The 144179-nt window shown below is 43.1% G+C and overlaps 1 protein-coding gene across 8 annotated transcripts; it reads right to left on the minus strand.

The window, feature by feature from the left end:
• Positions 1–37494: 37494 nt before the first annotated feature.
• LOC123994997 (ephrin type-A receptor 7) lies at positions 37495–112064 on the minus strand. Of its 8 annotated transcripts, none has more exons than XM_046298188.1 (17): positions 111894–112064; positions 110158–110222; positions 106239–106908; positions 89971–90126; positions 83935–84270; positions 56170–56294; positions 50887–51055; positions 50081–50189; positions 49020–49075; positions 46929–47042; positions 46307–46492; positions 44392–44453; positions 43800–44009; positions 43329–43478; positions 41572–41765; positions 40660–40815; positions 37495–40387 (listed from the first exon to the last, which is right to left on the minus strand). In XM_046298188.1, exons 1-17 carry the CDS (start codon positions 111985–111987, stop codon positions 40273–40275), a joined length of 2967 nt encoding a protein of 988 aa, XP_046154144.1. In that variant the 5' UTR covers positions 111988–112064; the 3' UTR covers positions 37495–40272. The 8 variants fall into 8 exon arrangements, with proteins under 8 accessions (XP_046154144.1, XP_046154142.1, XP_046154139.1 ...); XM_046298186.1 differs by having other exon boundaries at positions 46929–47054; XM_046298183.1 differs by having other exon boundaries at positions 43329–43544; positions 46929–47054.
• Between the last annotated feature and the right edge of the window lie 32115 nt (positions 112065–144179).

A 144179-nucleotide genomic window follows, 5' to 3' on the forward strand; every position in this document is an offset into this window, starting at 1 on the left:
CCCGAGCTAGCTTCGCTCTGCTCATCACATTAGCCATGCAGGGGGACAGAGACAGGGGCGCCATTTCATTTGCATTTTCTTCTGTCTCTTTTTTTTATAGTTGTTTGGCACTAAAGAGCTTTGTCCACCAAATAAGAATTACGATAATTAATGACACAACATGTTTCTCATTTGAAATCTAATCTAAAAGAGGTGGACACAAATGATTTGGCCTAATTGAAAAGTTAAAAGCAATAAAGCAGCGCTTTTACAACCCTAATGTGATTCTTGAATGGTTGGGGAATGAAGTGAAGGGTCTTGGTGTGGGATCTATGGTTGCTATGAAGCTTTGTTAGGAAGCCACACACCAGCATAGATTCTGGTTCGCTCTGCGTCGTTGCATTGCATAAAAGTCCGTTCTTATACTATTTCATATGTAGGCATAATACTTGATTTTTTTTTTGCATTACAGCAAATTCTTATGAAAAGCTGTCTCCGTGAGAGAACGGAGTGAGGAACATATGCATATTACCGCAGATGCATGTGTACGGTTCCTTGATTCCTAAGGCTGGGAGATGAGATGATAAAGTTGTTCGCGAGGACGTTGATTGTGGAGCTTCTTAGTTTACCCGGGTTAAAAAATGTGTTAATTTCCCAAAAAAAGCTGTATATCTTGGACTCCTGACAGAGGCAATTAATGTGAAGGGGAAGGGAGAGGGAGGGAAAAAAAACATTATTGTAAATAGACAGAGAAAAACAAAAAAATCGAATTCATCTGGTTTCCTTTAACAATGTTGCAGAGTGTTTTAATCATCCCCAAATCTCCAGGCGAAGTGAAAAGCTCCACGGGGAAAACAAAGGGGCAACATTTCTCCATTTCCTTGAGGGGCTGGGACCCTGGCCCCCCCACTGTCCCCTACACCTTCAGGAGCCCATTGAGGCCCCAGTAAATATCCACCTCACAAAGGGCTTGTTCTCAGTGGGGATAAGAGAAATCTACAGGCTAATTATCTCAGACCTAGCCAGGCGGATTTGTAGAGGCCTGCCAGGCATGCTCTCATTGGTCATATCTGGTAGGCTAGTCTGGGATTAGTGAGGTGGAGAGAGGGAGGCATATTCGCCCCTGTGGCGAGGCAGCCCCTACCAGGCTAGCCTGACCAGCAGGCCTTTATCAGGGTGTGAATGGAGATGGCCTGCCACGATGACCGACCGCAGAAAGGGCCAGGGCCGTCACCTATTATCCCTGTCTTTTGTTGAGAGATGGTGACTATGGAGGAGCGGGAGGGGGATTTGAGGTATTCTGAGACACGGCTAGGGCCTGTGAAGGCCAGAGAGGAATGTGATCGGAATCCAGCGGTGTGTTTGATGCTTTCGTTCATGTGACCTCTTTTCTCCCTGCCTCGCCGTGCTCCGTGTCTCTGAATCAGTGGTAGGATGGATGAAAGTAGTAGGTCTGGCTCAGGCCCCTCTGGACAGAGCCCCAGCCCCTCTCCCCTGGCTCCACGGTCCACTGAGCCTCACTGGGCCTCACTAGGGTAATGAGCAGGGATCTCCGGCTAGCAGGTTAATGTGCTTTTATTGCCATGGTGGAGGTAATAGAGTTGTGATGACTACACCTGCTGCGGCCAGAAGGAGAGGGGAGAGAGAGAAGCCACCGTGACAACTCCCAGAGGTCTAGAGCTGTCTATACGGGCAAAAGTGCAGCTGACAGATAAAGCATCTGACAATGACATATTGCTGTGGGACAACAATAAAAAATGACTAGAATTTTTAAACGTAATCCGTCTCTCTTCTTCACTGTTTTGCCCTCTTGTTTCGGGCTTGCTCTTGAAATTTTACATAACAGCGAGAGGGTAAGAGAGAAAATTACACCCAGACACTTCTCTCTCTACCTCCAATTCAACCCACACGCATTCAAAAACACTACACAGCATTAATAATTCTGCTTCTAAAAAAAACAATAGAAGCTGGGCCGTCTTTGCTGGATTTACAGTGTTTTCTGCCTTGCTATTGATTACTGGAGGGTTTGCTGATGTAATGGACAAGTGTTTTGTTCACTGACCTCTCACCTGATTGCTTATTATTTCTATGGTTAAAATCATTTTCAGAAAAGAGCCACTCCATTGTACAGAGTCATCTCAGCTGGAAAGCAATGGTGTAACATCTGTAATACTGTCAATACAATCACGGTTGTTCTTAAACTTAAACGGCCACATTTTGTTCAACTCCAAATTCTTCATCATACTGATCAAGAAAATCCCATATTACAGGGGCCTCTGTGAATATGAAAGTGACTTGTCAGATTAAGTTTTACATTTCATTTCACCCGGCTAGAAAATCACTTTGTAACAAATCACTCAACAATTGTGCAAGGGGTTTAACTTGAGGAGGCCTCAAAGCAATGTGAGGTTTTAGGGGAAAAGTTTATTTTGCCAAAATGTAATCCGTTTGGAATTGATTTAATCCCGGATTCACAGGGTGAATAGTAATATGCACCCACATAATGATAGCGTCGCCTGCAGAGTCCAACAGCCTTCTACATTCCTCGTCTGTGAGTCGTAGACTGTTTGCACGGCAAGGCTTTTCATTCCCCTTCACATCACTTTGACGGCAGTGTAAAATGCATGGAATATCTTAGCACAATTGTTCATTCCTCAACGGTGTCGGCTCAGCCCCAACAATGATCCAACTTATATCCCTCCAATTCGGTTAAAACAACAGATCAGAGCTACTACATCTGATAGGAAGATTTCTGGCTAAGCTTCTTTTTTTTTTTACAATTATTATTCATATCCAACATTTCACTTTCCTACAGTTGCTGTCTGGCTTTGTGTTTGTGTACTTGCGTGTGTAGCTATATCGTTTACATTTGACTTGTCGGTACCTTTATGCTTGCGTGTGCGCTGGCACGTCTTCATTTGCCTGTGTGCAATTTTGAACCTAGGAATCAGTCTTATATTCTGGATCCCTTCCACCGTATTTCAGTTGGGTCCTGGCTACACAAAGGCCTCAGAACTGAATAGCACCATTGGACATATTTGTGGTCGCATTGAAAAACGGCCTATTTATCTGTGTTTGCCCTGAAATCCAGCACTCCTCTGTGCTCACCACTCCTCTGTGCTCACCACTCCTCTGTGCTCACCACTCCACTGTGCTCACCACTCCTCTGTGCTCACCACTCCTCTGAAAGTGGGATTATGTCTCCTAAGGGTCCATTAAATCTCTAAACCCCAATTACACTGCTACTAGTTGATTTATGGGTTTATTTTTAATGACACATTAAAATGCAATTAGCATCTGTATCCAGAACAAACTGTGTGTATCCAATGAAGGTCTTTCAGTATAAATGACATGGGTTCCCCTTTACCATATCACAGACAGACTCTTTGGCAAGAATCCATTCAATCCACGTGCATTAACTTAGGCTACAGGAAAATAAAGTTTAGGAAAGTGTGAGAATTAATAAATGACCTGATCTGGATTCTATCGTGTTAAGTAGAAAAAGGTCTGGTCTGTGGCTATATTTCACCTGCTTCTCTCTTTCTCCCTATTTCTCTCTCTCTCAATCTCTCTCTCTCTCTCTCTCTCACTCTCTCTCACACACACACACTCACACTGCAAGTTCCAGTGATTTGCAGTTATGGAATCCTGTTAGCAAATGAAAATTCATTGATTTTTCACAAAAATGTTTTTCGATCCGATCTAACATGGAAGCGGGAACTTCTCCAGGCATTGACCTCAAGAATTACCAGAATTATTCGATTTACTCTACATGCAAACATTTTCCACTCAATACTGCCACTGACCTGCAGTCAGCAAACAAAAGACTGTGTCCCTTCAGGAAGATAGTAATCTTTACACACAGTGAAACACAGAAATAGCACAGAGATCAGCAGATTGCATTCTGGGATGCCACGTTGCATACCGATCAAGCTCACCGTAATGTGTTCTCTTTAAAAATGAATTTGCTCTAGACAGGCCTAGAAGACATGTAATGCAAAACAAATGTGCTGTTATTCTTCTGGGTGTTTGACACATTTACCAGGGCTTGTATACTGCACTTTGAACCTAGAGCTAAAGCCATCTCTTTAGCTAGTTTCCTGCATTCTTTCATATAGCTGATCGCTTTTCCTCATCAGAAGATATCTGTATTGACAAGGGGATAGACTAATGCAGGGGGAGCTCACCCGTTGCAATATCCCAATCAGCATATCCCAATCATCAGAGACGGAAAACGCCTCCATTGATTTGTTATGCTCCCTTGATACTCGTGTAATCAGAGGATTCAGATTGTCCATGTGGTCATACTGTACCTTTGAAATGCTCCGTGTGGATGGGAAGGGAACATAAGATTTCATGTAGATTTATAAGTGCATCAAATGCTATAGCAGTAATCCTCCTAAGTGACGTAAAAGGTGCAGTTGAAATTCACTCAATTCCACTATGTTTGAAGGGAGACGACACAGCAGGAAGAGCCTCCTACTGAAATCACTAAAAAGTTATTGAAAGAATGTATTAATTGGGACCTGATTCTGTCTTGCTTTTAAAACTCCTTTCATCGCCTGTGTCAGGAGGAAAAGTCTTTGTCAGCGACAGGGAAAGTTGTGTTCGACAAATCAGAAGCAACAGGGGAGAAATGGGTATGAGATCAGAGGAGCAGCCACATGGCTGAGTTAGTGTGCGGTGACAGCTGGAGTGAGTGGAGTGACCTGCTACAAGACAGCCTGCGTCAGCAGAAATGACATGAATACAATTGATCTTGCCTCCACTGTTGGAGCGACCTCATATAAAAAAAAAAGTCTGACAAAGGGTTTGACAGCATCTTTCCACTGAGAGTCAATGCTACTTACCCTTCCCAGCTCCTCAAGTAAAAGGAGGAAGTGTCACTTTAAATCGGATCCAACATTTATATCTATCGCTCGATGTAATACTCATAAATAAGCTTCTTGCTGTAGCTTCCACCACTCCTTCACCGGATCATAAACCATAATAACACAGGTGGAACACGTGGGTGCTAGGGAATACAGTAATCATTACGCAAATCTGCAACGACAAAAGAATTGAGGATTTACTTTGGGTGGAACACATGTCATGGAAAGCGGTCCAAATGGTGTGATGAACTGGGGAAGATCGAGTCTGAAGTTTCTCTTTCCTGTTTCCGTATTGCTCTTCCGTTATTTCATATTTCATATTCTTGATAGCTATTACAGTATGAGACATAACAGCGCTCACTCTCCGATCATCAACTGCAAAGCCTTATGGGAGAATAATATTTGGAGGATCCTTTTGTCAACGACTCCACCTATCAATCATGCAAATTACCTCTCACCTTGGAATATGACATTGTGCTAATTGCAGCCATTTCTCAACTGTTCTGATGGTGTGACACATATATCAGATAAGACCCTACCCCCCCCCCCATGTTTAGACTGCATCAATCATATCCCTTTCTTTGGAGGTGGTATTACATGTTGATAGAAACAATATTTATGAATTGAAATGGGTTGTCTTCCCCTCTCCCATTTTTATTTTATTTTTTTGATCTGCCCATTTTGTAGCTCGTTGGTTTATTTCAGTTGAAAATGCTATAAAATAAGAGCCAGGAAAAACAAGTACTATCCAGCTCCAAACCCAACAATGCAGTAATCACTAACAATGTAAGACTAACAATAACACAAGGTAGAACAAAAACACACGAGAAAAATGAATAAGTAGTACATAACAAGCTATCTACAGGATCAGTTCCAATACCACATTTACAATTTGCAGGGATACTGGATCAATAGAGGTAGATAGCTATAGTTGAAGTCAGAAGTTTACATACATTTACATTTTCAACTGCTCCACACATTTCTTGTTAACAAACTATAGTTTTGGGAAGTCGGTTAGGACATCTACTTAATTCACTGTATCATAATTCCAGTGGGTCAAAAGTTTACATACACTAAATTGACTGTGTCATTAAACAGCTTGGAAAATTCCAGAAAATGATGTAATGGCTGTAGAAGCTTCTGATAGGCTACTTGACATAATTTGAGTCGATTGGAGGTGTACCTGTGGATGTAGTTCAAGGCCTACCTTCAAACTCAGTGCCTCTTTGCTTGACATCATGGGGAAATCAGCCAAGACCTCAGAGAAAAAAAATGTAGACCTCCACAAGTCTGGTTCATCCTTGGGAGCAATTTCCAAATGCCTGAAAGTACCACGTTCATCTGTACAAACAATAGTACGGAAGTATAAACACCATGGGACCACGCAGCCGTCACACCGCTCAGGGAAGAGACGTGTTCTGTCTCCTAGATATGAACGTACTTTGGTGCAAAAAGTGCAAATCAATCCCAGAACAACAGCAAAGGACATTGTGGAGATGCTGGAGGAAACAGGTACAAAAGAATCCACAGTAAAACGAGTCCTATGTCGGCAAGGAAGAAGCCACTGCTCCAAAAAAAAGCCAGCCTACGGTTTGCAACAGCACATGGGGACAAAGATCGTACTTTTTGGAGAAATGTCCTCTGGTCTGATGAAACAAAAATAGAACTGTTTGGCCTTAATGACCATCATTATGTTTGGAGGAAAAAGTGGGAGGCTTGCAAGCCGAAGAACACTATCCCAACCGTGAAGCACGGGGGTGACAGCATCATGTTGTGGGGGTGCTTAGCTGTAGTAGGGACTGATGCACTTCACAAAATAGATGGCATCATGTGGGAGGAAAATGATGTGGCTATATTGAAGCAACATCTCAAGACATCAGTCAGGAAGTTAAAGCTTGGTCACAAATGGGTCTTCCAAGTGGACAATGACCCCAAGCATACTTCCAAAGTTATGGCAAAATGGCTTAAGGACAACAAAGTCAAGGTTTTGGAGTGGCCATCACAAAGCCCTGACCTCAATCCCATAGAAAATGTATCGGCAGAACTGAAAAAGCGTGTGCGAGCAAGGAGGCCTACAAACCTGATTCAGTTACACCAGCTCTGTCAGGAGGAATGGGCCAAAATTCACCCAACTTATTGTGGGAAGCTTGTGGAAGGCTACCTGAACCATTTGACCCAAGCTAAACCATTTAAAGGCAATGCAATCAAATACTAATTGAGTGTATGTAATGTTCTGACCCACTGGGAATGTGATGAAAGAAATTAAAGCTGATGTGAATCATTCTCTCTACTACTATTCTGACATTTCACATTCTTAAAATAAAGTGGTGATTCTAACTGACCTAATACAGGGATTTTTTACTAGGATTAAATGACAAGAATTGTGAAAAACTGAGTTTCAATGTATTTGTCTAAGGTGTATGTAAACTTCCGACTTCAACTGTACAGGGGTAGAGTGACTAGGCATCAGGATATAATAAACAGAGTAGCAGCAGCGTATATGATGATTGTATGTGTATATATATTGTATGTGTGTGTGCGTGTGTGTAGAGTCAGTATAAATGTGTGTGTGTGTGTTCTAATGTCAGTGTGCGTGAGTGTGTAGAGTCCTGTGAGTGTGCATAGAGACAGTGCAAAATACAAAATAAAATACAAGGGTTTACTCAGATTGTCCATGTAGCCATTCTGTTTGCTATTTAGCCGTCTAATGGCTTGGGGATAGAATGCTGCTCAGGGGCCTTTTGGTGTCAGACTTGATGCACCGGTACCGCTTGCCATGCAGAAGCAGAGAGAACAGTCTATGTCTTGGATGGCTGGAGTGTTCAATGATTTTCTGGGCCTTCCTTTCACACCGCCTGACATAGAGGTCCTGGATGGCAGGGAGCTCGGCCCAAGTGATGTACTGGGCCCTCCGCACCACTCTCTGTAACACCATGCGATCGTAGGCGGTGCTATTGCCATACCAATCAGTGATGCAGCCAGTCAAGATGCTCTCAATGGTACAGCTGTAGAACCTTTTCAGGATTTGAAGGCCCATGCTAAACCTTTTCAACCTCCTGAGGGAGAAGAGGCAACTGTGAGCGTGTGAGTGGACTATTTTAAGTCCTTAGTGATTTAGACACCGAGGATCTTGAAAGCTCTCAACCTGCTCCACTGCAGCCCCGTTGATGCATTTCCTGTAGTCCAGGACATATATGAGTCCTGCATTTGTCATCACCTCAAGATCGCTTCTCTTCACTCTGAACCTTTGTTTGGGAAGTTATGGGTTTCATTGATTGGTATTTTGAAAAACATAGTTTACTAAATCAGAATAACAAATATCCTTATACTGTATATGGAAATCATGAAATAGGAAATCTGAGAATCATCACTTGAACCTTGTGTAAGTCACACTTATTTTCGGCTTTCTCAAAGCCAAGTGATCAGATGTATCGTTTCTCACTGGTTCCAAATCATTTTCCAAAGACTATATTGCTAAGAAATTGCATTCCACAAGGGTGTCTTTGTGCCACCTATCTCGCGAAAGACGTCTGGAGAGCAGGACTACATGGTGTTGTGACTGTCAAACTGGATCTAATTGAACCCTGCTGGAAGGAATCCACTAATCCTCTAATTTTCTGCCCTGTAATTGTTCCCCATGTATATCCAATGTCAGACAACTGAAATATGGGTTACTGCATGTGTAGCAGCAACAACACTAATGATGTCCTTGTACAAAACGACCAGCCTCTGAACTCCAACCTCAAAACTCTTCTGTTATCTTTAGAGATAATTGTTTTAGCACTCAAGGGGGACCTGTAGTTTGTCTTGTTCTTCAGTGATTCATGTGTGAGTTTATTCTCGAAGTCCCCCCACGCAACCATTCAGCTCTACAAGTATATGTGGGGAAATGGATGTATATGATGGTATTCAAAGGCATCTCTGTTTCGGCTGAGCTTAGCTCTCTCCCTCCCTCCACCCAATTCTCTGTCTGCAGATGTGTGCTGCTGCTGCTGCAGCTGACAGCTGAGTTCGTCACGGAAATAAAATAAGCAATTGTGAGTAAAAGTTACATTTCTTTTTAACAATTACTGTTGAATGGAGACCAGGAGGTTAAGCTTGGTAATCAGTGAATCTGCATAAACGAGAGAGGTAATGAATTATGTAAACTAGAGGCATTCTCCCCAAAAAGTAAGACATAGGTTGTTTCCCAAAACGCACATTTACACTGAACAAAAATATAAATGCAGCATGTAAAGTGTCGGTCCCATGTTTCATGAGCTGAAACAAAAGGTCACGGAAATGTTCCACATGCACAAAAAAGCTTCTTTCTCCCAAATTTTGTTCATTAATTTCTTTACATCCCTATTGATGAGAATTTCTCCTTTATCAAAATAATCCATCCACCTGACAGGTATGGCATATCAAGAAGCTGATTAACAACTTCTTAGGGATAGGGGGTAGTATTTTGATGCCTGGATGAAAAGCGTGCCCAAAGTAAACTGCCTGATACTCAGTCCCAGAAGCTAGGATATGCATATACAGTGGGGCAAAAAAGTATTTAGTCAGCCACTAATTGTGCAAGTTCTCCCACTTAAAAAGATGAGAGAGGCCTGTACTTTTCATCATAGGTACACTTCAACTATGACAGACAAAATAAGAAAAAAAAATCCAGAAATCACATTGTAGGATTTTTAATGAATGTATTTGCAAATTATGGTGGAAAATAAGACCATTCCATAAAAATGGAGCTCTATAGGAGAAAGCCCTGCCTCCAGTTGTTTGCGTAGAAATTCTAGGGACAATTAGGAGGCCTGCGTCTTGTGACCGTAGCGTACGTGTAGGTATGTACGGCAGGACCAAATCGGAAAGATAGGTAGGAGCAAGCCCATGTAATGCTTTGTAGGTTAGCAGTAAAACCTTGAAATCAGCTCTTGCCTTAACAGGAAGCCAGTGTAGGGAGGCTAGCACTGGAGTAATATGATCGAAAGGGGCAGGCATTTCACTGGATGTTGTCAAATCTATCCCGCTAAAGGGATTGGCATGCGAAGGGAACACTAACAGGTTAAAACTTCTTAGGGCTGCAATCCTGTTAACGGGAACAATATGACAACAGCCAGTGAAAGTGCAGAGAGCAAAATTCAAAACAACAGAATTCTCATAATTAAAATTCCTCAAACATACATGTATTTTATACTGTTTTAAAGGTAATCTTGTTAATCCCACCACAGTGTCCAATTTCAAATAGGCTTTACAGCGAAAGCACCACAAATGATGATGTTAGGTGACCACCAACTCACAGAAAAACCCAGCCATTTTTCCAGCCAAAGAGAGTTGTCACAAAAAGCACAAATAGAGATAAAAGTAATCACTAACCTTTGATGATCTTCATCAGATGACACTCATAGGACTTCATGTTACACAATACATGTATGTTTTGTTCGATAAAGTGCATATTTCTAAATAAAACAATCTCAGTATACATTGGTGAGTTACGTTCACTAGTTCCAAAACATCCTGTGATATTGCAGAGAGCCACATGATTTTACAGAAAATACAATTCTTAGACATGGAAATATAGATATACCTCTCCTTAATGCAACCGCTGTGTCAGATTTCAAAAAACTTTACAGAAAAAGCTAAACCCATGCAATAATCTGAGACAGCGCTCAGAATTTGTTTTTTATCATGTTGGAGTCAACAGAAATCAGAAATCACATTATAAATATACCCTTACCTTTGATGATCTTCATCATAATGCACTCCCAGGAATCACAGTTCCACAATAAATGCTTGATTTGTTAGATAATGTCCATTATTTATGTCCAAGTAGTTACTTTTGTTAGCGCGTTTAGTATGCAAATCCAAACGCTCGTGCAGGTCCAGCCGAATGTCGGACGAAAACTTCAAAAAGTTATATTACAGGTCGAAGAAACTTGTCAAACTAAATATAGAATCAATCTTTAGGATGTTGTTATCACAAATCTTCAATAACATTCCAACCGGAGAATTCCTATGTCTGTAGAGAAGCCATGGAACGCAGGTCGCTATATCATGTGAAATGCATGTGACCCGGACCTTGCTCTCTGCCAGACCACTGACTCAAAGAGCTCCCATCTGGCTCCACAACACAGTAGAAGCCTCATTCAAGTTTCTAAAGACAGTTGACATCTAGTGGGAGCCCTAGGAAGTGCAACTTGATCCATATCCCACTGTGTATTCAATAGGGGCTGGGTTGAAAATCGACCAACCTCAGATTTCCCACTTCCTGTTTGGATTTCTTCTCAGGTTTCTGCCTGATATATGAGTTCTGACACATGTTATGACATATGTTATACTCACAGACATCATTCAAACAGTTTTAGAAACTTCAGCGTGCTTTCTATCCAATACTAATAATTATATGCATATATTAGCAACTGTGACTGAGGAGCAGGCCGTTTACTCTGGGCTCCTCTGGGCACCTTTCATCCAAGCTACTCAATACTGCCCCTGCAGCCATAAGAAGCTTTAAACAGCATGATAATTGCACAGGTGCACCTTGTGCTGGGGACAATAAAAGGACAATCTAAAATGTGCAGTCTTGTCACACAACACAATGCCACATATTGTCATGACTCAGGATAAGACTCAGATGCAGACACAGGAGGCGAATAGTATGATTCTCAGAATATTTATTATAACAAAAGGGGCAGGCAAAAGGCAGGTGGAGGGCAGGCAGTGGTTCGTCAACCAGATCAGAGTCAGGCAGTTACAGGATGACAGGCAGGCTCAAGGTCAGGTCAGGCAGAAAGGTCAGAACCGGGAAGATTACCGCGATCAGAGACCATGTTGACCAGAAGTCCGTGGATCTGAAAGACGTGCTGCACCATGTGCTGGGCCGCCTGCTTGGCTGAGGGTACCTTAGGAAGGAGAATGAAATGGGCAGCTTTGGAATACCTATCCACCACTGTAAGGATAGTGGTGTTGCCATCTGACAGAGGGAGACTGGTGACGAAGTCAAAGGATATGTGGCACCAGGGGCGGTGAGGAACACGGAGTGGTTGAAGGAGGCCAGCTGGAGCTGGGTATAGTGCAGGCGGCGACAAATGTGGAGATGTCAGGAACCATGGTGAGCCACCAAAAACGTTGTCGGATGAAAGCCAGGGTCCGACGGGAGCCAGGATGGCAGGTCAGTCTAGAGGAATGTGTCCATTCCAGTACCGGGGAACGAGCAGAGTCCTGGACAAACATCCAGTTAGCTGGGCCTCCCTGCCCCACCCCTGTACTATATATACCCCAGATGACTGCAGCCGCTAGACAGGAGGTAGGGAGGATGGTCTCGAGGTCAGACAGTGTAGCAATGGGGCTATATAGGCATGAGAGCATGTCAGGCTTCACATTCTTGAACCCAGGGCGGTAGGATATAGTAAAATTTAACCGAGTGAATAATAGGGCCCATCGAGCCTGCCTTGAGTTGAGGCACTTAGCGGTGCAGAGATACTATGGTCAGTCCACACTAAGAACGTGCTCTTGAGATGAACGGGAAAAAACAAGGATGTCGTCGAGGTAGACAAACACGAACTGGTTCAACATGTCACAGAGCACATTGTTGAACAGGGCCTGGAACACTGTTGGAGCAGTCCAAATGGCACAACAAGGTACTCATGGTGCCCGCTAGCCGTGTTAAAGGCTGTCTTCCAATCGTCTCCTTCCCGTATCCGAAAGAGATGGTAGGCATTCCGAAGGTTCAACGTTGATACACTGGTGCAGGGTTTTGTACTTCTTCTCCACGAAGCTGAACGCTGCACCGGCGGGGGAGCGATGCGGAGGGACAGATGTAGCGAGGGCCTTGTTGAAAACCTCCCAGAGGTTCTGGTATTCCGTGGGAATGGTGGAGAGATCTGAGGCTTCTCCCAAGCTGGCAGAAAGACGTCCTGCGCAGTTTATGCCGACTTCGCGCATGGCAGAACGGGCTCGAACCCATGATAGAACCAGTAGCCTAGTCGTTCAGGGGATTGTGCCTCTGGAGCCATGAAAACCCCAAAACCACTGGTACATGAGGAGATTCAATGAGCAGGAACTGAATAGACTCACTGTAATTACCGGACACTTGCAGGTTAATAGGAACTGTATTGTGGGTAACTCTGCCAATAGAGCGCCCACCCAGCGCTCTGACGTCCATAGGAATGGTGAGAGGTTGTGTGGAGATTCCCAGCTCCGACACCAGGGTAGCGTCCATAATGCTCTTTCGGCCTCAGTGCTAATAAGCACATGGAGAGATTTGGACTGGTCACCCCACAACAGGAATGGACTGGTAGATATGTAATGTCCTGTTGTTCTACAATACAGCTCTTGGTGCTGAGTCTGCATAAGAGTTCAGTAGGAGACAATCCAACCCTGCTCGGGTGACATCGGATTCTCCCGATGTTGTAGATACTGGAGACTTGATGTGTATGGTCAAGGCTATGAGAGAGTCGAGGTCCATGGGAAACTCCCGGGATGCGAGCTCGTCTTTAACCACCTCCGATAAGGAACGTGTCGAATAGAGATTCCGGTTTCCAGGCAATCTCGGTGGCCAAAGTGCAAAGATCTACTGCGTAGTCTGCCACACAAAGGGAGTTTTGATGCAGTTGAAGTAGGTTCCGACCAGCCTCTCTCCCAGATAACAGAGAATCAAACACCTTTCTACCCTCCGCTATGAACTCCTCCAGACTGAGGCAAACGGTGGATTGTTGCTCCCACACCGCCATAGCCCAGGCGAGTAGCCCATCAGCGTTATCATGTACACTATCTTTGAGCGATCTGAGGGAATCAAAAAGGGCTGCAGCTCAAAGATGAGGGAGCACTGGGAGAGAAATGCCAGGCAGGTTCCTGGATCTCCAGCGTAGCATTCCGGAGGAGGTAAGCGTGGTTCTCGGGAAACCAGGGCAGGCTGGAGAGAAGTGTCACTAGTAGTGGGATTACTGAGAGTCTGGGTGGGTTACTGCTCCAGCAATGCAGTGAAAGAGTAGTCATGGTGTCCCGCCAAGGTCTGGAGTCTATCCATAAGGGTTTACAGTAACTTCTTGTGTCTTCCAATGACGGCTCTTTTGAAGGAGACCGAGTTGTGGAGCTGGTCCGAGTCTGCTGGGTCAGTCATGGCCAGTTCGTACTATCCCGACTCAAGACATGACCCAGATGCATACACAGGAGAAGGATAGTACGATTCTCTGAATATTTATTATAACAAATATGGCAGACAAAAGGCAGGTTGAGGGTAGGCAGTGGTTTGTAAACCAGGTCAGAGTCAGGCAGGTACAGGACGGAAGGAAGGCAGACTCCGGGTCTGGACAGGCAGAAAGTTCAGAACCAAGAAGATTAGAAAACATAAACTTCATAACAGGAAAAACGGGAAACACAATGGTACAACCGGACAAGACAAGATGAACGCACAAGAAAATGCAGGTATAAATACACAGGGGATAATGGGGAAAATGAGAGACACCTGGTGGAGGCAAGCACAAGACAGGTGAAACAGATCAGGGTGTGACACAGATGTATCAAGTTTTGAGGGAGTGAGCAATTGGCATGCTGACTGCAGGAATGTCCACCAGAGATGCTGCCAGGGAATTGAATGTTAATTTCTCAACCATAAGCCGCCTCCAATGTCGTTTCAGAACATTTGACAGTAAACCGCAGCCCACGTTTAACCACGCCAGCCCAGGACCTCCACATCCAACTTCTTTGCCTGCGGGATCGGTTAAGACCAGCCACAAAGACAGTGGATGAAACTGTGGGTTTGCACAAATGAAGAATTTCTGCACAAACCATCAGAAACCATCTCAGGGAAGCTAATCTGCGTGCTCGTTGTCCTCACCAAGATCTTGACCTGACTGCAGTTTGGCGTAACCGACCTCAGTGGGCAAATGCTCACCAACAATGGCCTCTGGCATGCTGGAGAAGTGTACTCTTCACCTGTGAATCCCGGTTTTAACTGAACAGGGCAGATGGCTGACAGTGTGTATGACATCGTGCGGGCAAGTGGTTTGCTGATGTCAACATTGTTAACAGAGTGCCCCATGGTGGTGTTGGGGTTATGGTATGGGCAGGCATAAGCTATGGACAACGAACAAAACTGCATTTTATTGATGGAAATTTGAGTCCACAGAGATGAGATCCTGACGCCCATTGTTGTGCCATAAATCTGCCGCCATCACCTCATGTTTCAGCATGATAATGCATGGTCCCATGACGCGAGGATCTGTACACAATTCCTGGAAGCTAAAAATGTCGCAGTTCTTCCATTGTCTACATACTCACCAGACATGTCACCCATTGAGAGTGTTTGGGAGGCTCTGGATTGAAGTGTACAACAGCGTGTTCCAGTTCCCGCCACTATCCAGCAACTTCACACAGCCACAGAAAATGAGTGGGACAACATTCCACATACCACAATCAACAGCCTGATCAACTCTACGCAAACGAGATGTGTCGTGCTGCATGAGACAAATGGTGGTCACACCAGATGCTGACTGGTTAACTGATCCATGCCCCTAACTTTTTCTAAGGTATCTGTGACCAACAAATGCATATATCTATTCCCAGTCATGTGAAATCCATAGATTAGGGCCTAATAAATATATATAAATTGACTGGTTTCCTTATATGAACTGTAACTCATATAGAAATCAACTGCCTAGAAACTGGTTGAGGAAGACGAGGAAGTAGACGAGAAACACGCCTCCACAACCGACATCTCAGATCATACAACCTTTGAGTACAGCCCAAAATCTACACGGGAACATTCTCAGTGCTAGGGAGAAAATAACCTTCCGATGAAATTCTCCATTTAGGTCAGGGTGAATTGCCATAAGTTGATTTAGATCCTTTTCCAGACAGTTCCCTAACTGAAGTATGATTTACACTCATCTAAGTCATATCAGAAATATCAGTGGCACCCCACATCTCTCCCATTAACCCTGGAGGGCTGATCAAGCTGGAATTGGGGCATGATGGATGTTGGTGGGATTTCAACTTCCCATGACCCTTTGCACCACATACCAAACTTCACTGGCAAAGGTGACTGGGAGCTAACCTATTTTACATTGAATAACAGCCCACCAAGGTTATTAGGGAACATGTACTCCATACATCATCGAGGCTACAGCTGTAAGCAGATTTTCCAACAGGAGCAATACACCAAATAGAGAGCAGCTTACTTCATGTATCATAAGTTCCTTTAACATAAATTCTCAATATTCGTACAAGTCCGACAAGAGTTCTGTTGCAAGGTGCCATTTTAAATCCTCTCTACGTTGTTGGTTTATCAACTGGGAATCGATCTGTGAGATGGAAAATACAATGTGTCTAAGGCACAGCAACTACTCGGTACACTTTCCAGGAACAAAACAGACCCATGTGGCCCCGTCTTTCTTTCCCCCCCAAGTCTTTCCCATTAACCCATGGGGAGAGTACTGGGCCTCGATCAATAGTGGCCCCATTAGAGACACCCATGGAGGGTGGGCTCATGGCATTGACTGGTCTTTAGCCATCATAATAAGAGTCTGGTAGCAGCAGTTGTGGTGTGTGTGTGTGTGTGTGTGTGTGTGTGTGTGTGTGTGTGTGTGTGTGTGTGTGTGTGTGTGTGTGTGTGTGTGTGTGTGTGTGTGTGCGTGCGTGCGTGCGTGCGTGCGTGCGTGCGTGCGTGCGTGCGTGCGTGCGTGCGTGCGTGCGTGCGTGCGTGCGTGCGTGCGTGCGTGCGTGCGTGTGTGTGTGTGAGTTAGTGCATATGTGCTAAGGTGTAGAGAATAAGAGCAGTTGGTCAGTCCAGTTAAAGTGTTTAGCAGTCTGATGGCTTTGTAGATACTATAGAAACGGTCGCTGAGCCTGTTGGTATCAGACCTCATGTCCCGATACTGTCTACCCGACGGTAAGGGAGAGAACAGCTCGTGGTCGCCCTGTGTGGGGTCCTTGATGATGCTGCGGGCCTTCCTCAGGCACCGTTCGAGTAGATGTCCTTGACTGGTGGGAGCACGTTCCCAGTGATTTACTGGGCCGTCTTCACCACCTGCTGGAAGGCCTTGAGGTCGTGGACAGAGCAATTCCCGTACCAGGCCGTGATGCAACTGGTCAGGAAGCTCTCTTATTTTGAGAGGACCCGGGGTGGCATGCCGAATTTCTTCAGCCGCCTTAGGAAGTAGAGATGCTGTTTCGGCCACTTGACACGAGTGGTGGTGTTGGTCTATGACAAGTCCTCAGTGATGTGAACGTTGAGGAACTTAAAACTGCTGATTCGCTCAGTCTTGGGGCATGTTCCCTCCTCGGCTTCCTGATGTCAACAATCAATTCCTTTGTTTTGCTGACATTGAGGGAGAGTTTGTTGTCCTGGCAACACAATGCCAGTTCGCTTACCTCCTCCCTATAGCCTGACACGTCATTGTTGGTTATCAGGCCTACAACTGTGGTGTCGTCAGCAAACTTGATGATGGAGCTGGTGTCGTGCAAAGCCACACAGTCAGTTAAGTTAAGAGTCAGTGTGGAGCAGGTGTTGTTGCCAATCAGGAAGTCCAGAAAAAAATATGAAACAATAAAACCTTTTCCTTTTTAGATAAAACTATACTAAATATGTTCACATCACCAAATACCCGATTAAAACACACTGTTTTGCTATGAAAGTCTACATTAGTCTCAACAACACACTCTAGTCTAGCACCATTGTGTAGCTGGAGGACAACTATTCCCCCTCTTCCTCTGGCTACATTGACTTCAATACAAAACCAAGGAGGCTCATATGCCTTACCCCCTTTCATAGATATACACGGCAAATATGACCACTTTTGAGAGTGAAGAATGATAGTTGAGCATTTTTAGGATATTATTAAATTCAAACTAGTTTCTTCAAACTACAGGAGACGGAGGAGGTAGATTCTTTTTTGTTTTCTTGGATTTAGGACTTTATTTTTGTGTTGAGTTAGTGCAATTACCTTTAGTAGCAAGTGCTAGCGTTAGCTAGCCACCAGAGCACAGTTTTCTCCTCCAGAATGGCTAGCAAATGCAAACAACAATGAGGTGGATTTTTTGTTGAAGAATCCCTTTCACTGGCGACATCAGATTCAAGCTTCTTGGAAAAAGCCTCATCGAACATCTAATGGACGAACGACCGCATATTCAAACGGCGCAACACAATGAGAAGGTAAGAAGATACAGGGTCACAAGCGGCTTATCGGCAAGATGGCTTTTACTAAGGGTCACGATGAGAGAGAGAGTTCATCCAAGAAATGCAACTAAACTCAGCAAAAAAAGAAACGTCCCTTTTTCAGGACCATGTCTTTCAAAGATAATTAGTAGAAATCCAAATAACTTTACTAATCTTCATTGTAAAGGGTTTAGACACTGTTTCCCGTGCTTTGTCACTAAACCATAAACAATTAATGAACATGCACCTGTGGAACGGTCGTTAAGACACTAACAGCTTACAGACGGTAGGCAATTAAGGTCAATGTTATGAAAACGATGTTTTAACAATGTTATTAAGACACTAAAGAGGCCTTTCTACCGACTCTGAAAAACAGCAAAAGAAAGAATCCCAGGGTCCCTGCTCATCTGCGTGAACGTGCCTTTGGCATGCTGCAAAGAGGCATGAGGACTGCAGATGTGGCCAGGGCAATAAATTGCCATTTCCGCACTGTGAGACGCCTAAGACAGCGCTACAGGCAGACAGGATGGACAGTTGATCATCTTCACAGTGGCAAACCACGTGTAACACCACCTGCACAGGATCGGTACATCCGAACATCACACCTGCGGGACAGGTACAGGATGGCAGCAATAACTGACCGAGTTACACCAGGAATGCACAATCCCTCCATCAGTGCTCAGGCTGAGAGAGCCTGGACTGAGGGCTTGTAGGCCTGTTGTAAAGGCAGGTCCTCACCAGACATCACCGGCAACAACGTTTCCTGTAGGCACAAACCCACCGTCGCTGGACCAGACAAGACTGGCAGAAAGTGCTCGTCACTGACGAGTCGCGGTTTTGTCTCACCAGGGGTGATGGTCGGATTCGTGTTTATCGTTGAAGGAATAAGCATTACACCGAGGCATGTACTCTGGAGTGGGATCAATTTGGAGGTGGAGGGTCTGTAGTCTGGGGCGGTGTGTCACAGCATCGCCGGACTGAGCTTGTTGTCATTGCAGGCAATCTCCACGCTGTGCATTACAGGGAAGACATCCTTCTCCCTCGTGTGGTACTCTTTCTGCAGGCTCATCCTGACATGACCCTCCAGCAATGACAATGCCACCAGCCATACTGCTCGTTCTGTGCATGATTTCCTGCAAGACAGGAATGTCAGTGTTCTGCCATGGCCAGCGAAGAGCCCGGATCACAATCCCATTGTGCACATCTGGGACCTGTTGGATGGGAGGGTGAGGGCTAGGGCCATTTCCCCCAGAAATGTCTGGGAACTTGCAGGTGCCTTGGTGGAAGAGTGGGGTAAAATCTCACAGCAAGAACTGGCAAATCTGGTGCAGTACATGAGGAGGAGACACACTGCAGTACTTAATGCAGCTGGTGGCCACACCAGATAAATATATGCCATTTAGCGGACGCTTTTATCCAAAGCGACTTACAGTCATGTGTGCATACATTCTACGTATGGGTGGTCCCGGGAATCGAACCCACTACCCTGGCGTTACAAGCGCCATGCTCTACCAACTGAGCTACAGAAGGACCACTTCTGACTGTTACTTTTGATTTGACCCCCCCTTTGTTCAGGGACACATTATTCCATTTCTGTTAGTCACATGTCTGTGGAACTTGTTCAGTTTATGTCTCAGTTGTTGATTCTTGTTATGTTCATACAAATATTTACACATGTTAAATTTGCTGAAAATAAACTCAGTTGACAGTGAGAGGACGTTTCTTTTTTTGATGAGTTTACAAAGAGCTTGCAGAGGTAATTGTACAATGCTTTACTTGCTGGACATGTGTATGTTTCTACTGTCTTATCTGGGATGTCGAAATCAATTCAGAATTATTAATCCATTCAAAGTGAGATTAAAAAGAGAGTTTGATTTAGTGCATTTTTGTTTTGCGCGAGCTTAAGTAGGCTTTTTACTCTCCTCCAGTATTTATTTAGAAAGGTGATTTAGAAAGGTGATAACACATAATCACTCTGGGCAGACACCAACAAAAACTCATTACATAAATGTTGCAGCAACCTAGACTACACCCAAACACTAGAGATCTGACATGCTGTATGGGATTAAAACGAGCTGATTTTTTTGTCTGATCACCTTTAGGCCACTAACAATAGCAGCTGCATACAGCCAATGCGCCCTGTCCATCTGGCCGGGGTAATAAAATTGGTAACGTTATGCATTTTATAGTCCATTTGTTTGTCAGGAGAAAATGTGAATGGGATCAAATTTTATATTTATTTTTTTATATTCAAACATGGGCTGGCTAGGCTGCCTAAAACCTTTAAATTCACAAGGATTAACTGGAATGAATCACTCAACATAATAGTTGCACAGGCCTGCATGATGCAAACGTGCATAAAGCAAGCTCAGCCATGTGGGTTCTATTGTCTATCAGTTGTTGTCTCTATGTCTGGGTAGAGGAAACCCACCTGTTAGCCTAGTCTAAATATAATTAATATGAGCAAGTACAAGGTTGCTGCAGTTTGACAAGGTTGTCATCCCCAGACCTTGATTATTATTATTTTTTACCATGTGATCTGATGAGAAAAATGTTTATTTTTATTTTTACAACTGATTAAATAACTCTCATACCCTATAGGGTCCAGAGTTGTCCTGGTTAGCTTACCAGATAAGGAACAACTCTGAGACCCAGGGGGGCAAAATTGCCCCACCACTTTGGGACTATGGTGCCACCAGTCTGCTCGCAGTTGTCAGGTATGTGGAAGATCAGGGCATTGTTCAGGAACATTTCTTGTCAAGTGGGCGAGATGCTGTGTTTGACTTTGTGAATTCTGAGATATCTGAGTCTAACTTCATGGAGAGACTTGTTGCGCTGCTGTAATGGAATGCATCTGCTATTTGTATTTACACCTAAGTCCCATCCTGTTCCCTGATTAGAGGTCATGACCTCTCCACTCCACTACCATTGTCAACTCTCTCCTGACATGAACTGCAGCCATGTCTCATGTGCCTGCTCATCCACTGGCACATTGAATGTTTCCTCTCCAAGTACTGTGAGTAGACCTGTCAATTTTCTCTCGTTACTGTATGTTGAGTCAATCTCATACACAAACACAATCACATTATCAAACATAAATGATGTACTCCTTGCTTGGACAAACTCATTCTTAGCTCTTTTGTCTAACTGTGTAGTGTATTGTGCTATAGTTTTTTCTCTTCCCAGTCCAATCCTGCCCTGAACACCTCAACCCCTGTCCTGCACTATGAACACCTCAACCCCTGTCCTGCACTATGAACACCTCAACCCCTGTCCTGCACTATGAACACCTCAACCCCTGTCCTGCACTATGAACACCTCAAGCCCTGTCCTGCACTATGAACACCTCAAGCCCTGTCCTGCACTATGAACACCTCAACCCCTGTCCTGCACTATGAACACCTCAACCCCTGTCCTGCACTATGAACACCTCAAACCCTGTCCTGCACTATGAACACCTCAACCCCTGTCCTGCACTATGAACACCTCAAACCCTGTCCTGCACTATGAACACCTCAACCCCTGTCCTGCACTATGAACACCTCAACCCCTGTCCTGCACTATGAACACCTCAACCCCTGTCCTGCACTATGAACACCTCAACCCCTGTCCTGCACTATGGACACCTCAACCCCTGTCCTGCACTGCGGACACCTCAACCCCTGTCCTGCACTATGAACACCTCAACCCCTGTCCTGTACTATGAACACCTCAACCCCTGTCCTGCACTATGAACACCTCAACCCCTGTCCTGCACTACGAACACCTCAACCCTTGTCCTGTACTATGAACACCTCAACCCCTGTCCTGCACTACGAACACCTCAACCCCTGTCCTGCACTACGAACACCTCAACCCCTGTCCTGCACTACGAACACCTCAACCCCTGTCCTGCACTACAAACACCTCAACCCCTGTCCTGCACTATGAACACCTCAACCCCTGTCCTGCACTACGAACACCTCAACCCCTGTCCTGCACTATGAACACCTCAACCCCTGTCCTGCACTACGAACACCTCAACCCCTTAACTGCACTACGAACACCTCGACCCCTGTCCTGCACTGCGGACACCTCAACCCCTGTCCTGCACTACGAACACCTCAACCCCTGTCCTGCGCTGAAGTCAAGCCTCTGAACACCTCAACTCATGCCTCATACCCTCCTTCAATTACTGCTGTGATCCCTTCCCAACACTGTGTCAGTAGCCCTCTCATACCCATTCTCCATAATATTGTACTATAAATGTCTTTACTAAATGCTTTAGGTTAAAATAATTCATGTTTGACAATTTGTTAAACACACTTTGTCGTGTCCGCGCCTACACCGTAGGTTTCCCATCCTCCTCAATTTTTTTCAAGTCACCAGTCTCCTCTGAACTGTACTCATCCATCAGGCCCTAGTTTATCTCTCCAGCCACAGCCACCAACAGCACTCTCTCCCAGGTACACAGCACTAATGGCGGCCTCTCATCTATTCTAGTGGGTTTCAGTGTTATTATGAGCTGTGATTATTGGCTACTTAGGCAGCGCATTTATCAGCTGTGTTTATCCAAATCAAGCATCCTGCGAGAGGACAGCCAAACAGCTGTTGACCACTTTTTGCTGCTGGACTGCTATGCATTCACAGTGTATTATCTCAGGTCTCAACGAATTGTTGCTCATTTTATTTTAGTCCTTTGGAGATTGTCTTGTGTTGTTTTCCACATTCATAAGGGCACATGTACAATACCACTACAAAGGGATGGAGAGGGGAATTGCCGTTAATTTACATATCAGATAAAATAAAATCTGCACAAGAATGTAATCGTTTTTATAGGGACGGGGTATCATGCATGTATCGGTGCATAAACGATCATAAAGCAAGATTTCTTCTATATCACAAACCCTGGTCTATCACATTTACCCAGTTACCCCTCTGCTGCCTGAGCCCTTGGCATCTCCTATAGTATCTATTCATTTGACCATGAATAATGTGGCTCATCTTGTGTGAGATGGAAAGATAATGGTGTCACAAAGCTGGCACACATCTCTCTATTGACAATGGGCTACTCTGTGATTTCACTGCCTCTTCATGCCTCGCATTGCTGGCCAATGAGAGGGCTATTTGCAGAGAAGATGCATGATTGACCCTTCGGCTGACCCCCAGTAGGGTAGCACCCACGCAGCTCACAATACTTGACCTCTTGGTGCAGTGGATGGTAAAGATCAGGTCTGATTTCACTGATTTCTCCCCCCCCTCATGATTCCCTTGAGGCGTAAAAACAGAATTGCATCATTCTTCTTATTTCTATCCTCCCTCCTCAGAACCCAGCTGAGCAAGTGGTACCAATGCTCCAAGTCTGGAACCAATAGAAACCTGAACAGCTTTAACCCTCAAGCCATAAGACTACCAAATAGCTACCCAGTCAATCTGCATTGACCCACTTTGCAGGAACTCTTTTGACTCACACATACGCTGCGGCTACTGTTTATTATCTATCCTGTTGCCTAGTCACTTTATCCCTACCTATATGTACATACTGTATCTACCTCAAATACCTCGTACCCCTGCACATCGACTCTGTACTGGTATCCGTTTAAGCAGCAAAGTTATTGTTACTCATTGTGTATTTATTCCTAGATTATTTTTTCTATATTTTTGTCTGTATTGTTGGGAAGGTATGTAAGTACACATTTCACTGTTAGCCTGGACCTGTTGTTTTACAAAGCATGTGACAAATATAATTTGATTTAATCAATGGTCTTTGCCCTTTAGCTGACGAACCCTTCCGTAATGTTATGGAATAGTCATCATCATGCTCTCATTACACTGCTGGGAACAGCAGCAAAATGCAAGGAGATAGATAGGGAATATCTATGATGATGATGAGTAAACACCATTGACCTCTCTAAACCCAAGAATTCTGATTATTGGGGTTTCATAAGAAGGGCAGCTGGACATAGATGGCATTTCAAATCCTCCCTCAGCCCAAAAAATGTTATCATGAATATATTCCACCATACTATGTGCAGCTACATGGCTTTGTGAGGCTCGTCTTCACAGTCGGCCATTACTGGGCCAGAAATAGAGCCTTGACTAGCTCATGCCATATGAGCTGTCTTCGCTACTGACCAGCTAATGGCAGGGATGCCGTAAATCATTTCTCTCCACTGTGTCTTTGAAGAAACCATCAGATCTGCCAAATCCATCAGCCTTCTCCTCAGAGGCATTTGCCAGCCTGTGAAATTGATCATCTTCCCAGGGGATGGCAGACCATAGAGGGGGAGCCATATTTTACTAGCCCCTAAATACTTAATGCTGCAAGGTGCCACGGGCCAGACCGTAAAAAGGAAGCCGTGTGAATCCATGGTGTCCAGGCTATTCCCAATCAAATAGCCCGCGGTAGACTGATATGGTAAAAGCATCTGAAAGGCGTTTCATACTCGTCATGCAACACTCTTCATAAAAAAATGAGAGTTTTTAAAAGGTATTAAAATAAAAATGATTATGATTTAGTATTCTTAGGGGTAAGACGAATGTCAGATTTGCATCAAAAACGCAAGTGACAATTATCCATTTATCTGCCTTGAGCAAACCAGGCTTCAATCAACTTAGCATGAGTTTGCGGAGTTTATGTCTTTATTTTACCCTAATAAGGACTGATGATTCTTACCTTTAAGCGTTTGAATGTCAAGCAATGACATGACTCTGCTGTCATTATCTTAGGTGAGCAGAGAGAGACTGTGGTTATTATCCAGAAACCTTTCCCTGCACTTTGTTAATTATTTCTCTGCGTTTCCAGGAAATATTATATATGCAGAGAAAACATAACGTTTCTGTTTGTCTTCTGAAGGAAAGTCGTGTCTGAGGGAGATCAGTGAAATCGATGACAGATTGTCTCTTCAATTCATACAATCATTATGTGAATTACATGTTCTCGGATAATTCAACTCGTATTTCTTAAAGCCAAATGTGTGTTTTTAAAATGTCCTTGTATTGGATTTTCATGCTTTTAATTTGCATACAATCCTGTTCATTTGTCTTTATATGTCAAATAAATCGAGCCCCAGAGGATACATTTCTTCCTTCGAATATAAATATACTTCCTGATGTAATGATCAAACCCGACTGATGATTAAGCCTAAATGGAGACGTTTGAGTTTTGGCTCATTCTTCTTACCTGACAGAGTTGGTGCAATATCACGTCCACTGTAGTTTATTAACGATCTCAAACAATGCTATTAACGATCTCAAACAATGCTATTAACGATCTCAAACAATGCTATTAACGATCTCAAACAATGCTATTAACGATCTCAAACAATGCTATTAACGATCTCAAACAATGCTATTAACGATCTCAAACAATGCTATTAACGATCTCAAACGATGCTATTAACGATCTCAAACAATGCTATTAACGATCTCAAACAATGCTATTAACGATCTCAAACAATGCTATTAACGATCTCAAACAATGCTATTAACGATCTCAAACGATGCTATTAACGATCTCAAACAATGCTATTAACGATCTCAAACGATGCTATTAACGATCTCAAACAATGCTATTAACGATCTCAAACAATGCTATTAACGATCTCAAATGATGCTATTAACGATCTCAAATGATGCTATTAATCATCTGCAGGCATTGCTGAACAGATATCCACAGATTATAGTGTGTTTTTGAATGTTTAATCAAATCCTTAATTGCTTCTTTTTTTTAAAAGTATCTTTTAAGAAAATGTTATCGGTCTTTACCTGGCTAAAAGAGAAGGTAAAAATATATTTTGTTTACAGGAACTCATTCTATACCTTTAGACGAAGTTCTATGTAAAAACAAAAAGGACGGGGGCGCTAAGAAACTCAAAAGATGTGATGATAATTAAGAATAATTTTGACCTGAATGTGCGAACAGGTCTGCAAGGAAGGTGGATCCTTTTAAATATGCTATTGGACCATAAACATGCAGTTGAAGTTGGAAGTTTACATACACTTAGGTTGGAGTCATTAAAACTTGTTTTTCAACCACTCCACAAATTTCTTGTTAACAAACTATAGTTTTGGGAAGTCGGTTAGGACATCTACTTTGTGCGTGACACATACTTTTTCCAACAATTGCTTACACACAGATAATTTCACTGTAATTTACTGTATCACAATTCCAGTGGTTCAGAAGTTTACATACACTAAGGTTACCGTGCCTTTAAACAGGTTGGAAAATTCCAGAATATTATGTTATGGCTTTAGGAGCTTCTGATAATTGATATAATTTGAGTCGTTTGGAGGTGTACCTGTGGATGTATTTCAAGGCCTACCTTCAAACTCAGTGCCTCTTGCTTGACATCATTGGAAAATCAAAAGAAATCAACCAAGACCTCCACAAGTCTGGTTCAACCTTGGGAGCAATTTCCAAACACCTGAAGGTACCACGTTCATCTGTACAAACAATAGTACACCATGGGACCACGCAGCCGTCACACCCCTCAGGAAGGAGAAGTGTTCTGTCTCCTAGAGATGAACGTACTTTGGTGCAAAAAGTGTAAATTAATCCCAGAACAACAGCAAAGGACCTTGTGAAAATGTTGGAGGAAACAGGTACAAAAGTATCTATATCCACAGTTAAACGAGTCCTATATGGACATAACATGAAGGCCGCTCAGCAAGGAAGAAGCCACTGCTCCAAAACCGCCATAAAAAAGCCAGACTAAGTTTTAAACTGCACATGGGGACAAAGATCGTACTTTTTGGAGAAATGTCCTCTAGTCTGATGAAACAAAAATAGAACTGTTTGGCCTTAATGACCATCATTATGTTTGGAGGAAAAAGGGGAAGGCTTGCAAGCCAAAGAACACCATACCAACTGTGAAGCACGGGGGTGGCAGCATCATGTTGTGGTGGTGCTTTGCTGCAGGAGGAACTGGTGCACTTCACAAAATAGATAGCATCATGAGGGAGGAACATTTGGTGGATATATTGAAGCAACATCTCAAGACATCAGTCAGGAAGTTAAAGCTTGGTTGCAAATGGGTCTTCCAAGTGGGCAATGACCCCAAGCATACTTCCAAAGTTGTGGCAAAATGTCTTAAGGACAACAAAGTCAAGTATTGGAGTGGACATCACAAAGCCCTGACCTCAATTGAACATTTGTTGGCAGAACTGAAAAAGCGCGTGCGAGCAAGGAGGCCTACAATCCTGACTCAGTTACACCAGCTCTGTCAGGAGGAATGGGCCAAAATTCACCCAACTTACTGTGGGAAGCTTGTGGAAGGCTACCGGAAACGTTTGACGCAAGTTAAACAATTTTAAAGGCAATGCTACCAAATACTAATTGAGTATATGTAAAGTTCTGACCCACTGGGAATGTGATGAAAGAAAGAAAAGCTGAAATGAATCATTCTCTCTACTATTATTGTGTCATTTCACATTCTTAATATAAAGTGGTGATTCTAACTGACCTAAAACAGGGACTTTTTATAAGGATTAAATGTCAGGAATTGTGAAAAACTGAGTTTAAATGTATTTGGCTAAGGTGTATGTGAACTTCCGACTTCAACTGTAAATTATTCGGCTCATTAATCTATATGGTCCAAATAATGAAGATCCACACTTCTTTGAAAATATATATCATAATTTATTATGTTTACAGGCAATACATGAGTCAATTATTATGGTGGGAGATTATAATACGGTTTTAGGTACCTCAATAGAGCGTAAAGGAAATCACACTACAATCTATCACCCTCGTGCACTTAAGGATATTAAGAATATTATGGATATTGGAACTAGTGGATATATTGAGGTTTAAATATCCTGACCTAGTGAGATATACAGTACATGGCAGAGGCTCAGTCAAGCTGGTTGTCTTTACTACTTTCTTATGTCATTTTCGCTGGCTCCAAAAGTTAAAAGATAGGAGACAGAATGTGGTCGGACCATCAAATAATTTGTATACACGTTACTCTTACAGAATTTCCGCAAGGTCGAGGATGTAGGAAATTTAATCAAAGTCTACTGGAAGACACTTTTAAATGTGCCTTTAGAGGCTATGCAATTCAGTACTCATCATTAAAACAAACACTATTTAGGTTATAATAGTTTCATCTTAACAAAGGAAATCGAGGAACTAACAGTACAGATAGATGGCAATAAAAGCTGTAACATAGAGGCATACAACAAGTTAGAGGAAAAACAAAAATAAATAGAAAAAATAAATGGAAGAACTTATTCAAGAAATATCAAGCGTATCATATTATAAAAAATAAAGCCAATTTGATGGAATATGGGGGGAAATGAACCAAATCGTTTTTGTATGTTCAACACAGAAATGCTACCAAATATAATTTACAGAATCTTGTTACAAATGACAGTCATCCATGATTCACTAAACAATATTTAAAAAAGAGGGAGCAAAGTACTTTAAGCATATGTTTTCATTTCAGTCTCCTCCAGCTCTACTAACTGAAGTCAATTGTAAGGAGTTTTTTCTTTCTTATAATAGTGTAAAATTAACAGCTTTACAGAAAGAGTCATGTGAAGACCTAATTACAGAGGAGGAACTTCTAGATTCAATTAAAGCCTTCATAAGGCCTCACACAATTGGCCCTGCGTCGTCCGGGGTTAAGGTTCGGCCGGGGTAGGCTGTCAATTGTAAATAAGAATTGGTTCTTTAACTGACTCGCCTAGTTAAATAACGGTTTAATAAAACAATTAAAACATTTTGGTTTTTTTAAGTCAGGGAAAACTCCAGGGCTGGATAGCATACCAGTTGAGGTATATCAAATATTTTTCAATGTACTCAAAGGTCCGTTAACATGTTTTAACCACTCCTATAGAAATGGTAGACTTTTATACTCAGCAAGAAGATGAGATTTCACTGTTACCGAAACAGGACCCAGGTGGTAAAGATCCAGTCCACCTAAAAAAAAACTGGAGACCCCTTACACTTCAGTGATGTGATTATATTATTATTATTATGATGCCAAAATCCTAACAAAATGCATAGCGTATAGAATTCAAAAGGTATTGTGAGATATTAGTCATTGTAATCAGACAGTTTTTTTTTACATGGACCATACATAGGAGATAATATAAGACAAGTATTGGAAACAATAGAATGCTATGACATCTGGGAAGCCACGCCTGGTATTCATAGCTGACTTTAAAAGTACGACTGGAATTTATATATAAATGCCTGGACGATTTTTTATTTTGGAGAATCTCTTATAAAATGGGTTAAAGTTATGTATACTCACCTTAGGTGTAAATAGTGAATAATGGCTACTTCTCAGAAGGTATTATATTGTCAAGAGGAGTAAAATAAGTTTGTCCACTATTGGCATATCTATTTATTATGGCCATCGAAATGTTAGCTATTAAAACCAGATCCAACCATAATATCAAGGGGCTGGACATCCAGGGCTTAAACACTGGTGTCATTATACACTGATGATTCATATTTTATTTTCAAATGTTTTACTTTAACATTACCTCGTAGTTTACTAATAATTTTTTTGACAGTGATGTGGACATACACTGTATTTACATTCCGAAATTAATGATTTCACTGAAATATATTTGAATAGAAAGTTTGCCAAATTAGATAAGGTCTTGGTACCATGGAAAGGACAACACAGTCTATTTGTGGAAAAATGTTTTAGTCGTATCCCAATTTACCTATTTACTTATGGGCCTGGCTACACCTAACGACTTGTTTTTAAAAATGATATGAGCAAAAAAAGATTCCACAATTAAACGGGTCTAAAATAACTATACTTAAATCTGAACTGGTTTTCTAGCAGACGAGTAAGAATGGCTCACACCGTGTCCACGAATGGCCTTTTTCCCTTTATTCAGGTTACAACCTCTCACTTTCAGTTATTATAAAAAGAAATCATCTCCAAAATATTGCTATTTTTAAAACAAGAAAGCTATATCTTTTGGTTGCAATTTATGCCTAATCCACCAGAAAAGACAGAACAAATATTACTAAAAATATTATGCTTAAACACAAAATATACTAATTGATAATAAAAAATATATATAATTTTTTTTTTTTAAGTTTAAAAACGGTATAATCTTTTAATATCATATCATAAATAGGACTGGTGGAGTTATGTCACACATGCAGCAAAACAAATTACATGGATATGTCTGCTCTATCCAAAATTACAACCAACTGATTGCAGCATTACAACCAAAATGGAGGAGGTAAGTGGAAGGGGAAGGAGGTAAGAAACCTGTCTGTTGGCCCTGCATTAAAGACCAATCTTGGCTAAGGAAAATTGTGATGAATACAAAAGTATACCAGTTTCATTTAAAACTTGACAGCTGTGCCATACAGGTTGCAAAATAGCACAGTAGAAACATTCATGGCAGCTATAAATCAACTGGACGGTCTTCAGAGATAGATGGGAGGGGTTGAGGGAAGCTGAAGGCAAAAAGAAGACGAAAAAAAGATAACTAATGTAAAATATACTGTGTCCGTAAGCTATAATTAGAAGCATAAGTGTTGTTGTCCATTATTTTACTCAAATTAGGTGAGGGGCGGTAGGGTTGGGAGAAAATAACGAAGAAGCAAAATATATTTAAAAAATATATATTAAAAATAATACATACATATTTACAAAAATATATATATTGGGATTGGAAATTATGCAGACCACTACGTTGATAGAAGACACAATCTATCAGCAATATTGAATCTGATCTACTCCCTAATTTTTTAATTTATTTATAAATAAATACATTTATATTTTGGCTGCATTAAAACCCCCACAAACAAATACATTTGCATGCTCAATGTCATCGTGATTTAGTATTAACACACGCATCAACGTCGTCACCTTGGGATCAGACATTAGAAATAGTCCTGTGCCCAGTGAATTACATTCCCAGGTTTCCTTTGATGTAGTGTCCCACAGCAACATGTACCTTTTCTTTGTTTGGGGATTTTATTAATGTGTGCAAATGACATATCTGCCCTTGTCTTTTTTGTTCTGACAAGTCCACTAGCTCCAGTATACCTATTTCAACCAGAAGTGGGTTATATGAGGCGTTAAGCAGCAAGGAAGGCACCTTTTCTAGTTAAGCACCTAGTTAGGCACCTATTACACACCTGACTAACATCGTATACTACATAGAAGAAAACATACGAATATTGGATGGTGAGCACTTCCATTATAGACTTTATTGTATCAGAATGGAGTGTCGTTTTAGACTTTATTGTATCAGTATGGAGTGTAATTTTAGACTTGATTGTACCAGGATGGAGTGTAGTTTTAGACTTTGATGTACCCGTATGGAGTGTAGTTTTAGACTTGATCGTACTAGGATGGAGTGAAGTTTGTTTCTTGAGTGTACAAGGATGGAATTATATGCATACATTCAGTCTGGAATATCAGAGCAAGGAGGGCTGCAGTAAATGAATGATGAGCAGGTGAATGTGTATTTGCATTGTGTCCGAGAGCCCAGGATGACCCTACCCTGTCCTCTCTGTCCTTTCTACAGTTGATGGGAACAGGAGGTCGGTGACCCATACTGCAGGTGCCAGCCCACACAGGCCTGTGGCCCAGCCAGATGAGATTGAGGACCACTCCATGGCCAACCCAAGAAGACCGTGGAGGAGGCCAGACTACCTCCACCACACGTTTCTCAAGCTCTTCCAAGGTCTGGAAGCCCCACAAGCTCCTTAAACTCCACAAGCTCCACAGAGCCCACAGTCTCGTGACAGGAGCAAGGCAGTGCCCACAGTCCTGCCACAGCCAAGTCACAGTGAACAGGAGAGCACTGTCAGTCATTGTGTTAATATTACTTAGCTATGTACATCCTAGCTATAACTATGGGTGAGGCAGCGGTCTAAGGCACTGCATCTCAGTGCAAGAGGCATCACTGTAGTCCCTGTTTCGAATCAAGGCTGCATCATTACCTGTCACCAGGTAGCCTAAATAAAGGTTAAATATATTTTTTTAGTTCCTCGGCGTACACCTCTCGGACAAACTGAAATGGTCCACCCACACAGATAGTGTGGTGAATAAGGTGCAATAGCGCCTCTTCAACCTCAGGAGGCTGAAGAAATGTAGCTTGTCACCTTAGACCCTCACAAACTTTTACTGATGCACAATTAAGAGCATCCTGTTGGACTGTATCACATCCTGGTACGGCAACTGCACCGCCCACATCCACAAGCCTCTCCAGAGGGTGGTGCAGTCTGCACAACGCATCACCGGGGGCAAACTACCTGCCCTCCAGGACACCTACAGCACCCAATGTCACAGGAAGGCCAAAATGATCATCAAGGACAACAACCGTCCGAGTCACTGCCTATTCACACGGCTACCATCCAGAAGGCGAGGTCAGTACAGGTGCATCAAAGCAAAAACAGCTTCTATCTCAAGACCATCAGACAGTTAAACAGCCATCACCAACACAGAGAGGCTGCTGCCTACATACAGACTCAAATCATTGGCCACTTTAATAAATGGATCACTAGTCACTTTAAACAATGCCACTTTAATAATGTTTACATGTCTGACATTACTCATCTCATATGTATATACTGTATATTATACCATCTATTGCATCTTGCCTATGCCGCTCTGTCATTGCTCATCCATATATTTATGTGTATATACTCTTAGTCCATTCCTTTACTTAGATTTGTGTGTATTAGATAGTTGTTGTGTATTAGATAGTCGATATTGCTGCACTAGATATTGAAGCACCAGCATTTCGCTACACTCGGAATAACATCTGCTAACCATGTGTATGTGACCAATAAAATTAGATTTGATTTGATTATAGATTAAAGGTTTTGGTCAGCTGTGAAGAAATGTAATCCATTTGGTATGACTGCATATTATTCTGGTTGCCAGGATTTTGTCTGTGCTAGCAGAGAGCAGAAAACCTTTTTGTGTTAGCTAGTAAGCACAGAGAGAGACAGATTGAGCCACTTAGGAGTCTGATTATCTCATCAACGACATGTACCTGTAGAAGCCCAGCAGGCACATGCACAGATCGGGCTGTACCTGTGCAGAGCCCAGTTATCTAAAAGGGTCATGATCTTTCAACCTGTGGCGGCATACAAGCATTTATCTAAGCCAAGTATATTCAAATACATTTAAAACTGCCTCTTAAACATTCATCTCAATATCAATGTTGACCTCAGTATTTGATGTGAATTGTATGAATAGTAGGAAACTAGATTATTAAAGAAATAAAATACATTTCTTCCCCTTAATCCTCTACTGGCAGTCTTTCAGTTTTTCCCCCTCCCTGTCTGACGGTTGAGTTTAGTGTAGTGTATCTGGGAGACATAAGCTTTTCCTATTCAGACACGGAGAGCAGGCTTTTATAAAGAAGATCACTATTGTAACACCTCAAGCAACTGACTGGAAATAAAAACCTCCCCTTTTCCAGCGAGCTTGCACTTTGCAGAGCTCCTTATCTTTACTTGTTCTGTTGGCGTTTGCATGTTTGCAGCATGAATGCTATGTCCAATCAGCCTGCAACCACTCAGTGTCCCCATAGTTGTGAGAGAAAGAAAAACAACCTCTAGCAAAAATACCTTTAACATAAATCTGACAAACTAGGAGCCATAAGGCTGGAAGAACACTCTGTGTTCCTATTAAATCAGTCCAACTTTACTGTGTATATCAAAATACCTAAACATTTTCCCATCCCTGTTAGATGGCAGGGTGATAAGCAGGCTGCAGTGTACTGTAGGGATTAGTGGTGACAGAGGAGTAACCATGGATCCTCTCTTCCTCTCCCAAAAATGCATGGATGGGGGCCAAACTCCCCTGGAAACATACATTATGGATCTGTCTTAAATGGCACCCTATTTGCTATATAGCGCACTACTTTCACCAGAGACCTATGGGTACTGGTGAAAAGTAGTGCACTATGAAGGGAATAAGGTGCCATTTGGAACAGATATATGTTTTATGATTGAATTCCATCAGCCTCTGGGACGAGATGTTAAGATTCCACCAACTTAATAAAATAAATATTACAATAATGGGAGATATAATCTTTATAAATCCTTTAAGGTTCCTTTGTTTAGCCTAAGTCCCTCAGGATGGAGCTTAATTAGATTTTTTGTGCAAGGTTGGAGGGCTGGTAATGTCTTTTTAATGACACCATCCCTTGCTGTCTTTCTTCATATATACTTTACCCACCCATGTCATTCACACACACACACATCACACAAACACACACGCACAACATCACGCCAACACACACGCACAACATCACGCCAACACACACACACAATCACACACACACACACACACACACACACACACACACACACACACACACACACACACACACACACACACACACACACACACACACACACACACACACACACACACACACACACACACACACACACACACACACACACACACACACACACACACACACACACACACACGTACCATCATGCAAACACGAAAAGGTCATGCATTCCATTTGTTTACATTCAATCAAAACAAGTTTGACCATATTCTTACTTTAACATTCAAAGAACACTGATTAATGATTTTTAAAATGGTGCATGCTGATGGATATGTGAAACAAGATCCTATGCAAAGACATGACACTAATTACGATGGAAAAGAGTCCAATGAGAGAGGATTTCTATAGAGATTGTATTATATTTCCAAAAATATATGTACAGTCTATTACAAAGGTTACGAAGCAAAAAAAAGTAACGTCTATTTAACAAGAAATCGTCTAAGCAATGATTTTACACTTCTGCTGTTTGGGGAAAATACTCTTGACCAATGAATACTCTCAATACTCTCATCACAGAAAAATAAATAATAAATTGACAATTCGTATTACTGTACATTAAACTAAAAGGCAAAAATAAAAACAAAATGCATTTCTAAAATGGGAAACCTATCAGCTGTCTTTGGTCCTAAATGAGAAGGTATGTACAACTGAAATCTTCTGGGTGACAGTAATCATCTGCGAGTGAGATAGAAAAATATAGTGCATTTTCAATGTATTCAGAGCTCACTACAGAGTAATGTGTGTAAAAAAAAACAACAACAATGACAACAATATAAATAAAATGTACAAGTTTTACAGTTAGAACATATACAAAGTTTCCCTCGGGATCTCTGATCTCTCTGACACCATCAACAGTGCTGAACTCTTTGGAATTATCCACCATCTATGCAAAAGGCGTGTTCACAATTTCAGTTTGTCCAAAAGGTATGCAGAATATTAACCAGTCTACTTCAATATTTTTTAAATTACTTCTCATTCTTGAATCCAATAAACCCGCCACACAAACTGTCTTAAAAACTTAGTTGAAACACAATAACACCCCCATATATTGAGTTAAACATCCTCAACTACAAAATGGGTAAAAAAAGAAAGAAAGTAAAAGCGAACAGTAAAAGGTGACATTTCCTGTGAAGGTTACAGAATATTTGTATGGCGGATCGATTGTATCCACGTCTTAATCTCAATTTGGCTCAAATTGCTGTCTCTACGGGACCCCTGACTCAGAGGGAGAGAGGGAAGGGGGAGTGGGGGGCCTCCAGCACCGAGGTGTGAAGGCCCCCAGGGGCCCGCTGTTTGAGATCAGAGCAGGGGAGAAGAGACAGAGAGAGAACGGGAGAGGGGCAGAGAACGAGGACTGACTGCTGCCTGCCTTGTGAACTGGGGAGTTTTGTGCTGACTGAATGCCTTTGCGCTGGTATTCAATTCAAAGGGCTGGCATAGACCCAATTGCTGAGCTTTGCTGTATGGATAAAGAGTGGCTCTGTCTGTCTGTGACACGGGGCCCAGAGCAGGCTGGGCAAGGTCTGATTCCCAGGTATCCCCCTACCACAGGGGTGAGTCCCTTTGGACTGAGCACAATGGAAATGTATCTAGGAAAGAATAGACAAAATCGCTAATGGCTTTACAAATGCTAAGCTTGCAGCCAAAGTCCATGATGGTGTTTCAGGGTTGGCTTTCCAAAGACCATTTCATTCTCTACAGGCAAATTGAAGGGCATCTTAAATGATCATTGGGAAAACTGCAGCTTTAAAAATCTGTATCTATGATGAGTCCACAGGAACAAAGACAGCATCAGCCACAGCCAAATACTCTACATTGGGTACATATACAGTACCAGTCAAAAGTTTAGACACACCTACTCATTCCAGGGTTTTTCTTTATTTTTACTATTTTCTACACTGAAGAATAATAGTGAAGATATCAGAACTATAAAATAACATACATGGAATCATGTAGTAACCAAAGAAGTTAAACAAATCCAAATATATTTTCTTTAAAGCAGCCATCCTTTGCCTTGATGACAGCTTTGCACATTCTTGGCATTCTCACAACCAGCTTCATGAGGTAGTCACCTGGAATGCATTTCGGTTAACAGGTGTGCCTTGTTAAAGTTCATTTGTGGAATTTCTTTCCTTTGCAATGTGTTTTAGCCAATCAGCTGTGTCGTGACAAGGTAGGGGTGGTATACAGAACATAGCCCCATTTGGCAAGAACAGGTCAAATAAGAAAAGAGAAAAGACAGTCCATCATTACTTTAAGACATGAAGGTCAGTCAATATGGAAAATGTCAAGAACTTTGAAAATTTCTTCAAGTGCAGTTGCAAAAATGATCAATCGCTATGATGAAACTGATTCTCACGAGGACCACCACAGGAAAGGAAGAAGACCCTCTGCTGAGAGACCCTCTGCTGCAGAGGATATGTTGATTAGAGTTACCAGCCTCAGAAATTGCAGCCCAAATAAATGCTGCACAGAGTTCAAGTAACAGACACATCTCAACATCAACTGTTCAGAGAAGACTGCGTGAATCAGACCTTCATGGTTGAATTTCTGCAAAGAAACCACTACTAAAGGACACCAATAAGAAGAAGAGACTTGTTTGGGTCAATAAACATGAGCAATGAACATTCGACCAGTCCTTGATGAGTCCAAATTTGAGATTTTTGGTTCCAATCGCTGTGTCTTTGTGAGACGCAGAGTAGGTGAATGGAAGATCTCAGCATGTGTGGCATCCACCATGAAGCATGGAGGAGGAGGTGTGATGGTGGTTTGCTGGTGAAACTGTCTGTGATTTATTTAGAATTCAAGGCACACTTAACCACCATGGCTACCACAGCCTTCTGCAGCGATACACCATCCCATCTGGTTTGGGCTTAGTGGGACTATCATTTGTTTTTCAATAGGACAATGACTTAACACACATCCAGGCTGTGTAAGGTCTATTTGACCAAGAAGGAGAGTGATGGAGTGCTGCATCAGATCACCTGGCCTCCACAATCATCTGACCTCAACCCAATTGAGATGGTTTGGGATGATTTGGACCGCAGAGGGAAGGAAAAGCAGCCAAGTGCTCAGCATATGTGGGAAATCCTTCAAGACTGTTAGAAAAGCATTCCAGGTGAAGCTGGTTGAGAGAATGCCTAGAGTCTGCAAGCTGTCAAAGGCAAAGTGTGGCTACTTTTAAGAATCTAAAATCTAAACTGTTGTTTAACACTTCTTCGGTTACTACATGATTCCATATGTGTTTTCCATAGTTATCATTATTCTACAATGTAGAAAATAGTAAAAATAAAGAAAAACCCTTGAATGACTAGGTGTGTCCAAACTTTTGACTGGTACTGTATGTTCAAAATACTGTGAAACCTCCCCCTATTTTATTTTTTTACACAACTGCAGTTGGAAATATTCCTTACATTTAATGAGAAAGAAATGAGTGAACCAACCATTCGTCGGAGAATAATACAATGCTGAAGACATTTATGATAACATTCATTTTGTTGTAAAAGGTGAAGACTGATGGCACCATTAGGTTGGCTTTTTAGCACATCTTTGTAGAGCCCATTCCTAATCTCTGTGCCCTGATTAGCATACAAAGGGGCAGGGATGTAAAAAAAAAAAAGAAGCATTTTATGCATGTTACATCACCCATACTGTTTGCCTGGCTCTCCTGAATGGCTAGGGCTGGGACGGTAAGTGATTTTCACAGTATGATTATCGTAATAAGGAGTATCGGGATTTTCTATATATCATGATATTTGGGTTATTAGATGCTGTAAGTACCTCATGCCAAACTGAAGGCCTTCAAATGAAGTGTGGTGCAATGGAAAGGATGATGTCATGACTAATGCGTGTGCCTCTCTGCTGCTTGAATGTCATTTCACCCCACGGTTACAGCCATATGTTCCAAATATAGTCATACACTGTGACCTTGTTATTAAGTCATTAGCATATTCGGGGATACCATTTCGTAAGTGGCATTACTATTTAATGATTTGATAACTTAAGTATACCGATATATTATCCCAGCACAACGGGCATTTCTGTAAAAACCTAGCACCTTCAAATCTCTGAGACCATTTCTACCTGGACTCATTATTGCTTTATTTGGTCAATCATCAATCATCAATCGTGAAATTCAACATACGCAAGTGTGCATGATTTTCAAGTTCATGATGAATGGAGCAGGTTGGCATTTACTTTCATGAGTCTTGCCTTGGAGGCAGCTCTGCAGGGTGGTCACGAGCTTGCACAACCACAAAGTCATAAAACCTGATTGTAAACCTACACTCTAACCTTAACCCTAGCCTTGAGGGGTTGGGTTAAATGCAGAAGACACATTCCAGTTGAATGCATTCAGTTGTACAACTGACTTGGTATCCCCCTTTCCCTTTCCCTTCCTTTAACCACACTGCTAACCCTAATGTCTAACCCGTACCTTCATTTAAGACCAAAAAGCGAATGTTTGTTTTCATGAATTTTTACGATATAGCCCATTTGGATTTTGCAGCTGGCCCGTCTAGCGGAAACTGCTCAGTTCTGCCTCCAGGGAAAGATTCGTAACAATAAACGTCAACCTGCATGAAATGATACCACAAAGAAAATGGGGAACCTTTCCATTCAGACACAAGACATGTCTCACTGAACTGCAAAAAACATTGCCATTGAATAGCCTAAAAATAATGTCAATATATTAGTCTAACACATTTTAAGGCATTATTACTTATAGAAAGTGCGTACACAGCATTTCCTAGATTCACCCTCAACCACCGTATTCACTAAAATACAAAACAAATACCATTTGCTGCAAAAATGTTTTTTTGGGGGGGGGGGGGGGGTTTCAATGGCAACACCATTTGCAGTGGATCAAGTCATCTCATTAAGTTTCAATACAATCCTTCTGTAGAGCAATCTGTGGAAACGTTCAATTGATGAATTCAACAACGGAAATCAAGGTTCAGATTGAAAGCACATTGGACAATATGATAAAATGATTCATGTGGTAAACATGAACATGTCAAGAATGTTGCCACTTTGATGCTTGATATTAGATAGAAAAGTTGTGATCAGTCTCAAATCAACTTGAATGATTGGTGTCATACTGTTTCAAAATTTCCGACATACAAATTTGAAATCTGATTTTCCATCACAAAATGGGAGCATCTGTGTTCAGGCAAATGCGTACAAGCAAAGCACTCCTGTAAGCTTCAAACGACCGAGAGGACACTACTATCTCTGAAGTCACTTATCTGAGGTGCAGCATACCGTCGTTCACTTCAAAAACATCAGGAAGAAAAAAGCACAACTCACTGCAAACAGTTAAAACAGCCAGTAGTGTCTCAAGACAAACTGGTCAAAGTACCTCGAAAATCATTTCCACCAAAATGTTCAGACACCATACTCATCCTTTTGGATGGGAGCGTTTACCCTGTTGTCAAGTCCAAAATAGAAAAAAAAGGACGAAAAGAATTGTAAGGGGAAAATAAAAATGAAAGATTACTGTACGTACCACCATATCACTGTGGCTCCTGGCACTAACAAAATGAACAAACTAGTAAAGAAAATACTGAAAAACCACCGCAAGGGGAATAAACAAATGGTTTGAAATCTTCTTTCTTTTTCCTTTTTATAAAGTGAAATCCATTTTCATGGTGCACAAATAAAATCCTCCACGAGGTTAAAAGAACAAGGTAATACGTATCAAACTCGTTTTCCAAAGCTCCGTCTCTATTTGATATGTTGTTGAGAGTTCCTCAGAGCGTTTTTAAGTTCGGCATCATGTTCAGGTAGTATGCTGTCATTCTCTCCTTAGTACCCGTTCTAAAGAGGGGTTCAAATCCTTCGCCAAGGACCACAGGAATGATTTCATTCCGAAACATCCGGAAAAAAAATAGTCAGATAGGAGACGACATCACGTCACATGATTTTCAATGATTATCCTGGGAGGTTTTGCCTTAGTGCTGCTCTAGATAGCCCGTCCACAGGGGGCACTGTAGTCTGTCATCACACCTGGATTCCTGTGCCATGGAGATGCAGCATCTGGGCTCTCATAGTCTGTATGCTGCTCATGATCTTCTTCTGATGGCCCACTAAACTGATCCCCAAGCTCATCACATCCCTGCAAGACAAGACGGCCAATGATAAATCACAGCAGTGGACAACAGAGAGGCTCAAAACATCCCATGGCGTATAGCAGCACCAGGTATTTTGTTAACGGACAAATAGATCTGAAAACATGACAGGCTTGTTTATGAATCACAATGATGAAATAAAAATGCAGTACTGCCACGTCCAAGGATATTGACTGAGAAAATAACGATATGACAACTCTCCAGAACTGGCCATATTGGATTTGACCTCCGCGCGTGTTTTAAAGTTCAGGTTCCTTACTCAATTGACATCCTGGCCACAGAGTCCAGTGAGCTGTAGCCAGCGGCGGTGAAGTTGTCTCTGTATCTCTCCATCTTGATGGCCTCCAGCCACTCCCCAACCGAGCGGAAAGTGGTGAAGTCTGGTGTGCTCTGATCTAACAGGGGACTAATCGGTCTGTTGGATGAGCAAGAGGAAGCCATTAACGTCTCATGCGAAAACTGAAACATTCCCATAACAAACACAAACTGAGCCGGGAGCAAGACACAAAAGACAGCCAAAGACATCCCGGGGTAACAGTAAAATTGCATGTGGAAAAAGAAATTTTGAACATTTCAATCGATGTCAAATTCTAAAGTGCCAATGCCATCTGATCCTCTTTTTCAAACAAATGTGTGTGTTAAGTAACTATCAAAAGCCCTCAACATCATATATGGATGGTCATTTTACATCAAACCTCCACAAAGTGGCCTTCAAAAATAGAAGCACTTTCCAACAGTATTTTTTTTTTTTTGTGGGGGGTTACACTGTCAATCTCACCCAGGGAGATTGTGTTCTGAGTGTAAATAGAATTAATTTGACAAATGTCCCAGAGGGTTCCAGAGTTCCCACAGCACTTAAAAACCCCGGGAACTCATTACAGGGATTGATTTAAAAGCCCTGCTATTGACCATAAAGCCATGGAAGCTGCTTTGGCTTATTGATTCTCCGGGATTTATCTTTCATCTGTGAACTCCTGTGGATAAATCAACCCCTGGATGCTTTGGATTGTCCACTAATGTAGCTCCATAGGACAGAAATATGAAGAAGCAATACATACTTCCATAGTCTTACAGCTACTTTGGTCAAATGTTCTAACTGAAGCTGCTAATTTATTCCATTGGAGTTGTGTAGTGCTCAGTTACAGGGTTTAATGAGACAAGCTTTCCTTACCTCGTGCAGGTTCCCACCGGGGTTTTCAAGGTATTGGGATTGCGAATCATCTTATCAAGGATGCCAACTATTTGATCAAATTTGGGACGATCGGCCCTGTCTTTCTGCCAGCAGTCCAGCATTAGCTGGTGCAGGCCTGGAGGGCAGTCCATGGGAGCAGGGAGGCGGTACCCCTCCTCTATGGCCTTTATCACCTGGGAAAACCAAAAACACAGGCAAGTCTTTAAGGGCTATTACCACTACGATTACCACCACATTAACACAAGTCGCCATTCACTACAGTTCATTTCCATTTCATTCTCTAATCAAGATGTTTGTAAACAGGAAGTGTCAGTACAAGTCTTGTGTGGTTCCCTATTTACAGAAGTGGTACTTTGAGAAGAAACAGGCCTAACCAGATGTGATCACTCAGTCTCAGCTTGTTAAGATGACGGTGAGAGTAGCAAGACCCAGAGTAGCAAGACCCAAATTAGGATATATTGAGAGTAGCATCTAGTGGCCCTGTCTGGTACAGAGATGGGTCTCTAGAACACCTGCCCATGCCTGTCATACTATACAAATAGACCTGATTGTAATTAATTAAGCAAACAGTGGCTCTGTTTTCCCTTAGATGCATCCTTCATATTGTTTGTACTCTTTGTCTCATCAATAGACTGCATTTACACAGGTCTAATGAATAATGAAAATACACAACGTTGCATATCGTCAAGCTACATCTATTCTCACTCTGTCAATAGCTAAAAACAAAGTCCATTGAAAGTCAACGGCGTGAGAACTTTAAACATTGGGGGGCAGTGGGCACCTTTGATTTGAGACTCAACCGTCTCTTCCTCTCTTCCGGGGAATGTGAGTTTGTTTATTTTCTGCACATGTTCATCTGTTATTCCTGTCAGGGCTATTCAAACAAGACTGAGCTACGGTAGAAAAAGTGTCAAAGGAGCGGTTTGCCAACATCTTGACAGAGGAACTGTAATCTCTGACATTGATGCCTGTCAAGCACGCTTCTTCCACAACCAATCATGTCTAGCATTTCTAACAGCTGATTGTTCAATCAGCAGGCTTCCCATTAGGAGGAGCTGAGCGTAATATAATCCTATTTCGTCTTTCTGCTGAGGAGAAGACTGTTTGTCCTACTGGATTATGTCATCTTTAACTTCGCCACGGGAGAAAACTACCACTGGAGCATCTTTCAGACAAGTACTTGCAAACAGCGGCAACTTAAACCCTTTTACCGCTTAAGTATCGCCGTTACTGACTTTCAAATCGGCGGCCAAACCCCTCTAAAGCCACTTTTACGATCAGCACGGTGAACCGATTTGCAATGTTCACCTGTTCCAATTTAGCCTGAAACAAAGCAGCGGCCGCAGCTAAAACTGAAAGTTCTACATGACTAACTAGATAGCTCCGGCATTATTGAACTCTGACAAGTAAGGTTCAATTATCATAGCTCAGTATAAAGGTTCAAAGCAGTTTTGAAGTCCAAAGAGTATTTTGTATGCCAGGTATCCAGTCTGTTTCTTTATATTATCATATAAAAGCATTTGATGAATATCAATCTCGGATTAAAACAGAATGAATTAATACCTAGCAATCCTCCTCATTCAACTCGAAATAGTAATTGTGGCTCACGTTTAAAGCAGTCCTAAGAATTCAGCTAATTCTGTTCATTCTGTTATACGATAGCCAGTCTCTGAGTAACATGCGAAAACTGACATGTATTTGGTGAATGATTGACTTTGTGTAACGGAGCAACTCACATCTTGATTGGACATGTCCCAGTAAGGCCGTTCCCCATAGGACATGACCTCCCACATGACAATGCCATAACTCCACACATCACTAGCGGAAGTGAATTTACGGTACTGGATGGCTTCCATTGCTGTCCATCGAACAGGTATTTTTCCACCCTGTTCAGTAAAATGCAGGTCAGTGGCTGGAGTAAAGATCAAATTCATTATATCCTGCATCTTCCCCTAAAACATCAATTAGAATAGAGTTACAACTTCGCACACAGGGTCAGCAAAACCTCCAAACGTTCAAAGCTAAAACTTCACCAAAGAGACTGCAAGTCTTGCATATTGAATAACTAGGCCCAGACATGCATGGGCATGCATGCATAGTTTATACTCCATTCCCATGCACTGGCTGTTGGCTTGATTTGAGTGTTCAGAGAGAGCTCAGGGAGTCTAGGCAGGGAAAGCAATACGGGGCTGGTTTAATTGACTCACCGTTGTTGTGTAGACAGCCTCGGGATCGTCATCGATCACTCTTGACAGGCCGAAGTCAGACACTTTACATACGAGATTGCTGTTGACAAGTACGTTTCGTGCAGCCAGATCTCGATGGACATACCCCATGTCGGAGAGATATCTCATCCCCGCTGCTATGCCCCGCAGCATCCCCACTAACTGGATCACTGTGAACTGACCATCGTGTTTCTGTACACAACAGAGGAAAACAGTCAGCTAAGCAAAATCCGCTCAGTTCACAAAGGCATTGCAGTGGTATTATTTATAGAATATGGAACTCTTAATGCGAACATACTGTATTACACATCACTGGTAAGGGAGTTGCAGTTGCCATTTATTTTGTATTTTTACAGTGAACCTTTCATTTAACTAGGCAGGTCAGTTAAGAACAGTGACAGGCTACCCCGGCCAAACCCGAACAACGCTGGGCCAGTTGTGGCGCCGCCCTATGGGACTCGGCCGGATGTGTTACAGCCTGGATTCAAACCAGGGGCAATAGTGACGCCTCTTGCACTGAGACGCAGTGCCGCTGCTCCACTCGGGAGCATTGAACGCGTTGAAAGGTACTCACCCTGAGAAAAGCATCTAACGAGCAGTTTTCCATATATTCAATCACAATCATCACCGGTTTGCCTGAAAACAAGGGTGACACATCCATTATTTGACAATAACAACAAAAAATGGTTTATTAACGGCTTGCTAAATTACATTTCAGCCTTTAGTGTTATATTGAACAATTTCCTTCATTGGTTTGTAATTAAGTGTTAATATCTGTTCCTTATATTAGGCTGTCTAAATGAGACAATATAAATCAGGGAGCAAGCCTAATTTTATCAGAAATACTACATGTACAAAAGTTTGGGGACACCCCTTCAAATTTGCGGATTTGGCTGTCTCGGCCACACCCGTAGCCGACAGCTGTAGAAAACTGAGCATGCAGCCATGCAATCTCCATAGACAAACATTGGCAGCAGAATGGCCTTACTGAAGAGCTCGGTGACTTTCAACGTGGCACCATCATAGGATGCCATCTTTCCAACAAGTCGGTTCGTCTAGCAGGGCAGATGTCTGAGCTGCCCCAGTCAACTGTAAGTGTTATTATTGCGAAGTGGAAACATTTAGGAGCAACAACGGCTCAGCCGCAAAGTGGTAGGCCCACACAAGCTCACGGAACGGGACTGCCGAGTGCTGAATCGAGTAGCGTGTAAAACTTCCTTTGGAAGCAAAGACAGCGCAATAACTTTTTGTTGGGAGCTTCATGAAATGGGTTTCCATGGCTAAGCACCCGCACACAAGCCAAAGTTCATCATGCGCAATGCCAAGTGTCGGCTGGAGGGGTGTAAAGGTGGCTGCTATTGGACTCTGGAGCAGTGGAAACATCTGAAGTGGTGTATCATGCTTCACCATCTGGCAGTCCAACGAACAAATCTAGGTGAAGGGACATTTGAAGGGATTTTCAAGCTGTTTAAAGGCAGTCAACTTATTGTATGTACACTTCTGACCCACTGAATTATAAGAGAGATAGTCTGTCTGTAAACAATTGTCCAGTGAAGGGACATTTTAATGCTACAGAAAACAATGACATTCTAGACGATTCTGTGCTTGGTATGGTGAAGGCCCTTTCCCCTTTCAGCATGACAATGCCCCCATGCACAAAGCGAGGTCCATACAGAAATGGTTTGTCAGGATTGGTGTGGAAGAACTTGACTGGCATGCACAGAGCCCTGACCTCAACCTCATCAAACACCTTTAGGATGAATTGGAATGCAGACTGTGAGCCGGGCCTATTCGGACAAGATCAGTGCCTGACCTCACTAATGCGCTTGTGGCTGAATGGAAGCAAGTCCATTACTAATACTTTTGGTCTAGAAAAAAAAAAGTATGTGCATACCTGCTCGTGGAACATCCCATTCCAAGATCATGGGCATTAATATGGAGTAGGTCCCCCTTTGATGCTATAACAGCCTCCTCTCTTCTGGGAAGGCTTTCCACTATATATTGCTGAGGAGACTTGCTTCCATTCAGCCACAAGAATTTGACCAATTTGACAAATTTGACAAACTGACTTTTTGGGTGCCACGTTGAAAGTCACCGAGCTCTTCAATAAGGCCATTCTACTGCCAATGTTTGTCTATGGAGATTGCATGGCTGTGTATACACCTGTCAGCAATGGATGTGGCTGAAATAGCCCAATCCACTAATTTGAAGGGGAGTCCACATACTTTTGTATATATAGTGTATGTACATATTAAGAATGGTATTTGAGTGCACTTGCTTTACTTTCTTGCTGCAGTTGTAGGTGTGTGTGTGTGTGTGTGTGTGTGTGTGTGTGTGTGTGTGTGTGTGTGTGTGTGTGTGTGTGTGTGTGTGTGTGTGTGTGTGTGTGTGTGTGTGTGTGTGTGTGTGTGTGTGCGTGTGTGTGTGTGTGTGTGTGTGTGTGTGTGTGTGTGTGTGCGTGTGTGTTTGAGAGAGAATGCAGTCCTTACCTCTGGTCACCACTCCCTCCAGATGGACAACATTGGGATGGTCAAACTGGCCCATAATGCTGGCCTCACACAGGAAGTCCCTCCTCTGTTTCTCTGAGTAGCCCACCTTCAGGGTTTTAATGGCCACTGACATGTCCCGTTTCCCTGGGAGCTTCATCCGTCCACTACACACCTCCCCAAACTCTCCTGTGAGACGGACAAAGAGACAAAACAACTCATGGGCCATGAACCTTCAGAACAACGAGCAAAAGGAGCAAACAAGTTTAGTAAATGTTCAGAGAAGACAGCTGTGCTGCAGGAGATAATAAATTGGAGTAGAACATATTGTTCTGCTCAAGCTGTGTACATATAGATACTCTCATTGACTGCATCTCTAAAACTGATGTGGCAGCAATTCATCAGCCGTGAAGCATCTCTGCTATTGTCGTACCTTTTAAAAAGATGCAGGCCCACACATTAACTGCAATGAACTTTTCCCCCCTTTTTTGCAATTGCCCTATCAATATACAGCGAGGATAAACCGTGTCCCCATTTCAAAGTGTAAATATGTGGCTGTCATTGTGATGTATGAGTGTACGGTATGACTAAACAGAGAGAGCTGGGAGACACCAGCCAGACTCACCTGCTCCAATAACTCGCTCAATCTTAATGCAGGACGCGTCCAGCTCCTTGGCAAATTGATGGACAGCCCTGTTGGGGTCCTCGTAGGTTTCAGGGTCAATGTACGTTTTGGTGCCTGGAAATTTAACTGTAGAAAGGTAAGGGGATTACTGTTACGATTAAATATGCATACAGCATGCCGGGCCGACCGGGCGCTTGTCAGACACACCATAACCAACGGCAACCATTCAGAAGGAATTGCTAAACAGCCAGCTGATGGAAAGCACCTGTGTCGAAAGCTCTTTCTGCAAACACCCTTATACCAGACATCTATTCTCCCCCCCCCTTTTTTTTATTTTTCCTCCGATAGAAATGAAAGCGTGATTATATTTTCTTCTCAACCTCCTCTCAAAAGGACCAGCAAAGATGTGAGCAGCCCAGAATGAGAGTTGCCCGCCAAGGTTGTCTGCTATACTGAATGGGGTTTCGGAGCTAGCTCAGTCTATCAAGCTCGGCCAGCGAATGAAAGTCTGTTAGACAGACCCCGGTACACAGTAATGCCCGTCATAAATGCAAGTTATTTTCCTACGGTCGTTTCTGTGGCTTGATTAACCTCCTGAATCGCACGGCCCGGTTAATGGTGACTGCAGTTATAGCACAGTTAGACCAGTACAAGGAATACATGTTCCGGATCATGTATCGCCGTAAAATATGAAGTAACACAATGATACTGGAATGGCTCGTACCTATTCATGCACACGTAGGGCAAATGGGTAGTACAAAGAAACATAAGCATTTAGCTGACCGTGGTTTGAGAAAGAAATGAATATAACGCCACACTCATAAATCACACTGTTATGGTACATGAGTGTGTTCCGCTGACCTAATTTGTTCATATCAAATCCCCCCCTAATTACAACATAACCTGCCAACTTCCATACCACAAGCTATTTAATGAGATGCATATAGCTGAAGACAATAACATACAAGGAGAACAGACACACCAAAACACCATAATTAAATTACTAATCAGCTCCGGGCTCAATAACGACAAGCAGAAGAAGAAAAAATCTGCAATATCCTCTGTTTGCGTCCCGGAAAGCCATATTGGCCCATCCACTAACAAACACTATGCATTGTTTTCCAGCTAGGAGCTCCCGCGATGGCAGCTGATATTTCCCTCCACTCGCTCCTATAATTGCTTCGTCCATCCATGCTGTCACTGGATCTGATAGGGAGACGTCTTATCACGACTGCTCGCGCTACACCGTGGGCAAATTAAGCCTACATGTTGAATTCACGCACTATCTGGCTTCTGTCGCCCTGGCAGCGTTTCCTCATTTAATATTGTAGAGCAAGTCCCTCTATTAGGCCCAACAACAGCAGAGCGCTCTTGTTTGTGTTTTCATCACCCGGTGTTTTTAGCAAGAGGGCCTGTGCCTTCCTACAGCTTGATCTGTCAGATACTTAGCAGCCGAGGACTGTGGAACGCCAACACAGCCCTCTTTCTACCGCTGTGGCCATGCCGACACCCTGAACCTTTGTTTCCAAATCGTCAGTTTGCCTCCAGCAACAGATCATTACGGCTTCGCTTGGGCAGATGTCTGCGGCTGCATCTCCAGGGGCATCGTTAGGACAGGGTGGTGTGTGTGTGTGTGTGTGTTGGTTAAAGGAGCGTGGAAGGAGAACCTTAGGATAGAGTGAATGTATCTCTATCTCTACTCCGAGGAACACCGGGAGACGAACAGTATACGCCGAGCATACGAAAGAGCCTGAAAAGTTAGGGGTTTTTCATTTTTAATGAAGACTTATCGCTTTGAGCTCGGCCCTGGCTCACGGCTCTCTCGCAAATCTCACACGCATGTATTTGCAGTTTGGAACTAGGCCTAATGTCCTCATCTCAACAGATTTGTCCATTAAATCCCAAACAGATGCTCGTGCGAGGGTTCCCGTCTTTCATTCGAATAAAGACCTATCAAATGAAAGGGATCAAACATTACGCCGCGGGGGGGCCTCGTTGTTGGACCCATTTCCCCGTGTCGCGGCGAGGCCGTGCTGTAGTTGAGGTGTTTCCATGTGTGCGTGTGAGCTGACGGGGAAAGAAGGGACTCACATTGGAAATACAGCTCCTCGTCTCCTTCCTGGTCCGCCTTGCTGTAGCCACAGTGTCTGACAGGGAGAGAGGTAGAGGGACACACAATCAACTGATTGGGCAGAGGCAGAATGCAGAATGGTCTGTTTCGCTCGGATCTTAATGCAGCGAAGCCATGACGCTGTCTATACAGATACAGTACCAGCGGAGGGGTATGGGAACAATGTGTGGCTGCTGAAGTTGAACTAAAGTACCCTCGTGTGGTACTACTACATGCTGTTCTCTGTAAAAGACTGATCAGCATTCCTTGTAATATTAATTTGTAACACTGATGTATTGAATGCACCCTCAAGCAGGTCATTAATTGCACTGTACAATAGTGTTTGCTGGCAAACTGAAAAATGGATGGATGGGAAACATCCACGTAACACATGGTTGACATGCAGGTTAATATGTCAAATGTATATAGAGATTCCATGTGTACAAGGCTCTACCCCCATGTAAGGCACGCTGTGATGAAATGCTATCCATAACAGTAATGCAGCATCATTGGAGGAGCGCACCAGGAAATGGCGGTAATGGTGACTGACACACAGGAGGGTTGCTCTGGTAGGAGATGGCAAGAAGCACTGACAGACGGTACTTCATCCTACCGGAGTGATTCACTGTATAGCACCACAGATGTAACACATGCACACACATACATACACAAACACATGGGTTAACGGGACACACGTGCACACGGACACGCGCGCACCGTCACCCTCTCACACGCACGCACGCACACAGAAATATGAGCAAAAACTTTTCATTTTAGAGTACACTTGTCTCTATAATGGCTCCATTACAACAACAACAACAAGACATGCAAAAAAAAATACTGTCCGTTTTGTCTTCACAGTGTGAGGACTGGGAAAATGATGCATCACAAACCATTAGCACAGCATGCCACAGATGATGGGGTGCGTGTGGTGTGTGGTGGCCTGACTCCACGGCTATGGAGGCCTGTGAGTGACAGAAAGGCTAATTGACAAGCAGAGACTCACAGCAGCGGAGAGTCAATGGGGCCCGCGAGAGCGTACCTTCTCCCAATGATGAAGCCGAACACCATGAAGACCAGGATGATGGTCCCCGCCACGGCCACCACCGCGATGATGATGACGGGATTCTGCTCGCTGGAGACAATGGTGGCTGCTTGGAGAGGGACACACACACACACACACACACACACACAAAGGGCACACAGTGTGAACTTTCAGCACATCAGACGTTGAAATCTACAGGGCATAATAGAACCAATGAGGAGTGAGCGGGGAGACTGATAACCCCCTTCTCGCCCTTTACCACAGAGACAAGGGTGTCTAGTTCTATTTCTAGCCTCCGCATGCACGGCTCCACTGTTTCAGAAAGTGGGCTTAATAGTCCCAGATGGTAATGCTGGTGCCCTTCTCCTGAAACAACGACACATTCAGGTTGGATTGTCTCCCATTCAGAGACACATTACACTGCTAGACTATTTGCATTGACAAACCACCAATTGCTCAAAAGAATGGGTGCAGTGGCACTTTCTGCTGTCAGTGCAAGCGGTGCATTACTGGGAGAATTCTTGCATTTTAAATAAAAGTGAGTTGAGTTGCTATATAAACACCAGCGAGAGAGGACAGCAATGATTTCTGAGCCCTGCCACTTTAGTTGAGACCTACTGCTCCTTGTGGACCATCCTCAAGCATATTTCTAAAAGGGAAAATGAGATCAGCAGTAACTCGGTGAAGGCCTGAACACACTAATCATCTCTATAGAGTGTGTGTGTGTGTGTGTGTGTGTGCTCATGCGTGTGTCTGTGCGTGCCTTTCGTGTGTGCAGGCCCATGCATGTGTTCTGCTGGTACCTGAGGCCTCCTCCTTGGTGGTGACCTCCAGCCGGGGTCCATAGGTGCCGTAGCCGGCCGCGGTGAAGGCTCGGATCTGGAACACGTAGGCAGTGCTGGGTTTCAGGTTGTTCACTGTGGCTGACGTGGACCTGGACTTCACTGTGGAGTAGATGCGATCCTTCTGGTCCTTTAGAGAGGAACAGACATTGGCTTTGTGTTATGTTAAATTAGTCCTGTCAATCATAGACACCAAGATGCAGCCATTTTTGTAACATACAATATATGTATATTTTTTTTAATTTTACCCCGTTTTCTCCCCAATTTCATGGTATCCAATTGTTTTAGTAGCTACTATCTTGTCTCATCGCTACAACTCCCGTACGGGCTCGGGAGAGACGAAGGCTGAAAGTCATGCGTCCTCCGATACACAACCCGACCAAGCCGCACTGCCTCTTAACACGCATCCAACCCGGAAGCCAGCCGCACCAATGTGTCGGAGGAGACACCGTGCACCTGGCAACCTTGGTTAGCGCGCACTGCTCCCGACCCACCACAGGAGTCACTGGTGCGCGATGAGACAAGGATATCCCTGTGTGTGGCCTATCAGTGGGAAAGCTGGAGGACATGCTGGCTGTCCAGTCTGTTTCTGCTTTTAGTTTTCAGCATGGCCCTAGCAGAGAAGCCACTGTCACACAGATGGGTAGTGCTGAACGGTAGCATGATTCTAATTGCATGACAGGCGAGAGCAGGATACTCGTTTCCCGGGAGACGCATGCTCAGTCCGCAAACAATCGACAGATCCACCAGCTGATCCTCTTCGTTGCTCGGCAACATGACGCTTCCAATCTCCACCTGAAAGGGCTGTTCAATGTTTTGTTTTCTTCAGTGTGTCGCCGTGCGCTTTGTTGACCAGATTCGGAATCTCTAAATCGGCATTGGGAAACATGTCCATCCTTCCGTTAGAAACGTAACTTGTCCAAACGGTGAGTTTCACTTTGAAGGCATCTACTTTGTCCCTCTGTTCACATCGATTGTGCCCCCTCCCCAGCGTTGACACACTGAGCGAATTCAGATGATCAAAAATATCTGGCAGGTAGGCTACCTGCACTAGCCATTCCTCACAATCGAAATGTTCAGGCAGAGGTGACTTGTTTTCCGAAAGAAACTCAGTAATCTCCAACTCGAAGCTCATAAAAACGACCCACAAATGACCCAACACTTAAGCCCTGGAAAGCCAGCGGACCTCTGCATGATAAAGCACCTGCTGCTGCTTTCCCATAATGGCAGCTGCCCCATCAGTGGTCACACCGACACACCAATCCCACGGAGCCCAGGAGCATATCCATTGTGTTAAAGATATCCTCTGCAGTGGTGGTGGTGGGCAAATCAGCACTAAAAAGGAACTGCTCCTCGAAGTTATTAGCCAAGACGTGTCTGACATAGACCATTAGAATTGCATGGTTGGCCACATCTGTGGATTCATCAAGCTGCAGTGCGTAATGGCCATTTGCACTGATGCGCTGTGATGTCTGGTGCATTGCGTCGTCAGACATGTCCTGGATTCTCCTCCTCGTGGTGTCATTGGATAGGGGTGTGGTTTTAAGTTTGTTGGCGGCTGACTCTCCCACAATTTCAGTGCACATATCAACCACAGCAGGGAGTATGAGATGCTCTGTGCTGGTGTGGGCTTTTCTGCACTTAGCAATGCGCTGGGCCACAAGGTATAATGCGTGAAGTGCTTTTTCTTGTACCTTGCATACATTCTTCAATGAATCTTATGAGGCCTCCAGATATTGACATTTTACCTTTAAAAAGGTCAGATGTCTTATCTTTGTGGCTTGGATGCTTGGTGTCCAGATGCTTTTTCATTTTGGAGGGTTTCATGCTATCATTAGCTAACCTTTTTGGGATAGGGGGCAGCATTTTCACTTTTGGATGAATAGTGTGCCCAGAGTGAACTGCCTCCTACCCTGTCCCAGGTGCTAATATGTGCATATTATTAGTAGTATTGGATAGAAAGCACTCTGAAGTTTCTAAAACTTTTTGAATGATGTCTGTGAGTATAACAGAACTCATATTGCAGCGAAAACCTGAGAAAAATCCAACCAGGAAGTGGGAAATCTGAGGTTTGTAGTTTTTCAAAGCTTGGCCTACCGAATACACAGTGTCTATGGAGTCAAGTTGTACTTCCTACGGCTTCCACTAGATGTCAACCGTCTTTAGAAACTTGTTTCAGGCTTCTGCAATAACGGAAGAGCTTGTGAGACCTGTTTGAGTCTGTGGTCTGGCAGGGTGTCTCAGGCTCGTGACGTGCACTCCCGCTCCCGATCCTTTATCAATGTTTATTATGAGTATTAATGCAAAATCACCGGATGTTTTGGAATCAAAACATAACTGCACGTAACGCGCCAATGTAAACTGAGATTCTTGGATATAAATATGCACATTATCGAACAAAACATACATGTATTGTGTAACAGGATGTCTTATGAGTGTCATCTGATGAAGATCATCAAAGGATAGTGATTAATTGTATCTATATTTCTGCTTTTTGTGACTCCTATCTTTGGCTGGAAAAATGGCTGTGTGTTTTTTTTGACTTGGCTATGACCTAACATAATCATATGTTGTGCTTTCACTGTAAAGCATTTTTGAAATCGGATATGATGGGTAGATTAACAAGATGTTTATCTTTCATTTGCTGTATTGGACTTGCTTCTTAGAGATAGGGGGCAGCATTTATACTTTAGTTCCTACAACTTCCACAGGATGTCACCAGTCTTTGGAATTGGGTTGAAGTTAATCATTGGTGAAACGAAGAAGAGGCACTTCCTGGCAGACGTTACACTGTTGATAGTTATGTAAGAGGGAAAATCGTGCATGTATTGTTGACTTGATGTTGAATACAGATCGCCCTGTCAACAATTTGATCGATTATTAACGTTTAAAAATACCTAAAGTTGGATTAGAAAAGTAGTTTGAAATATTTTGGCAAAGTTTATAGGCAACTTTTGAAATGTTTTGTAATGACGTTGTGTTTTGGAAAGCTGTTTTTCTCCGGATCAAACCTACTTTATAAATGGACATTTTGGGTATACATGGACGGAATTAATCGGAAAAAAAGGACCAATTGTGATGTTTATGGGACATATTGGAGTGCCAACAAAGAAGCTCGTCAAAGGTAATGCATGTTTTATATTTTATTTCAGCGTTTGGTGTAGCGCCTGCTAACGCTAGTTCTATTGTTTACAACTGGATCAGCTGGTTCAGGGGGGTGCATGCTATCAGATAATAGCTTCTCATGCTTTCGCCGAAAATCATTTTAAAAATCTGACATGTTGGCTGGATTCACAACGAGTGTAGCTTTAATTGAGTAACCTGCATGTGTGATTTAATGAAAGTTTGAGTTTTATCGTGTATTATTTGAATTTGGCGCTATGCATTTCCCGAGGCTATTGGCCACTTGTCCCTAAGAGGTTAATGTGTGAAAGTAGAATTTCGGTTGCCTTTTCAGCGGAATGTTGTCGAGGGGTTCCGCTAGCGGAACGCCTGCCCTAGAAAGGCTAACAGCTCATTGCATAGGACGCACTGCGGTCTACACTCACCCTGCCTGTCTTCTATATATAGTACCAGTCAAAAGCTGTCATCAAGGCAAAGTGTGGCTACTTTGAAGAATCTCAAATATAAAATTTATTTTGATTTGTTTAACACTTTTGGTTACTACATGATTCCATATTATTCTACAAGATATTATTCTAGAAAATAGTCAAACTAAAGAAAAACCATGGAATGAGTAGGTTGTTGGAAGCAGCAGAAGATGAAGGGGGAGCTGCATGTTTTAAAAAGTTGTCCATGATTTTACTCTGACAGCTAGCCTACATGAGTTAAGTGACAGCTAACTATCAACATGTGCAATGCCTGCAGAACACATCTGCATAGTTAGCTGTCAATCAAGCTAGCTGTCTGAAGAAAATCTGTATTATCTGATTTGGACGTGTCACATTTAAAACAAAACAATGTGGCAGAATTAAATTTTTATTGGATCAGTGTGTGTGTGTCTGGAAATCTGTAATTTCATTGGATCAGTGTGTGTGTGTGTGGGGGGGGGGGGGGGGGGCGAGGACATTATTCTATTGGTCAATGAGTGTGTGCAGCGCGAAACCCTGCGAGTCAGAGTGTAGCTAGCCTTTTCAGCACTGCGGACGCGCAGCACGTGTACAGTCTGCACCAATAAGCGGTGTGGTGGTATCCTTTCAAAATAAATGTTTTGGTGCAGCGTTTACCTACTGTTTTTTTGTGCTTTATTATTCTATCTTTTATGTGTATATATATATATATATTCTTGCACAAGTCCCGCAACCCCTTAAAATCCTGTGACCACCAGTTGAGAGTCACTGCTGTAAACGCTTTCTATCAAAGCCAATAGGCAGAAAAGAAGCTCTGCGATGCCAGGCTCGGGAATCTGTCTGGAATCTACAGACTGCGTGTACTGTGTATTTTGTTGTTGATCTGTAAATTATTTTATCGGCAAAAACACCAAATGGAATGCCAAAGACTATTAGGAGAGAAGTCATGCTTGTTTCCAATTTTACAGCTGGGCAGACTACAGCCACAGTACGTGACACAGGAGACTGATTCCTGGCAGCCTGAGAGGTCGTGCTCAACAGAGTCTGGAACCTCAGGAGCCATGGAATCTAGCTCTTTGATTTGTTGTGTTAAACCCACTCTCCTCAACCTCATCAACCTCCTCACTCATCTGTTCAGAGTTAAAGTACACGGGAGTTCTATTATATATGAGGGGGCGAGGGAAGATACAGTAAGAGATTGTTAATGCTGGCAAGGTAGTGCAATGAAGTGTGTGCTGCATGGCATGCGTGTGTGGGTGGCTGTGAAGGACCAGGGACTGATTCAAATCTTATGAGCATCTCATTCAATTTTGAGACAAAGGACGCACTCGCAGAATCCTGCTGATTCCACTCACAGCGTCTTGCAGATATAATGCAAAATGAAGAGTAGGCTAAATGAAACTAAGAAGAACAGGAGAGAGATAGGGGGAGAGGGTTGAGGAGAGCCAGAGTTGTCTGTGTTCAAAGCTGCGACAGACAGACAGACAGACAGACAGACAGACAGACAGACTCTCTCTCTCTCTCTCTCTCTCTCTCTCTCTCTCTCTCTCAGACAGACAGACAGACTCTCTCTCTCTCTCTCTCTCTCTCTCTCTCTCTCTCTCTCTCTCTCTCTCTCTCTCTCTCTCTCTCTCTCTCAAACATTAATGGATTCAGCGGGGCATCACACACTCACTTTTTCGTAGTACTTGATCTCATATTCGGTGATGACCCCATTGGGCTGCTCAGGCTCCTGCCAGGAGAGCTGGATGCTGCGCTGCTGCACTCTCTCCTTGATGACTTCACTGACTTGGGAGGGAGCTGTTGGAAAAAGACGTGTGTCAATACGTGATGGGCAAACATACTCACAACTCACATCGTGGCACCTGTGTGCTGGAGTCTTTCTCAACTAAGTATACTTATTTTACTTTCTCAAACTCACATTGTCTCACACGCACGCACGCACGCACACGCACACACACACACACACCATACTCACGCACGCACACACACACACACACAGTCTTGCAAACTAACCTTGTAGGGACACACAATTCAGTCCCATTCATAATCCTATATTCCCTAACCCCTAAACCTAAATCTAAATGTTACCCTTACCCTAAAAATAGCACTTGACCTTGTGGGGACTTACAAAATGTCCCCATTTGGTCAAATTTTTGTTTGTTCACTATTCTTGTGGGGACTTCTGGTCCCCTTAAGTATAGTTAAACATGTCCACACACACACACACGCACACGCACACGCACACGCACACACACACACACACACACACACACACACACACACACACACACACACACACACACACACACACACACACACACATCCTCCACTAGCTCCTAAACAACAGTCTTTCTGTGGCCCTCGTGGCTTTGCCACCACTCTGATGAATATTCACATGGCCACTCTTAAATGTTTACACCTCATAATGGAAATTTCAATTACTGTCGAAACAGCGGAAGATAGCGTTATCTCAACCAGTGTAAAACTGCAACGTGGGTTATGAATGACAATTAAGTTCAATTAATTCCGTTTATACTCCGGATGGAACAGGCAGCACTTATTCTCCCACATGGCAGAGGCATTCAAAAAGCATTTCAGAGAAATGTACCTGTTACCTTGTGACACCTAGTTTATAGCTGAGTAATTATCTGTTGCACTGGGCATGAACTCTGAAAGTTGGTCTATTTTTATCTACGTCTACTGCACAGACAGTGTATTGTTGCTGCACCTGGTGTGACGAGCTATGAAGTTACGATTGTAATTGTACATTGTAGCAGCTCTGAATATTTAAATTCTCACACATTAAAAAAATAAAATAAAATGTCCACAGTTAAGCAAGAGGAAGTAAACACATAGACGCGTTTCTTTAAGCAAAGATAATAAACCCAAGACATTGAATTCCAATATTTGTGCAGATGGGGCATGCATTACTCATTGGTGGTGTGAGCTTGAAGACAGACAGATTGACGGCTGATACCCTACTCCCATCTACAGTATCAACCACACAGTCGTGCCTCAAGGCCAGCTGGCTTCTGAATGAAATTACGCTTTTATTTTCACAGAACCACAAATTTTAACCGATGCAGTTCAACTCCGAAACTTCAACAGAAAATGGAAAATAGTCCTCGTTGAACGTTAAGTTATTGATATTGTAAGAATATGTCGGAAAATACACAACCTAGAGATGGAGGAAAAGAGGTCAAGAAGATGACAAGTCAATATAATTAACAATCAATAGTGTTTTTTTTCTGTAATGGGGAATTATTTATCAATGGGTCAGAGTCATGGCAGACATTTGTCTATACAGTGAGCCTGAAATAGGGTACTTGTTATTTGGCCATTGGCCCAGTTGTACTGCAAGGACTTCTAATTGGTCAACCACAGACTTGTGCTGGGTAATAAAACAAGATCCTGTCCCTTTGTTCTGGGGAGATAATCACAGGAGAGAATCACTGGAGAGAACCACTGGAGAGAATCACTGAGAGCATCACTAAGGACAGGAGAGCATGACCATCTACTTCCAAGCTTAAATTGCTAACAATATTGAGCAGCCATGCTCAACTGGCGGACCGCAGTTCGGATTCGCACCCAGAACGGGGTCAATATGGACCGAGGGTCCCGACAAAACACAAAAATCACATTTTTAGGAACTCAATTGGGCTTTTCACTTTCTGAACAAGGTTCAAATTCGAAATTAATTTGCTAGTGAACCGGCAGTTAACCTCTTGTTATGTTATTCACTGACATAACAAAAATCTATTTTTAAACTGTCAGAAATGTCCAGAGGATTAACTACTGGCCATGTTAGCGAGGGGTAAGTTAGGCTAATCAGCTACAGTTGAAGTCGGAAGTTTACATACACCTTAGCCAAATACATTTAAACTCAGTTTTCTGAATTCCTGACATTTAATCCAAGTAAAAATTCCCTGTCTTTGGTCAGTTAGGATCACCACTTTATTTTAAGAATGTGAAATGGCAGAATAATAGGAGAGAATTTTTTATTTCAGCTTTTATTTCTTTCAACAACATTCCCAGTGGGTCAAAAGTCTACATACACTCAATTAGTATTTGGTAGCATTTCCTTTAAATAGTTTAACTTGGGTCAAATGTTTTGTGTAGCCTTCCACAAGCTTCCCACAATAAGTTGGGTGAATTTCGGCCCATTCCTCTGGACAGAGCTGGTATAACTGAGTCAGGTTTGTAGGCCTCCTTGCTCGCACACGCTTTTTCAGTTCTGCACATACATTTTCTATGGGATTGAGGTCAGGGCTTTGTGATGGTCACTCCAATACCTTGACTTTGTTGTCCTTAAGCCATTTTTCCACAACTTTGGAAGTATGCTTGGGGTTACTGTCCATTTGGAACACCCATTTTGCAACCAAACTGTAACTTCCTGACTGATGTCTTGAGATGTTGCTTCAATATATCCACCAAATGTTCCTCCCTCATGATGCCATCTATTTTGTGAAGTGCACCAGTCCCTCCTGCAGCAAAGCACCCCCACAACATGATGCCTCCACTCCCGTACTTCACGGTTTGGATGGTGTTCTTCGGCTTGCAAGCCCCCCGCTTTTTCTTCAAACATAACTATGGGCATTATGGCCAAACAGTTCTTTTTTTTGTTTCATCAGAACAGGGAACATTTCTCCAAAAAGTGAGATCTTTGTCCCCAGGTGCAGTTGCAAACCGTAGTCTGGATTTTTTATGCAGTTTTGGAGCAGTGGATTCTTCCTTGCTGGGCGCCCTTTCAGGTAATGTTGATATAGGGCTCATTTAACTGTGGATACAGATACTTTTGTACCTGTTTCCTCCAGAATTTTCACAAGGACCTTTGCTGTTGTTCTGGGATTGGTTTGCACATTTTGCACCAAAGTACGTTCATATCTAGGAGACAGAATGTGTCTCCTTCCTAAGCGGTATGACGGCTGCGTGATTCCATGGTGTTTATACTTGCGTACTATTGTTTGTACAGATGAACGTGGTATCTTCAGGCATTTGGAAATTGCTCCCAAGGATGAACCAGAGTTCATGGCTGATTTGTTTTGATTTTCCCATGATGTCAAGCAACGAGCCACTGAGTTTGAAGGTAGGCCTTGAAATACATCCACAGGTACACCTTCAATTGACTCAAATGATGTCAATTAGCCTATCAGAAGCTTCTAAAGCCATGACATCATTTTTGGAATTTTCCAAGCTGTTTAAAGGCACAGTCAACTTAGTGTACGTAAACTTCTGACCCACTGGAATTGTGATACAGTGAATTATAAGTGAAATAATCTGTATGTAAACAATTGTTGGTCAAATTACTTGTGTCATGCAAGAATTAGATATCCTAACAGACTTGCCAAAACTATAGTTAGCTTAACAAGAAATTAGTGGAGTGGTTGAAAAACGAGTTTTAATGACTCCAACCTAAGTGTACGTAAACTTCCGACTTTAACTGTATCTAAATATTGTAGTTTTCACAGCCAGATTATGTATCCAGTTACCTCGACCCCCAGGGGTCCCCATTGATTTTGTGGTATCAAAACACACAAGACATGGCAAAATGTGTAGAACTGCCGGAAATGTGCTTTAAAAACTGCAAAATGTTCTATCTGCCCCATGGCCTGGTGTTGAATTGCCGGGAATGAGTTTAAAAATGGCAAATATTCTCCAAGCCAACAAGAGGGGTGGGAACAGTTTGGGGTCACATGGGTCACGAGGTTACAGTTTGTTACTACGCCGATAAACAACAATATTAATCCAAACCTTTGACATCTAAGAAAAATGTGTGAACGGACCTTCTAAAATAGTAGTTGAGTACAGTATATAAAGTATATCCTATAGCCTATAAGATGAGATGGCAAAGGAATTCCCTCATAGGAAGGAGGGGAGGAAATAGCCCTGATTGTGTGGGAAGGAAGGTTGGTGTTGGAGCTAAAAGTGAATAAAGTGCTGATGTTTCTGTGTCATGCTGCTCGGTGACCCGGTGGGAGAGGAGCTCTCGGCGCTCTCTTGCCCTAACACGGCCTGACCCCAGATTTGTTTTAAGATGCCCTCCCCGCTAATGACTGCTGCTGGACTAAAACCTTGTTCGGGCTCATCTGCATTCCTGACAATAATGCACACGGTGGAGAGTGGACACCAAAGACCCTGTCACAACCCCCTGTTTTGACATGTCACGCATAATCCCGTCAATCCAACCAAAACACGTGAACAGTATATCCTTCTCACGATGGCCGGGCAGTTACAGGGACAATTAAGTTTTCCTTTCCGGAGTCACAACAAGCGGTTAGGGCAGCTTAACTTGGACCAGCTTTGATGCTTGTTCTCTGCACCCTGTCATGTGACTAGCCCTTTAATAAGTGCAGACAGCCCCCCTTCTCCTGATTGATGTTAAGTCCTGGTTTGAGTTTAGAACTGCCTCAAGACACCTCTAGTGTGTGTTCCTCTCTGAGGTTCTGCTCTGGCATTTTGTTTTCATATAAACGTGTCAATTGCCCTGGGAGGATTTCAGCAGCCATTGATGTGGGTAGATAGATAGATAGATGCAATCTAAAGTGACATTTGTACAGCTGAAAGCACTTGTAGCTCAGTAATTGGATATTTTTACACTTTACTGTCGGTTACTTGCCTCCATCGACTATTTGTTTGGGGGTTGAACGAAGACGCTGGCTATTGTGTGTGTCTCTCTCGCTCTCTCCCTCTTTTCAGCTAAACTAGGACAGCAGCAGCAGCTTGCGTGAGCCACCGTTCCTCAAAGAAAACATGACAAAGCCAATAAAATAGATTGAGACGTTCAGTCTCTTGTCTGAGATCTGTAATTATACTGAGGTGTTTCTATGATGAGTTGTAACACTGTGACACACACAACCAGACCTCATCATCAGCTTCACCTCATTTAGCCCCCTCTGGCCTTAGGCATTCTGCTGCTATGATTCAGTCAGTCACCCAGCAGCCCAAAAAATGTAACTCCTCCATCTCACCCCTCCCTCCCTCCCTCCCTCCCTCCCTCCCTCCCTCCCTCCCTCCCTCCCTCCCTCCCTCCCTCCCTCCCTCCCTCCCTGAGCCATGGGTGACATAGAGACAAACAATTTGCAGATCAGTTCAACAGGAGAGAAAACCCTAATTCCAGGATAGTAATTCCAAAAAGTAAAGGGTAGCATTGGCCTTTAAGAACCTGCTTCTCCCCTGTGGATTACTACTCAGGCAGCACCCTGTGACAGCCATTAACGACATACTTCAAATTATGGAGGCCAGAACCCAGTCAGCCACTCTGAGACTTTTAACATACCTGAGGGGCTTAGTGTACCAGAAAATGGTATAAGTGTTATGCCTGTCTCTAAGTGACTGTTTGGGGGAAAGCATTTGTGCAATCGCTCACTGTGCAATATTATAGATCTTATTAGTGACCCCCCCTCCCCTGTAAAGCTAACTGATCCAGAAACCTTCTCTCTCTCTCTCTCTCTCTCTCTCTCTCTCTCTCTCTCTCTCTCTCTCTCTCTCTCTCTCTCTCTCTCTCTCTCTCTCTCTCTCTCTCTCTCTCTCTCTCTCTCTCTCTCTCTCTCTCTCTCTCTCTCTCTCTCTCTCTCTCTCTCTCTCTCTCTCTCTCTCTCTCTCTCTCTCTCTCTCTCTCTCTCTCTCTCTCTCTCTCTCTCTCTCTCTCTCTCTCTCTCTCTCTCTCTCTCTCTCACGTGCCGCACTTGAAAACCTTCATGAATACATTATGCAGGGACATTTTAATATCCGCTTCTTTCACTCAGCTTGGTTCTGAGTGAGTCTACAGTGGCGAAAGCAGTGTCAGAGGCAGAAAAACAAATGGCAGCTCGTTAACGAAGCTTCTTTCTTTCTGCTCCTCCGCTCGGCTTGTGAACCAAATCTAGGCTTTTAAACTGCTCGTCTTTTAATGACCAAACTACTGAAGTCACGCTTGAGTATCTTACGCCCACACTGTTGATTGATTATACGAGATGACTTACCGTGTACCATCTTAAAAGCCACAGCTACTTGACAGCATTTAAATCCAATACAAGGGGTAGTCTTGCTGCATCTATTCTTCAACAGGCTCTGCGCAACAGACAGGAAATCTTCTGACAACAGGGACATTTGAAATCAAATGTTTTTGGTCACGTGTGCCCGAATACAACAGGTGTAGACTTTGCGGTGAAATGCTTACTTACGAGCCTGTTCCCAGCAGTGCAGAGTTTCAAAAGTAAGCCACATATATGATGAACAAAAAAAGGAAAGAGCAACACAATAAACACAACAAATACAATAAATAACGAGGTCATATACAAGGAGTGTCAGTACCGAGTCAATGTGCAGGGGTATGAGGTCGTCGAGGTAACTGAGGTGATAAAATATGTACAAGTTGGCAGGGGTAAAAGTGACTAGGCAATCAGGACATAATGACCTGAGTAGCAGCAGCTTATGTAAAGTGGGTCTATGTGTGAGTGTGGCGTCAATATGCATGTGTCTTGTGTGTGTGAGCGTATGTAGTGTGTGTGTGTGTGTGTGTGTGTGTGTGTGTGTGTGTGTGTGTGTGTGTGTGTGTGTGTGTGTGTGTGTGTGTGTGTGTGTGTGTGTGTGTGTGTGTGTGTGTGTGTGTGTGTGTGTGTGTGTGTGTGTGTGTGTGTGTGTGTGGTATGCGTGAGTGTGTGGGTGGGTTGAGTCTAGTGAGAGTGCATAGAGCCAGCGCAAGAGGGTCAGTGCAAAACAATTCAGATAAATAAATAAGTAATATAGTGGTCAATGTAAATAGTCTGAGTAGCCATTTGATTAACTGTTCAGCAGTCTTATGGCTCGGGGGCAGAAGATGTTCAGGTGCCTTTTGGTCACAGACTTGGCACTCCGGTACTGCTTGCCGTGGGGTAGCAGAGACAACAGTCTATGCCTTGGGTGGCTGGAGTTTTTGACCACTTCCTTTGACACCGCCTTGTATAAAGGTCCTGGATGGCAAGGAGTTCGGCACCAGTGACGTACTGGCCGTACACACTACCCTCCGTAGCCCCTTGCGGTCGGATGCCAAGCAGTCAAGTTGCTATCAATGGTGCAGCTGTATAACTTTTTGTGAGGATCTGAGAGCCCATACTAAACTTTTCAGCCTCCTGAAGGAGAAAAGGCATTGTTGTGCGCTGTTCACGACTCTGTTGCTGTGTTCGGACCATGATAGGTTGTTGATGTGGACACCGAGGAACTTGAAGATCTCGACCCACAATACCACAGCACCGTTGATGTGAATGAGGGTATATTTTGCCCTCCTTTTTTTGTAGTCTCCTCTGTCTTGCCCACGTTGAGGGAGAGGTTGTTGTACTGGCACCACACTGCCAGGTCTCTGACCTCCTCCCTATAGGCCAGTTCTATGACCTCCTCCCTATAAACCAGGTTTTTGACCTGTCTCCTCGTCATCGTGTCTTCGGCAAACTTAACGATGGTGTTGGAGTCGTGCGCGGCCATGCAGTCCTGGGTGAACAGGGAGTACAGGAGGGGACTGAGCACAAAACCCTTGAGGGTCAGTATGGCGGATGTGTTGATGCCTACCCTCACCACCAGCAGGCGGCCGTCAGGAAGTCCAGGATCCAGTTGCAGATGGAGGTGTTCAGACGCATGGTCCTTAGCTTAGTGATGAGCTTGGAGGGCACTATGGTGTTGAACGCTGAGCTGTTGTCAGTGAGCAGCATTCTTACGTAGGAGTTCCTTTTGTCCAGGAGGGAAAGGGCAGTGTGGAGTGCAATAGAGATTGCATAATCTATGGATCTGTTGGGCCGATATGCTAATTGGAGTAGGTCCAGGTTTCTGGGATGATGGTGTAGATGTGAGCCATGACCAGCCTTTCAAAGCATTTCATGGTTACAGATGTGAGTGCTACGGGGTGTTAGTCATTTAGACAGGTTACCTTGGTGTTCTTAGGTACAGGGACTATGGTGATTTGCTTGAAATCTGGCCTCCACAATCACCCGACCTCAACCCAATTGAGATGGTTTGGGATGAGTTGAACTGCAGAGTGAAGGAAAAGCAGCCAACAAGTGCTCAGCATATGTGGGAACTCCTTCAAGACTGTTGGAAAAGCATTCCAGGCGAAGCTGGTTGACAGAATGCCAAGAGTGTGCAAAGGGTGGCTACTTTGAAGAATCTCAAATATATTTTGATTTGTTTTAACACTTTTTTGGTACCTACATGAATCCATATGTGTTATTTCATAGTTTTCACTATTATTCTACAATGTAGAATTTTAAAAAAATAAAGAAAAACCCTTGAATGAGTAGGTGTGTCCAAACCTTTGCCTGGTACTGTACATACGGTCACTGTGGGGACAACGTCTTCGATGCACTTATGAATGAAGTCGGTGACTGATGTGGTAAACTCCTCAATGTCATCGGATGAATCCCTGTTTCGCTAGTTTAGCATCCACTTCATTGAACCACTTCCATATTGAGTGCGCCACTGGTTCTTCCTGTTTGAGTTTTTGCTTGTAAGCAGGAATCAGGAGGATAGAGTTATGGTCACATTTGTCAAACGGAGAGCTTTGTATGTGTCTTTGTGTGTGGAGTAAAGGTGATCAATAGTTGTTATCCCTTTAGTTGCACAGGTGGTAGAAATGTGGTAAAACAGTTTTCAATTTTCCTGCATTAAAGTCACCGGCCACTAGGGGCGCCACCTCTGGATGAGCATTTTCTTGTTTGCTTACGGCCTTATACAGCTCATGGAGTGCGGTCTTACTGCCAGCATCGGTTTGTGGTGGTAAATAGACAGCTTCGAAACATACAGATGAAAACTCTCTTGGTAAATAGTGTGGTCTGCAGCTTATCATGAGGTATTCATACTCAGGTGAGCACAACCATGAGACTTTCCTAATATTAGAGATCTGTTGTTAATAAAGAGACAAACACCACCACCCTTGGTCTTTCCAGACTCTGCGGTTCTGTCCTGCCGATGCATGAAACCAAATTGATCAGCCATGACTCCAAGAAGCATAGCATATTACAGCTCTTAATGTCCCGCTGATAGGATAGACTCGTGGAGCTCGTCCAGTTTATTCTCCAGCGATTGCACATTCGCCAATACAACATTTGGATAGAGGCGATGTATTCATTCGCTGCTGTAGTCTCACAGCGCCGGCCTCTATAGGGCCTTGTCCGGGGTTAATCAATATGCCATTCGCCTCACCCTCCTCCTAATCAAGGTTAGTGATAGCTGTTCTGATGCTATTTTCGGTCAAAGGAAAACAATGGCGGAAACCGGTGGAGGGTGCTGAGGGGAGGACGGCTCATAATAATGGCTGGAACGGAGCGAATTGAATGGCGTCAAACCATGTGTTTGATATATTTGATACCATTCCACCTATTCCGCTCTAGCCGTTACCACGAGCCCGTCCTCCCCAGTTAAGGTGCCACCAACCTCCTGTGGTGGAATCTTTATTCACCAAAAAAGTTAAGCTCAGCACCAAAAAATACACAAAGTAGCAATTGGTCAGGAGCCCGTAAAACGGCCGCCATTCCCTCCCGCGCCATTCTTTTCCCAACACCATAAACACCTACAAACAACCTACATTGACTACGGAAACGGGTGTGATATCACACAGACAGCAACCACCTCAGACCTGTATTACACAATTAAGTTGTTTTTCGTCTGTCCAGCGTCCTCTGGATTTCATCCTTGTAGAGACCATAATTTTGATATTTATGACCCACTTTGTTAAGGCACTCAACTTTAATAGACTGGGAGCTTTTTTTAGACATCTTTTCCAGAAGTCTATGAAAACATCAAGATCGGCGACAGAATGGTCCCAGGGTTGACGCTAACGAGCTATGACATAATTCTGATGACTTCCCATTTGACATTGTGACTCCCATAAGAGAGAAAAACTCCCTGGTATTAAATGTTGGCGGCGCCCAGGAGAGAGAGGGACGTTGAAGCAGTGGGCCAGGGGAAGTAGAACTGGTGTGTGTGTGTGTGTGTGTGTGTGTGTGTGTGTGTGTGTGTGTGTGTGTGTGTGTGTGTGTGTGTGTGTGTGTGTGTGTGTGTGTGTGTGTGTGTGTGTGTGTGTGTGTGTGTGTGTGTGTGTGTGTGTGTGTGTGTGTGTGTGTGAATGTGTCCTGTCACCTCCTTCTTATAGCGTAATGTGTGTGTAGGTAGTGGTTGAACTCCCTCATTGTTACACCTAGGTTCCCGAAGCAATATAGCTTGATTGGCTGTGAGGCAGTGTAGTGCTGCCTGGGCTGAAACCAGCCGGGGCCTAGTAGCCTAGTAGTGAAAGGTATTCAAATCACTCAGTAGGCTGCACACTGGGGGCAGACATGAAAAAGAAGAGCGAGGGAAAAGTCCCTTTTTGTGTTCAGTGCAGTCAGTAGAGGCTCAGTGAGTCTGGAAATAAAAAACCTCAGACAATGATAGGCTCGGCCTTTGATGAATGTGAGTGGAACTATCGGAATTGGCGTGACAAGGTTCTGGCTAGTGGGCCTCCACCCGTGAGTGTCCTCCGCCCGCCCTCTCTCCTGCCTGCCCGCCAAGACTAGCCACACACGGAAATGTGCTTCCCCATCTGCCGCTCACAGCTTTGTCGCCTCCATTTAGAGCCGGGGAGGGAGACAGAGAGAGAGCGACCACTGCCGATGTAAATCGTTCAGCCAGTTAAGTAACGCTTTCGTTTTTTTTTGGAGGGCTTCAGCTTTCACGTGGATGACATCGCTGAGTGGAGTTCTTTGTAACCGAGAAATGCCCAAGCTCTGCTCGGCACCTTCAGCTAAACGAGGCCTGTCTCCTATCACTGCTATCACTTGGCAATCTCATTCTCTTTTCAAACCAGACATTTACGAACAGACAATAAGTATCTGTAAATTGTAGCTAAAGCTGTAATGTCATATTATTCATCGGTAGGTTACACTTCATTGATCATCTCTATAGTTTATCTGATTCTAATTCAGTGTGAGTGCTATGTATAAATGAGGATGTGTGAAAATACACAATTTATAAGTACCCTTGATGGGGTGTGATTCAAAACAGAGTTAGAAACGGCTCGAGGACAGGCCACTACCGGCATAATGACAATGCTGGAATATAGGACACCTTTGCAAGGGAGGTCACGGGGGAATCTGTTTCAAAGCAATTAGCAAATACTGATTTGGGGAGGCTGGCTCTTTCATGTTCCATCGGAGAACTGACAGCTCCACAACTGAGGTGCCAATGATGAATACATATCTAACACTTCAGTACTGACAGCTAGACGGGAGCCTTCAAAATGACATTTTCACATCATTATTTTCCCGCTCAAAGACCTTTTTAGGAAACCCAGCCTCCCTATCGTATATTAATTTGTATTCTCCTGGATCAGTGAGGTATCGAATCCAATTTTCTTGGCTTCAGAACTTTTCTGAAAGTGTCACCGTCTATCATGTACTGTATGTTACTACTATTTTTTACATATCACGTGACAATGATATACTATATATATATATATATTTTTTTTTTTAATCGAAGAAAAGCTTTCGGACCGAAATTTGAATCACCAATGAATAATTTCACGATCGCCCAATTTTATGTCTGCAAAGAAATGAGATTTAATGCGTTTCAGTAGGTCTCCTGTGTGTCACCCTCCATAACAACATGAGTAGAGCTTTGTGCCGGGCTGTGAAGCTGTGTGTGTGGCTCATAGCAGAGGTTCAGCGGGGAAAAAAGTGAATGTAAAAAAATGTAGTGTAAATTGTCATGTTACACTGACGTGCTCACATGATGCGCCATGCGCATCATTCCCCTTCCATCGCGTGCTGACGTTCGTTCCTTCGACCCTGCCCCTCGATGGCCAGCCCATGCTGTGTGAACACTGTCCTAATCTCTAAATAGCATTCGGTTGTTTAACAGATGCATAAATCACTGGTCAACTTTGTTACATAATTGTTTAGCCAGCGGGGACCCCACTTATTTAAAATCCACTCCGCTGCTCTGTGTCAGTGGCCAAATTAGGGAACATGGCTAACCGGGCTGGCAGCCTATCATCAGCCTCTCTGAGACACACCCCGATTCCTCCAAGAGAATAGGAGAGTTGAGGTTTTGTTTTCAAGGCCAGGGGCCATAAGAATTCTGTCTTCATTAGGACATTTCCCTGCTTATAATAGTCAACTGGGCTAATGTACTCTAATGATGGCACAGACAATAATACATGTCTGAACCCAGAAAAAGAAAGACACTGTAACATACGGAGTAAACAAAGGTTTGTGTACTACAGTACAAACCACAACACTACACCGAGACCATACATTCACCCCTGAAGTCAAATTTGGCCTCTTTACATGCTATAACTTCCTCATAAAATGTGCACTTCAGCTAGACATTTCTGTCAAATCCTCTATTGCTCGCATTGGGGAGTATACGAGAGCTCAATATAATGCAATACATTTTACGAGCTGCCCAAATGAGGGCTTTCGTTGACTTCCGTTGGCAATCAAAAATTTCACTGACTATAAACAGAAGGCCTGGATGTGAGAGGAGAAGAATGTCAACGGCGCTAAACGCAAGCGTGTTTCGCGCGGCGGTCGTCAGAAGGCAATGACAAGGTCAGAAACGGAGGGAGAGCTCTGCGGCTTTGTAAATAAATCCTGCTTTTGTTGCGAGTCCATCTGAACTCACTTAATTAGATTGAATCCCAGTTGGAGAACAGAACAGAACAGCCTTCCTGGAAGATGTACAGTGCCACATCCCGGATCCCGGGCTCCTAATTGCAGCATTTCCCCGAGATCAACGGAATTCACCGCCCAATAATGAAGTCATAAAAATATGTTGTGCCCATGCTTCTCCACCCCCCCCCACCCCCCCCCCCCCTGGGAGTCGTATTCTAATGATGATATCTAAGTCCTGCTCAGCAACACTGAATGTCACCGGGAATCGTCTGTGCAACAACAGATGCGGCCCAGATGAGAAATGAAAGCAGCGGGACGGGCGGTAATGTACCTAACGTAAGACGCTTGGTTCTGCTTATCGCCCGCCTCAATGACCTTTCTACTGCAGGCAGCTGCCGGGGCCATGTCTTCTCAAATACACTAACGGGCCTAAGCAGAGATATGCGTTTGCATACACAGTGGCTTCGTCATTTATCTTCATAAAAAAAACAAAGGCTCTGGCGTGAAAAAAGGCACAGAGGCAGATTACAGCAGTGGCTCACACGGACAAAACGTTCCTAAGAGTAGGTCTGACCGCAACTGTGGATATTTACAGGATCCGCTGCTAACCAGCCACAAGGCCCTCCACCTCCTCCTCGCTTCTATTAAAGGTCAAAGCACAGCCCCGGGCCCCCGGCGCATGCATCTAAATCCTTGATTGGATATCCAAGCCATACAGGGATTGAAACGCAAGATAATTCATAAAATGCAGTGTGCTGGTGACTGATGGGGCCCTGCTTGGGTCAGAATCCAGGCATGGCTATTATATAGGGGTTTGGAGCCTTATGGCTACTTAACCATGCCTTCCCACAGAGGCAGCTCTGCCTGCCTTAAACTGCCTTAAACCCCGCATACTCATTCCCTTATCAGCTGCGAATAAATCTTGTGTTTTTGGCAACGCCGCGGCAAATATTAACATTTCAAATTAGACCTCCACACAAGCGTTTCGCAGGAATAGGGGGAAAATGTGATCGCCGAGGGTTATCATCATAAACATCCATTCTAGAAATACCTCTGTCATCACCAAGATGATCATATTAATCAGAGTTCTTATGCCCTTAATCACAGTCTTGGACAGCATCCATCGCAGGGAAATCATATCCAGAGCCCCTCCAGCCAAGTCTGTAATTTTGCACTGAGCACTGGTTGGACGCATTGTGCTGATTGCCAACAGATCCAGGCCAAGCCGACAGGCCTCTCCCTGTCTGCCTCTACCTTTTTGGAAACACTGAGTCAGGCCCATACCTGTGGATTCCAGGCCAAAGGCAGACTATCGTTTCCCCCAGTGTGGGAAATAACCCTGCCTACTTGAAAGAATTTGAACAGATGCAGGGGTGCAGTATGTTGGGAAAGAAAGACATCCTCATCACCCCTGGTACTGTTGTGGCCAGCGTACCAGAGTCTGTCAAAAAAAGATAAAGCAGGAGCAGCACAATCATCAAGGCTGTGTTTTCAAACACCACGTATTTGCGGTAAAAGTGTTTTTTTTTTGTTCTGTTTGGCAAGCAGACAGGAAATGATCAGTGGAAAGGGGACACATCTGTGCGAGTGGGGACATGGTACCAAAATTGGCATCACGGAATCACAACAGTGAGATGAGAGGCGAGCTGGGTTCTATTCAACAGACACTCGAATGTCGACTAAACAAAAAAAAACTGAAAAACAGCTCAGATTATTAGCTCCCCCCTCCAAAAAAAACGACAACAACTACAAATATTTTAGCCAACCCCAGTAGTTTTCACCACAGCTGTGACAACCCTCCGATTACTGCCAGCTCTTGATTCAGGTGATCTGGGTTTCCAAAGCCACAGGTCACGCTCTCGGGAGGGGAGGTATGCTGCTTCACAGCTCTCTCATGTCGGGCCAGTAACCCCCCCCCCCCCACAAATCCAATAAATGCCTCAGCCACAACCCCACCTAGCAACCCCACCTAGCAACACCTCATTCTACCTCCTATTTCACCACGCCATCAATGAAACCTCCGCCGCTACCACTGCAAACCACAACCCGGCTTGCGCTGAGGTGATAATGACCGTACATGGAAGTCGGAGGAATAGACCGAGTGGGCGTAGGACGGAGCATAACTCATTCCGCCCGTGACAGGCGAGCGTGCCTGTCCATGTAGAAAAAAAAAAACCATCAGCTTCAGCTGTGCCCCATCCGGGAAACGAAGAGAGAAGAGAAGTGCATTACTGGAGTTAGTGTGCCTAGCGATGAGGGACAGAGCTGGTACGCCCACCCAACTCCAAGCAGCCAGTAATGACGGGGAAGGCCCCACATACTAGCAGCAGTGGCCGAGATGACTAAACCCTGCCTCAGACACCCAGACAAACCTAGCCCTCAGCCCGCCCTCCGCTGAGCCATATAGACAGCGAAGACACAGATTGCGCAAAACAGTCTGCTTAGTCACGGCATAGTTTTGGAGGTCGGCTTTTTCAGTCTGTCAACGACGGTGAGCTGCACTATCATTCATCTGTCTGATGTGAAGCAAGCTTGATGTCTTCTTTATGTTCAGACAAAAACAAAATGACAGGGCATGACGAAAAACAGACACAGGCACACACACATACGTCGACAGGGTGTGGCCCCCTAAGCTCACTTTACACTTCAACGTCATGCTTCAAACATAGTTCTCTCAGAGAATACAGTAGAAATACACAGTATTGACGGTTCATCCATCTACAGTATATAGATGTGTTGATGACTTGAAATGTGACGGTCCAACCAGCCACATCATAGCTATTACTTCTGTCTTATTAGCTAAACGGAGACACAAACTGATTGTTATTTGTGAAACACAATGTGTGTCTATGGGGCTTTCCCATATACAGTAACACCGCGAAACATTACAACTCCTGCCTTTTTTTGAGAGTCCGTTTGCCACATCTCCCCAACTTGTAACCATCTGTTTTAGTCACAACTGTAACCATGATGAATAATACAACGTCAGGTAAAAGCTGTCTTTTGCCGTGCTAAACCTTACGTTGCTTCCACCCCTAATCAGTTGAACAGCGTCAGAAAGGGCAGCCTTCCCTTTCAAATGGCTGTGATGTGCTACCTGCTAAAAACAATAACCTCACTCAGGTTGCTTAGCCAAACCCAGAGCTGACTAGAGAGTCTCTCTCTCTCTCTCTCTCTCTCTCTCTCTCTCTCTCTCTCTCTCTCTCTCTCTCTCTCTCTCTCTCTCTCTCTCTCTCTCTCTCTCTCTCTCTCTCTCTCTCTCTCTCTCTCTCTCTCTCTCTCTCTCTCTCTCTCTCTCTCTCTCTCTCTCTCTCTCTCTCTCTCTCTCTCTCTCTCTCTCTCTCTCTCCTACAAAGACCAGTCAGACAGTGTCCTTTTGTGATTGGCCATAATTCGCTGGGCACAAATCGGCTTCAGTTTGCCGTGAGAGGCGCAACACCACTGTAATACCCAGCAGATAACCAGGTTAGCTCCTTTTCCCTAGAAAGCAGCCCCCTAAATCCTCTTCAACACTGTGCTGTGTGGGATCAGAATCACAATCAAAAACGAGAGTGTTTGAAGGTAGCCGTCCCACCTCTCAGCTGGTGGGATATTGGCTAAGCTGTACCGTCCACAACAGTACGACCCTTAACCCAGGAAATAGAGCCACAGGAGGTTCTGTCTGCTGATGTAGAAGGATGTGGTCTGTTTGCTGTTGTTTTGTATTCAGTACCTGAACTGCCCGTGGTTAAACTAATTCCCCCAGACCGCAGCTCTCAGGAAAAGAACTGATCTCTCAACACAATAGCTGAAATGATTCTACTGCTACACATGTCAGGGAAATAATTCATGGGGGAATTATAAATGTAGTATTTTTTGGTATTCTGACAATACTAGTAAGTGCATGTGTGACTGTGTGAATATGAATCTGTTCTCACATTTTGACATAGTGCCAGAGCCCAGGGTCCCTATCATTATGAGTTACATTGGCATCATTATTTCATGGTAATTATCCCTCAGAACGTTATTCAGTCACCTTGGTCATTTGGTTACTAACTCTTGGACTTTGTAATGACTCTTTCCTCTCCCCTCAATCTCTGACATAAAGCAATATATCGACACTATCAGTGTGGTAGCCTATGGCACTGTAACGGAATTCTTCGTCCTCCTCCTCTAACGAGGAGTGTGAAATGTCGGACCAATGCGCAGCGTGGTATGTGTTCATGATGATTTATTTTGCTGAACACTGAAAATACAAAAGAACAACGTGAAAATAAACGAAAAACGAAACAGTCCTGTTAAGGTGCGTAAAACACTAAAACAGAAAATAATCACAAAACACAGGTGGGAAAAGTATGATTCTCAATCAGAGACAACAAACGACACCTGCCTCTGATTGAGAACCATACCAGGCCAAACACATAAACACAACATAGAAAAAAAGAACATAGACTACCCACCCCATCTCACGCCCTGACCATCCTAACACAAAGACATAACAAAGGAACTAAGGTCAGAACATGACAGGCACTTTGAATAGAAATACAAGGAAGTCTCTAGTATTGAATGACAAACGTTATAAAAGCTACAAATCAAAATTTGACTCAAGGCTGAGAAACATTTTTTTTGTCGAGGACAGACCAGCTATATTTATGAAGTCGGATTTTAGTACCCGCAGAAAAGCAGGACAACTTTTTGTAATTGTTCCATTAGCTGCGTAATGTTTTCTGATTTGGGGACCAAAGCGAGACATTTGAATGGCTTTATGATTAAGTTATTGATAGTTGCTTCAAATGACACACCCAAGGAATGGTCCAATGAAACTCGGGCAGATGAATCCGTTTCTCTGGTTGTATGAAAGGAGGAACACGGCCAGCGGAAGGTATTGAAATGAAACAGGGGAATAGAAAGGCTGGCAAAGGTCTTTGAAGTCTGATTAAAGTTTGAAGCTTGGCTAGATACAACAAAAAAAAACAATCTTACTCCAAATTTTCTCTCGGGAATTGTATTTTATTTCTCTCAAAGAGAAGGCAGGTGCAGTATGAACACAAGTTTCTTTCACGGGGGGGGGACGACATTCCCTAATCTAGTACAAATGAAATCGCACTCTAGTCAAATAAAATTCTCACTCTTCCAACTGGAACTAATCAGTAGTCAATGCCTTGAATCACAATCTCATTGTGATGCTTCTTAGGGCGTTTTCACATGTGATTCTGAGCTATAGTTCAAATCAGAGTGTGATTATTTGCTTACATTGGTTGGTTGGTATCACATTGCCACAGTTTAAACAAACTAAACTGCCTAGACAAAACGTTGTGTCCATGAAAAGTCCATTTTGATTATTGGAGAAAAATACTCACGTTAAATCCATCTATGATCATCATGTAGCATCACTTACGTGTCCTAATCGGCATGTTATTTTCGCTTTGGTCTTCCAACAACGCGCGGGAGGGAAACAACGCAATAGACGCTCTAACTGCATCACGCAGTCAACACGATATATTCAGTTGCCTTTAACCCCTGTATAGGGGTTGTTTCCGAGATATCAAGTTATGATAATGTGTGCATTTAATCAAACGCTCGCAGTCAAACAACAAATAATACTCTTCGAATCTAGTTCTTTTCCGTGTGTTTGGTCCGCGCCGAGGTTAGGAGCGAACCCCAGTGGGTTGTTTGACGCTCCTGATTCTGGACAGAGTGTTCACACCAGTCCGAACTAACCGAACTAAGGGGGCAAACGCATTCATATCCATATCCCACGCACTCTCCATTTTGCATCAATGTGGATTTAGGACAGGCGATGAGGGGTAAGGGGGTCAAGGGAGCGTTTGCAATGCAGATAGATATTCTACACCGAGTAGGACCACCAGCAATGCAGATAGCACAAACACACCACTTTTACACAGATAGTCAATTCCCCCCCCCCTAACAATGGGCCCAAGGGAGAACAAAATTATCTGAAATTGGACTAAGACGGCTAAATGCTGTGCATACAGGGGGAGTTAGTGGCCGAGGATCCCTCAATTGAGAGATCAAGTAAACCTTGTTGATGAAGATGAGCCAGGTGTCACTTCTATCAGCCGTTGTGTATTAGAGGGAAGGATTTGCCATTACAGTAATTGGTCATTTCTGTGCGTTGTGAGGCAATAAGGAATAGGCTTAGACCTAAGTGGGAGGGCTGGACAATCGTTTGCTTTCAGGCCGTTGAGCTTGTCCCGAACCCCGTTCCCAATTACCCCCACAGCACAGTGACAGACCGAGGCTTTCGCCTCTCTTTGTGTCACACCGTATGTTTTTCTTTAGCAAATCCAAATCCACTTTGTCACCAGTTAATTGGTCGGACGTTGTCGTATTATTATGTAAATATCAGGAATGTTCACACAATTTAACACGAGCTACCTTTCAGTTAGCTGGAGGTAACAAACGAACAGAACTGCCAGTCTGGGAGATCAGCCTCCTCTCACCTGCAAGCAGCAAGCTTAGTAAAGCCATCATGGAGCAGTATACCTTTACAGTATCAACCCATGTGTCAGTTACCTGTAATGTTGTATCCACAGTGAAACAAGAAGGTCTTGCCAAAGTGTATTAGTCTAGCCACTATGTGAAAGTATTTATTTTTTTGGGCCACGGCTACTCAGTGGTGCGACAGCGAGGCAATTTGAGAGGAATTCAACACATTTCATTACGTCGGTCTCTGAGGACATCAGCTCCTCCAAGTTTCATTTAAATTGAATTTTTCCTCCGAGAATACTTTTCAGAAAACAATCCCCCCAAAAAAACACAATCCTGGCTCTCTTCAAAGAAACAGATATTGATAACTCCAGTAAGAAATATGGTCGTTTTATATGCATGAGGAACTGTGTGACCTAGAAAGCACTTTTTTTGTGCCTAGGCTTTAGGCACATCCACACAATCACAACAAACAACAAACACAAAGAATATCAAAAAGACTGAATCTGGTCATGCAAGAATAATGCATCCCCAGCACAGACTATTGTCTAATGTACTACCTGAAGAAATATCCTGAGACGTCACAGAGGGTAATTAAGCCATTTATCAAGCAGTTTTAAGTTGTGAAACCATGTTTTTGGCACCTGAGTATAAAATTATTACATTTCGCTGATGCTCAAGGTTAATTAGGCAATTAAATTCCCTACTACATGACTCCCTAGCTAATATAGGACACCGATCGGACCCTTCAAAAAAAAGGCTTTCTCTAGATCGTCTTACAGAATTGTCGAAGGACTTTGTTTAAGACAACCAAAGATGACCACAGAGATGACACCATTCTCTCCTCTGGGCATGGATACTGACGAAAGGAGGCGGGGAAGAACGTTGGTTTCAAAGCACACAGAAGGTCACTTCTCGACAGTTAGTCCCAGCTTCTCTCCAGCCCAGATGTGTCCCATCTGCTCCACAACCAGTAACCAACTCTGCGAACTCTGCGGACGCTATAATCTTTTTACTGTTGTTTTTATATCAAATCATTCAAAGCAGCCTAGCAGATGGCTGTCATATATTCCCCGTGCTTTGATAAAAGACAATGTGTTGTTGTTACGGAGCTGCTGGTGTAGATACGTTGGGGAGGTGAGGGGCTCGGTTAGCACAGCTGAGGAGACTAGCAGCTAGTGAGATGAAACCAAGCCATAGTCGCTGTAAGGCTTTTGAGGCGACAGCTTTGGGGTCAAGAGGTCGACCATAATTACCAGCGGGCCTTTTCAGAGGTGGCAACTGCTGTTTGAAGGTTTTCTCGATTTTTGTTCTTTTTAATTTTCCCTCCCGTTCTGAGCCGAAGTGTTCTTCTAACTCAAACTCATTATTATTTCCAAGTGTGATGATCTGAATAAAGGGGAAAGGGTGAAGCATGGGGTTGAAGACATAATTAGTTCCTCTCACTGCAGGAGACAGTATGCCGGTGAGACAATGAAAGAGTGAAACAACAGACCTGTCAATCTGCCTCTATTCTTTTCGCGAGTAATGCTCACAGACACAGAGAAAAATCTCTCTCACTCTCATCTTCACTGCTATCAAAATACATTGTTGTGTTATGCAACATACAAGTTCTGCCAAATCCCTTCCCATAAGACAATCTGTGGTTCTCCCGAAGCTGAACAGAAAAGAAGGAAAGTAAGTAGGTAGTTGTTTTCTTGTTGCAGACATGTTGCAGCTCCGGTTCTGCCGCACTGAGTTGTTTGAATAGAACGGTTCTCTCTGTATAAAAGCCACGGTGACAAGTTGAAATAGATTGCAAATGGATATCAAATGTCCTTTAACCTCAGGCTGACCGAGCTGTTTTCCAGTGTGTGGCAGTCTAAGCAGACAGAGTTAAACCTGTCACCCTGAGTGAAACTGTCTGGGTCGTATGAAAGGTATCCCCCGAGTCTACACCCACAGCAGAGCTGGGAAAATACCCTCTGTAAAAGGAGCAAACCATCAAGGTCTTGAGATTGGGGAATGGCTTCGTAGGAGTGTGTGGGTTTTTTTTCTCTCTCAAGTCTATGGGGATTTGGCAACTATCAGGCACCTATGACATGCATCACTATTTAGGTTTTAGTACCAAACTCCTACAAGTTCTTCGGGCAGGAAATGAAACACTTGAATGGCTATTCTGCAAAGTGCTGGAGCCCTTTCCAGCCAGGGTATCTAGCATGGATGAGCATGTGTTCCATATAAACACAGTGCCTGGGAGTCACAGGTGCATGCTGAGTTTGTGTGTGCGTGTGCTCATAATCTATACTACATGGAATATATGCCAGTGCTCAAACAAATGAGTCATAGAAGAAAAATGTCGATTTCTTGTTCCAGACATAAAAAGTGAAAATGTAAATTGTTGGATCAGTTGAAAACTAGCTAGCTGGCTTAATCTGGCATATTTACAGAAATGTTGATTTGATGTGCATTGTCCCTGTCAAATGCATGTAAAAAAAAAAACAAGTATACGAATATGAAGGGTGTAAATGTTCTGGGACAGTGAAGAGTTCAGTTGCTGTTGCTAAGGTAAACGATAGTTAGCCTGGGAAAAAAATTGTGGCCTCAAACTGGTTTGCAGTTTCACAGGCGTCTCAATAATGAAACTGGTTTCAATCCTGAATTCCGGCTAGATGATAAAACTGAATAAGAATCAGCGCCGTAGCCTTTTAACTTTGACAAGATTCCCAGCTGGGCAAAACAACATCATAATCACAAAAGAATTGCAGTTCCCGGCAGTGTTTTCAATCCAGATATCAAATATCATTATTTTCTACAAATGTTCACGCATCACTGCAAACGCAACACGCTTAGACACACACACATAAACACAAAGGAAGTATAGAATGAGAGATTGACGGATACTGCTTTCGTCAACAGTATCCCAGCTATGACCGGGTAGGGAACAAAAAGTCATTTTTTCAAAAGCTATTTAGTGGACAGTAACAAATATGTTTTTCACAGCTCCTCAACACAGTCTGACCGTGTCTGTAAATGTGTCCTTTCCGAGGCAGAGAGAGAGAGAGCGAGAAATGGGTCTGTAATTCTGACAGAGTGCATGGAGCGCTTAAACTCTGTGTGTTCTCAGAGAAAGGGCCCCTCTGCCACTGGGCTGTCCACTGGTGGTGATAGGCACCAAGTCAAGGGGAAAGAGGGAACACTGTGTGGCTACTGTGAGAGAGAGCTCAGTCAGGCACGCCAGATTCAGGGGGATTTAGGTGGCTCGTCTGCCAGCAATAAAAGACTGAAACAGGATACTTGGGGAGATTAATTACCTAGATAGGCAACGATAATGCCATTTAAATAGGAAAGTAATTAAAGTGCACCTTCCATCAAAATTATTCATTGCTGATGGATTGGGTGACAGGCAAATCAGGAGGCATTTACAGAAAGCTACAGGTTAAGTGCCGGAGCGCTTGTGCTTCGGGGAGACCACCACTGTTTTATTGCAGCTGTTGAATTGGACTGCTTTGCCCAGCTCTCATCAAATTACTGCATGTGGAGGGACAGAGAAAAAAGAGGGGGGGGGGGCTCCCAGGTAACATAAAACCACTGACAAATGCAACAAAGGAGGATCCGCTTAACTTTAAAATGACTCCCTGGCCGCGATGGTGGTGGTCAGTGGGGAATCCTCCGAATCAAATGCACTCTGTCTAAGGCCACCATGACACCATGACGGTGTGGGACATTAAAAAGAATCAATCAATGGGCCTTTGTTTCCATAAGTGTTGCTCTCACCAACACATTGAGAAATATCCATTTTGCAGTGATAAAGTGGAGATAAAGTGACCATATGTATTGCCGTTCGACAACCACAGAGTATCACCTTGCATGGTTGCCCGTTTAAACACCTCTCACTCCCAACATTTATCCAACTCATTTCACTGTGTTAAAGGGGCAACCAGCAGTTGCTACGGACATCTCTTTTTGGCCTTCAATTTAATGACATGTACCCCATTGATTCTTGAAGAATACCACTCACGATCAACTGTCGTACCCCATCAGAACCCCAGATAAAAGCGTGTTTTACTCCCAATGTTTGTAACAAATCAAATGTAAACAAACACTATATAGCCTCAGAGCACAGTTGACACTACAAGTTCGATACCGTGGATGGTCAAACCTCACGTCTGTAGCTCGGCCAATGAATTTGTGATGACATTTCTCCGGCCCCTTCCCTCGGCTTTGTTAATGTTTCTACTGCTGATTGCCGCTTTAAGGGAGATGAATTATCCCATCACAGCACTAATACTTGTTGCTGTAGACTGTCGTACAAATGACTGACAGCCAACAAGAACGTAGTCCTGACAACGCTAGCAGCCCAACAACTTGTGTTGAACGGGGGATATTTTGCTTCTCACGCAAGGCTAGAGCTTAGAGGCTTCTCAGATCAAAGTGAAATGCTTAGCTGACACTCACGCGTGCCACAAAGCATTTTCTCACTGAGTAAAATGGTGGCAAAGGGAATGGCCCGTTGTTCCCTTTGAATGTTTAAATAGCTCCGCACTTGAGGACACTCTGATCTCATTCGAAGTAAATATGAAGTTGCACAACAACAGTCCTGAAGGAGGTGATCTAAAAACAAACTGGGAAAGCAACATTGTTTTTCTGAAACCATTTAAAGAAAGAAAAGGCTATCAACGTGCGATCTATTACAGTTCCAACCATGAAGGAGGATGAAAGGAAGAATAAAAGACAACCCCCAATTTTCATGGCGGCGTAAATAAAACATATCGCTAAGTTATATCCCAATCCCACGCTGACTCATACTAGAGGGCTCTGAACACAAACAGCAACAGTAGAAGTTTCTATTGGTATGTAACCTGGTCCCTGCTCCTGGCTAATATGAGCAGGCAGCATTCAAATCCATTTCCACAGCTTCCCCCTTTCTCCCTTCAAAGGTGCAATGTGCAGAAATCGCTTCGCCATTTCCTGGTTGTTCACATGACAAAACAAGCAATGTAGTCTATAGTGTAGATCAGTGTTTCTCAAACTCGGTCCTGGGGACCCCAAGAGGTGCAAGTTTTGTTTTTTTGGCCTAGCACTACACAATTGATTCAAATAATGAACTCATCGTTAAGCTTTGATTATTTGAATCAGGTGTGTAGTGCTATGGCAAAAAAACAAAACCAAAACAAAAGTTTGAGATACGCTGGTGTAGAGAATACCATATAAACCGCTGTGAAATATCTTTTCAATAATCAAAAATATAGCACTTTCAGCTGTTTGAAGCTGCTATACAAAACCGAAAGTTAAATACGCATAAACTCAACTTGACAATGGGAAGCATAGAAATAGCGCACATAGAACAGATCTACCGCTTCTTAGACTTCAATGGGATGAACCTACAACTCACATTTCTATGTGAATTTGGTCGGGGTCGCCCCAAAAAAAGTGACACATTGCAGCTGTAATACATTGTTTACGCCACTTTATGCTCACACCTTAAGCAGCATCATCCACTGTTCTGTGGCTGAGTGTCCCGTCACACATAGTGCTCCTATAGCCATTCCCCTTAACCAATTCCAATCATATTTCTACCGTGGTTCTCCACGGGGAATTTTCGAGTTGAGATGTGATGTGTTCGAGAGGTGATGAGATGACACACTCTCTTGAATAAATATGAATGGTTATTCCATCAGCAGTTCTCACTCGCAGGCTTCTGAGAGAACAAAAAGTCCTTCTCTACAAGTGTAGCGGCATGAAAGCATCCGGAGTATGGAGGATCTTCGAGGGCAGCTCTCTAGAGTTGTCAAGCGACAATAGTGCCCTGATTGAAATGCACTCTCCGTCTAGCTAGCCTAACTTATTTTCCCGGAGAAACTCCACCTCGTCAAGATGTGATGACAAATTCATATTAATTCACCTGTGTATGAGGACGTGGTGAGGAGGCGAGGGGGAGAGTCGAAGACAAAACAAGACGATGGACTTGCGCCGCATCTCCAACAGTAGTTATTTAAACACACTTATAGACAGAGCTGGGAGGTCATTTGGTTTCCCTGGGAACAACAAGCACTCAGCACCTTGTGCAGGTCCTCAACTCGTCCACGGCTGCAGACTGCCTCACAGCCTTACTCCTCACACGTCCTTTGGTATAATTAGGGGAGGTGTGAATTCCTAATCAGATGAATCACCATCTGCATTTTTGCAGTCACCCCGCTCCTCTACTTCTCTCCTCCTCTCCCTCTGTTCCCACTCCTCCTCTCGTCTTCACGGGTTGATTATCCTTCAGCAGGAGAGAGAGGCACTACCTGCTTGACGGTCTCTCCTCTCTCCAAGACTTTTTCAGGACCACGGCTCACTCTCTTGCTACCTCCACCCCGAGGAACGGTTCATCAATTCCGGATGGTGAGGCGTAAAAGGGTTTATTATTGCAGTCGTTCGTTAGCAATGTGGCCCGACTTGTACATGCTTGCTCGGGAAGGGGGCCATTGTTTTAGGAAGCAGCCGACGTTCCAATTGAATAGCGCTGGAGCGTTCCCTAATGGCCCGGGCACAGGATCCGGACACGATGAAGGCCCAGTGGCCAGTGCTGAAAAGCACCGCAGGACAGGGTTAACGTCTGGGCTGCAACCCGCGCAGCAACACTGATTCAGCTTGCTCTCTCACATGAGGATCTCACTAACAATATGTGTTGGCACATCATCAAACTGAAGCCAAGCAGTCTGCTACATCCCCCAATTCTTCAAATGTGTCATAGTGTACCTAGGCTATAGGGTAACAAAACATCTATAAACACATCTAATTACACTAAATAGCAGTGAGCATCTCAAACTATGCAATTCTTGCTTCAAATAGTAGCCTAATGCTAGCTTTAAGACGTAAACCTAATTTCTTCCTCATCAAATGCATCCCTCTATTTCCCACTATTTCTGATGGCTAAATATACCGCAGGGTTAACAGAGCAATTGTCTGTTGTCAACATGCCACGTGTAATTATAAGAGGCTCTGAGGGAGCCATGTGTTAATTGTTTCCCCCATCTTTCCCTGCAGGTCTCCCTCCTTGCAGTGTCCTTTTGTCCTTGGCAAGGCAACCCCTAGAACCATCCAGCGCGTGTCTCTGTCATGAACCGTGTCACGGAACATACATCATTCCCTACAGTTTAACCCACATTCATGCAGCTGCCTGGCCACAATTATCCATTCTCTTTCTCTCTCTCTCTGTCTCTCTCCTTTTGACAGTCTTAGAATGGGGGTTGTTGCGAAATTTGTTCTTCCATTTTGTCTATTTGATATATATTCCTCAGCACACGCGAACAAACAACACAGTAGAGTATTCTAAACGAGTGCACTCAAAAATGTCTGAAATAAAACAGATACCGTATGCAGATGCATCTTACTAGGGGAGCATCACAGGACATGGCTGCATGATCAGGATTGCCCCAATTCTTTCAAGGAAAAAAAAAAACAAAGAGTTGCAGCTCTTCTGCAGTCATGTAAAGGGCCGGGTTGGGGTGAAGTCAAGTCTAAAAAAAGACAACGTCAACAAGTGTAATTTCAGGTCATCTGAAAGGTGGTTCAAAGTCAAACCTCAACATATACCACAAGAGCCTCAGTGTGCGCCACACAAGGCCCCGAATTCTCCTCGCTACTGGTTAGCAACATGGTTACGATGATAATATTCCCCAAACACTCTTTACCAGCTACAATGGCTGTGCAACCCTCTTTTAATGACCCTAGTTAGTATTCCCTTTTGACTCCAGCTGCGCTTCATGGACGGTTGAGCATGAAAGATAAATCTTGTTTGGTGGATCCAAAGAAATAATGCATTTAAGAAAAGGTGGAGTGCTGCCTTCAGTTGGAGTGTGTCACCAAGAAAATACAGCATTTTAATTATGCTAGGTTCCCAGGGGAGCTAGCGACACGCACTGTTTCCGATGGTACAACTCGCAGCAAGCCTTGCTATGCTACTAATGTTTTCCACCGTAGCTCTGACACACATGTTAAATGACTCTGGGTAATATGCCAACTGTAAATGCTGTGTATCAGCCTATGGTCATTAATGCCAATGAGGTATGATTAAGGTACTTAGCGTGTTTTCAGTTGAACGGCAGACCTCAGCGCAAAATAGCCATTGGTTTGTATGTGAAATACGCAAAAGTTTGTATAGTGCAAAACGTTTGACATTATTCTGTATCCTAAAAGGGATCTGTCTCGCTTATCCTGAACATCTAGGAGACCATGAAGTACTGCAAATGAAAACGTGTGTTTCTTTGTAACTTAATCGTGAAGGCAATTCTAGACCACACCAGCGGATTATGAAAGTGCAAGGAATTTAGCAATCGTTATTAATTAAAGTGTACAGGGAAGGGTGGATGTTAGGACGTAGGACCGTGTTCTGGAATCTAGCCAAACCCCCAGAATTTGATCTCTCTTGAGCCAATCAGACTCCTTACTTGCTTGACTGGTGGCGATGCTGACTGCTGCGAACAGCCTCTGGGTGCGGCTGAGGTCAGATACCCCGTTGACTGCCTCAACCTCGAAGGTGTAGTTGGCGTGGGCCAGCAGGTCCACCACGCTCACGTAGGTGTCCACTAATCCCGCCTGCTGGGGGGAGTATCCCACGTTCCCCCCGCACGCTACGCACTCCTCGGCCTCCCAGCTGCAGCGCCGGCACATAATCCTGTAGGTGACGTCGTTGCGGCCGCCCGTGTCGGCCGGCGGGCTCCACTCCAGGCTGACCGTGGTCTGGTTGATGTTGTAGACCAGGTTCTGTGGCGCCGAGGGAGGTCCTGTCAGGGCGGGAGGCAGACAAAGAGGGAGAGGAGGGAAGGAAAGAAGGAGGAAGAGGAGGGAAAGTTAAATAACGGAGTGCCAGGGAGGGAAAGTGACAGCAGACTGGGTGTGCGTACTGACTAGATATGCGGTTCACTGTTCTGCTCTGTTCTCTCAGACTGACTGGCACGGGACATGCCAGCTCTGACCCTTTGGGCCACACTGACACGCAATTATAATAGAGCTCAAATCTAAAAAGAAAAACTAGTGCAGGTAGGTAGAGAGGAAGTCAAACACCAGCAAAGCCAAGGTCAATGAGGAGTAGGCTGCGAAACTGATACAACACATGGGGACAATTACAATGCATAACGACTGCATTCCTACCACTCTGATTTGACGCAGGTACAGGCTAAGTATGAATGTGAACGTGTTACGTATCGCTCATTTGTCATGTCAGCTGTGTAATGGTATTGCCTTTCGAGTGTGATTAGCACTGTTAAAGAACCGGTACCTGTTTAAAGGAGTGAATGGTTCATGCGAGCTGAAGGCAGGTCCTTTTTGGATGCCCGTTCTGTTTATTCAATAACCATCCATTCACAAGTCACGAATTGTCATTAACGTTAAATCGTGGAATATACCAGAAATGTAACATTGGCAGGAATATCCAGTTGAAATGATTGAGATGTCATTCCATTGTAGAACTATTTATCCTGAACAGGGGATCAGAGGGAGGCAGATACGAGGCATTATTAGCTCTCCCTCAGTCCTCCCCAATATACAATTATCCCAGTGTGAGACAAAGGGTTTCCTTTCCAATGAATCGCAGAGACAAGACACTTAAAGTTGATGTTTTTGAAAAATAGCCCCGGAATTTACAAGTGAGATTAAATCTGAGTTATCGCCCGACAATAGCCTCTATATAGAATATCACTGGAAGCACACTACCCACGTGTTCAATAAATGATCCATCCTTCACTAGAACATAAACCATTGTCCTCTGAACAATAGCAAAGAATGATCCTCTTCTCATAAAAACAATGATTTACAAATTGCTGCTTTATTCACTCAAATTCAAGCCCTTGTGTTTTATGACCCAGATGTTTATATACTGTTGACCTCCAATTAAGTGATCGTTTTATGTCCCTTTTAATGCACTATAGATTATGAATTCTTTGTTCATGGGCGTTTTTAAAAGCATCTTTCATTTTCTCTGTGAAATACTAAACGACTCCATTTTCATCCAAATCCAAAGAGCTTCTCAACCACATTTATTTAGACAAAAGTCTCTACAAATTGGTACTACTTATGCAGAGAGCGAAAACTATAATTGTCTGAGTCATTATTTATATTATTTATTTAACCTTTATTTAACAAGGCAAGTCAGTTGAGAACAAATTCTTATTTTTCAATGTCTGTCTACCCCCGGCCAAACCCTCCCCTAACCTGGATGATGCTGGGCCAACTGTGCACCGCCCTATGGGACTCTGGATCACGCCAGTTGTGGTAGAGCCCAGGATCGAACAAGGGGCTGTAGTGACGCCTCTAGCACTGAGATGCAGTGCCTTTGTGCCACTCAGGAGCCCAATATTGCACGTTAGGTTATTTTCCTAATTCCTCCCATTAAGAAGAATGAGGCAGGCAGAACAGAGCAATCCATATTCACGGCTACAGAGGGAAACGATGAGATGGAGCCAGTGAGACTTTGGGCTCTGGAGATGAAAGAGACACACGTGGCAGCTGAAGAGGAGAGGCGGCACGACTCTCTAGCTCGAGCCAAGGCACGACTTCAGCACTGTCATCTACACTGGACCCGGGCTCATAAAGGACTAGTTCACTATTTTACAACTTGATGTTAGACAGTTTCTCACCATGGAAGTTGTCTATGGGCCAGGAGTAATGTAATCCAGGGTTCAGTCTTCTTTAAACAGCCACTACAAATTTCTGCTAGCCTTAGCCACCACAAGCTAACAATCAATGGAAGCGATGGGGGCATCTGTTACTTAAAGGTGATCTGGCAACAACAACTAAAATGTACATGCTCACATGCCAAGTTAGTAGTGGCTGTTTAAAGAGAACTGAACCAGTTTCTCCTGGCCCATAGATGACTTCCAGGGTGAGGAACCAGCTAACATCAAGTTGTAAAACAGTGAACTAGTCCTCTAATCCTCTTCAGGGACGAAGAGCGAGAGTCACACACATACACACACGTGCACGCACAAACACACGCGCAGGCACACACTCATCTCTCAGGCGTTTGTTTATACTGCATTACCATGGTCACGGTTACCAACAGACAATAGCTTGTTTTATTTACTCAGCCACTCTCATTGAGTCTCAGGTGACAAAGATCAGGGCAGTGACTTCAGCGATAACAGCCGGAGGAGGATATTGAATTAGAATGAATTTGAGTGGTCTGTGTTTTGTTCTTGTTTTGCGGACATGGAATACAGTGAGTGCTTCCCTTCGCTGTCCTAGACTAGACATAGTGCTTCATGTTCCCTGGGTTGGCTTTGTTCCCCCACCACCACGCAGTTCTCTCCCTGCCTCTGTAAGGTGAGGTGACACTGTCCTCCCTGTCTTACCTGCAGCTAGGAGAGGCGACATCCTGAGCCTCTGCCGTCTGTCTGCTGATCCTCGTAGCTCAAGGGCTTGCCGCCCTCGCTCTCTCTCTCTTTCCGTCTCTCACTCCTCTCCTCTCGGTGTCTTATCTCTTTACGTTTTCTCCTCTCACCCCCTCCTCCCGGTGAAGTTTCATTTCACGGATTAGCCTTCCATAGCCCTCACAGTCTGAGACGTCTCAATCACAAGCTTCTTCCTTCCAACGCCGCATTGTGTGTGTGTGTGTGTGTGTGTGTGTGTGTGTGCGTGCGTGCGTGCGTGCGTGCGTGCGTGCGTGCGTGCGTGTGTGTGGATGGGTGAATGTGTCCTGTCACCTCCTTCTTATAGCGTAATACAGCTGATTCTCCAGACACTGGGTGAACCTGTGATATTGCTGATGAATAACCGCCTCTGACAGCACATTCACTCGTTAACCAAATTGAATGGACCTTTTTAACTGAATGATATGGCATAACCAAGATGGCTGACTCTTTTTGGATAATAGCAATAGTAACTAGATAATTAGGTCATCTTGCTGAGCCTGTCTCTCTGTGTAGAGCTGAGAGACCTGAGTTAGTCAGAGGGCTTAGGAGAAAAGACTAATGTCCTGATTTGCTGTGAGAGAGAGCAGAGCTAAAAGAGAGAGGTGCTCTTGGCCGTCTCAGCCCTCCACTGCCCTATTAGGGGGCTACACACTAATTGGAGGGATGGAGGGAAAGAGGGGAGGCTGGGGGTGAACGGTATTCAAATCAGCCAAGCACTCATCCTTCATCTGCAAACATGTGTCGTGACCTTTGACCTGGGTGGTTTAAAACCTGGCTGAGTGAAGCCATGTGGAAGAGAGGGAGGCCGTGATAGGAGGAAGAAAGGAGGAAAGGGACTCCTACGTTCCGCTGGCCCTCATCCGTCCCCTAGCAACTACAGGCTCCAATCAGGATGGAATCTTTCTCTCTCTCTCTCTCTCTCTCTCTCTCTCTCTCTCTCTCTCTCTCTCTCTCTCTCTCTCTCTCCCTCTCCCTCTCCCTCTCTCTCCCTCTCCTCTCTCTCTCCCCCTCCCTCTCCCCCTCCCTCTCCCTCTCTGTGAGATGTCAACTTGTTGAGGTTGCAAATTTGAGTGGGACGACGGGGGCGAGATGGGGGAGAGGGGTGGAAGGGGGAGATGGCTGCTCACAACTGCCCTTTTCAGACCCTGCTAGCGCCAGCACTGCTCACAGCTGTCACATGATTGATGCCCACTCCCCAACCTGTCAGCAGCTTCAAGGCTTTGCTCCGCTTCTGGAAAAATGCTCCCAGCCTTCCTGCAGTGCCATCCCCATACATTTCTCATTATCTCCTGGCTTTGCATAAGAATGGAGTGAGCAAATATTGGAAAAACAATATCATACAATGTGTTTTTCCTTCTCTCTCAACACGCAATATTTGCAACAATGGTAATGGAAAATATATTGTCCGACGGCCTTTCAAAACTAGTGTCTTAATTTCCGTTTTTGCCTGTTGCAGTGAATTACCTCTCCCAATATATCCACGTTTCATCTTTATCTTCCTCCTCGTCCAATCTTAGTCTCATAAAGACATTCCTAATCCATGTGCTGCAGAGATCTGTCTCTCTGTTTGTACAGAGCCTAAGATAAGGGAGGTTTACAAGCGCCCATTTAAAAATCTGTCAATCAAGCTGTTTGCTCAAGCAATGTAAATTCACTTTCAATTACTATTGAATTCTACCCCAGACCAGACCAGACCAGACCAGACCCCACAAAGGCTGGCCCACATTGGGAAAAATGTAGGGAAAATGGCGCAGCACACCTTCTACAAAAAGAGTCGCATTCAAACTAGGGATTTTGTGGCTAATTGAGGTAAAACAGTAATTCTGTTCATAGATTATGCATGTATGAACTACACATTGAAACATCCAGCTCAAAGCGAGCGGTTAAAAAAAAAATGTAGTAGTCGCCAAAGTTCCAGAGCACGTCTTTATGTAGATAAACACTGGAATCTATTAAAAACTAGGCCATTGCCATTTCACATGTCTGTTTCCACCAAAGTGATTCTTCACAGCAGTACAGACAGAGGGCAACGGGAAATAACTAAATAATATCAAACTTCTTCGTGGTCAATTGCGTAGCAGTAAAAGTGATTGTTTTCATATTCCGACAGTAAACCCACAGGACAGGCTTGGTGGGGAAAGAAATGGATCAGTCTTTCATAAAATCATCTGAGTGGTTACCGTGGAAATGTGGGCTTTTTGTTTATTACCGGGTTCTGATTGGAGTAGCTAGGGGTTGGGAAGGGGGAAGGGGGAAGTAGAGTCGGTCCTGTCTTTGTTTCAAGTCAAGGACTGAATTAAGACTGGCCAGAACAAATATGGACAGAGAGAGAGAGAGAGAGAGAGAGAGAGAGAGAGAGAGAGAGAGAGAGAGAGAGAGAGAGAGAGAGAGAGAGACGCTGGGATAAATCAGACTTACAGAGGAAGTCCACTTTTCCACCTCTCCTTATTAGCCCAGTCCTTGTACCACCCTGCCCGCTCTACGCTTCCTTTAAATTAGGCCTAATTTCATTGCCCCTGTGCGGAGTCAGTCATTGGTTTGAGGTGGTGGTGTAGCCCTGTAAAAGCCCCACATGAATCTACCTGTTTGGGAGCAACAGATGTGGATTTTGGAGCAAATGTGCCCCACCCTCTAAAATGAATCCCCTGTGTCAACAGGTCATCGATGCCTGTCACATAATTGCAACACTGACCAGAGCAAATGGAGACACAGGGTGCTGCTGTTGACTGTAATTGCAATCTTTTAGACGGGAAATGGCAAATTGCTCCTCTGATCATTAACTACCAGCCGGGGGGGGGGTAAGAGGGGAAAAAAACACACTCAGGCCCATGAACATAATTATAAAGACATATTGGGAAGCAGAGGCAGGGGACTGGTATGGGCTCTGGAGTAGATTAGATGGTGAACAGATCTGGGCTTTTCACAATCCTCCAGATTGAACATTCTCAGTGTGGCCAGTGGGGGCCTGGAAGGGAGACTTGCATGTGCACGTGCAAGCGTGTGTTCATGAGAGCATAAATGCAGAATCTAAGACAGGTCCTTCCTGTATTTACCTAGCAACGCTCCCGTACTTACTTGTGCAGGCCACAGAGGGTGGGTCCGAGAGTCCCCGGTAGTAGCCGTCCTCACAGTCGCAGCGCCACGAGCCCTCCCGATCATTGTAGCTGTGTGCTGGGCAGCGCGAACACTGCAGGTCCTGGGACGAGGACTTGTAGAATCCACGGCCACATGCTATAATCAGAGGAAGAAGGAAAGGGAGGGGGTTAGTTCACACTTGAATTCCCAGAAAAGAGAAAGGGCATGATAGAACAGAGAATAACACTTTTGTTCACATCACAGAACAGCTGGTGTTCGGATCAACCTGCCCCTCTGGCTTCATCAACCAGCTTGACAAAACCCCACTTTAAAAAAACCTATCACAAATATCACCATGTCAAAGCCTGCACTGAATGAGGGAGAAAAAAAATGACTGCTTATTAACCTGAGAGGCGAAAATAGGGCTATTTTTGTTCTGTTTTTTTTTTTATCCCCTGGTCAGTAAATAAATACGTGTTTAGTTTATCAAAGCCCAGTCTGAGCGGGAGTGTTGTCCTAGTCAGGCATGCAGTGCTAAGTGAGGTGTGAATAGAGAAAACAGACAAGGTTGTAGAAACCCTTAATGGATTATTGGAGCGTTTCAGCTTGGTGAATATGCTCGTATCCCGGGGATAAGAGACAGTGTATGAATTCTTCCCTACTGGTCACATGGCTGTTTGTGTGATGGGTAGAGCCCTGTTTTTGGGGGGGTTGGTCATGTCACATGACCTGGATTTGAAACTTTTAAGCCTTTTCCAGAAATGAGAATTACGGCAAAAAAAAACAAATGAAAGCGTTTGTCTGAGGATGTCGCTGGACCATCTGACATGAAGAAAAAAAAGTTTGATGAAAGTAAAGTTTAAATTCCAGGTCACGATCGACCAAACAACGGGCCCTTGGCGATGAGTTAACTCAGCCACTTGTGAGTTATTAGGGATCATTGTTTTATGCAACAAACCAAACACTAAATCTGGAGGGGGGGGGGGACAGGGACAGTAACTGACAAGATCCAGCAATAATGCAACAACAACAAAACAGAACAATTCCTGTATAACAAATGAAACGATTCATACAGAGGGCTTTGTGAATCACATGCATGTTCCAGATTCACTTTTAAGCATGAGTGAATAGGGAAATGTCTATTTTGGGTTTGTCTTTTTCAGTCTCAACACTTCAAGACAAGCAAGCCACAGTGACCCGCTGTTTGTGGAAAATCCAACGCTAAGCCTTGTGGGGAAGAAGAAAAAAAAACTCAATCTAGGCCACATGATTTCTGTTCCAATCTGCAAAGGATTGTACATGCCTGTAAATAGCTCTGCATACAAACTATCAAATTATACAAAACATTTATTTTACATGAGCCGCTTGGGGAAATGGGCAACGTTTTTTTTTTTTTTATACCGAGGTCCCCCCCGTTTCACATCTCTGTTACACCATATTTTTTTTTCGGAGAGTCAGGATATTTGGCCGTACTTCTGTGACAGGTCTAAAATAGAGAGGATAAAGGAACCTGGTGTCCCCTCATTCTAACACCTCCACAGCGCAAGGAGGAGACCGAGGGACGGGGTATCCCCATTTCAGCAACATGAAAGCCCTGTCACTCTCTATTTATCTCACCGCACCAGCCTCGTGAAACAAGACCTTTTTCGGAAGAGGGGAAGAATAGACGATTTTATCTCGAATACTTCCTCACCTGAGAACGGCAGTAATTGAAAACAGGGTTTTAAAGCTGCGAGAGAAGTGCCTTGTGATGGGAGCTGTGTGCTGCCTACCGAAACATATTAATCACACAAATTCTCATGAACCAATCCACCGTAACGTTAGACATTAAGTGCAAACAATGTACCTACACGTATACCCACACCTAACGCACCACACAATCCTCTGATAAGACTACGTAAATATTCACGTGTGTTAGCTTGTGCCTGTGATAACACAGAGCAATCCATTTTGCAGAACGCTCAAGAATGGTCAGCGGTTCTGTTTGAAAGGCTGCTCTCTCCTCTCCCACCACGCATGGCTGTTTAAACACTCTGTTTGCCTTTGGGTTTGGGTAGTGGTGCTCCGCTGGGTGGCCAGCAGTGTTGAGGGGAGGCCCAGCTCGCTCCCATTGCGACTGCCATCTCTGCCTGCCTGGCTCTCAGGCATCCAGTCTCCAGATTAGTGCTATCTCAGCCACTAGGAACAACAGGGCTTTCAAAAGTCAACAGTACTCCCAAGTTAAAGTTCCCATGCAAAAAGATGGTCTATTTCCCATTTCTTTTCTTTTTCTTTTTCCATGATGGCCCCTGTGTTTATCGATGTGTCTGACCGGCTGTTTACAGAAGCAACGAGGCGGCAAAGTAGGGCATCAAATCAAACGGCTGTGTGACATGGGTAACCATTTTTCCGGGGCTCGCCTTGGCTCTCCCTCTCCCGTGCTCTCTCACAGTGCACTGAGTGACAAGGGCAAACACAGCCATCCCAGAGCCTGCATTCCTGTCCAAGCAGCACAGACGCTCTTGGCCAGTTCCTGGTCCTGGAATCATCAGCTGAAAACACACTCTGTAACAGAGATGTTGAAGCGTGAGATGAAAGCGGGTGATAGTGAGTGATTTTCCCCTCCTCTTTCCTTTGCAGCCACATATTTCTTCAGAGGGGGAGAAGAAAGAAAAAACTCTGCTGTATAATTACCCTGGGTTCACTCTCTAGTGCTTGTCTTTAATATCAGGGCAAACCTGGGGGCGCCTCTCGTACAGTACTTGAGAACTTCGCTAACAAAGTGTTACACTGACTGTGAAACACGTTAGAACACTGTACGCGTCTCCCGACTCCCGATAATCCCTAGCACACAGATTGATCACATCCAATCACATCCAACAGACAAACGTATAATTACGCGCATGTGGGGTGGGGGTACATAGTGACAACTTAAAAAGGCCCTTCAACACCACTCAGTTGATGGCTAATAGGCTGTGCTAGTTGACACAGGCGAAGTGGGAGGAAAAACACCGAAAACAACCAGCTCTCATTTACACTACACTGCGTATATAGCCAGTCCTTAGAGAACAGGGCTGAGGTTGGAGCAGAAAGAGCGAAGGAGGGAGGGAGGAAGAAAATACAAAATCTGACATTCCACCCCGCTCCTTAGCGAGGAGTAACAGAGCCAGCATCTGTAATTTTCCTTCCAGTGGTCAAACGCTCTCATTCAGCGATGGGGGGAAAACAGTGTGCAGTCAGCGGTTTTATGCACCGCACTGATAGAACAGAAAAGGCCTCAGTTAGGAATGACTTTGCCCCGACTCAATCTATGTCTTCTGAGGACGTTTAAATCACTCTCCGCATTGTGTGAGACGACAAGAGGATAAAACAAGAAGCCGTTATCTGGAACAGACACACACTAAGAGACGAAATTCTCAATATTTATTTTTCCTCAGAGTCTGGCTTCTTAACATTTTTGAATTGCATCCAGACAGCGGCTCTCACTGTTTGGCGATTAAATGACAATCTGGATAAAGGACACAGAGGAGGATGGATGAGATTCCTGCGTTGACATTTTGTGACAGGCTGACATATCGCTTCCTGTGGCCTTACCAGACGATAATTATTCCTAATGTCCCGGCGCAATGGCACTTGAACTATATTTCCTGCGTTTAATCTTCCACTTAGATTGACAGTTTGCATTTCATTTCGACTTCTAACTAGTGTTACCATTACGGAAAAGCAAAGGTTTTACCTTTGTTTTAGAGTGTCGGTGAAATATGTAAACAACCCATCTTCCACTTCCCAATTAACCCTCACAACTAATCAGCTTCTCCTTATCAACTATTGAGGACAGAGGGGACTTCAGGGTCTTAACAAGCTAGAAGTAATATAGAGTTTCTCCACATCTGTCTCATTGTACTATGGTAGGCCTTCAGAGGGACAGGCGTAGCCCCGAGAAGTAGTACCAGTAATCCTGCCTCGGTCGAGAGTGGGGGGAATGGTGGTGGTGGTGAGTGTTGAGCTCAGTGCTGTGCTCCAGCTCTCCTGGCCAACAGTGCGATGAGATGGACTAGTGTGTGCCAGTCTGTCTCCATGGCATGCCGTGATGATCCCTGTCAGAGCCGGGCCTCCCCCTGGCCACCCTCCCATCTAGCTTGATTATGTGTTAAATCCGCATTGCGTGTCCCATCTAGCTTGATTATGTGTTAAATCCGCCTGCGTGTCTTTCAGGATGGATGTGGAAAGAATGCAAGAGTCGGCCGGCCGGCAAGACAGAAGAGGAGCGAAGGCTACAGAGACCCGGCGAGAGAGAGAGAGAGAGAGCAGCGTGGAGAGGATAGCACGCCATTAGAGTGATAAAGGAGGCCGAGGGAGAGAACTGCAGCCGACAGGACCAACTGGCAGGCCAGGCTCTGCTCGCTGATGAATGCCAGGTGGAGCAGGTCAAACGCGATAAAGGAAACAGTTTATTTTCTTATTTCAAAAACGCCATTTTGCCTTTCCTTAAACAGTCTCCGTCGCCACCGCCACCGCTACGATAGGGAAACGTCCTTAGAAATATCAACTATAAACACAGGCCGCCACGAAGGATGGGATTCTAGTCTACGCTGCTTTTTATTCATCCATTTCCTCCGGGTGTCTTTCTCTCCTTCCTTGTTTTGTTTTGTTCTGACCTTGGTGCTCAGTTGTCTGGCTAGACAGCATAAACACATGTACCTCCTATTCTCTCTGCTAGACATTGTTTCATCAACTCCATTATACTGCTAACTCAATGTTAATATTACCAGGGACATTCTTTGCCAGTAAATATATATATATATATTTTAAACGCCCTGTTTCTAACTGTTCACATAGCCATGACATGCTATTTCAGAATCATTGCTTTAGATCCATGTTTGGGTTTTATTTCTAAAGCATAATTAAGCAATAAGGCACGTGGGGGTGTTGAATATGGCCAATATACCATGGCTACGAGCTGTTCTCAGGCGGCAATGCAACCCCGAGGTTGTTGCTATTATAAACTGGTTACCAACATAATTAGAGCAGTAAAGATAAATGTTTTGTCACCCATAGTATGCGGTCTGCCATACCATGGCTGTCAGTCAATCAGCATTCAGGACTCGAACCGCCCAGTTTATAATATACAATTATGACCGTGACACTGTGTCGTAGCTGGAAAGGGATGCCAATAGCTCTGGAGAAGCTGATTTCTTATGCATTACTTAACATTGGCTACAGGGTGTATGCTGTGTGGCTTAGATGTAACTTGTGTGCTTGCCTGAGAAAATAGTATGTGTTGGGACATCCATCAAGCTCTGTTTACTGACATGTTATGTGCGCTACACTCTCTTTTATATGCTAATAAAATGTTGTTTTACTGCGTCCGCCTAGCAACAGGTGTTTTTCCACTTTTCCACCTCTGTGGAAGAGGAAAACAATATTCAGGTAGCCTTCTGCACTTTCTATTAAATCTCCCTTTTTTTAAAAATCTATAAAGAAAGAAAAGAAAGAGAAACTAAGCTGAACAACTGGGCTTTTTCCCTGAGACATGTTAATCTTTCACCTTTGAAAGGCGAGGCGCCTAACCAGCTCCTGGAAACAGTGGAGACAGAACTGAGACCCTGCTGGAACGCAAATTTAGTTTGAATGTCTAAACCCTTCCAAACAAGCTACTTTCAAACACCTACACCTCCTGTGGGCTTTAGATGTGGGGGGGGGCAAGGCTACAGGGAGCGAAAAACTACAAAATGATCAGATTAGGAGTCTTAGCTAGAAAGAACCAGATTAAATGGTTAAAACACCTAAAAACTATCATATTGTCGATAATTCTTCCCACATAGGCCCACCACGCACAGCTGGATTGGCTGGCTTGGCACATCCAGACAACTGCTCCATTCATCGGGGCTAACTGTGCTTAGGGGGAGATAAGTAGCTTTACCATGAGAAACAAAGAGAAGATTAGCATTCCCTTACACTGTGTTAGAGGGCGCACTCCCTGAGGAAGTGTCTGGTTAGATGTACTGAGCTAAGATCAAAACTAGCCTACCAATTTTTTTTAATTTTTTTTATCTACTCTGTTCTGGCTAACCAAACATTCCATATCATTTAAGTCTTAATTGGGAATTAAATCTAACAGGGAAATATGGTTTCAATTTCACAGCAAAATAGAACTGATTTAAATGATTTAGGACGCTGAATTAGACCCAGAGCAACAACAACAAAAAATAGAATGGGATTTATATACTGTATATTTCCACACTATGGAACAATACTGTGAAATTGTGATATTTTTTTAATGTAAGAGCTGTTTGAAAAGACCGCCTGAAATTTCCACCTGTTTTGGTGGGAGGGAGTTTTGGCATTCCATGGTGACATCACCATGCAGTACATGAGTTAATAGACCAATAAGTAAGAGAGTTCTAAACCTCTCTGCCAATAACAGCTCATTTTCTGTTTTCCCCCTCCCCACTCAGACCACTCCCAGACAGTCCTAGCAAAATTCTTGCTCGAGAAATTACTAAGAAGCTATTTTTGTTTCTTTTTGATGCTTTTAATTGAAAACAATCACTGCAAGGTGCTTAATTGTTACCCAGAAATGATTTGATATTGAGATAAAAACCACTGCATTGGACCTTTAAGTAAAATAGCAGGGCAATCTAATTACTACTGAATACATTATATTTCTGACAGTCCCATTTGTGTTGGCTCCACTTTGTCGTCCGTAGTACCAAAGGAAGTATCTTTAGCCTCACTTGTAATTGTTCATGTGTTAAACCTAAAGCCAACACATCTATGTTAAAAATGAAGTCTTAGAAGAGAACATATTGTATCGGGTGTGGTGATAATCATGCCAGTATATCTGATTCAATAACCAATACGTACCGTAGTTTTGGTAAATGTCGCAACAGTTACAAAAGTCACATGATAGGTGTGAAGAAAACATAACATCATTTACTTATAACCAGTTCATAACTAGTTTCCAAACTTCTCAAAAGACATCTGCTCCTAATGCATTACAGCCTGTGCTGCTGCATGTGGTCAGAAATACAAATAAGCAACAATAAACTCCAGCACCTGTTTCCTCCCTCAGCTTTCATATTGATTTACTGCATGGATCTGCAGATGGAAAATGAAGGAGGTTATCACATTAAATCAATTATATTACAGAATTTATAGCTCTGGTCCCGCCTGAGCAGAAACTGAACATTGCGTCCGTACAAAACTATAGCCTCTTCCAGAGAAAGAGAGAGGTCTTCACTTCTTTAATTCATCATGCAGGGTAAAGGCTTTCCAAATGAATTTCCAGTGACATGGAAAATGTCCCTGCCTAATCGCCTTTTATTTAGTTCATTTAACTCGCATGGCGACGGGAGAGAAAAGTCTTAAGGGCAGCTAGGCCGGGCAGCTACATTTTAATGGAGGATGTGGTCAGCTCTGAGAGGACCTCTGCTGAAAGACTTCTAAGGAAAGGAGAAGAGACTGTGCTGCTCTGGAGATAAAAGCAGTGGGCCAAAGGTTTACCCAGACCCAAAGCCCCCTGCAGCCACAACGAATCAGCACTCAAAATGTCCCCAGTCAGCAACTGAGCATTATATCCAGATTGTGCCAATGCCCCCCACTCTCCCCACTCCCTTCCACCCCACTCCAATCCCCATGGTCCCACTACTGTGACAGAAAGGACTGAAACACAGGGACAATGTCAAACCAGACGCTAGTTTCCCCACCGTGGTCCAGACCCCTTGGCCTCCAGTGACTTAAAGGTGTCCATTTGCCCTCAGATGGCCATGCTGCCGTGCACGCTGCTCCAGAGACAGCCAGAGCCCCTCAGGAGGCCAAGAGAACCATCCATCAAGATTTGACAACCAGCCACACCAAATATATACCCAGTTCCTGTCCTGACAACCAACCGCACCAAATATATACCCAGTTCCTGTCCTGACAACCATTCACACCAAATATATACCCAGTTCCTGTCCTGACAACCAACCACACCAAATATATACCCAGTTCCTGTCCTGAAAACCAATCACACCAAATATATACCCAGTTCCTGTCCTGACAACCAACCACACCAAATATATACCCAGTTCCTGTCCTGAAAACCAATCACACCAAATATATACCCAGTTCCTGTCCTGACAACCAACCACACCAAATATATACCCAGTTCCTGTCCTGACAACCAACCACACCAAATATATACCCAGTTCCTGTCCTGACAACCAACCACACCAAATATATACCCAGTTCCTATCCTGACAACCAACCACACCAAATATATACCCAGTTCCTGTCCTGACAACCAACCACACCAAATATATACCCAGTTCCTGTCCTGACAACCAACCACACCAAATATATACCCAGTTCCTGTCCTGACAACCAACCACACCAAATATATACCCAGTTCCTGTCCTGACAACCAACCACACCAAATATATACCCAGTTCCTGTCCTGACAACCAACCACACCAAATATATACCCAGTTCCTGTCCTGACAACCAACCACACCAAATATATACCCAGTTCCTGTCCTGACAACCAACCACACCAAATATATACCCAGTTCCTGTCCTGACAACCAACCACACCAAATATATACCCAGTTCCTGTCCTGACAACCAACCACACCAAATATATACCCAGTTCCTGTCCTGACAACCAACCACACCAAATATATACCCAGTTCCTGTCCTGACAACCAACCACACCAAATATATACCCAGTTCCTGTCCTGACAACCAACCACACCAAATATATACCCAGTTCCTGTCCTGACAACCAACCACACCAAATATATACCCAGTTCCTGTCCTGACAACCAACCACACCAAATATATACCCAGTTCCTGTCCTGACAACCAACCACACCAAATATATACCCAGTTCCTGTCCTGACAACCAACCACACCAAATATATACCCAGTTCCTGTCCTGACAACCAACCACACCAAATATATACCCAGTTCCTGTCCTGACAACCAACCACACCAAATATATACCCAGTTCCTGTCCTGACAACCAACCACACCAAATATATACCCAGTTCCTGTCCTGACAACCAACCACACCAAATATATACCCAGTTCCTGTCCTGACAACCAACCACACCAAATATATACCCAGTTCCTGTCCTGAAAACAAATCACACCAAATATATACCCAGTTCCTGTCCTGACAACCAACCACACCAAATATATACCCAGTTCCTGTCCTGACAACCAACCACACCAAATATATACCCAGTTCCTGTCCTGACAACCAACCACACCAAATATATACCCAGTTCCTGTCCGTGGCCGCTACAGTTAAAACAAATGCTAATCACAAGTTATATGGATTATTATTATCATGACAATTAGAACAAACGTGGGGTTTTTTTTGCATCTGAACAAGCAGTATCACGGTGATGCTTTGCTGACATGAACAGATCAAATGATTTGGAATGGGGAAAAACAGACGGCTTGAGTCAAAAGAACATGATCTGTTTTATCATTTTTTATAACTTGCTTAAATGTTTTATTTGGTAATAACCTAGCACAGAAACACACTCATTGTCTGCCTCACAAAGTAGCGTGTATTCAGTGCTTTTGCTCTTTGTAACCCCTAGTTATGAGAAAAGGGCCGTTTCTTCTGCTTCTCATTAGTATAACGTAGCATAGTTCCTTCCTCAGAGAAATGTAAAGAGCACAAAATGGTTTAAATTGTGAATTTGGAGAGCTTTTGAATTGTAAATTTGGACAGTTAACAAGGCATTCGTTTTAATGTTGGATCCAATGTCTCTCCCTTTTAAATATATACTACCACTTCCGAATGAGGAACAAAATAATACAAAATAAAACTTTTCCCTGGATATCAAGTCTCCTAGCTGCACACTGCTGCCAGGCCTGACATTCTGCAGGAACGTCCACATGTCAAATTAAATACAAATGCCTCGTTTTCCTAACAAAAAGGTTTTACTGGGCTCACTCTTTTCCATTCATTTTGGTTTGGTAAATATTTGTTTCAAAGTCATATGCAAAACTAGAATAGCCGATATGCATCGATTCTGACATGATTATAGGCCTTAATCTAACATTAATGAATATTGGGTTAGAGCAATATCAAACGAAAAGAAAACTCTATTATCTTTCATGTTTTCTCCTACTGCTTGTCATTCTTGCAGATATTATATGTATAGATAAAAGTGGGTATAATGAGGGTATAAAATCCACACCTAAAAGTATCCGGTATAAGTCTCCCCGCAGACAACAAGTTGTTGCTCGCTTGCTGCCTGGTCATTGGTAGAAGGTTTTTCTTTCACCTCGCTTGATAAGCTGCTGGAACTAACTCATGTACATATGAATATAAATCAGATAGTAAAACATACACCACTTAAAACTTGTCGGGACACACCAACGTGTCCAGAAGACACTAATAGATTACATTTATTTAAACCCTTCGCTGAATAACTGTTGATCAAATGGGGCTAAATCAAATATATTATCCCTCTGGTAAGCACTCTTTGAGTCCTGCTAGTTCAAAATGGAGAGTAACTAACAGACACACATTAATCATCTATAGATGTGTCACTAAATAAGAGCTGTCAGGCCAAATTAGAGGCCCAAGTTGAATTTCATGAATAGACAGAATCCTAGTAAACATTCTCTGTTTCAAAGCAAACAAAGACAACGAGGAGAGATATGTGGGTAGACATTGTTGACCCTAAAATGGAGACCTTTGCTATTTTGTGTCAGATTGTGTCATTTCCAATGTGACACTGGGGTCTCTCATTGGCTATGCATAAGGTCAGGGAATATTAACTTCCTTTACACATGGCTACAAACAAGGACGGGCTGGACAATGGAGGCCTGCCTCTTGCGCTTAGTAACGTGAGCGCCCTGGATGACAGGACACTGCCAAGATGGAAGATGGATGATCGCAGCAGATGACCCTTGGTCATCAAAAGAGTCACCTCTCCGGCTCCCTCTCTCTCCGCACAACAATAGCCCCTTCCGCGTGCCTCAGCAGTCCTCATCTCCACTTGCACTAACAGGTTCAGACACCTCCATCGATCCTCAGTTCCATACCTCTTGAGATTGCGGGCTTTACTTCTCTTTGGCTATCTAAACTGTGGCACAGATGTCTTTTTTTGTAATTGCTCAGCCGCTGACTCTTGGGAGGCATGCTATCGGACAGGCGAACACGATGTCAGAAGACAACGTCTTGCCATTTAGTGGTACTGTCCCTGTGGGTGAAAGTGATATGTGACTGGGCCCGGGGTCTTAGCACCTAGCTGTGTGTCAGGGAGGGCCTTGTCTGTTGTCAGCGAGGCTCTCTCCTCTGGGAGCTCGGCAGACTGGTGGCTCTGCACTTCAATCTTCCTTTAAGAGGAAAATCAATAACTTATTACATAAGCTCACACTTTTTCCCACTTACACCCAGAGCAGGCAGAGGGGGGACTTAGAAATGTGCTTGGAAGTGCTCTGTAGCATGAAAGCCTAGTGTTTTTTTCCCAGTGACTTGTTCTCCTTGTACAAAACAGGCACATGCTCTATTACACAGTAACTATACATTTGGGGTGTGTAAATAGATGAGGGTGTTTACTATCTACGAGTCTCTCCAGCTACTAACAAAACAAGCATTACAATTTACAGCAAAATGAACAATGATATTCCAAACTTGGTAAACATGTATAAGCCAACATACTATTTAGATGAATCCGCCCAAAATACAAAACAAATTGATTTTCAGATTCGATGTAAGCTGTCGACCATGTTTGTGTTCAAAAGCAATAGATACAATGGCACATCTGTGCCTATATCACTCTGCTATCTGCCAGGTCAAACAAAAACAACAGGAACAACCCTGAAGCTGTGGAAGAATGCAGCTATTTACAGGAAGTTAGCCAACACTGGCGGTGACAAGACTAGCCACCATTTATCCCCAAATTACTTCAATCTTGAGTGATTTGAATCCAGTTGCGTCTCCTGGTGATTCCTTGTGTACCGTTATTTGCATAATTAAGCTTGGTAGCGGTTACAAAGGACCGCCGTTTGGGGCATTAAATTCACACCTTATCAATCAGGAGGAGCGTCAAGATGCATGGGGTCCCCTGACTCCTGGCTTCCTTTGAAATGCTAAGTAGTTGCCTGGGCCTGGAGCTGGGCTGGGGCCTCTCTCCCCTTCACACAGACACACCTTGGCTCCTGTGGTCAACCTAGGTCCTTCCCTCAGGGGCCTCGGCCCATCAATCAGCCCCAGACTAACTCCTGTCCGACTTCCTGACAACCCAAGATGGATGGTATCAGTGTATGCAGGATGCTATATCCTTTCATTAATTCTCATGTTAGCATGTAGTGATAGCTCTGGCATAAGGTTTTGTTTTTATCTGTTTTACTGGAGGTACCAGGCCTTTCACACTGGAGAAATAGTTGAGCAGGTCAATAGTTAATCAGTTTTCATGATAGGCTACTAAAAAGGGCAACTCCGACACATTTAACATTTGGGTTGCTATAATGAAGTATTTAGCAATCTCCTACACAGTTTCATTGTATATCATAATTTCATGTATATTGATTCTTTAGTGATGAGGAGGATCCCTGAGATGACAAATAAAATCTGTGGTTTTTTGATCATAGTGGAACTCCCTGCTATATGTTGCTCTGGTTGTCCAATAACATCTGGAAATATTTCAAACAGACGCTCATAAACCTAATGACATTTACAGCCAGCTTACTCCAATATACTTCTGTTGTTCAAGGCTCAAAGTCCCATAATTCCATTCTGCAAAACCACTCCCACCATCACCGATGTAGTTGCGTGGACATATATGTTTATGGTTACTGCTATCTGGGATCCATGAGACGTCACTACCCTGAACCCTAACCCCTATCCTTACCCTAACCTTAACCCTTAACTTAACCATTTGAAATGTCAACTTCAATGGGGTAGGCACGTCCCAAGGATCACTAATCGCAAGGAACATATTTTCATAGCAAATTACTGTTAACTTTTTTTTATTAGTTCCAATAGGTCTTCAGTGTTGTTGGATGGATCCTTGGACAGTTCTTAAGGTTGTCTTTGGCTTCTTTTTTAAAACACTTTATTTCAGATGCAGCCGGGTTAGCTATGTAGCTAGCTAGCATGGCTAATATTAGCACCAAACATACAGGCTTCAAGCATCAGACTAGGATTCCGTAGTGATGTGCCTGTACATTTCATAACATGCCTGCATGTTTTTTGACTGTTGTTTAAGACAGTCACTAAGATTAAACATGGCTGTAATTGTTGCAAACACTATTATTTCTGATATAGCAGTCGGGCTAGCTAACTATCAGATACAGTAATTTTTGGTTAGCCATCATTAGAATATCAATTTTAATTATTTTTGAGTGTAATGCAATTGATTGGTGACAATAACATGAACATATATTCAGCATGATATTCATGTCAACATTATAATATATTTACAACCCAAAAGTAAAGTGAAATGGACTCATAATTTATGACATAAGCTTCATCTGAGCTTGCTAGCCAACTAAACAAACTGAAGATTGGGCAGAGCATTGCATCTTGGGAGGTGAAATGCACTCTGGGAATTGTAGTATACTGTATATGAGGGCAATGCCGATGATTAAAAAAAATACAAAAACAAGGAATTGTGCAGTATGACTAACAAAAATGTATATAAAATCTTACAGTTGTGCATTTATACTAACATCATAATAACTGGTTCTAAAGTGGTGGAATTGTCCTTTAACAACATAATTATGTGTTAAAATTGGACAACATACAGGTCAATAGTTATTCAGCTCTCAGGAGTTGGTTGCTTAGGAACAATTATGTGATGTGTTAAAATTGGAAAACATACATTCCTGGAGTTCGAGAACAACTCAGGAAAAAAAACACAAGGGCCCTCTCTTTCTCAAAATGACTCAGTGGCTCCATTTCAGTGAGTGGGCCACTGCTGAACAGAACCTGAACATGAATGCCCACTATTTTAACACCACACACTTGTATGCAAATAAACCCTGCGCACGCTGCAGGACACTTCAAATGGGCCTTTTTCAAAAACCCACAACATTGAATCTCCCAACACTGGGAGAGAGAGAGAAAGACAGGCATTTATAGCGCTGCAGTTTGCCACACACAAAGAGTTAAACAGAGACAGAGACAGGGAGGGAGAGGACTGAAAGACATGCAGCCCTTCTCCGGTGACGGTGATGAATGAGCGGATCACAACGCACAACGGAGGCTGCTGCATCCACCGGGGGGGGGGGGGGGGGGGGGTCTGCTAGTCCTCGAATGACATGACTGACAGCTCAACTCACTTGCTCCTCCTTCAACCTTCTCCTCGATATATCACAGACGGCCATTTTACAGTTGGGGGATACCGTAGATATTGAAAATGGGACAGTGGGGGAACGTATGAGGGAATGTGTATCTCTGATCTATATAGCGAGGCGCAGTATCCCGTTGAGGAGGCTAAAAGGGAGGCCTGGGTAAAGACTGTATGAAATCCAACGCAAGTACTTTAGCTGTACTGTCGTAGTGCAATGGCCTGCAGGATACGCTAGTCGTGGTTACAAAGGAGAAAAAAACATCTTCCATCCTATGCCCCATTGCAGTGGTGTTCATCCGATGGAAAACTTGAGTATTTTCCCCTTTGATTTGGTCCAAGAGGAAACCCCTGAATGGGCAGTTTAATATCACCACATATCTGAGAAGCTGCTGATGCTGCAGTATGATGTTCATTTTATTTAGATTTACTACCGCCATAATACAATAGCCAACCATGCCCCAATCGAAATAAATCTCTTATAAAGTTAAGGGCAAGTTTGGTTCTGCGTTGGATCAGTTCATTGCCTGGGATGGGCAACAGTTCAGTTCAAGCAGGCCATGTGCACAATGCTTTACAAGCAGAAGAGCAGGAATAAAGCAGGCATATTTTTAGACAAAAATTTTATACTATATGCTACATTGTTTGCTCCTTTGGAAGTGAATCAGAAAATGGCCCAAATTGCTTTTTAATGTAGCTTTTGTCCCTGGGGCAGAATTGCACACCTACTTACCAAAATAACATAAACAACAGCAGAAAAAAAGACTCCCGGGTGTTGAACGAGCTCTACCACATTTGAGGGAACATAACTCAAGAGGCAATTTTTTTTTATTTCTGATAATATCACCTAAGTACACTTCACAGGGTAGAGGGTATATGCCGAACACGCTGGTGAAGGACCATGTTTGGCAGTTAGTGGCCTAAAAGTGGCTGAGCCTACTTGGACTTCTAATTTGTGCTGAGACACATTCTCTTTAATTATTACTTGTCAGTAATAAGCTGCTTTAATGGACATTGTGAGGGGGGGGGGGGGGGGTGTTTGGCTGACAAGACAGGGCACTTAAGCTATGTGACCTAAGTAGTTCTCCTTTAATCCAACGTTATTTTTTTATTTTACAAGTCAGGTGGCCACTGAAAATAATCCTTTGTGCAATTATAGAGACATAAAGCATTTTAATGCTAATTGCAGAGGCTTGGTGCTAGGACCAAATAACACAGCCAAGCTTGACTGTAATTGCGTTTCCTGTTAGGTCCCTTCGTAAATATCCTGAGGCCTACATGCCACAGTATGGCGGCTATTTGTTTCCCTTTCTGTCAGGGTCGTTTGGATTGGGCAGAGGGATACTGAAATATTGGATGGACTTCCTTCAGACCTGTGTATTCTGCGAGTGATTGCCTTGGCCAGTAGCCATCCATAGAGGTAAGTGCTCTTGCAGAGGAGTATTGAGCTAAACTGAAGTGCAAGTTATCATTTAATCCCAGTGTCAACAGAACCACGGATATAAATTAAGAGCCCGCTAATCAAACAATTAACATGGATTCCAATTATAACACTGAGGATTTCTGGGCCTCCATACTTTATCCATCATTATTATTGCCTTCAAATCAGCTGCTTTAATTTTATTTGCCACCACAACTATTCAATGTGGCCTAACTTGTCATTTGCATGTTTTGCATAATTAAAAACTAAAATGCTCAACAGATTTTCTTTCTGGTGTTTAGGCATGGCATGGGTGATTCTGTGCGATTATGATTCAAAGGGAGAGAAACGATTCTAAACATGTACATTTGAATGAGGCACATTTTCTGCTTACCAGTAAGTTTAATATTTCCCTAATTAAAACAATGTTTGGAGTTCAGTAATATTTCTCAATATTGCAAACTGCCGTTTTTTCAGAGGATGGAAAAATCTATGCCACTAAATGAAAATTGAATATGGATAGAATATATACAGCGAGGTTACTATACTGTAACTGTACTCACGTTCACATGCATCGCCCTTCTGATGAAATCCCGCTTTGCATATACATTTCCCTATAGGCACCAGCCATTCCCCCTCTGCGCTGCAGTGCATCTTGGGAGAGTTGTCGGCCTCCTCCTCGGCGTCACTGACACACGTGCCCTCGACCTCGACCAGAGAGGAGAACTCTGACCCCGTCACTGTGTCTGGGAAAGTGGCCAGGTTCTCAATGATGGACCAGCACTTCTTGTAATAAACTTTGACAGAGACCAGAGCGATGCATGCCCCTACATCCTGGAAGGCCAGGTAAAACCCTCGTCTGGACAGCGGCCCAATGATGCGCACTTCTGTATTCAGCTTCATCTTCCTCTCTCCCAGGTCCCCCTGGGTGAAGCTCTCGTCTGCTGCGATTGTGTCAATTTTCACGTACTGGTTCTCTCGTATATTCCTGCCGACTTCCGAATCGGTTTCCTGATAATACAGGTTGAATGTCTCCTTGCACGTGCCCACCACACCGGGTAGACTGTTACAATCCCTCAAGGTGAACTTCAGTTCCACAAAAATCCTCTGGGCATCGCCCTTCTCTATCCAGCTAGTCCGAAGCCAGTTGTTCTGATTCGGCTCCATGACCTGACAAACCTGGTATGTGCGAATGGGGGTGTAGTTTTCATCCAACCCGCTGATCTCTTCCCACTAAAAAAAAAAGAAAAGAACAGAGCACAAGTTTGGTAAATTTATATTGATTGGCTCTCATCATCGATATATATTTTGCAACGAAATCAACACCCGACGATGTAAATGACGGACGTTTTTTATGTCCTACTGTGGTATTGCGTCTTTGTATGTAATACATGGTAATGAAGTAGTGTTGAAGCTGCACAAATGAATAATAAAGGTGCATAAAGGTGGTGCAGCAAAATGTTATTCCAAGTACATAGGGAAAGAAAAGACCTGTTATTGGAGCACTTTCTGAAAAAAATGTGTCATCCATCATGCTTTTAATCTATTTGTCAACTATTATACACAACCCGTAAACGTATCCCTGTTGTTCTGAAATCAGGCCCAAAGAAATATTAGGAAATACTAACAGAAACTAACAGAGTAAAATACAGTGCCTTCAGAAAGTATTCATACCCTCTCGACTTAGTCCACATTTTGTTGTGTTACAAAATAAATCTACACGCAAATTCCCATAATGACAAAGTGAAAACGTGTTTTTTTTTAGAAAGGTTTACAAATGTATTGAAAATGAAATACAGAAATAACTCATTCACATAAGTATTCACAGTCATATACATGTTAGAATCACCTTTGGCAGTGATTACAGCTGTACGTCTTTCTGGGTAAGTCTCTAAGAGCTTTCCAAACCTGGATTGTACAATATATATATTTTTTTTTATTCAAGCTCTGTCAAGTTAGTTGTTGATCACTGCTAGACAGCCATTTTAAAGTCTTGCCATATATTTTCAAGCTGATTAAAGTCAATGTCACCTTGGTAAGCAACTCCAGTGTATATTTGGCCTTGGGTTTTAGGATATTGTCCCACTGAAAGGTGAATTTGTCTCCCAGTGTCTCTAGGATTTTGCCTGTGCTTAGTTCTATTCCATTTATTTTTATCCTAAAAAAAACTCGGTAGTCCTTGCCGATGACAAGCATACCCATAACATGATGAAGCCCCCACATGCTTGAAAATATGAATAGCGGTACTCAGTGATGTGTTGCGTTGGATTTGCCCCAAACATAAAGACTTTGTATTCAGGACAAACATTTAAATTCTTTGCCACATTATTTGTAGTTTTACTTTAGTGCCTTATTGCCCCAAAAAATATACATGTTTCCTTCCTCTCCGGCAACTGAGTTAGGAAGGGCACCTGTATCTTTGTAGTGACTGGGTGTATTGATACACCATCCAAAGTGTAATTAATAACTTCACCAAGCTCAAAGGGATATTCAATGTGCTCGACTGAGGGACCTTACAGATAATTGTAAGTCTTGAGTGCAGATATGATGTAGTCATTCAAAAATCACGTTAAACACTTTTATTGAGTGAGTCCAAGCAACTTATAATGTGACTTTAATTCATCTATATTTTTACTCCTGATCGTATTTAGGCTTGCCATAACAAAGGGGTTGAATACTTATGGACTGAAGACATTTCAGCTTTCCATTTGTAATTCATTTGTAAAAATGTCTAAAAACATCACTTTAACATTATGAGGTATTGTGTGTAGGCCAGTGACACAAAATCTCAATTTAATCCATTTCAAATGCAGGCTATAAGACAACATCATGTGGAAAAGGTCAAGAGGCGTGAATACTTTCTGAAGGCACTGTAAGTATACCTGATAAGCATAAAAACAAATGATGGCTCAATTGAGATTACTTCCATACCTGACTTTCCAATCGCATTACTTAAATTTGTATTTCCTTTTTAAAAGGTTTTTATTTATGAAAATGTAAAAAAATATTTAGGGACAAGCTATTTTGGAAAGTTGACTTGAGGCCTAGGGCTACGTCAAAAACAAAATGAATATCCCTTCACTTAAATGCCACCCATCCAATAGATTTTCAGGACTGCTACTACTGACATCAATTAACATAAACAAACATCCCACCCAAATGGTCTTTGTCGAACTCAGTCCGACACTGTGGAAATTTGAAAAGGCTTGCCTCTGGATAGCGTGGCTGTCAATTACCGAGAGGCACATATGCATGGTAATGAGTCAGCCAGATATAATTATACTGGACCGTGTTGAAATTTCCCATTCCAATTAGCCCTAGATTTTCCTCGTTAGTAGGTCTACAAAGCCCATTCCCGACACCAATAAAGGAAATCTGACTACGAGTTATGAGATAGTATGTCATAACTATTAGATAGTAAGTCATTATTATGAGATATATAAATCATAATTCTGAGATATATAAGTCATAATTCTGAGATATGTAAGTCATAATTATGAGATAGTAGGTCTGGATTTTAAAGGGGCAATCTGGGATTCAAACCTAAACAAAAAACAAAACTTATTCCCTGCCACTTTTTTTGAAGGACTTTCACATATGGAAGCAAGGACCGACCATCCATGATAGTTTAACCATGTTTTGAAGCTGTACCGTTTTGTTTACAATTACATTGTTTACGAACAATGGAGTAAAATAAGCATATATTTGGGGTTCTGGTGGGGTAAGAATGTTGCTCATGCATTTCTAAGTTACATTCCTCAATAATAAATGGCTATACAGTATATTAATAATTTAAAAGTGAAAAAATGGATGTTCCAATCCCAGATTGCCTCTTTAATTGAGGCACCAACTCACATTAAAAAAAAAACATTTTAATACATTAATATGGAACAATATCACCACAAACTCTCTCTATCACTCTCTCTCACACACACACACACACACACACACACACACACACACACACACACACACACACACACACACACACACACACACACACACACACACACACACACACACACACACACACACACACACACACACACACACACACACACACACACACACACACACACACACACACACACACACACACAACGTGTGATTGACTTTAGGACATACGTAAGGTTGTCCTTGAATGTTGCGGAGGGCCTGATGCAAAGTGCACATTGGATTCATGTAATACAGATCTCCCAAATGCATATCATTATAATGATTTACATATCTCATAATTATGACATGCTATCTCATAATGACGTGCTATCTCGTAATTATGACTTACTATCTCCTAATAATAACATACTATCTCATAATAATGACTTACTTTCTCATGACTCGTAGTCAGATGTATTTATTACTTGTGGTGGGGAAGGACTTCCACATGGAGCGTGATAACGGTGAAAATAATAGGGTTGATTTAAGTATTTTATGTGAATGTTCTCAGAAGTGTGTAGGCTAGTTAGTGTCCGTCCCACTTACCCCACTAGGAGGATAGGATATCCACTCCAGCTCTGTCTGCTGCGCCTTGGAATCCAACAGAATCACTAGCGACAGGAAATAAAATGGTAGAGCAAGCGATTAAATCTCTGAATGTCTGTTCGCTGAATATGACTAATAATCTAGAAAAGTCTACTTTGCTGCTAGATGAGTAGACAGACGTATGACCCACTTTCTGCAGCAAGCAATTCAAATGAACATTTACAGGCTGAGCAGACAGGCATTGATGGCAATACCTTTCACCTGAATGACACTGCATGAGAATACTGCTATATATTCAAGACATTGCAGCACCAAACACTGGATAAACACATGTTCCTTCCTATAAAGACTTTGGACAACTTCATTTATCTAAAAAGTACGTGTTGTGTGTGACAACTTTGTGTTCCATGTAGCCTGCAAACCACATAACATGAGGTAAAATAGCAACAAAAAAAATCACAATCGATCTGTGTCTTTTAAGTATGCATGCATGCTGGTGCAATAAGGTCAGACGAGAACACCTGCCTCTATACGTAAATCTAGCACATTAATAATCAACGCATGAGTCCTTGCTGTGCCCTGGCGATAGGCGTACGAACAACAGGAAAATTATCCCAAAACAGTTCAGATGTAGTCAACCAACGGCGACATGAATTTGGTGTAAAGTGTCACTTGTAAAATATATCGGGTATAGGCATTCAATAGTTTATTAGCGGGTAGTCACCGCCGAACCATTCACGGAATACAGCCTGAGAGCGCACTGCCGATTTGTCTCCATAGAACGCAGGGCCGTGAGAGAGTATGTTTGATAACGGCGTTATTATATGCTTAATATCTTAATATCTGTTAAATATATTGATCAGACATACGAGCATATATTATAGCCCTATTTGCTTTAAAAAAAGAATTTACACAGCCAGTTTCAAACTTCAGACGGACACTTCAGTAGACTATGTCAAAATCAATACAGTGTGTTTACGAACACAATAATCCCCGTATAAGTGAAGGTCAACAGCTTGGTGCCATTTTAATCGTATTTCTCTCCTTCCAATTGTATTTATTTATTAATACGCGTATTTCTTTAGCAAGATGAACATAACATACTTTGGTTTATTTCAAGTGCATAGTGATCTTTCTATCGCTCTGTGTATGTGATATATACTTCCCTTGCGCGCTCTGAGCCAGTTTGTAGAAAAACTGATTTATTTAAGGTATTTCAAACATTAACTCCTGTAATGACAAGGAGGTTTACTGTGTACCATATTTATGGTGTCTAATGCGATAGTAATTAGCTTATCCAACGATCATAGAAGTTCATTCCTAGTCATAATGTATGTATGATATGACACTGAGTGGCATGACAGTCTTCCTAAATGTAGACTTGTAGCCTTGAAACTAAAATGTAACCATCGTCCGTCCGTACGGAGCCTTATTTTTGATTGGGTGCCATGCGTAAAAGCCTGCTAAGATAGCCTACAACGGACCGTTTGTCACACAAACGCCGTGTGAATGCGCACGGAGACTGCGATCTACTGAGTAACAACACTCTAAGTCACTGAACTAATGTCATGACATATTGCATTTGACAGATTGCACAAATACAGGAATGATCGTTCGTGCAAAAGCAACAGAACGTCAGGGTGTGCGCTGCATTTGGATATCACTTCGCGCCATTGCCGATCAGTTTTCGGGATGTAGCCTGGATGATGAGAGGGTATCAAACTTTATTTACATACCTTCTTTCGCATTCTGTGCTTTTCCAGTGTCCATAAAACAACATAAATGAATGCAAAATGTAATCCACAAACACGGAATCGACGTGGAACCCATGTTGTAAATGAAGTTAGCTAGACAGTATTCGCTTTTCCACCGTGGCGTGTGCTTCCCATTGACGACGCTAAACCCCCTGCTACTTTAGGTTAATGTACAAGAAACTGCCGTCTCTCACTCAAATAGCATCAGCAGCTGCTGGGCGGGGACTGTAACACAACCGATGTCACTAAACTAGACTGATAGAGGGATTATCCACTCACGGCTCGTAGAAAAAGATCATGTGCAAGCTTTGTGACCAATACATTCTTTGCAGATTCTGCTCTTAGACATAAGGCATAAAGTAAGATTTTAGGAAATGTTACAGTCTAGTCCTCTTTGACCAAGTTGGACATCTTTTGGGTAATATGATGGTAAAAAAGCTTTTATTTCTGTACAAGACAACACATAATTCTTTATCAGCATACATTTCCTTAGCCTAGAACAAAAATATCAATAGGCCTATTTGACACCGTCTCGCTCTCTCTCTCCCTCAATTCAATTTTAATTTAAGGGCTTTATTGGCATGGGAAACATATGTTAACATTGCCAAAGCATGTGAAGTAGATAATAAACAAAAGTGAAATAAACAATAAAAAAGTAACATTAAACATTACACTCACATAAGTTCAAAAAGAATAAAGACATTTCAAATATAATATTATGTCTTGTAAGGATTTGCAAATAGTTCAAGTTCAAAGGTGGAAATAAATAAACATAAATAAGGGTTGTATTTACAATGCTGTTTGTTCTTCACTGGTTGACCTTTTCTTGTGGCAACAGGTCACAAATCGTGCTGCTGTGATGGCACACGGTGGTATTTCACCCAGTAGATATGGGAGTTTATCAAAATTGGCTTTGTTATCGAATCTGTGTAATCTGAGGGAAATCTTTCTCTCTCTTTGTCTCTCATCTCTCGAAGAAAGGGTTTGAGGATGAGGGTTGGAAAAGGTAATGTACTCAATGGTGGAAAAAGTACACAATTATCATACCTTAATAGAAAATGGCTCAAGTAAAAGTGAAAGTCACCCAGTAAAGTACTACTTGAGTAAAAGTCTAAAAGTATTTGGTTTTAAATATTACTTAAGTATAAAAAAAGTAAATGTAATTGCTCAAATATACTTAAGTATCGAAAGTAAAAGTATAAATAATTTCAAATTCCTTATATTAAGCAAACCAGACGGCGCCATTTAAAAGAAAAAATGTACGGATAGCCAGGGGCACCCTCCAACACTCAGACATCTTTTACAAACGAAGCATCTTCTCTTCATAAGTGAGTGAATTAGACCATTTTCCTGCCATGCTAACCATTTAAAGTGTAACAAGTACTTTTGGGTGCCAGGGGAAATGTATGGAGTAAAAAGTAAATTATTTTCTTTAGGAATGTAGTGAAGTAAAAGTAAATATAAATAGTCAAGTAAATGACAGATACCCCCAAAAAACGACTTAAGTAGCACTTTCAAGTATTTATACTTTACACCACTGGATATACTCTATATCAAAGCATGTGGTGCATTAACCAGAAATAACAACATATATACACTAAACTTAAGGGGCATCTGGGTAAATAATGTTGTGTTCAGAACTTGTCACCATTGTTTACCATGTCACCGCTTGATTCTGTGTTGTGATGTATTGAATTGAAATCAATTTATTTGGGGTAACAAACATATACAATATAATGTACAATGTGCACCCAGAGGATATCACTTGAAATGATGAATTAAAACGCTTGTTTCCAAAGTGGTCCTCGATTGTAAAAACAACAGCACATATAATGCAGCGCAGAGTAACATGCTAGTCAGGAGCCTCCATTTTAAACTCCACAGTGCCATGTATTTTTTTTGTATTTGCTGAGAAGAGTGAGTAGAGACAGTGGGACACAGTTGTGTGCATCATCTTCAGAAGGTCACCTTTAAGATAGGAGGAGTCCCACTGAGTCTGGTCATTGGGAGGAGGAGAGTTTGACTCATTATGCTGTGTTGTGTTTCTGCATGAAAGACTGCTGCCTTAAAGATTGAACAAACTGCATCCTGGGGTTCTAAGTAGCGCTCTAGAATCAAGATAAACACAAAACACAATTAAAAAGTGTAAAGTTCATTTCCAGTCGCTCAGATGACTTGGCAAATCACTGATAAATTGCAGCATGAAAGAGAAACTCATTAGCCCTTTACATATACAGCATGTGTTTCAGGTCACTAATTAATCTCCATTTACCTCATACCAAGTAAAAAACTGCTATAATTACGACTCACAAATATTGATTAATAAACGATGTACATCATGAATGGGTGGTAGGAGACAAGGACTAACTTCAAGGTTTATTTACATCAATCTTTTGTTTGGCCTGTTTATTATGCAAATGACTGTTAATCCTCTTTACCCTTGATACATGTTCCACCATGGCATTATTCTGTATGCCGCATAATTAGAGAATGAAAATGTATTAAAGTTAACTTCATTATACAGCATTTGGTATTATTTATAGCTCAACTTAACAATGTAAATGGTGCCTTTTTTGATTCCAAGAAGAAGAAGGAAAATGAAGGAAATATTAGGAGAAAATATCATGTTCTCAGGGGGGCTTCGTTTCAGACCTGTTGCTTGTGTTGTTTTATTGTACCACTGACTGTCAAAGGTAGATAGTACTCTGCCACTTGGATTTGTGTCAAAGGCGTTTGAATATTTGTGGTTACTGGTAATCCACTCTCCATCTTTTGCTTGATCCCCACGTGACAAACTAAGGCATGAATCACTGGATAATAGATTCATGAGGATATATACAAAGAGTAAGCAATCAATATATGTTTGTACATTTACATTGTACAATAGTTATGTGTAAGGCGCGGTGCAGTCTTTTTGTGATATTATTAACACTTGGGCATTGCTACATCATAGAAGATCTATATTCTGTATCATGCCACGGAATTGTCAAGCTCGGTCAGATTTCAGGTCATTATAAGCTTCTGAGATGAATTAGCTATAGTTTATTGTATTATCTGTTGCTTACTGTTACCATGGCCCTCTCTAATTGGCTCCTTGTTATTACACCATGCTGTGGTCAGGTGGAAGTGACACTCTGGACAAGGGAATACGACTGTATTAGTCGTGTGTTCAGTGGTTTCCAGTAAAGCTATCAGCAGCAGCTAGTCTATCCTTTGGTCTGGGGTGTGGATTGCTTATTACACAGGAACCCATATAACCCATACAACATGTGACAGATGAAATCTTAGTTTTTCAAAGGTTTAATATTTAAATTATTGCGGGTGAGAGTTGCACTTGAAGCTAATTCAGATTGAAACGGCTGTCCAACCGCCCATCATATGGGGAAACAATGATGAGGGACTGTCCGGAGGGAGAGATGCAGCTGTTGCTGCAAAACCAAGTGTTATTGCAAGCTGTGAACTGACAGACACTTACCGCTCCCATTCAGGCTGTTTGAAGACCCCCCTAGTTGTCGAGATATCAGTGGAAATTAATGTGAAATCATTAGGCAAGTGAACGTGTAGCTAGACCCACTCCCCAAAACCAAAATAAATCATAGAGCCTGAGAAAAAATGACCACCTGTGACCAATAATTCACAAGAGTAACTACAGGTTTAATGACACAGACACAATAGTTTATTATACAGTATTAAACATTCATTACTTTTCTGGTTCCCTCCCAGTGAAAGCCAAACCTCCACCAACCAGACTGTCCTCATCAGCAGGAAGTGACACGCCACTTCTTTTAAAGCTTCTTTCCCTGCAGGACTGAATGATGTGGTTTTCACCCAGAGCAACCTGAAGACTGCTGCGATGTAAAGAGGGTGAAGGACTACTTCTGTATACAGCTCTGTCTTGTTCCCATGTACCTCTGGCTGTGTTAGTAAGTAGTGGGAAACACCTTCACAGCAGCATGCTACAGGCTGATCCTGGCATCCTGCTTGGCTGGGCGGGGGCAGTCTGAACTTCTGTGAGGCCCTGGAGGAACACACCACCCAGAGGTTTAATAGCGACAATGAGGAAAAAGCCACGAGGCCCTGTCAAATGGTGGTTGGATTGGTCTAGCAGGTAATTCAGTTCTTTTTATAGTTCCCTAATATGGAATTGTGGTCCCATAGGAAATCTCAAGTGTTGAAAATTCACTGGGGCTGTGGGGCAGCTCACACCCATTTGCACCTGACACTGGTTTGTTGGTATAATCACATTCCTGTCGGAGTCTGTCTCTGTTTTAAAAAATGCAAAGCACTGAGGAAACAGTAATCATGCCACCCAATTTCCCCAGTGCTAAAACATGCCTTGGGTCACAATTAAGTTCATATGAAAAAGTTTTTTTTTTTTAAATAGGGAAGTATGCTGGAAATCCTAAATATGCAGTAATCCAATTAAACTGTTCAAATAGAGCGATATGCAAACGTATCTTTATTAAGCATGTTCCTATCTGGCATGTATGTCTATTCCGAGATAACAGAAAGGATGTGGCAGGAGGGTTCCATTCGAGGCATATGTATAAAAGAGAGAGCATAGACTGTGTTCTAGGCTACTTGTATAGGCCATTGGAACCACCAGTCCGGTGATCTGTCAGTGTATAAAGGCAGGCTGGTTAGTGTGACTAATTGTCATAGCCACATACAAAAAAAAAACAATTCACTTTTTTATCTTTCATTTAATTACACGAAGAGCATAAGTCAGAATGGAAAATGACAGACACAACCGGAGACTAATGGAGCGTCAAATGACGCAAGTGTCACCAGAGGAGGGAAAAATAACATGCATTGACCGATGTGCTCATATTAAAGTTAAGCAGCAACAAGACTTGTGCTTTCAATTTTGAGCATGTTATTTCATAGAGATTGGAGATGAAATCAAACTATCAAACACTATCTGCACTGTGTACGCAAAAGCACTGCCTTGATGCAACGATTTCAAATGAATCTGACATTTTACCAACTCCAAGTGGGGATAGAGCCAGTTGCTCTGCTTTCCGTCAACATTTATAATTCAAGTTCCAGTAGTTTGAAGGAGAGCCCTTGAGATATGCTTGTGTCCTGTGAGTTCTGCCTCTGCGTGTCGGTTCCTTAGAGGTCTTCCTTACTAATGACTGGGTCAGTGCCTGCACCATGGGTCTTTGGGCTAGCCCAGACATGTAGGGATTCTTCTAGTGACAGCTGAAGACATCCAGCCATCAATATGTATGGAAATCATGTGGTTGGTACGTTCCTCCTTCATGTTTCAGGAGAAGCAATTTGATTGGCTCAGCCAGGATCAATAATGTCTCCCTGTGTATTTTGGCATTGTGAAAAAGACCCACCTACACAGCCTCAGATGTTTACTTTAAACGGCTGCCACTTTGCAGCTGGAAAATTTAGGAACAATAAGGTAGCTTTGAGCCAAGAATAAATTCTCAAATCAACCGTTTGCATAAACTGTAGAAGGAAGGGCGGGGCATTGTTGTGATCAATAATTGAGTCGTTTTTTAAGTGTGAGAACATTGTGTTGTAGCAATGATATACATTACAATTTTTCTCCCTATACCTGACAATAAATGTGATCTTCACATCCTCTGAAACACAGATGAAAGCATAAGTTGAGAATTGATACGGTTAGAACCGGAACATATTATAAGGCCGCTATATCTTCTTGTGATATAATGAACCCTGCGGAGTATAAAAGTTAAGACTGAAAGGATGTGAAAGGATGAGGAGTCACAATGACACTAAGAACCTATAAGCCTCCAATTACTGTCCATGTTGCATGCAGATCACTGTTCCACGAACTGTACACGTGTACACTATTCTTCTCTAATAATTCATGCAAACATAGTGTCTATGTATGTATTGTATAATATAAAGTGTTGCCATGCATGTATTAATAACCTGCTGAAGTACTTACGCATGGGGTGTGTGCTGCAAGGTTTATGTGGTGGAGACAAAGTCACAACTGAACTCATAATTTAGTTATCATTATTCAGCTGTTCATGCAATGATAAATCTAATTTTACCGACAAAAATAGGTACGGATTGCTGGGCTCAAATAAAGGGTTTCGCGTCCCAAATGGCACACTATTTCCTAAATAGTGCACCCTATTCCCTACATAGTGCACTACTTTTGAATAGGGCCCAAAGTCTCTCTCTTTCAGGTATTGCAGCTCTGTCAGACTGTTACTGCACGTGTCACCAAGATCCAAACGTGGTAACAGTATAGCATTACTCAACTGTCTCTTATAAATCAACTACCTCAGAGAGACAAAAACAGCCAGGGAGTTGGTAAGGCTTTCCATAGCGTGAAATAGTAGTCAGTGGCCCCTGTGAATCTGAAGGATGCCCAGCAGAAAGGTGTTTTATTTCACTGTTTCTCCAGCTGCCTGCTCCAAAATGCTGACGGCATCCACTTTGGTGATGCTTGGCTTGCGTCTCCCTGGCCTGTTCAGTCAGTCAGCCAGGCCAAAGGGGGCCCACAGCCCAGACAGAAGCCAAGCTCGGCTAGCTGCTGTCTGGCAGCCATGGCTCCTGAGAAATACTACATGTCCTGTCCTCCAATTATGGTTTAATCAGTTCCCTGCACAACATATTGACCAATTCTAATTCCTTTAGGCCTTTTTGTTTTGGATATTGCAACAGTATCCTCTTGTGCCATTGTCTCACTCTGTGGGGAATGTTATTAGATGGCAAGGCTATTTTTGGATAATTTGTTTAGGGGCTTAGTCTGTAACAAACTTGCTCAAACCCCAAACTTGTCAGAAATAAGAGATTGTGGAACTTGCTCAGTGCAAAAATAGTGTATTGACAGGATAATCATGGGGGTTCAGCATAAACAACAAAATAATGATTCAATAATCATCAACAAATTAATTGAAAACTTTAGTCCTACCAGAACCTCTGGTTGGGTCTGAGTCTTGAATGGAATTCCAAGTCCAGGTCCAAATAACTATTTGTAATCCAATGGAAAACCCCTAAAAAATACAACAACAAAAAAATCCCCGAAAACTCCGGATATTATAGTTTTGGCGGTCGGCACAACTATAGTGTGGGATTGGTTGAAGCTCAATGTTAAATTCAAATATCCCTACCATTAAATTTAAGCCAATATGACTTGTTGATGAAAATGTGCAAATCAACTTGATTGTAGGTACACAAAACTCTCTTCGCCTTTCATCATGATCAAACCACTTTACCTGATTTTTGACAGTGTCATTAGCATTAGGGTCGCCAGACAATATTTTGCCCAAACCTAGCTCAAATTCTAGACGTTGGATTAAAACGAGGCTGCAGCATCCATAAATTGACCAATAGACTTAGATACATTTGGACTAAATACGTTTGTAGGTGCAACACATTTCTGCCCAATAAAAAATGCGGATATGCTACCTTTTTGTAGCATGTATGACAATGCTAACATCTTTTCTGCCGAATCTCAGTGTTCTAAAACCGGGTTGAGCAACTTGGTTGCTGTGCAACATTAACAGCTAGCTAGTAGAAGGATAGCAGCTGTAGCTAGCTAACACCAGTTGGATGAGAAGCAAAAGAAAGGTATATTCTGCTATGGAAGGTTTTTCATAGTCATCGGTGTAAACTGTTGAGCTGTGGACAATTGCGTATAATCAGAACTAAAACAAATAAACAAGTAAATGTCCTCGACTGCTATTATATCTGACCAGTTAGATACGCAAAACCTTGGGAAAACTGCCACGCTGCTAAATTCTGTCAGTACAATTTTCTTCATGTCATTAGAATCCAAATTTGCACTGACTTTTCAATGTGCTCCCGAAAACCTGAAGTCGCCATCCACAAGTAAAAAATAGCAGGGGTGCAGGTTGCACACGACGCATCCAGGTAAAACAACAACAGCATCATAATGATCATTGCATGCTTGCCAACCTATGCGCAGTCAAAAGAAAACACCATGCTTGCTAACTTGGTTGGCTATGTGATCAAATGAAACTGTTTTCAACACTTCAACTGTTTTACACAACAACAACAAATGACCAAACAAGATAAATAAACATTCAATCAGTACTGGGTGAATAAAAAATATATATAACTGGAACAAACACGTGCTGACATCACCTGACTGTCCATTTAAATAGTGTCAAGTTGACAGGTGTTTGTAGAGTAATGGTCAGTGTCACTGCCCTGGGATTTGGTTCTGGATTTGCCTACCAGAGGAGATTTTTTTTTAACCCCTTTTTCATGGTATCCAATTGTTAGTAGCTACTATCTTGTCTCATCGCTACAACTCCCGTACGGGCTCCGGAGAGACGAAGGTCGAGAGCCATGCGTCCTCCGAAACACAACCCAACCAAGCCGCACTGCTTCTTAACACAGCGCGCGTCCAACCCGGAAGCCAGCCGCACCAATGTGTCGGAGGAAACACAGTACACCTAGCGACCGGGTCAGCGTGCACTGCGCCCGGCCCGCCACAGGAGTCGCTAGTGTGTGATGAGACAAGGATATCCTTACCGGCCAAGCCCTCCCTAAACCAGACGATGCTAGGCCAATTGTGCATCGCCCCATGGACCTCCCAGTCGCGGCCAGCTGCGACAGAGCCTGGGCTCGAACCCTTAGACCACTGCGCCACCCGTGAGTCCCCAGTGGAGATATTTTAACCATTCTCCTTCGTGTATAGTTTTTGACACCCATTTCCTTTCGCGACACACACACATCGGCACCCACACATATGCACGGTGTTTGCTTATTTTCATTTATTAGGTGCCTCTTAAAAGAGCCATTGGGTTTGTTAGGCACCCACACATATGCACGGTGTTTGCTTATTTTCATTTATTAGGGAGGCCTCTTAAAAGAGCCATTGGGTTTGTTAGGCATCACTGAGGTGGCAAGGGACAGGGAGTGTGACGTGTACTAGTAATAGTGCATGCGTCTTGCTGCTACGTAGGAGAGAACGGTGGAGAGACCAACTCTCAAACTATCAAGGAAGACTTCATTGCCCTCATCCGTCAGATGCACGCCATCCCTACATCCTCGAGACAGTTGATTCCCCCCTCTACCGACATGCAGGGAAAGCCCCAGTTTGCTTAATGGCCAGGATAGATGCCATTTATAAAAGTGTAAACGTGCACTCTATGACTGGAGTTGGACAGCTGGGTACAGCATTACTAAGAACATTTTTAGCTAAAGGATTTAGAGCACCTATGCCATGTCATATTTGTATCTACGCATTCTTAAGTGTTTTGTACTTGTTAAATGAGTTTGTATTTTACAGGTGTCTCTTAGCAGTTTGTCATTTGTCACAGTGTTTGAATCAGGAGTTACCAAATTTGCTATGGACGAGCCACAGGGCTATGCATGTTTTTTTGTTCAAGCCCAGTGCTACCACACCTGATTCTACTACTCAGCTGTTCATCAAGACCTCAGCTTTTCACCGAGACCTTGAATAGTAGAATCAGGTGTGGCAGAAATGGTCTTGAACAATAAAGCCTGCATAACCCTATATATCTTTAAGTGCAATTGTGGCCATTCCTGAATTGTATGACTATATCTGATGAATATACGTTTGATTACACATGTTATATTTTGTAATAACTCACTATTGTTTACAGGTAATGAAGTACTATGCTTTTTCATGGAATAAACTAAACATACAGTCAATAATACAGTAGAAAAAAAGAAAACAAAAATGTATATATACAGTGAGTGCAAATGAGGTAAGATAAGGGAGTTAAGGCAATAAATAGGCCATGGAGGCGAAGTAATTACAATATAGCAATTAAACACTGGAATGGTAGATGTGCAGATGATGAATGTGCAAGAAGAGATACTGGGGTGCAAAGGAGAAAGATAAATAAATACAGTATGGGGATGAGGTAGATAGATGGGCTGTTTACAGATGGGCTATATACAGGTGCAGTGATCTGTGAGCTGCTCTGACAGCTGGTGCTTAAAGCTAGTGAGGGAGATATGAGTCTCCAGCTTCAGTGATTTTAGCAGTTCGTTCCAGTCATTGGCAGCAGAGAACTGGAAGGAAAGGCGACCAAAGGAGGAATTGGCTATGGGGGTGACCAGTGAGATATACCTGCTAAAGCGCGTGCTACGAGTGGGTGCTGCTATGGTGACCAGTGAGCTGAGATAAGGCGGGGCTTTACCTAGCAGAGATTTGTAGATAACCTGTAGCCAGTGGGTTTGGCGACGAGTTTGAAGCAAGGGCCAGCCAACGAGAGTGTACAGGTCGCAGTGGTAGGTAGTGTATGGGGCCTTGGTGACAATACGGATGGCACTGTGATAGATGACATTGCGAAGTCGAGGACCGGTATGGTGGTCAGTTTTACAAGGGTGTATTTGGCAGCATGAGTGAAGGATGCTTTGTTGTGATATAGGAAGCCGATTCTAGATTTAACTTTGGATTGGAGCAAACTTCTTGCGACTCTCAAACCCGGATCTGGGAGCGTAATCATCGCCTCAAACGAATTAGCATAACGCAGAGGACATAAATATCCCTAGAAAATCTTCCTATTCATGAAAATCACAAATGAAATATATTGAGACACAGCTTAGCCTTTTGTTAATCACACTGTCATCTCAGATTTTCAAAATAAGTTTATCATAGGCTAGCATAGCATTATGCCCGGCTAGCAGCAGGCAACATTTTCACGAAAATAAGAAAAGCAATCAAATTAAATCATTTACCTTCGACGAACTTCGGATGTTTTCACTCAGGAGACTCCCAGTTAGATAGCTAATGTTCCTTTTTTCCAAAAATATTATTTTTGTAGGTGAAATTGCTCCCGTTTGTTCTTCACATTTGGCTGAGAAATCGACTGGAAAATGGTCACTACAACGCCAAACTTTTTTCCAAATTAGCTCCATACTATCGACAGAAACATGGCAAACGTTGTTTAGAATCAATCCTCAAGGTGTTTTTCACATATCTATTCGATAATATATCCGTCGGGAGAATTGGTTTCTCATTAGAAGCGATTGGAATAATGGCTACCTCAGTACTTTACGCAAGATTTTCTGCGGGAGCCATCACGTGACCACTTGCTCCATGTGGTCCCTTACGGTTATTCTTCAACATAAATGCGTAAAAAGACGTCACAATGCTGTAGACACCTTGGGGAATATGTAGAAACGCAAGCTCATTCGTAGCCCATTCACAGCCATATAAGGAGTCATTGGCATGCAGCGCTTTCAAAATATTGGGCACTTCCTGATTGGATTTTTATCTGGGTTTCGCCTGTAACATCAGTTCTGTTGCACTCACAGACAATATCTTTGCAGTTTTGGAAACGTCAGAGTGTTTTCTATCCAAAGCAGTTAATTGTATGCATAGTCGAGCATCTCGTCATGACAAAATATCTTGTTTAAAACGGGAACGTTTTTTTTATCCAAAAATGAAATACTGCCCCCAGAGTTCTGGAATGAGAATTTAGAGTCTAACCAGACACTTAGGTATTTGTAGATATCCACGTATTCTAAGTCAGAGCCGTCCAGAGTAGTGATGCTGGACGGGCGGGCAGGTGCGGGCAGTGATCGATTGAATAGCATGCATTTAGTTTTGCTTGCATTTAAGAGCAGTTGGAGGCCACGGAATGAGAGTTGTATGACATTAAAGCTTGTGTTGTATTATTGTAATGTTGTATAATAATGTTGTATAATCACCTAAAAACCATGAAAAATCTAAAAAAAAGAAACAAAGTTTTAAGTGAGAAATAGGTATTGGTCTAAAGCCGAAAAATAAAGGAATTTCCCATGATCACCACAATGTGTACTTCACCCATGCTCTACCAAGATTTTCCAGCACAAAGCCTTGACCTACTACAGTAGTCTATTGTACTTCCAACAATGTGTAGGCAGATTGCTTAGGATACTAACCTTCTCAAAAAGCCCAATTCATACTCTTCAGAGTGATAATGGATTTTACAGTGTCCTGCTATTCAAATAAAGTATATACATATCTACAGTATATACTATACAGTTGAAGTTGGAAGTTTACATACACTTAGGTTGGAGTCATTTAAACTCGTTTTTCAACCACTCCACAAATTTCTTGTTAACAAACTATAGTTTTGACAAGTCAGTTAGGACATCTACTTTGTGCATGACGCAAGTAATTTTACCAACAATTGTTTACAGACAGTTTATTCACTTATAATTCACTGTATCACAATTCCAGTGGGTCAGAGGTTTACATACACTAAGTTGACTGTGCCTTTAAAAAGCTTGGGAAATTCCAGAAATTTATGTCATGGCTTTATAAGCTTCTGATAGGCTAATTGACATAATTTGAGTCAATTGGAGGTGTACCTGTGGATGTATTTCAAGGGATACCTTCAAACTCAGTGCCTCTTCGCTTGACATCATGGGAAAATCAAAAGAATCAGCCAAGACCTCAGAAAAAAATTGTAGACCTCCAGAAATCTGGTTCATCCTTGGGAGCAATTTCCAAACGCCTGAAGGTACCACGTTCATCTGTACAAACAATTGTACGCAAGTATAAACAACATGGGACCACACAGCCGTCATACTGCTCAGGAAGGAGACGCGTTCTGTCTCCTAGAGAGACTCGTTCTGTCTCCTAGAGATGAATGTACTTTGGTGCGAAAAGTGCAAATCAGTCCCAGAACAACAGCAAAGGAACTTGTGAAGATACTGGAGGAAACAGCTACAAAAGTATCAGTAAAACGAGTCGTATATTGACATAACCTGAAAGGCCGCTCAGCAAGGAAGAAGCCACTGCTCCAAAACAGTCATAAAAACGGTTTGCAACTGCACACAAAGATCTTACTTTTTTGAGAAATGTCTAGTGGTCTGATGAAACAAAAATAGAATTGTTTGGCCATAATGACAGTCGGTATGTTTGGAGGAAAAGGGGGAGGCTTGCAAGTCGAAGAACACCATCCCAGTGTTGGCACAGTGTTGGCAGCATCATGTTGTGGGGGTGCTTTGCTGCAAGAGGGACTGGTGCACTTGACAAAATGGAAGGCATCATGAGGTAGGAAAATTATGTGGATATATTGAAGCAAAATCTCAAGACATCAGTTAAATCTTGGTCGCAAATGGGTCTTCTAAATGGACAATGACCCCAAGTATACTTCCAAAGTTGTGGCAAAATGGCTTAAGGACCACAACATCAAGGTATTGGAGTGGCCATCACAAAGCCCTGACCTCAATCCAATAGAAAGTGTGTTTGCAGAACTGAAAAAGTGTGTGCGAGCAAGGAGGCCTACAAACCTGACTCAGTTACACCAGCTCTGTCAGGAGGAATGGGTCAAAATTCACCCAATTTATTGTGGGAAGCTTGTGGAAGGTTGTGGAAGCTTGTTAAACAATTTTGAAGGTAATGCTACCAAATACTAATTGAGACAAATGTAAACTTCTGACCCACTGGGAATGTGATGAAAGAAATAAAAGCTGAAATAAATCATTTCTCTCTCTATTATTCTGACATTTAACGTTCTTCAAATAAAGTGGTGACAGGGATTTTTACTAAGATTAATTGTCAGGAATTGTGAAAAACTGAGTTTAAATATATTTGGCTAAGCTGTATGTAAACTTCTGACTTCAACTGTATATGTACTATAACAGTACCAGTTAAATGTTTGGACAGTCCTACTCATTCCATGGTTTTTATTTATTTTCACTATTTCCTACATTGTGGAATAATAGTGAAGACATCCAAACTATTAAATAAAACATATGGACTCAAGTAGTAACCACAAAAGTTGTCACACATAGGTGTAATAGGTGGCAGGGAAGTCAGGCGCAGGAGAGTAAATGGAGTTTAAATATGGAGTCTTTTAATAAAGTTCCACGAGTATGCTCCATAACAATAAATGTACAAACAAAACATGGGTACGAAGACCCGACGCGCACCTATACAAACAATCACACTACACTGACAACAAATCAATCTCTGACAAAGACATGAGGCGAAACAGAGGGTTAAATACACAACAGGTAATGAATGGGATTGAAAACAGGTGTGTGGGAAGACAAGACAAAACCAATGGAAAATGAAAAAAGGATCAATGATGGCTAGAAGACCGGTGACGTCCAACGCCGAGCACCGCCCGAACAAGGAGAGGCAACGACTTAGGTAGAAGTCGTGACAAAAGTGTTAAACAATAATATATTTCATATTTGAGATTCTTCAAAGTAGCCATCCTTTGTATTGATGACACCTTTGCACACTCTTGGTATTCTCTCAACCAGCTTCATGAGGTCAAAACGTATTTCCTTCTTAATGTGTTTGAGACAATCAGTTGTATTGTGACAAGGTAAGGTAGGGGTGGTGTACAGAAGATTTGGTAAAAGACCAAATCCATATTATGGCAAGAACAGTTCAAATAAGCAAAGAGAAACATTACTTTAAGACATGAAGGTCAGTCAATACGGAACATTTCAGGAACTTTTAAAGTTTCTTCAAGTGCAGTTGCAAAAACCATCAAGCTCTATGATGAAACTGGCTCTCATGAGGACCGCCACAGGAAAGGAAGGACCAGAGTTACCTCTGCTGCAGATGATATGTTCATTAGAGTTAACTGTACCTCAGAAATTGCAGCCCAAATAAATGCTTCACAGAGTTCAAGTAACAGACACATCTCAACATCAACTGTTCAGAGGAGACTATGTGAATCAGGCCTTTATGGTTGAATTACTGCAAAGAGACCACTACCAAAGGACTCCAGTAAGAAGAAGGGATTTGCTTCAGCCAAGAAACACGATCAATGGACATTCGACCAGTGGAAATCTGTTCTTTGGTCTGACGAGTCCAAATTTGAGATGTTTGGTTCCAACCACCATGTCCTTGTGAGATGCGGTGTGGGTGAACAGATGATCTCTGCATGTGTAGTTCCCACCGTGAAGCATGGAGGAGGAGATGTTATGGTGTGGGGGTGCTTTGCTGGTGACACAGTCTGTGATTTATTTAGAATTCAAGGCACACTTAACCAGCATAGCTACCAAAGCATTCTGTTGCGATATGCCATCCCATCTGGTTTGGGCTTAGAGGGAATATAATTTGTTTTTCAACAGGACAATGACCCAACACACCTCCCAGCTGTGTAAAGGCTATTTGACCAAGAAGGAGAATGATGGAGTGCTGCATCAGATGACCTGGCCTCTACAATCTCCCGACCTCAACCCAATTGAGATGTGCTCAGCATATGTGGGATCTCCTTCAAGACTGTAGGAAAAGCATTCCAGGTGAAGCTGGTTGAGAGAATGAAAAGATAGAATGGCTGAGAGAATGTGCAAAGCTGTCATCAAGGCAAAGGGTGGCTATTTGAGAATCTGAAATATAAAACATATTTTGATTTGTTTAACACTTTTTCGGTTACTACATGATTCCATACGTAATTTTTCAAAGTTCTGATATCTTCCACTGTTATTCTAATAGCAAAAATAAAGAAAAATCCTAGAGTGAGTCAGTGTTCTGTTTCGTATAATAAAAAAAGCTTGAAAACATAGTGGAACGGGGGTAATGTCTTAGTGTGGGAAGCATGCAATGCGTTACCTTGTATGCGGTACAAATTGCATTATTCTGGGAGCACCTCCTCTAAGAGTATGAATTCGGCTTTTTGAGAAGGTTTGAATCCTAAGCAACCTGCCTTCATATTGTTGGAAGTACAATAGACCAACATAGCTACTTTAGTAGGTCAAAGAGTTTTGCTGGAAAACCTTGGTAGAGCATGGGTGAAGTATGCATTGCTCATGTGAAGTTTGTTTTTTTACTTCAGACCAATAATAAAGTAAACAATACAAAATAAATGGTGGTGAGTATTCAATGTATACCAAAACAGTGGAATATGGGAGGAAAGAGTCCAATGGGCTTTAATTTTCATTGTATGCTTTCATTTAGAACTCGACTATACTTCATTGCAATTTACCCCAGAAGTAACATTCACCAATTCGACAGATGGACACACACTGTCATTTTTCACTGCATTAAGCTGTGAGATGGTACGTGTAATTTCAGAAATTTTGTCCTAAAAGGCCAATTAGTACTTACAGTACTCCCTATCCATCTCTATTATTAATTTAGTATGTCTTTACCCATGGAGAAAAATGGCCAAGGTCCTTAATCTGGTGAGTCAAAGTAAAATAATTCTATCCTCTCTAGATTTTGCAGAAGCCCTGAGCTTTCATATAATGAACGAGTGGCCTTGGGAAGAACCTGCTATCATAAAAAAATACATTGTCAGTCTGCCTTTCTTTCAGCCCTTTCTTTTTACTCAGAAAACCCATTTTCTAACCTGTATGCCTTAGCTCAGAATGGAGACAAAATAAGGGACCAAGAAGAAATCCTTTAACACCGCCTCTAACCTGTGAGACACGTTAATGAGATACCACTGGCTCGCTACAAAGTTTCTGCTCATCTCTGTCATTAAGGCACCCGAGTTGACTTTTGACTTCAGATTTAGTTCATTTTTCCTGCAGGGAAACAAAAGGGATCATGTAAGCTTTAAAGAGATTGGCCCGCATCTAGCCCTGCTCCTCTGCTCTGTTTCATCTCCTGATTGGGTCAATTTTTGGTTGGGGTAAAGGAGGAGAGAGAAGTGCTGAGTGATAGAGAGAATGACTTTGAAGCAGAGCCAGACATGCCATGTTGCAACCATACATACACTGTTTTACCAGAGCCCTCTCTCTGCTCACAGTACACAGGCTGAGGAGCCACTCTCCTTCTCTTCTCTCTTTCTCTCTCCTCTCTGTCCGCCTCTCGTTTCTTTCTACACATCACCATGTGTCCACTGTCTCTACATATGTTTCCTCACCTCTCTCTACTGATGTACACAGGAGGAAATGAGAGAGAGAGAGAGAGAGAGAGAGAGAGAGAGAGAGAGAGAGAGAGAGAGAGAGAGAGAGAGAGAGAGAGAGAGAGAGCGAGAGAGCGAGAGAGAGAGAGAGAGAGAGAGAGAGAGAGAGAGAGGAGAGAGAGAGAGAGAGAGAGAGAGAGAGAGAGAGAGAGAGAGTCTGACTGTGCTTGAGCTGACAGCCATGCAAACCCCAAAGTCACATGCGCAAGTTAACAAGTGGCATATTTTCATATTCTAATTCAGGCGCCCTGGGTAGTGTGGGTATGCAACGGTGATCTCTCTCCGAGTCGATGTACGCCAATAGCATATTAATGCCAACATGAACATACTCCAGGGATAAATTACACTAGTAGGGCAATACCACCTACATTTGAATCAATATGATGTATTATTTCACATTTAGGGTGTTTAAAATGTCCACTTACTGTAACATGAAAGGGCAAGAAAATAAATGCAAGATAAATTACGCCAAGCAAGCCCCTAAGGGTAGTACTGTATTTGCATTTTTTGTCCCCACCCCAGAAAATACAACAATCATCACAAAGTGACCTCAAGAACCGCCAGACTCCCACACTCACCTATAATCTGAGTGAAAAAAAAATGCTTCTAATCCAGAACCTAAAAGGGTTATTCTGCTGTCCTCATATTAGAACCCTTTAAAGTAAAACCGGTTTGGGTTCCATGTAAAACTCTTTCCAGGGTTCTCCCATGGGGACAGCCTAAGTACCCTTTTGGAACCCCTTTTCTCTGGTGTAGACAAGGCATCCTTAGAGAGTGTGTAAGGTGGTAAATGTAATAAGGTTAAAAAAAAAATGAAACGTATTCTAGACCTACCAAGCCAACATTGTCACAAGATTGGATAGATAACAGCTACAAGACAGATGAGGCACCTAGGTCATGAGGCCTGCTTTCCCCCGACACACATTTGTACCTTTGTCTCAAATTACAAACACGGTGCCACAATACACATGACACTATTTTTTATCAATGAGATACCTGTAGAAAGACCTAATACAGCATTTTCCATGTGTAGCCAGAGGTTGACATACCGCCAAAACGGACATTGTCAAAACGAATATTATCGTATGTGACCAAAAGGAAAAAAGCAGATAAAGCATCAAAAGATTTGATTTGAAGATAGACAAAAACACACCATTAACTTTATGACCCCGAGAACTGTTGGGAAAAGGGGAACAAAGTGTTTGGGCTCTTGTGAGGATTGACAAGACAGATCCAGATACCTGGGATTTAATTGGAAAAGTATACGTCTTTACAATGTTATCAGATAATTAAATCATGGAACAATTGTGTTTCACGTGTCCTTAAATGTCGGATTCAACATGTGAAATCTAAACCGGCACTCAGAGACACAAAGCACAAAGAGAACAGACACTTTTAATTCCCAGCGATAGCTCAACATCAGAGGATTAGAAAGCTCAACGTTGTGAAGAATTACATTACCAATCATTCCCCGTTCCAAGAGCTTTCGCTTAATAATAGCTACTGCATAACAAAGAGAGCACTAAAGTGCACTTTATGGGTTTAAATGGATATAGTTATATTTGCTGTTAAAAAATAAATTCTTGTTCCCTTGACATAACAGATATGGCATTGAAAATAATAATAAGTCATTTTAACAGCTCATCAACATTGCCCTGCTAGCTTGGGCTCTGCTCAATGGACATTTATGTCTCTTTGGCTTGAGGGGATAATGTACTTCCTGTCAAGTTGGTGGTAGAGTGATATTCTAAGACAGCTATTAGACATTCCCTCCTAAGCCTGTCTTTTATTAATGTTCTCAGAGTATGAAGATGCAGGGTGAGACAGACATTGTTTAGTGAAATGATCCTTGCACCATGCTGCTTTCGCAAAATAAATGTTTTCTACTCCCCTGGGCAAGTCATCAGTGTTAGCGTCGTATCACCACATGACACTCATATTAGTTCCCTCAGTTACATAGCGGTGCACTACGAGACTTTATAAAACTGTTATATGATATTATTTTATAGTCATACAATTGCTCAGAGAAATATATTTTATTATTATATGTTATATCATATTTAAGATTTCTCACAAAGAGCCTTTTTCTGAAATGTTTTCTGAAATTGGAGAACACGTTGGTAGGGATCTTAGACCATTCCTCCATACAGAATCTTTCCAGATCCTTGATATCCTTCATCTGCACTTATGGACTGCCCATTTCAACCAATGGGTTGGTTTTCCAATGGGGTTCAAGTCCGAAGAATGGCCATTGCAAAATGTTGATTCTGTGGACAATTGACCCTATAAAAAAAATCTGCTTTTCATTTATCTGTATGTCCAGCCCTTATGTTAAGCATCACATTTAAGTGTTATTACCATTTTCTATTCAGGACAACCAGGGCTACATGTAGAACACAAAACTATCTGACATAAATAGTTACATTCATGTGTTTTATTGACAAATGTCCTCCAAAACAAAAACCGGATAAAAAATGAATTTATATGAATGCTGTAAAGTACAGAAACTGAATATCCAACTGAATATGAATGTCAGTGACAACTGTGTGGAGGTTGGAGTTTGTGACAGCAACTATGTGAGTGTCACGCCCTGACGTTAGATATCTCTGTTTTCTATGTATATATTTTGATTAGGCCAGAGTGTGACTAGGGTGGGTACTCTAGTGTTATATATCTAGGGTATTGTATGTCTAGGGTTTTGTATGTCTAAGGTTTTTGTAGGTCTAGGCTTTTTTGTATTTCTATGTTGGCCTGATATGGTTCTCAGTCAGAGACAGTTGTTTATCGTTGTCTCTGATTGGGGATCATATTTAGGCAGCCCTGTTTCCCACTTTCAGGGGTGGGATCTTGTCTACACTAAGTTGTCTTTGTGCACTCCAGTAGCTTCACGGTTCGTTTGTTATTGATTGTTTATGTTCGGCGTTCATTTAATAAATAGAGAATGTACGCATACCACGCTGAACCTTGGTCTCCTTCATATGACGAACGTGAGAGTGAGCTTATTACAGTATGTAGACACTTATGTCCTGGGCTTTCCTATGACCTTTTATGACTCTTTTCTATGACCTTCTATGACCTTCTAACGACTCTTGCGTAGCTTGATGTTTTAAGGGGCTATTTTGCTTCCACTGGTCCTGGAGCCCTTGTTTAGGTCAACAACATCATGAACCTTACCCAGAATCACAACATTTTAGCCAAAAACCTGGTTGACTCTGCCAGGAGGCTGAAACTTGGCCACAAGTGGATCTTCCAGCAAGGCAATATTCCCAAGCACATATCAAAATCCACACAGAACATGTTAATTGACCACAAAATCAACATTTTGCCGCCTCCGGACTTGAACCCCATTGAAAACCTGTTGTTTGAATTGAAGAGGCCAGTCCATGAAGGATATCAAGGATCTGGAAAGATACTTTATGAAGGAACGGTCTAATATCCCTCCCAAAATGTTCTCCAATGTCATGTTTGTCATTTATTATCATGTCTTGTCCCTGTGCTCCCCATGCTATTCGTTTCCCTCTGCTGGTCTTATTTGGTTCTTTCCCTCCTATCCCTCTCTCTCCCCCTCCCTCTCTCACTCTCTCGCTCTCTCTTCTCTCTATCGTTCCGTTCCTGCTCCCAGCTGTTCCTATTCCCCTAATCATCATTTAGTCTTCCCACACCTGTTCCCGATCCTTTCCCCTGATTAGAGTCCCTATTTATTCCTTTGTGATCCGTTCCTGTGCGGTCGGTTCCTTGTATTGTATTCACCATGCTGTGATTGCGTTTCGCCCTGTCCTGTCGTGTTTTTGCCGTGATTGTGTATCACCCTGTCCTGTCGTGTTTTGTGCCTTCATCAGACGCTGCGTGTGAGCAGGTGTCTCAGTCGAACGGCCTGCGCCTACCCGATTTAGCGACCTGCAGTCTGTGGCCGCTTCTCCAGTTGTTTTCCCCTCTACAAATCTAGAGGATGTCAGTTATGATCTCCTTCCTAGGAAAAGCATTCCAGGTGAAGCTGGTTGAGAGAATGAAAAGATAGAATGGCTGAGAGAATGGTACATTTCCGTTTTGAACATTATTAAACTCTGTTTCTGTTAAGTCGCTTTTGGGTCCTCTTTTACCTGCATGACAGAAGGAACCGACCAAGGAATGGACCCAGCGACTTCAGACGCTCGTTACACTGCCGTCGAGATCCAAGGAGCCATGCTCGGCAGACACGAGCAGGAATTGTCCGCTGCTCGCCATGCCGTGGAGAACCTGGCCGCTCAGGTTTCCGACCTCTCTGGACAGTTCCAGAGTCTACGTCTCGTGCCACCTGTTACTTCCTGGCCTGCCGAGCCTCCAGAACCTAGGGTTAATAACCCACCTTGCTACTCCGGGCAGCCCACTGAGTGCCGCTCCTTTCTCACGCAGTGTGAGATTGTGTTCTCTCTCCAACCCAACACATACTCTAGAGAGAGAGCTCGGGTTGCTTACGTCATTTCACTCCTTACTGGCCGGGCTCGAGAATGGGGCACAGCTATCTGGGAGGCAAGGGCTGATTGCTCTATCAAATTCCAGAACTTTAAAGAGGAGATGATTCGGGTTTTTGACCGTTCAGTTTTTGGTGGGGAGGCTTCTAGGGCCCTGGCTTCCTTATGCCAAGGTGAACGGTCCATAACGGATTATTCCATTGAGTTTCGCACTCTTGCTGCCTCTAGTGAGTGGAACGAGCCGGCGCTGCTCGCTCGTTTTCTGGAGGGACTCCACGCAGTGGTTAAGGATGATTTTCTCTCCCGGGAGGTTCCTTCAGATGTGGACTCTTTGATTGCTCTCGCCATCCGCATAGAACGACGGGTAGATCTTCGTCACCGGGCTCGTGGAAGAGAGCTCGCATCAACGGTGTTTCCCTGCTCCGCATCGCAACCATCTCCCTCCTCTGGCTTTGAGACTGAGCCCATGCAGCTGGGAGGGATTCGCATCTCGAATAAGGAGAGGGAACGGAGGATCACCAACCGCCTGTGCCTCTATTGCGGAGTTGCTGGACATTTTGTTAATTCATGTCCAGTAAGAGGCCAGAGCCCATCAGTAAGCGGGAGGGCTACTGGTGAGCGCTACTACTCAGTCCTCTTCATCTAGATCTTGTACTACTATGTCGGTCCATCTACGCTGGACCGGTTGGGTGCTACATGCAGTGCCTTGATTGACTCTGGGGCTGAGGGTTGTTTCATGGACGAAGCATGGGTTCGGAAACATAACATTCCTTTCAGACCGTTAGACAAGCCTACGCCCATGTTTGCCTTAGATGGTAGTCATCTTCCCAGTATCAAATTTGAGACACTACCTTTAACTCTCACAGTATCTGGTAACCACAGTGAGACTATTTCTTTTTGATTTTCCGTTCACCGTTTACACCTGTTGTTTTGGGTCATCCCTGGCTAGTATGTCATAATCCTTCTATTAATTGGTCTAGTAATTCTATCCTATCCTGGAACGTTTCTTGTCATGTGAAGTGTTTAATGTCTGCCATCCCTCCCGTTTCTTCTCTCCCTACTTCTCAGGAGGAACCTGGCGATTTGACAGGAGTGCCGGAGGAATCATGATCTGACAGCCATATCATGATCTGCGCACGGTCTTCAGTCGGTCCCGAGCCAACTCCCTTCCTCCTCACCGGTCGTATGATTGTAGTATTGATCTCCTTCCAGGGACCACGCCTCCTCGAGGTAGACTATACTCTCTATCGGCTCCCGAACTTAAGGCTCTCGAGGATTATTTGTCTGTGTCTCTTGACATTTAGGGGTACCATAGTGCCTTCTTCTTCTCCGGCCGGGGCGGGGTTCTTTTTGTTAAGAAGAAGGACGGTACTCTGCGCCCCTGCGTGGATTATCGAGGGCTGAATGACATAACGGTTAAGAATCGTTATCCGAACCCCCTTATGTCATCAGCCTTCGAGATTCTGCAGGGAGCCAGGTGCTTTACTAAGTTGGACCTTCGTAACGCTTACCATCTCGTGCGCATCAGAGAGGGGGACGAGTGGAAAACGGCGTTTAACACTCCGTTAGGGCATTTTGAGTACCGGGTTCTGCCGTTCGGTCTCGCCAATGCGCCAGCTGTTTTCAGGCATTAGTTAATGATGTTCTGAGAGACATGCTGAACATTTTTGTTTTTGTCTATCTTGACGATATCCTGATTTTTCTCCGTCACTCGAGATTCATGTTCAGCACGTTCGACGTGTTCTACAGCGCCTTTTAGAGAATTGTCTCTACGTAAAGGCTGAGAAGTGCTCTTTTCATGTCTCCTCCGTTACCTTTCTCGGTTCCGTTATTTCCGCTGAAGGCATTCAGATGGATTGAAAGGTCCAAGCTGTCAGTGATTGGCCCGTTCCAAGGTCACGTGTCGAGTTGCAGCGCTCTTTTAGGTTTCGCTAATTTCTATCGGCGTTTCATTCGTAATTTCGGTCAAGTTGCTGCCCCTCTCACAGCTCTTACTTCTGTCAAGACGTGTTTTAAGTGGTCCGGTTCCGCCCAGGGAGCTTTTGATCTTCTAAAAGAACGTTTTACGTCCGCTCCTATCCTCGTTACTCCTGACGTCACTAGACAATTTATTGTCGAGGAGGTTGACGCTTCAGAGGTAGGCGTGGGAGCCATTCTATCCCAGCGCTTCCAGTCTGACGATAAGGTTCATCCTTGCGCTTATTTTTCTCATCGCCTGTCGCCATCTGAGCGCAACTATGATGTGGGTAACCGTGAACTGCTCGCCATCCGCTTAGCCCTAGGCGAATGGCGACAGTGGTTGGGGGGCGACCGTTCCTTTTGTCGTTTGGACAGACCATAAGAACCTTGAGTACATCCGTTCTGCCAAACGACTTAATGCCCGTCAAGCTCGTTGGGCGTTGTTTTTCGCTCGTTTCGAGTTTGTGATTTCTTACCGTCCGGGTAGCAAGAACACCAAGCCTGATGCCTTATCCCGTCTGTTTAGTTCTTCTGTGGCTTCTACTGATCTCGAGGGGATTCTTCCTTATGGGCGTGTTGTCGGGTTGACAGTCTGGGGAATTGAAAGACAGGTTAAGCAAGCACTCACGCACACTGCGTCGCCGCGCGCTTGTCCTAGTAACCTCTTTTCGTTCCTGTTTCCACTCGTCTGGCTGTTCTTCAGTGGGCTCACTCTGCCAAGTTAGCTGGTCATCCCGGTGTTCGAGGCACTCTTGCGTCTATTCGCCAGCGCTTTTGGTGGCCGACTCAGGAGCGTGACACGCGCCGTTTCGTGGCTGCGTGTTCAGACTGCGCGCAGAAGAAGTCTGGTTTTTTTTCTGCTTCTGCTCCTGGTCTTGCTGGGTCTCAGTCTGTTCCCTGCCATCGCATCTCTCCTGTTCTTGTCCCTGCCCTTGCTGTGTCTCAGTCTGTCCCTAGTTCTCATTTTTTTTTTAGAGTAGTACCCTAGTTTCCCTTTTTATCGTTTTTCGTTACGGTCCTGAGGAGAGGAGTTGGGTTCTTTCTCGGGACGTGCTGGACCGTTTGATCTATGATTTCCTCCGTTGCTGCCAGTGTTCCTCCTCGAGAGCGCCAGGAGGCGCTCGGTGAGTGGGGGTACTGTCATGTTTGTCATTTATTATCATGTCTTGTCCCTGTGCTCCCCATGCTATTCGTTTCCCTCTGCTGGTCTTATTTGGTTCTTTCCCTCCTATCCCTCTCTCTCCCCCTCCCTCTCTCACTCTCTCGCTCTCTCTTCTCTCTATCGTTCCGTTCCTGCTCCCAGCTGTTCCTATTCCCCTAATCATCATTTAGTCTTCCCACACCTGTTCCCGATCCTTTCCCCTGATTAGAGTCCCTATTTATTCCTTTGTGATCCGTTCCTGTGCGGTCGGTTCCTTGTATTGTATTCACCATGCTGTGATTGCGTTTCGCCCTGTCCTGTCGTGTTTTTGCCGTGATTGTGTATCACCCTGTCCTGTCGTGTTTTGTGCCTTCATCAGACGCTGCGTGTGAGCAGGTGTCTCAGTCGACTACGGCCTGCGCCTACCCGAAGCGACCTGCAGTCTGTGGCCGCTTCTCCAGTTGTTTTCCCCTCTACAAATCTAGAGGATGTCAGTTATTCCGTTTTGAACATTATTAAACTCTGTTTCTGTTAAGTCGCTTTTGGGTCCTCTTTTACCTGCATGACATCCAATCTCATAAAACATAGAAAAGGGCCCAGTGCCATTATCCTCGCAAGTTGAGGTATTGAAAAGTATCATTTTGAACCCCATATTTTTTTAGAAAAGTGTTATTGTTAAACATGACTGTTTAGTATGGCAACATCACCACCATCGATGGCATGACGCTACAGAGGGTGGTGGGGACAGCCCAGTACATCACTGGTGCCGAGCTCCCTGCCATCCAGGACCTCTATATCAGGCGGTGTGAAAGGAGGGCCCGGAAAATTGTTAATGACTCCAGCCACCCAAGACACATAGAGCACGTGCCCTCATTGATTTTTGTTTGTTAATCTCACTCAGAAATCATTAACATGGCTTGAGACATGGCAAGATGTGCTTTAAAACTGCAAGCATTTCCCTCGACCCCATGGCAAAATGTGCTTCAAAACTGCAAACATTTCCCTCCAGCCCATGGCAAAATGTGTAGAATTACAGGAAATGTGTTATACAATTTGCAAAATGTTCTCTCTAACTTCCAAAAATGTTGCCTGCTTGGTGGGGGTTCCTCCCAACCAAATCTCACTAAGGGCCTCCGAAAAGCCAGAGCTGGCCCAATGGGACTTGAGGAGCTCTCCTAAATTCAAAGTGTTTGTGTCTTCGATATTAAATGACTCTAGGCAAAACGGTGAAGTTGAACATGCAGAAGTTTAGTCCTGCAGAGGCATGCCGTCGATCACAGCGGTGTGCCTTTCCCCATGCCTCTGTGTTGAAATACTGTTCATGTACAAAGGTCACATCCATTCACATCTCTCTCACTGATCAGACAGAGCTGACCATTGTGGCTCACTACACACATAATGACATTTACCCTCTGGCCTTCACAAACATAGTCATTAGCTGGTAATTGCTTAATGGTGCCGGGGTGCTAGGTCAAAATGAATGTGTTGCTGTTATTAATAGCTGAGCCTCATGCTGTCTGTATGCACCAATGTAATCTACATGATTACCTTGACTCTGTAATAATACAGTGCATTCAGAAAGTATTCATACCCCTTGACTTTTTCCACATTTTTTTGTGAAAAATATATTTAAAAATATATTTAAAAAATAAAAAATTCTAACCCATCCACACACAATACCCCACAATGACAATGTGAAAACATGTTTTTAGAATATTTTGCCTATCTATTGACAATGAAATACATAAATATCTCATTTACTTAAGTAGTCACACCACTGACTCAATACTTTGTAGAAACACCTTTGGCAGCAATTACAGCTGTGAGTCTTTCTGGGTAAGTCTCTAAGAGCTTTCAACAACCTGGATTGTGCAACATTTGCCTATTCCTGTTTTCAAAATTCTTCAAGCTCTTTCAAATTGGTTTGTTTATCATTGCTAGACAACCATTTTTAGGTATTGCCATAGATTTTCACGTAGATTCACGTCAAAACTGTAACTCGGCCACTCAAGAACATTCACTGTCTTCTTGGTAAGGAACTCCAGTGTAGAGTTGGCCTTGTGTTATAGGTTATTGTCCTGCTGAAAGGTGAATTCATCTCCCAGTGTCTGGTGGAAAGCAGACTGAACCAGGTTTACCTCTAGGATTTTGCCTTTGCTTAGCTCCATTCCGTTTATTGTATATCCTGAAAAACTCCCCAGTCCTTAATGATTACATGCATCCCCAGAACATGACGCAGCCACCACAATGCTTGGAAATATGGAGAGTGGTACTCAGTAATGTGTGGTATTGGATTTGCCCCAAACATAACACTTTGATTTCAGGACAAAAAGTGAATTGCTTTGTCACATTTGTGCAGTATTACTTTAGTGCCTTGTTGCAAACAGAATGCATGATTTGGAATATTTTTATTCTGTACAAGCTTCCTTCTTTTCACTCTGTCAATTAGGTTAGTATTGTGGAGAAACGACGACATTGTTGATCCAGCCTCAGTTCTCACCAATCAAATCAAATGTAATTTGTCACATGCGCCGAATACAACCGGTGTAGGCCTTACAGTGAAATGTTTACTTATAAGCCCTTAACCAACAATGCAGTTTTAAGGAAAATATCTAAAATAAATAAGGAAATAAAGTAAATAAAGAGCCGCAGTAAAATAACAATAGTGAGGCTATGTACAGGGGGTACCGGTACAGAGTGAATGTGAGGGGGGAACCGGTTAGACGAGGTAATATGTACAGTTTACGTACACATAGGTTGGAGTCATTAAAACTTGTTTTTCAACCACTCCACACATTTCTTGTTAACAAACTATAGTTTTGGCAAGTCAGTTAGGACATCTACTTTATGCATGACACAAGTCATTCTTTCAACAATTGTTTACAGAGATTATTTTACTTATAATTCTCTGTATCACAATTCCAGTGGATCAGAAGTTTACATACTTTGCCTTTAAACAGCTTGGAAAATTCCAGAAGATGATGTCATGGCTTTAGAAGCTTCTGATAGGCTAATTGACATTATTTGAGTCAATTGGAGGTGTACCTGTGGATGTATTTCAAGGCCACCTTTCAAACTCAGTGCCTCTTTGCTTTACATCATGGACAACAACTCAAAAGAAATCAATCAATCCTTGGGAGCAATTTCCAAACGCCTGAAGGTACCACGTTCATCTGTACAAACAATAGTACGCAAGTATAAACAACATGAGACCACGCAGCCGTCATACCGCTCAGGATGGAAACGTGTTCTGTTTCGTAGAGATGAACGTACTTTACTGTGAAAAGTGCAAATCAATCCCAGAACAGACCTTGTGAAGATGCTGGAGGAAACAGGTACAAAAGTATCTATATCCACAGTAAAACGAGTCCTATAAGGACATAACCTGAAAGGCCGCTCAGCAAGGAAGAAGCCACTGCTCCAAAACCGCTATAAAAAAATCCAGACTACGGTTTGCAACTGCACATGGGGAAAATGATTGTACTTTTTGGAGAAATGTCCTCTGATCTGATGAAACAAAAATATAATTGTTTGGCCATAATGACCATTGTTATGTTTGGAGGAAAAAGGTGGAGGCTTGCAAGCCGAAGAACACCATCCCAACTGTGAAGCATGGGGGTTGCAGCATCATGTTGTGGGGGTGATTTGCTGCAGGAGGGGCTCGTGCACTTCACAAAATGGATGGCATCATGAGGTAGGAAAATTATGTGGATATATTGAAGCAAAATCTCAAGACATTAGTCAGGAAGGTAAAGCTTTGTCACAAATGGGTCTTCCAAATGCACAATGACCCCAAGCATATTTCCAAAGTTGTGGCAAAATGGCTTAAGGACAACACAGTCAAGGTATTGCAGAGGCCATCACAAAGCCCTGACCTCCATCCCATAGAAAATTTGTGGGCAGAACTGAAAAAGTGTGTGCGAGCAAGGAGGCCTACAAACCTGACTCAGTTACTCCAGCTCTGTCAGGAGGAATGGGCCAAAATTCACCTAACTTATTGTGGGAAGCTTGTGGAAAGCTACCCGGAATGTTTGACCCATGTTAAACAATTTGAAGGCAATGCTACCAAATACTAATTGAGTGTATGTAAACTTCTGACCCACTGGGAATGTGATACCAGGCAGTGATGCTACCCGTCAGGATGCTCTCGATGGTGCAGCTGTTGAACCTTTTGAGGATCTGAGGACCCATGCCAAATCGTTTCAGTCTCCTGAGGGGGAATAGGTTTTGTGGTGCCCTCTTCACGGCTGTCTTGGTGCGTTCGTTTGTTGGTGATGTGGACACCAAGGAACATGAAGCTCTCAACCTGCTCCACTACAGCCCCGCCAATGAGAATGGAGGGCGTGCTCGGTCCTCCTTTTCCTGTATTCCACAATCATCTCCTTTGTTTTGATCACGTTGAGGGAGAGGTTGTTGTCCTGGCACCACACGGTCTGGTCTCTGACCCCCTCCCTATAGGCTGTCTCGTCGTTGTCAGTGATCAGGCCTACCACTGTTGTGTCATCGGCAAACTCAATGATGGTGTTAGTCGTGCCTGGCCCTGCAGTCATGAGTGAACAGGGAGTACAGGGGGGACTGAGCATGCACCCCTGAGGAGCCCCCGCGTTGAGGATCAGTGTGGCGGATGTGTTGTTACCTACCTTTTGTACCAGCGGCCGGCCCGTCAGGAAGTCAAGGATCCAGTTGCAGAGGGAGGTGTTTAGTCCCAGGGTCCTTAGCTTAGTAATGAGCTTTGAGGGCATTATGGTGTTAAACACTGAGCTGTAGTCAATGAATAGCATTCTCACATAGGTGTTCCTTCTGTCCAGGTGGGAAAGGGAAGTGTGGAGTGCAATAGAGAATGTATCATCTTTGGATCTGTTGGGAAGGCATGCAAATTGAAGTGGGTCGAGGGTTTCTGGGATAATAGTGTTGATGTGAGCCATGACCAGCCTTTCAAAGCACTACATGGCTACAGATGTGAGTGCTATGGGTCGGTAATCATTTAGGCAGGTAACCTTAGTGTTCTTGGGCACATGGACTATGATGGTCTGCTTGAAACATGTTGGTATTACAGACTCAGACAGGGAGAGGTTGAATATGTCAGTGAAGACACTTGTCAGTTGGTCAGCGCGTGCTTGTGGTACACGTCCTGGTAATCCGTCTCATCTTGAGGCCTTGTAAATGTTGACCTGTTTAACAGTTTTACATCGGCTGTGGAGAGCATGATCACATAGTCATCCAGAACAGCTGATGCTCTCATGCATGTTTCAGTGTTACTTGCCTCCAAGTGAGCATAGATGTAATTTAGCTCGTCTGGTAGGCTCGTGTCACTGGGCAGCTCTCGGCTGTGCTTCCCTTTGTTGTCTGTAATAGTTTGCAAGCCCTGCCACATCCGACAAGCGTCGGAGCCGGTGTAGTACGACACCTGTATTGACACTTTGCCTCTTCGATGGTTTGTCAGAGGACATAGCGGGATTTCTTATAAGCTTCCGGGTTAGAGTCCCGCTCCTTGAAAGTTGCAGCTCTACCCTTTAGCTCAGTGAGGATGTTGCCTGTAATCCATATCTTATGGTTGGGGTATGTAGGTACAGTCACTGTGGTGATGACGTCATCGATGCACTTATTTTCTGAAGCCAGTGACTGATGTGGTGTACTCCTCAATGCCATCGGAAGAATCCTGGAACATATTCCAGTGTGTGCTAGCAAAACAGTCCTGTAGCTTAGCATCTGCTTCATCTGACCACTTTTTTTATTGACCATTATTAGTCACTGGTGCTTCCTGCTTAATTTTTTTGCTTGTAAGCAGGAATCAGAGGGATAGAATTATGGTCAGATTTACCAAATGGAGGGCGAGGGTGAGCTTTGTACACGCCTTTGTGTGTGGAGTTAAGGTGGTTTTATCCCTCTGGTTGCACTTCACAGCCATTTCTCTCTAGCAACTGGGTTAGGAAGGACTCCTGTATCTTTGTATTGACTGGGTGTATTGATACACCATCCAATGTATAATTAATTTGTATTTTTATCCATCTGCCAATAGGTGCCCTTCTTTGCGAGGCATTGGAAAATCTCCCTGGTCTTTGTGGTTGAATCTGTGTTTGAAATTCCCTGCTCGACTGAGGGACCTTACATGTAATTGTATGTGTGAGGTACAGAGATGAGGTAGTCATTAAAAAATAATGTTAAACATTATTATTGCACACAAAGTGAGTCCATGCAACCTCTTATGTGACTTGTTAAGCACATTTTTACTACTGAAGTTATTTTTGCTTGTCATAGCAAAGGGGTTGAATACATTTCAGCTTTTCATGTTGAATTAATTTGTAAACATTTTGAGAAACATAATTCCACTTTGACCTTACGGGGTATTGCTTGTAGGCCAGTGACAAGACATCTGAATTGAATCCACTTGAAATGCAGGCTGTAACACAACAAAAGTTGGGAAAAGTAAAGGGGTGTGAATACTTTCTGAAGGCACTGCAGGTCTCATTAATGCTGGACTGGAAGCTTTAGTTTCATGAGTTCATTGGTGTTACCTTTTACCTTTTAAGCTTTTCCTCTGCTTGTGATTTGTTATCTTTTCTCATCTTTCAGATCCTCCTGGTATCTCTCCCTTTCAACGCTCTGCCCTTTCTTTACCTGTCAGATGAAGAAGTGCAAGCTGTCAAAGGGATGCATCCAGTCTTTGTCTTTCTTACCCAGGACACACTGCAATCACACACTCAGATAGGTTTTCCATTCCCCGCTATTCTTTCACTTCGTCTGGAAATAGCAACTGCAGACTTCAGGTCAGGACACCGCCTATCCCATTTTGACAACAGACACGCACAATAATTGATCGTCTTAATGTCTCGGGAAAACAAAACCATTTAGACATTCCATTAGAACCCTGCCCATATCATTTCCCAGTGTAGTGTTCTTCCGTAGAACCAGAACAGAAGACCTAAGCTAGGAAAAGCCTGAGTGCAGACGTCAAGTTATTTGACGCTGACGACAGCCCAGATGACTAGATCTCCCAAGAGAATGCTACTGTACAGTATGCATAGGTGGAAAACTATATAACATGCTTTTGATGCAGTGTCCTCTGCATTTTGCAACTCAGCAACATTTTTTATACAGGCTAGTCTAAAGGGATACTTCGGGACTTTGGCGATGAAGCCCTCTATGCACTTCCCCAGAGTCGGATTGACTCACGGATAACATTGTTATGTCTATGCATACATTATGAACAAAGTTAGAGGTATTTTTGCGAGCCAATGCAAACTAGCGTTAGCGCAATGACTGGGGGTCTATGATAACAGCTAGCATGCTAACTGATTGCGCAAACACTAGTAGCAGTTGAGCTAACGCTAGTTAGCAACTTCCTTCAAACTACACACAGAGACATGAAAATTGTATTCATGAGTCCATCTGACAGTGGGGAAGGAGATAAAGGGCTTCTTTGCCAAAATCCCAAAGTATCTCATTAAAAACATATATCCAGCAAGTTCAAATATTTTATTATTACAAAACATTTACAAACAATGAGATCTTATTACAAAAATCTAGCTTTTAAACACCAGCAATTACAAATCTGTACATAACCATAGTTTCAGTTTAACCTAAATATTACATTTTGTTCATGTCACATTCATTTCTGACACAGAAACCAAATAATGCCTGCAGAGCAGAATTAGGCCGATACCCACTAATGATCAAAATCCAGAAAAGAGCCATTAAATTCTACAACCACCTAAAAGGAAGCGATTCACAAACCTTCCATAACAAAGCCATCACCTACAGAGAGATGAACCTGGAGAAGAGTCCCCTAAGCAAGCTGGTCCTGGGGCTCTGTTCACAAACACAAACACACCCTACAGAGCCCCAGGACAACAGCACAATTAGACCCAACCAAATCATGAGAAAAACAAAAAGATAATTACTTAACACA

This window comes from Oncorhynchus gorbuscha, linkage group LG14, assembly GCF_021184085.1.
Source record: "Oncorhynchus gorbuscha isolate QuinsamMale2020 ecotype Even-year linkage group LG14, OgorEven_v1.0, whole genome shotgun sequence".
Classification (NCBI taxonomy): domain Eukaryota; kingdom Metazoa; phylum Chordata; class Actinopteri; order Salmoniformes; family Salmonidae; genus Oncorhynchus; species Oncorhynchus gorbuscha.

Coding starts and splice junctions, on each gene's coding strand:
- LOC123994997 (XM_046298182.1), bottom strand. CDS start 111,987: ATGGGTTCCACGTCGATTCCGTGTTTGTGGATTACATTTTGCATTCAT. Junction 41,766..43,328: donor GGGACATGTCCAATCAAGAT/GTGAGTTGCTCC, acceptor TGGTTTTCCCAG/GTGATAAAGGCCATAGAGGA. Junction 40,388..40,659: donor GTGGCCAGGATGTCAATTGA/GTAAGGAACCTG, acceptor CTTGTCTTGCAG/GGATGTGATGAGCTTGGGGA.